At 36.0% G+C, this 144,179-nt stretch overlaps 1 protein-coding gene across 1 annotated transcript; it reads left to right on the top strand.

The window, feature by feature from the left end:
* Positions 1 to 30,578: 30,578 nt before the first annotated feature.
* On the top strand, positions 30,579 to 132,334 carry LOC148938485 (tyrosine-protein phosphatase non-receptor type 4-like; the record flags this gene model as incomplete). Its single annotated transcript, XM_089107759.1, has 10 exons — positions 30,579 to 30,636; positions 59,506 to 59,733; positions 82,543 to 82,665; positions 90,813 to 90,855; positions 93,284 to 93,460; positions 99,309 to 99,429; positions 101,681 to 101,768; positions 113,336 to 113,488; positions 127,240 to 127,490; positions 132,110 to 132,334. Coding segments are annotated over exons 2-10 (1,358 nt in total), but the record flags the coding sequence as incomplete, so codon positions are not given.
* Between the last annotated feature and the right edge of the window lie 11,845 nt (positions 132,335 to 144,179).

The raw sequence follows: 144,179 nt of genomic DNA, 5'->3' as shown, positions 1-144,179 counted from the left end.
TATATTTGAAATCAGCATTAAAATCTAATTCTTTTGATGTATCTATTGGTATCAAAATTCCATTATTTAGAGTTTCGGTTACCATTGAGCCGGGTCGCTCCTTACTTACAGTTCGTTACCACGAACTGTTTGATACCCAAAGTGATAAGAAAAATAACATCTAGTTTCTGATATTTCAAGATGGACATATCTTAGAAAAAATATGGACATGTGTTGGCTACAAATCACATATTTTTGGATGCTCAGAGGACATTTTCGTGAAAAAAAATTTGGTAACCCTATATGGTAACAGTAATTAAATCTTCTATCGTTCAACGTTGATCGGTATTCAGCAAAGTATAATCACCTACGGAACAAGTACTGACAAAACTCTCCAAAAGTGACCCCGCGTACCTCAGCGCCTCTAGACACAAAGTGCTGTACTACTTAATCGCTCCGAGCCAAAGTACTTTGCTACGAGTCAATAAATTATGCTAGAGCGTGATTCAGGCGACGAGTGACCGGGAAAGTTGTATGGAATTGTGGAACTACGGTATTTAGTGGCCAGGTTCGCGTAGGTATGGAATCGTCTCCGGAGACGCGGACAAAGGGTCACTTTTTTTGTGTGGAGAGGATAGGTTTTGTCAGTACTTGTTCCGTAGGTGATTATACTTTGCTATTCAGATAGATTGAACGATTTCCGAGCTGCAAGCTAGAGGTACCGGCGTAAACCAAACCCTATTAAGAGTTCTCCAAAAATTGCTAGTAGCAATTTTTATCAGTGTCAGTGATTTATTCCTTGATAGAAAAATCCCTTTCAACTGTAGTTTATCCCCAAAAACAGTTGCTTATAAGTTGAACCTCACACAAGAATTTATTTATTTACATAAATGATTAAACTTACATTTATGAGCGTATTCTTCATTTATAGAATCTTTATTGTAGACTAAAACATATTTCTAAAGTTTGAATAATATTTTGTATAGCAAGTATGAAAATTTTATAAAATTTTAATTGTGAATTCACAACCGTTCTCTTATCATGTTTGAGACTTAGTGAATATCCCTTGGTATATCAAATAAAAACTAACTAACAAGCTGTAGTGAGTAAAATGAGGGTCTCATTTTAAATACAACCAAGGAGGAGGAGGGGGGATGGTCGGCTTTAATATACAATTCAAAATTTAAGGGACAAACTTCTTTGTTTGTTGATATTTCTGCCAATTTTGTTTATTTTTCTAACAAAAATACGAAGAAACGGAGCATTTTTAACAGATATACAAACACATATTTTCGGAATCTAGGGGACCCGTTAGACCCCTCCCTCCCTTTTAGAGCAAATGAGAGCAGCGGTTCCTTTATTCGGCTTAGCTCATGCTTAGCTGTAAAATAAAACGTTTTTGGTAATGGAAAAAAAGGGCGAAGCATGTTCTTCTGGTATAATTTATTTCAAAGCACTTCCATTCTATTGAATTAATTCATTTAAAAGAGCATATCTGCAAGTATTCATCAGAATGAACCTTCTTTTAACAATCTAGGACTATAGACTTAAATGGTGACTTGCTTTACATTTCTTCTCTAAAACAAGTAAGAAAATTTATATTTTCTTAATCTTGGCAAGACAGAACTCCTTATCGAGAGAGCTAAATTCCTATTTTTATAAATAATGCTGTATTTGCAATAACGGCTCTATTTGAATACCACGGAACACACTATAAACAAGTCTCTCTTCTCCACAACAAAAAAGGGATAGCGAAAGAATAAAACAACTATAAAAGTACATTATTGAGAAGTAATGGAGGGGCCCGGTCTAATAATAGTTTAAACTCTGAAAAAGGCAGTTTTGATTTAAATTGAAACATCAAAGAGTTCCCTTTTTGTACTGATTTGTAACATATGAAGTTCCATCAGTTTAAAAAGTACTTATGTACTATCTGGAACACGTGAGAAGTGAAGTTTGGTTAATGCCCCCTCCTCAACACCTTGCTCTTTACGCTAAAGTTTTATAGTACTTTCAAAAAAGCGTCTTATTGCTCTAATTAAAAGGTCCTTGTGTTTCAGTATTCATTCTTAAAGAATTTTAAAAAAATTCAAACTTTAGCGTAAAGAGCAAGGTGTTGAGGAGGAGGCAACCCCCTTTATATACATAATAATTACTGTTTGTCAAAAGTTTTAATGTTGCGTTTTACTTTCAGTTGAAAAAACTTTTTTTTTATTTAATACTATGTACTTCCATATTTGTCAAGCAAAGCAATAAGAATAGTGGAATTTACGTCTTGTAACTGGTGGTAAGTTGCACTTTATCAGACACTACAAGAGTTGCCCTCATTATCTAGGCCTCGTGTAGAAAGGTTCACTAGAATGAAAAGATAATTTTCACTTGAAAATGCCTGTTGTCTTGCATGTCCTAGCATCTACAGAAGTGCAACATCAAACAATTCGTCTCAGCATTCTGAAAGCAGTAGAGTAAAAATGTTTCAACGTAGTTGTTTTTTGGCGTTAAGGAATGGGTATTCAAGGACAATTATCAAACTTTTTTTCCTAAGTTTAATCAAATTTTAGAGCAAAAGTCGGAAATGCTTGTGATACTATCCAGTGGATATATTTTCAAACCCAATTTTTCTACGTGAATTTATGCTTGCTATTGATATTTACATGTTTAATTGACTTCGTACGTGCTATTGATCTCTACTAGTTTCCAGAACAAAGAGAAGCATTTTTCATACCTAAAGCTCTTAAAATGCCACATTTTCCCAGATTTTGTCCACAGCACTAGTTACAGTCCCCCTTTTAAGTGTTCATTCCCAGATACTGCAGACTCTTAGACATCAAAGGCAAAAAGGGAATTTATTTCAAAAAATTTCCTTGGTTTTAGGTTTAGGTAAAATAATCACCTGGTAATAACCCCAGCAGAAAACTTATACATGGTCAACTGCTTAATCTCAACTAAGTTCACTCAACTGCGGCTCCCTGCTTATTTCATTTTCCTCTTTAATGTGTTTTCTTTTCTGCCAGCATTCCCCGCTATAGATCCTTGTGGGGGGTACAAGATATTGCGCTTACGTATGTGCTATGTTTTTGAACACATGTATATTTCATCAAAATAAGTATGATATCTTACCTTGAAGCCGTTTGTACCGCCTCATTTCCTTTTTTTAGACAAAAGAAAGCAAAGGATGTTTTTCTTACCAATAACTATCCACTAGCTGTCTCACTGCTTAGCAGTAAATTAAAAAAATCCGAAATAATTACAATTTGATAAATATTCAGGTGAAAAATATGGAGAGACACAACTCCAACATTCTATAATTTCTTTTAGGCCAAGAAAATATGTTTCGCCTTAAAAATGCAGTGATATCTAAATAACTTAAAATTGTAAAATTATGATTTTCAAAACAAATTCTATTTAAAACTATCATGTCATTTTGTATAAGAAAAAATAATAATAAATAAGGAGCTAAAGGAAAAATGAATTGATCCTCACCCTGACGCCATTTCTTTTTCATGGAAGACGGCGGTGATGATTTAATGGGGACGTGAAATATGATGTGAATTGTATCTATAGTTTTCCTACTTCTTCTTGAAGTAACAACTTAAGAGTAAAATAAGATTCTTTTAGCTTCTTCTCGTATTGGAAAGCAAAAAATTATACTAACTTTTGAAATGAAAGGAAAAATGGCAAACTATGATTTTTGAACTGACAACAAAACATAATTACTTGATTTAATTTAAGCAAATGCTTTGGTTACATGAGTATGAATCGTTAATTTTCTTCAGCTTCTTGAACTTCCATTTTCTTACCTTCGAGACAAGTGCATTCGTCGTAAACCTATGCATAAGGGAAGACATGGCGCTGGGGTCCAAATTTTTTTCTGGTGCTCTTATTGAGCTTGAATAAGAGAATTCTCAATCTGCTGATGCACTAGAGTGGGGAAGGGACATTAATATTGCGCGAACATAAACAGTTGGAGCACAAACAAAGTAAAATTGCCAATTTTACACTAAAATCACCAGTTTTTTAGGTAGAGCCACCAATAAATACCGAATCACTAAAAAATCACAAAACAGAAAAAATTCCCAAAACTAACTAAATAAGAAAAAATTTATTAGGAAAATCATCCCCATTACACTCTCCAATTGCTTTTGCCGTTTTCCTTCGGACAATATCCACCAAAATCATCCATGTAAAAGGGGATATTACACAACCCTGCTGTTTCAACACCAAACGAGTTACTAACCTCACTTCTTACCTTAACCACGGGAAAATTGTTTTCATGCGTGGCTTTAATCACTTTAATGTGCTTAAATGGTGCATCATGTAAGGACAGGAGCTTCACTAAAGCTCTTCTATCACCTGAATCAAACGCCTATTCATAATCTATAATCATGAGGACTAAAGGGGTCTGACGCTTCTCTCATTCCTCAACTATTATTAATATAAGATAGAAAATTTGGTCGGCACATTCTCTCTGCTTCTTAAAACCCCACTGTTTTTCGCGTAAACATTATCTCAGCTTCTCAAATCTAAAACATACCACCAAAGTTTCCGTATCATAATGCTTTTATAATCACCACACTCACTCGTACCAACTTTCTTATAACAGGTTTTAAGTAAAGCTTTTTCAAAAATTGTAATCATAATCTTCAGTAATTCATCTCTTACTTCGCAGCCACCATATTTCAAATACTAATTTCTCATATTATCAACACCTGAAATCATATTATTTCTTAATCCTTTTAGTTTTGTCTCTATTTCTTCTTCGTAAAATATATCTTTCTTTACTTCCAAATTGTCACAAATTTTTTCATTCTTTTAAAGTTTAAATTTCTTACAACTTTATCATGAATCAAAACATCCTCAGAATGTTCTGCCCATCTCTCTTTAACACTTCCCTTACCTAACCGTTTGTGGTAGCGACTCGGCCAATTGATGACCGAAATTCTAAAAAAAAAAGTTTAATAACAATAAATACATTAAAGGAATTGGCTTTTTGGGCTTATTCCAAAATATAAAATTCATTAGATTTAATGTTACCAATCAAAAGTTAAGAGCCTGATATAATTTGCCTTAGTTTTCGAAATTGGGGGAGGGGACATCCTAAAAAATCAAGCAATCTTAATGAAAATTGCACCATTGGGTCAAAAAGTCAAGTGATTTTATGAAAATCACACAATCAGAGTCAGTAGGCTGTATCAGAGAACAAGTAAAGGTTTCAAGTTTTTTTCTACAAAAATGTGGAATGTTGTATTTTTTTGCCCGAACAAAGAATCATGGATGCGTGTTTATTTTTTGTTGTTTTTTTTGTGTGTGTTTTATTTGTTATTTTTTCAGGAATGATCTTATTGAATCAATAGTGCTAGAAAATCAGGAGAGAGCTCATTTAAACGGGAATTAAAATTTTTGTAGCCCTGTTTATGTGACCGAAAAAATTGGAGGGCAACTAGCCCCCCTCCCTGTCCCTTTTCTTTCTGAAGTATCCAATAAAATGTTATATAGACATTTGGTTTAGCATGGTTTGGAGGTCCAGTAGCCGTGCTACTAAGGAGGATATGACCCCCCCCCCCCCACAGCCCTTGGGAAACGAGCTTTAAGTTATGCAATTTGCTTATTGATTACATATAGTATTTGTTTACCATTAAGTTTAATGTTACCCATTAAAAGCTACGAGCCTGAAATAAATTGCCTAATTTTCAAAAAAGAGGGCAAACATTCCGAAGTTCAAATAATATTAATGAAAATCACACCATTAGAGTCAACATATCAGATAATCCTACTGTAGGGTAACAAGTTCTTATCTAAAAATGCGGAGTTTCATATTTTTGCCAGAAGAAAGATAAGGTTTATAAGGTTTTTATAGAAAGCGTTGTCGTAGGAACTTCAAAAAGGGTTCATTCGATTGGAAATTGAGGGGACTAGTGCTCTTTTTAATAGTCGAAAGTGATTGGAGGGCAACTAGCTCCTCTCTCACGCCCACCATTTCTCCAAACTCATTTCAATTAAAATTTTGATATAGCCATTTTGTTCAACGTAATATAAAGGTCCGAAAATTATGTCTTTGAGGATGACACCCCCCCCCCCATAGCCTTCAAGTTAAGGGTTGTAAGTTATGCCCTCGGGGCATATAAGGTTTTATAAAAAGCGCCGTCGTAAAACTTCAAATAAGGCTCATTCCATTTGAAATTAAGAGGGTTATTGCCCTTATGAATAGTCGAAAGTGATGGAGGGCGAATGCCCCCCATAGCTTTTATTTCCCCAAACACTTTTGATCATTATTTTCATAGAGCTGTTTCGTTCAACGTAGTTGAAGCATCCGGAAATTATGTCTTTGAGGATGACAAACCTCCCACAGCCCTGAGGGCTAAGGTTGTGAGTTATGTCCTGGGGGCATATAAGGTTCTTATTGAAAATGTTGTCGTAGAAACTTCAAAAAGGGCTCAACCAATTGGAAATTGAGAGGGCTAGTGCCCTTTTTAATTGTCGGAAGTAATCGTAGGGAGAATCCCCCTCCCGCCCATCATTTCCACAAAGACTTCCAATCAAAATTTTGATCTAGCCATTCTTTTCAACGTAGTTGAAAGGTCTGAAAATTATGTCTTTGAGGATGACAGCCCTCAGGACAAGGGTTGTAAGTTATGCCCTTGGGGCATGTAAGGTTTTTATAGAAAACGTTGTCGTAGAAACTTCAAAAAACTCATTCGATGGGAAGTTGAGAGGACTAGTGCCCTTTTTATTAGTCGAAAGTGATTGGAGAGCAAATGACTTCCCCCCACCACATCCATAATTTCCCCAAACACTTCCAATCAAAATTTCAATATAGCTATTTTGTTCAACTTATTTGAAAGGTTAGGAAATTATTTCTTTGAGGATAAAAAAAATCCCCCCAGCCCTCAGGACAAGGGTTGTAAGTTTTGCCCTGGGGGTATATAGTGTTTTTATAGAAAACGTGGTCATATAAAGTTCGAAGTGGGGGGGGGCATTGGACTGGTAATCAGTAGCTCTGCTGCTATTTTAAAAAGTCAAAATGATTGAAGTGAAGCTACCCCACACACACACACGTCGAATTGTCTCGAAATACATCTATTAGAAATTTTGAGATATCGATTTTATTCAAAATAGTCTAAATATCATATAACAAGGTTTTAGGGGTTGAAACAAACCCCAGAGCCCAGGGAAGTTATATCCAAGGAGTATTTAAGGTATTTATGGATAGGATGGTCGTATAAACTTTAGAGAAGGTTCATTTGTTTAAAAAATGGAAGTTCTAGTTCCCTTTTAAGAGTCAAAAGTAATGGAGGGAAACTAGCCCCACCTCCAACTACCCCTCTTTACCAAACGGATCTGATTAAAATTGTTAGATAGATATTTTTCACAAAATAGTCCAAATAACTAAAACAGTGACTCTAGGGTTGACACAACCCTCCTGTGCCCTGGGGATAGGGTTGTAAGTCATGGCTTGGGACCATATAAGTTTTTTTATGGAATGGGTGGTGGCATAAACTTCAGATGGGGCTCATTTGATTTGAAATTGAAAGCTATAGTACCCTTCTTTATAGTCAAAAGTGATTTGAGAGCAACCAGCCCCCCCTCCCTCCCTACACCCTTCATTTCCCCAAAACATCCAATCAAATTTTGGAGATAGCAATTTTGCTCATTGTAGTTGAACAATCTGGAAATTGTGTCTTTGAGGAAGACACTCCGCCCCCACAGCTCTCAGGACAATGGTTGTAAGTTATGCCCCGCGGGCATATAATGTTTTTATAGAAAGGGAAGTTGTATGTACTTCGGAAGGGACTCATTGGATTGGTAATCTGAATATATAATGCCCTTTTTAAGATTCAAAGTGATCAGAAGGCAGTTACCCCCCCCCTCTCTCAACACGTCGTGTTTTCCCAAAAACATCGAATAAAAAATTTTGAGACAGTCATTTTATTCAAAATATTACAAAGATCGTATAACAGGGCTTTTGGGGCTGAAACGACCAGAGCCTAGGGACGAGGGTTGTAAGTTATGCCGTGGGGCATTTTAGGTTTTTATGGAAGGGAGTAGTAACCGGCTAATGCATTGAGACCCTACCCGCAAACCTACGCCTGAGGCAGCGGGTAGGGTTTTAACGAATTGGGGTTACCAGGGTCATTTGCCTATTACAATGACCTTCCGGTTTTTCTGGTAGGTAATTCTAATCTAGAGGTCAATACATCTTTCAAAGAGGAACGAGTACGCAATACCGGTCCTAGTGTGATTGATTTTTTGGACAATTGCCTTTAGTCAAGAATAGTTTGTTAGGAGCGTGTCGTTGCTAAAGCTAACTCTCATTGGAAAAAGGGGTATAAAGCTTTTTTGTTTTTGATAAGAATTGCACAATGAATGTATCGTTTGACGTGGGCATTTTTTATGAGCCAATCAGAGGTTGTTCAATATACGATAACTTGATTTGCGGTTGGGATTTGAATAAAAGAAATGGTTATGTTATTTGCTTGCGTGTATAGGAATTCCCATGTTATTTGCTTGCAGGTATAGATATTCACTTGTTATTTGCTTGCATGTATAGGAATTCCCATGTTATTTACTTGCGTGTATAGGAATTCCCATGTTATTTGCTTGCATGTATAGGAATTCCCATGTTATTTGCTTGCGTGTATAGGAATTCCCATGTTATTTGCTTGCATGCATAGGAATTCCCTAGTTATTTGCTTGCATGTATAGGAATTCCCATGTTATTTGGTTGCATGTATAGGAATTCCTATGTTATTTGCTTGCCTGTATAGGAATTCCTATGTTATTTGCTTGGTTGTATAGGAATTCTCAAGTTATTTGCTTGCTTGTATAGGAATTCCCTTGTTATTTGCTTGCATGTATAGGAATTCCCAAGTTATTTGCTTGCGTGTATAGGAATTCCCATGTTATTTGCTTGCATGTATAGGAATTCCCATGTTATTTGCTGTTAAGTCCATTGCTTTGTGTTTTTACAACCAATCATGTTACACTCCCCACGGTATTTTAAAATATTTTTTGTAATAAAATGATACCCGAATCCACTCCCCCGCTTTTGGCTCCACTTAAAGTGATTCCAGTTCTAAATCTGCTGGCACCAACCCAGGTTCCAGTCCCAATTCCAGCTTCAGTGATTCTGGTCCTCTTAGTTTCGGTTGCGCCACTTCTGCTCCCTGATACCAACGTTCGGATTTCACCGAACCAGTTCCAATTTACATCAGTTCCAGAATTTATTATGCAGCTGTCCTCGTAGCAATCTATGGCTGGTCATTGACAGTACCTAGTTTACTATAGTTTGGGGGTCATTTTGAAATGGTTTTATATATGTCCCCCTGTAAAATTAAAACTTTTAAAACATAAAGATATTACATTCTAAGAAGAGGGCAACCCCCTCTTTGCATTTTAGATGACAATTAAGTTTTAAAATCACTCCTTAGTTTTATCAAAATATTTGATCTATTTCAATATCTTTTCATCTTTAATTTTATATTTTCTTGATTTGAATATTTTAATCGACAAGTATTTTTTACTCTGTTAGAACTATTTTGGATTTGTGGTAAGTATTTTTGTCTTTTTTAAGAATAATTGATTGTTTCGTAAGAAATGTTTTGGATTTTTTAGAAATTTTTTTATTTTTTAAGAATTATTTAGGTTTAGTATGAAAAATTTAGATTTCGTTGGAACTTTTTGTTTTCTGTAAGAACTATTGTTGATGTTGTTAGAAATCCTTTTGTTTTGCAACATGTATTTCGAATTTTGGAACAACTATTTTTTATTCTGTTATTACTATTTTGGATTTGTCTAAAATATTGTTGTATTTCGTAAGAATAATTTTTGTTTTTTAAGAACTATTTTTGGGTTTTGTTAGAAACTTTTTTATTCTGTAAGAACTACTGTCGGTGTTGTTAGAATTTTTGTGCTTTGTGACAAGTATTTCATATTTTGCAGAAGCTATTCTTAATTCCATTAGGACTATTTTGAATTTATGTAAAGGATTTTTTCTATTTTTAAGAATAGTCTTTGTTGTTTAAGAACTATTTTCGATTTTCCTACAACTTTTTGTATTTCGCAAGAATTGTTTCTGATTTGTAAGAATTATTTTTTGAGTATGTTGGAATTTTGCATGCTATAATAACTACAGGGTGTCTAAAAAAAAAATTTACTCACAATTAAAATAGCGAGAAATTCTTTGTTTATGAATATACAGCAAAATGGAATAGCTTTGAATATAGAAGTCACATATGATTAAGAATCATGTTCATTAAGACGTGATTCAATAATGTGATGAAGGACACTGTTCAAGCGTCTGCGCTGGAACTGTTACATTCCAACACCAATTCATGCCCTAAACCAAGATGATCCTGACCGCCGAGTTGATGTCTGTGAATGATACCTGGTAAAATGTGCAGGGTTTCCAAGCACAATTGTTTGGAGTGATGAGGCAACCTTTAAATTAAATGGCACCATTAATCGCCATAATTGCACGTACTGGGCTCCTGTAAATCCTCATGTAACACTTAAACACCATTTCAACTTGCCAGGAGTAACAGTTTGGTGTGGGATATCTGCACTGGGCATCATAGGGCCATTTTTTATTAATGGAGCGGTTACTGATGAGAGCTACCTTAACTTGCTTCAGGAGTTTGTTGGTCCACAAATTCCTGAGATGTCTGGTGATGACGGCGAAATTTACTTTCAGCAAGATGGTGGACCTCACGCCATTGGACTTCTTTCTGTGACGATATCTCAAAGATGAAGTTTATCGCATCAAACCAAGAACAAATGAAGCTTTGAAAATGGAAATTGAAAGACAAATGTCACAATATTCCTAATGACCTGTTTCGTGATGTTTGCGAACCCCTTGGTGCGCTTTATCCGCGTTGTCTGGACAATAATGGCCATCAATTCGAACATTTGCGAACATAATTCCTTAATCACATTTGTCTTCTATATTCGAAGCTATTTCATTTCACTGTATGTTAATAAATAAAGGATTTCTCATTATTCTAAGTATGAGTACAGTTTTTTTTAGACACCCTGTTCTGGGAGGTTGTTAGAAATTTAGTGTCTTGGAGCAAGTATTTTGTATTTTGTACCAAGTATTTTTTATTCTGTTAGAACTATTGTGGATTTGTGTAAAGTATTTTTTGTATTTACTATGTATAATTTTTGTTTTGTAAAAACTATTTTGGGTTTCTTAGAAATTTTTATATTTTTTAACAATTATTTATGTTTATTAGTAACAATTTAGATTTCGTTTAAACTTATTATATTCTGTAAGAACTATTTTTGATGTTGTTAGAAATCATTTTGTTTTGTAACAAGTATATCGAATTTTTTAACAAGTATTTTATATTCTGTTATTACTATTTAGGGTTAGTCAAAAAAAATTTTTTATTTAGTAAGAATGATTTTTGTTTTGTAAGAACTATATTTGGATTTTGTTTGAACTTTTTGTATTCTGTAAGAGCTACTTTCTGTGTTGTTAGAATTTTTTTACTTTTTGAAAAGTATTTCATATTTTGCAGAAGCTATTTTTAATTCTGTTAGAACCATTTTTGATTTGTGTAAAGGATTTTTCTATTTTCAAGAATAGTTTTTGTTGTTTAAGAACTATTTTCGACTTTCTTACAACTTTTTGTATTTTGCAAGAATTGTTTCTGCTTTGTAAGAATTATTTTTGGAATAAGTTTGAATTTTTTGTATGCTATAAAAATTATTTGGGATGTTGTTAGAAATTTCTTGTCTTGAAGCAAGTATTTGGTATTTTGCACCAAGTATTTTTTTTATTATGTAAGAAATCTATTGTTGTTGTAAGAATTTTTTTGTTGTTTCACAAAAATAAATATTTTGTTTTGCAGCAACTAGTATTTTGTATTTTGCAGTAGCTATTTTTTTTTATTATATTATAAATATATTTGATTTATTTTTAAATTTATTTTTTATGTGAGAAATAATTTTCTTGTGGTTAGAATTTTTTGTATTTTTTAAAAATTATTTTTTATTTTAACGCCAAAAACTTTTATTTTCTTAAAGCTATTTAGGATTTGTCTAAAGTGTTTTTGTATTTATTAAAGAATAATTGTTGTTTTTTTAAAACCAGTTTTGAATTTTGTATTCTGTAAGAATTATTTTCGATTTCATTGTAGTTTTAACGTTTCGTGACAAATGTATCATATTTTGCAGTAGCTATTTTTATTGTGTAAGAACTTTTAATAATTTTATTTGTTTAAGAACTATTTTGGTTTTTCTTACAACTTTTACTTATTTTGCAAGAATTGTTTATGATTTTTAAGAATTATTTTTGGAATATTTTTGAATTTTTGTATGCTATAAGAACTATTGGTGATGTTATTAGAAATTAAAAGTTTTGAAGAAAGTATTTTATACTTTGCTCCAAGTATTTTTTATTATGTTAGAACTATTTTGGATTTGTGTTAACTATTTTTTATTTTGTAAGAATAATTTATTGTTTTGTAATAAATAATTTGTTTTTCTTACAACTTTTTATATTTTTTAAGAATTATTTCTGTTTCGTAAGTAAAATTTAGATTTTGTTTGTACTTTTTATATTCTGTAAGAACTATTTTTGATGTTGTTAGAAATCTTTTTGTTTTGTAACAAGTATTTCGAATTTTGCAACAACTATTTTTTTATTCTGATAGTACTATTTTGGATTTGTCTAAAATATTTTTGTATTTCGTAAGAATAATTTTTGTTTTTTTAAGAACTATTTTATGATTTTCTTTGAACTTTTTGTATACTGTAAGAACTACTTTCGGTGTTGTTAGAATTTCCGTGCTTTGTGACATGTATTTAATATTTTGCATAATATATACTTAAATCTTTAGACCTATTTTTGATTTGTGTAAATTATTTTTTATATTTTTAAGAATATTGTTTTTTTTTTAATAAATATTTTTGATTTTCTTACAAATTTTTTTATTTTGAAAGAATTGTTTCTTATTTTTATTAATTATTTATTTAACATGTTTGAATTTTTTGTATGCTATAATAACTATTTGGGGTGTTGTTAAAAATTTAGTGTCTTGAACAAAGTATTTGATATTTTGAACAAAGTATGTTCTTACTCTGTTATAACTATTGGGTATTTGTTTAAAGTATTTTTGTATTTACTAAGAATAATTTTTGTTTCGTAAGAACTATTTTGGATTTCTTAGAATTTTTTATATTTTTTAAGAATTATTTATTTTTCTTAATAACATTTTTGATTTCGCTTTAAATTTTTATATTATTTTATAACTATTTTTTGATTTTTTAATAACTGTTTTTGTTTTATAAAAATTATTTCAAGTTTTGAAACAACTATTTTTATTATGGTAGTACTCTTTTGGATTTGTCTAAAATATTTTTGTGTTTCTTAAGCATGATTTTTTTTTTTTAAGAAAAATTTTTGTAATTTATTTGAACTCTTTGTATCCTGTAAGAATTACTTTTTGAGCTGGTAGAATTTTCGTGCTCCGTGACAAGTATTTCTTATTTTATAGAATCTATTCTTAATTCTGCTAGAACTATTTTTGATTTATGTACGTGGTTTTTTTGATTTTTAATAATAGTTTTTGTTGTTTAATAAATATTTTCGATTTTTTTAAAACTTTTTTATATTTAAATAATTGTTTATTATTTTTAATAATTATTTTTTGAATAAGTTTGAATTTTTTGTATGCTATAATAACTATTTGGGGTGTTTTTAGAAATTTAGTGTCTTGAAGCAAGTATTTGGTATTTTGTAACAAGTATTTTATATTCTGTTAGAACTATTGTGGATTTGTGTAAAGTATTTTTATATTTACTACTAATAATTTTTGTTTTTTAAGAAATATTTTTTATTTTTTAAAAATCTTTTTATTTTTTTATAATTATTTATTTTTTTTAAGAAATTATTTTTATTTTTTTTGTAATTTTATATTATTTAATAAATATTTTTAATTTTGTTAGAAATATTTTTTTTTTGTAAAAAGTATTTTGTATTTTTCAAGAACTATTTTTTATTCTTTTATAGCTATTTTGTATTTGTCTAAAGTATTTTCATATTTTGTAATAACTATTTTAGGAATTCTCTGAAATTTTTATATTATGTAATCACAGTTGTCGATGGTTTTAGAATTTTTGATACTTTTGAAAAGCATTTTATATTTTGTAGTAACTATTTTTTATTCTGCTAGAACTATTTTGGATTCGTTTAAAATATTTTTTCTATTTTGTAAGAATAATTTTTGTTTTGTAAGAACTATTTTGGATTTTTTATAACTTATTGTATTTTTTAAGAATTATTTATGTTCAGTAAAAATTATTTTTATAATATGTTTGAACTTTTGTATTCAATTAGAACTATTTGGGATGTTGTTAGAATTTTAATATTTTGAAGCAAGTTTTTTGTATTATGTATCAAATGTTTTTAATCTGTTAGAACTATATCGAATTTTTGTAAATTGTTTCGTAACTTGTAAAAATATCTTTGGTATTGCAAGAACTATTTGGGATTTTTTTTAAATTGTGTTTTTTTTTTTTAATTATTTATGATTTAAAAAAAAAATTTATATTTTGTTTATAATAGAATTAAAATTCAATCGGTAAAACTTAGAAAAGTTCTTTAATTTTAAAAATAGTACTAGCATCAAAATAATGTGATTTTTTTTTATATTGTTTATCTTTCGTTGTTTTGCTGAGAACGGTCCTTAGATATACGGTCAAAATATTCATTTAAAATAGCATTCCACTGTCTTATAAAAATTTCCCCTCTTGTTCTACTTATTGTTTATAATGGAAAGGTAGTGTGGTCTTCGTCACCAGTACAGATACTTCATTCAAGAAACGTGATTAAACGCGTTTTGAAAATACATGCTATTTGTATGCCTGTCCTTGGCACCTTTCCAAACAAGCGGGGATTCCCCACTGGTTCCTGAACAGTGCAAAAAAAGTGAGCAGTATGAAAACTCCACGTTTTCAACCGGACTGGTTTTTTAGGGACCAATCGGGAGAGATATGTAAAGTCGACATACCTTTATTTCATTTTTTTAAGGTTCATTTAGACGAGGTTACGTGCGCGCACGTAAAATTATTCGTAGTAAATACAAAAAATACTTTACACAAATCCACAATAGTTCTAACAGAATAAAAAATACTTGGTACAAAATACCAAATACTTGCTCCAAGACACTAAATTTCTAACAACGTCCCAGAACAGGGTGTCTAAAAAAAATGTACTCATACTTAGAATAACGAGAAATCCTTTATTTATTAACATACAGTGAAATGAAATAGCTTCGAATATAGAAGACAAATGTGATTAAGGAATTATGTTCGCAAATGTTCGAATTGATTACCAGTAGTGTCCAGGCAACGTAGATAAAGCGCACCTAGTGATTCGCAAACATCACAATACAGATCATTAGGAATATTGTAATATCGTCTTTCAATTTCCATTTTCAAAGTTTTTGTTGTTCTTGGTTTTGTGTTATAAACTTCATCTTTGAGATATCCTCACAGACAGAAGTCAAGGGGCGTGAGGGCCACCATCTTGCTGAAAGTAAATTTCGCCGTCATCACCAGACATCTCAGGAATTTGTGGACCAACAAACTCCTGAAGCAAGTTAAGGTAGCTCTCATCAGTAACCGCTCCATTAATAAAAAATGGCCCTATGATGCCCAGTGCAGATATCCCACACCACACTGTTACTCCTGGCAAGTTGAAATGGTGTTTAAGTGTTACATGAGGATTTACAGGAGCCCAGTACGTGCAATTATGGCGATTAATGGTGCCATTTAATTCAAAGGTTGCCTCATCGCTCCAAACAATTTTGTGTGGAAACCCTGCAGAGTTTGCCAGGTCCCAATCACAGAATTCAACTCGGCGGTCAGGATCATCTTCGTTTAGGTCATGAATTGGTGTTGGACTGTAGCAGTTCCAGCGCATACGCTTGAACAGCGTCCTTCATCACATTAATGAATAACGTCTTAATGAACATGATTCCTAATCATATGTGACTTCTATATTCGAAGCTATTCCATTTTGCTGTATATTCATAAAAAAAGGATTTCTCGCTATTCTAAGTGTGAGTACATTTTCTTTTAACACCCTATATTTATTATAGCATACAAAAATTCAAACATATTCCAAAAATAATTCTAAAAAAGCAGAAACAATTCTTGCGAAATACAAAAAGTTGTAGGAAAATCGAAAATAGTTCTTAAACAACAAAGACTATTCTTAAAAATAGAAAAAATCCTTTACATAAATCCAAAATAGTCCTCATGTAATTAAGAATAGCTTCTGCAAAATATGAAATACTTGTCACAAAGCACGAAAATTCTAACAACACCGAAAGTAGTTCTTACAGAATACAAAATGTTCAAACAAAACCCAAAAATAGTTCTTAAAAAACAAAAATTGTTCTTACGAAATACAACAATATTTTAGACAAATCCAAAATAGTAATAGCAGACTAAAAAATAGTTGTTCCAAAATTCGAAATACATGTTGCAAAACAAAAAGATTTCTAACAACATCAAAAATAGTTCTTACAGAATACACAAAGTTCAAACAAAATCTAAATTTTTCTTAAGAAACCTAAAAAATTGTTAAAAAATTAAAAAATTTCTAAGAAATCCAAAATATTTATTACAAAACAATCAATTATTCTTAAAAAATACAAAAATACTTACCACAAATCCAAAATCGTTCAAACAGAGTAAAAAATACTTGTCTATAAAAATATTGAAATCAAGAAAATATAAAATTAAAGAGGAAAAGATATTGAAATAGATCAAATATTTTGCTAAAAGAGAGGAGTGATGTTAAAACCTAACTGTCATCTCAAATGCAAAGAGGGGGTTGCCCTCTTTTTAGAAGGTAATCTCTGTATGTTTTAAAAATTTTAATTTTACAGGGGGAAATATATAAAACCATTTCAAAATGACCCCCAAACTATAGTAAACTAGGTACTGTCAATGACCAGCCATAGATTGCTACGAGGACAGCTGCATAATAAATTCTGGAACTGATGTAAATTGGAACTGGTTTGGTGGAATCGGAACGGTGGTATCAGGGAGCAGAAGTCGCGCAACCGAAACTAAGAGGACCAGAATCACTGAAGCTGGGATTGGGACTGGAACCAGGGTTGGTGCCAGCAGATTCAGAACTGGAATCACTTTCAGTGGAGCCAAAAGTGGGGGAGTGGATTCAGGTATCATTTTATTACAAAAAATATTTTAAAAGACCGTGGGGAGTGTAACATGATTGGTTGTAAAAACACAAAGCAATGGACTTAACAGCAAATAACATGGGAATTCCTATACATGCAAGCAAATAACAAGGGAATTCCTATACACGCAAGCAAATAACTTGGGAATTCCTATACATGCAAGCAAATAACAAGGGAATTCCTATACATGCATGCAAATAACGTGAGATTTCCTATACACCAAAGCAAATAACATAGGAATAACTATACATGCAAGAATATAACATTGGAATTCCTCTACAAACAAATACATAACATGGGAATTCCTATACAGGCAAGCAAATAACAAGGGAATTACTATACATGCAGGCACATAACATGGGAATTCCTATACATGCAAGCAAATAACCTGTGAAGTCCTATACATGCAAGCAAATAACATGGGAATTCCTATACACGCAAGCAAATAACATGGGAATTCCTATACATGCAAGCAAATAACAAGGGAATATCTATACCTGCAAGCAAATAACATGGGAATTCCTATACATGCAAGCAAATAAGGTAACCATTTCTTTTATTCAAATCCCAACCGTAAATTAAGTTATCGTATATTGAACAACTTCTGATTGGCTCATAAAAAATGCCCACGTCAAACGATACATTCATTGTGCAATTCTTATCAAAAACAAAAAAGCTTTATACCCCTTTTTTCCAATGAGAGTTAGCTTTAGCAACGACACGCTCCTAACAAACTATTCTTGACTAAAGGCAATTGTCCAAAAAATCAATCACACTAGGACCTGTATTGCGTACTCGTTCCTCTTTGAAAGATGTATTGACCTTTAGATTAGAATTACCTACCAGAAAAACCGGAAGGTCATTGTAATAGGCAAATGACCCTGGTAACCCCAATTCGTTAAAACCCTACCCGCTGCCTCAGGCGTAGGTTTGCGTGTAGGTTCTCAATGCATTAGCCGGTTACTACTGAAGGGATGGTTGTTTAACTTTAGAAGAGACTCATTTGGTTGAAAATTGGAAGCTCTAGTTTCTTTTTAAGCGTCAAAATTAATTGAGGGCATTTAGACTCCCCCTTCCCAATAATCCCTCTTTTCACCAAACACATCTGATTGAAATTATGAGATAGTGATTTTGTTCAAAATAGTCCAAAGAACATATAATCATGTCTCTAGGGGTGACACTCCCCCAGCACCCTAAGGATAGGGTTGTAAGTTATGCCATGAGGGCATATAAGGTTTTTATGGAACGGGCGGTCGAATAAACTTCAGACGGGGCTTATTTGATTTGAAATTGGAAGTTATAATACTCTTTTAAGAGTCAAAGTGATTTGAGAGCAACCAGCCCCCCTCCTTGCTCATCATTTCCCTTAACACCACCAGTCAAAATTTGGAGATAATAATTTTATTCATCCTAGTTGAAGGTTTCGGAATTTATGTCTCCACCCCCCCCCCTACAGCTCTCAGGGAAAGGGTTGTAAGTTATGCCCTGGGGACATGTAAGGTTCTTATAGAAAGGGTGGTCGTAGATACTTTGGATTGAACTAATTGGATTGGTAAACAGAAGTTATAGTGCCCTTTTTAAGAGTCAAAATGGTCAGTGGGCATCTACCCCTCCCCTCCCCACACACACACAAACACGTCGCGTTTTCCCAATATGTATCCAATAGATATTTTGAGAGTCCTTTTATTCGTTATAGTCCAAATATGATATAACAAGGCGTTTGAAGTTAATACCTAGAGCCTGAGGGTGAGGGTTGTAAGTTATGCCCCTGGGGCATTTAAGGTTCTTATGAAAAGGATTGTGGAATAAACTTTAGAAGTGGTTCATTTGGATGAAATTTGAAGTTCTAGTTCCCTTTCAAAAGTTAATAGTGACGGAGGTCAAGTAGCCCCCCCCCCACCCAACTACCGTTGTTTTCACCGAATGTATCTGATTGAAATTGTGCAATGGCAATTTTGTTTAAAATAAGCCAAAGAACTTATAACAATGCCTCCAGGGTTGGGACAACTCCCAGAGCCCTGGGGCAAGGGCTTTAAGTTATGCCCTGGGGACAAATAAGGTTTATATGGATGGTCGTATTAAATTCAGAAGGGTCTCATTTGAATTTAAATTGGAAGTCATAGTGCCCTTTTTAAGAGTCAAAGTGATTTGAGAGACACCCTCCCCCCCCCACACCCATCATTTCCCATGACAAACATCCAAACAAAGTTTTGAGACATCAATTTTTTTCAGCATTGTTACAATTCAGTACTTATGCGTGGCAGGAGTTGTAATAGGCTTAGTGGCAGTATGCAAATAGCACCTTATTTCCAACATCACCTTCAACACACGATGAAATTTTTAACTTAATACCATCAACCGGTCCTGAAGTATTGCTGATACGTCCACTTGACAACTTGTATGGGCATAGTGTGTTTCGATTTATTTCAATACAGTTAAAATATTGCCCATAATTCTTGCCTTTATACATTAGGTTTATTAGTGGTAGTAGTAGCACCAGTAGTTATAGCAGTTAGCAGTAGGAGTACAATTAATAGCTGTAGTCTTAGCTTTAGCATTAGCAGTAGCAGTAATAATAATAGTTGCAGTAATAGTAGTTGTAGGAGTAGAAGCAGAAGTGTATTATGATGCAAATTGGGTAGTTGTTATTTGGTTAGTTCAACAGCCCCCACAACAAGCGTTGTAAGTTTTAATTTCACACACGAAAGTGTTCCTAAGATATTGCTGATATGCCCTTTTGATAACCAGCAAACGGATGGCAGGTTGTCATCCGTACAACAGAGATTTTTTTTGAAAATTTCACCTTCATACTTTCACAGGTTGTGGATTTTGAACTAGTCAGAAGACACTGTGTGTATTCATTTATTGCTGCTTTTACGGTTACTGCAACTAACGACCCTAATGGTATTATGTTGAAACTTTTAGGGAACGTTTAGGGGGGGGGGGTATCAAAAAAACAAAAAAAAGTATATGCATGCAGGTATTAAAAGGGCATATAAGCAATAAAGGGCATATAAGGACATAGGCAGCGAATCCCTATCATAACTAGTAATATCATTGATATTTTAAAGGAGCTAATTTGATTGAAAATTAAAAGTTCTAGTGCCCTACTAGGAGTCAATAGTGATCGGAGGGAAATCAGCCTTCCTCTTTAGTTCATAATTTTCCAGATACTTCCAATCAAACTTTTAAGAAATCCATTTTTTTCAGCATAGCTGAATGGTCTAATAACTATATCTCTAGGGTTGTTGGGTTGGTCACCCCCCCCCCCACAGTTATGTAATTTGCCCATTATACTTAAAAATTAAATGTTGCTTTAAAATTAAATACAAACGCACTGTTTGTATGCTGGTTGCCAATAAGACATCTCAGCAAAATACCAAGAACGACTGAGGATATTAAGCTCAAACTTTCAGGGCTTTCTCTATTACTATTTCTGCTCTTAAAATTTTACTAAATCAAAAAGGTGTATGTGTATCCAGGCTGTGAAAAAGCATAGATATAATTTTTTGCAATGGTATTAAGTTTTATTTATCAGGTCAACTAGAGGATGTATATGACTAAATTAAACACTACTATTTGCGTCATGATTTTCAAAAGCGTTTATGTTGTTGAAATTGTTGAAAAAGTTTACCAGCATACAAATAGCAGGCCAAACTATAAATTCTTAAAAAAAAACAGAAAAACTCAAACTGTTATTTTCTTTTTCCCTGAAAAAGACTATCTCAATATAAAACGAACAGAAATTAATGAAAAAAACTCTCTCCACAAGATAAGTTTTTCAACAACAAAAAAAGTAAAGAACTCCAGTTGGAGTTTGACTCGGTTATCTATTGTAGTTTCTGTTCGTTTTGGGGTCCATTTATTTATTGATGCCGATTTGTGGTAATTGTATGCTAGGTAGATTATTTAATTCTATTTTCGTTAATTTTTCGTTGGATGGAGTTCTTTATTTTTTTTTTGAAAAAGTTATTTTGTGGAAAACGCTGTTTTTTTAATTAATTATTCACAAGAACGTATGTATTGTTCAGTTCATTAAACATGACTTTCAGTTAAAAATACCAACCGAAATTGAATATCAAATAAAATATCAACTATCTAATCAAACAGATAACTTTTTTTTTCAGCTTAATTATATCGAGGGCTGGTAAGGAAAATTATGAAGATCAGTAATATTTGCATTTAGAACATTAAAACCATTTGTTAAAACAAGTACCAAAATGTTGAATGCAGTTCCATGTTTTTTCAACTTAACGCTAAGTAGCAATCGATTACTTCTTACTTTTGACAAATTAACCCTTTTGCTGCACATGTAGGACTACTACTCCTGACAGTTCAAATCCATTAATCAAACTGTGTCCTTGACCTATTTTGTTTCTGTTATTGCTCAGCAAACTGCAAGTTCAAATTCTTTCATAAGTAGTTTGATGTGACGATGGGGCGAGGTGCATGCAAGAGTAAAAAATCAATATGACATCATGAATCGTGCACCAAAATTTCTTGGAAATAAACCAAAGACGAAACTTTAAATGCATTGGAGTAAAAATGTGGGCAAGATTTGTGGAAAGTATTTTTGATTTCTAGTTATAGTACAGTCAATCTAAATTAATTTCTAGAGTTACCTCAAACAAATTGTAAAAGCTTTGATTTTGGTATCATTTGAACCGGAAAAAATTCTCAATTCTCTACAACATGTAAAAGAATCGGCTAAAAGCGGTTCTTCTTCTTCTTCTATTTAGCAGGTGGGCTTTTCAGTGATACTATTTAGCCCTTTTCCTTTTGCGTCATTCTGTGTGCTACAGAGCTACTGGCTCGATTGCCTCATGATTATTAGATATTTTCAGATATCTTTCAGTAGATCTTTTGGCTCTAGGAGTTCAATTATGAGATGATAGATGTCAATTTCTATGCTCTGTGTGCAGGTATAGTTGGCTACGCTCTTGGCTGATAGTGATATTTTGTGGTGTCTGAAGCATTTTAACAGTTTGCAAAGCAAGGTATGTTGTGCAGACATCAGCATTTTACATTCAAATAGGCAATGGTCAATTGTTTCATTATTCATATTACAGTGCCTGCAAAGAGGGGACAGGGGAATTGAACCACTTGAATTAGAAAACTTATACGAGAATGCAAGAAAATTAAGTCCATTTGCTCCAGAACGAATTCTATGATAAATTTTAGAAAAATACTTATTGGGAAAGGGGGAAAGGATAGGATTAATCTTATTAAAAATAATATCTGATAGCCTCCATCGGTAAATATTTCTAATGAGGATTGGTCTCCCACTTGGCTGGTCAATGTTTATAGCATTTTTTGCTATTTCATCAACCTGAAGATTACCACTTATGCCAGAATGGCTAGGAATATACTGAAAATAAGTTTTTATGCCACTTGAAGCAAGATTATCAATAATACTGAGACAATGAAAAGTGTCAATGTCCAACTTATACTGAGGAGCTGAGGCCAGCAACTCAAGGCTGGATAAAGAGTCGGAATATACAATAATATTATTTGTAATTGCAAACAAAGGTTGGTTTTCCTTAATGTGTTCTAATGCCATGACTATGGCATTTAACTCAGCAGACATTATAGATAAATTATTATATAATCTCTCGCCCATTGCAATTTTCAGGTGAGGAAGGAAAGCACCACTTGCTACCTTCTCATTCATTTTTGGCCCATCAACAAATATTTGGAAGTTATTTTTATACGTAATTCTATTAAGTTCAGCAAATTTTTTTCTGGACAAATCGATGGGGGTTAAATCTTTAGTCCACTTTGAGAAATCAGTATTTATTATGGGACTTGACCAATTCCATGGAGGGGATTGGGGGAAATTAGGTGCAATAGACTTTGCTGGTACGGGGAACTTCTACTGAATGTTGGTATACTCATCTGCAATGCCTCTATACATGGCTGGATTTCTTAACCAATTATGTAGGGTGTGTGAGCTATTTGATTCAATTTTTGTAAGATGTTTTGTCAAGAGAAAGCTACGTCTCTCCCTTATTGTTGATAATCCATTCTCCATAAGTAGAAACTTGGTGCTTGTGGGTTTCCTAAGACCAAATATGAGACGTATTATATCATTTTGTCTTGTTTCAATTTTTGCATCTGGGTCTTTGCACATGCACCATAGACGATGAGCCCATATTCAATATGGGGTATTATATGTGATTTATAAAACTGGAGTAAGGTTTTCTCTTTACAGCCCCAGGGTGTGGAAAAAAGTCTTTTTAGTATATTTGTTTTTCTATAGTATTTTTTTATTGTGGTGGAAATGTGGAGGTGGAAATAAAGTTTTTGGTCAAGCATGAGACCTAAGTAATTAATATGATTATCTTCTGGAATAGTTGTTTTATTTAGAGTTTATTTTGCATTAACATGGTTTCGCTTTTGGTGAAATTTGATTATTTTTGACTTGTTAGGTGCAATGGGTAAATCTGAATGTTGAGAGAATTTTTTAAATTGGAAAAGTGACGTTTGCTGATTTGACTGTGCTATCTCAAAGGTTTTGCCAGATGACCATAGCACCAGATCGTCAGCATATTGTAGATTCGTGTAGGGTAGGTTCATGTCCCAGAGATATAGGGCAAAGAGGAGGCAACTGAGGACTGCTCCCTGAGGTAGGCCTTTGGTTGTTGTCTTTTAGGGTGAAGAGGCTGAACCAACACAAACAATGAAACTTCGCACTTCAATGAAAGATTTTATAAAAGATACTAGCTTGGGGGGTAGTCCAAGGTTTGCAAGTATGTTTAAAAGTATTTGGTGGTTCACACTGTCATATGCCTCTTCAAAATCTAGGAAAGCTGCAACTAGGACATTTTTTTTTACAATGATTCATTTATTGCATTTGTTAGCAAAATGAAAGCATCTGTTGAGGATTGGTGTTTCCTGAATCCAGTTTGAGCGTGAGGGATCATATTGTTTTTTTCAACAAACCAGAGGAGTCTGTGATAGATCATTTTCTCCATTATTTTCCCCATCACAGGAGTAATAATTATGGGCCTATAGGACTCAGGATTCTCTTTGGGTTTATTTTTCTTTAGGATTGGTAGGAGGGACGAACATTTCCATATATTGGGGAACATAGAGGATGCCCAAGCGTGATTATAACAATTTAGCAGTTCTTGTTTGCATGAAGGGGTGAGAGTCTGTATCCATGTAGGGTGTGTATTGTCATAGCTGCCACTAGTTTTGGTCCTAATATGATGTATTGCATTATTCATTTCCTGGATTGAAAATGGACTACTTATATACTCGGATCCTGGGCGTGGTTGGTAACTTGGGTTCATAGGAATTGTGGACATTTTGCTTCGATTATTTGATGTTAGCTTATTAACAAAAAGAGTTGCAAAAAGCTTAGCTTTTTCATTATCATTGTCATAATGGGTATTATTATGTATAAGCTCATACAGGAGTGGGTTGGGGGAAATCTTTTCCCCACAGATGTGACACATGACTTTATGTATAATTGGCTCATGAGTTTCTCTGGAGATATTATTTGCAAAATTATTCCAGTAATTATATTTAGCATCTATTATAGTCCTTTTTAGATAGGATTTTGCTTGTAATTTTTTTAAATATACAATAGGTGATGATTTTCTTATGAATTCTGTCCTAGCTGCCTTTTTTATTTTCCATTTATTTTGATACTCATATGTCTACCATGCTTTAGGAATGTGTTTAGGGAAGGTTTTCTTGGGTGTTGTCCCGGGGATAGCATGATTAGCTGTATTTATTAGTAAAGATGTCAATACTTCAGCATGTGTGTCAACTGTTGTGTTTGAAATGTATGAATTTTGGGTGAAACTTGTGATTTCATCATTCAGCTTATTTTGGAACATAGACCAATTTGCTTTAGTGTTGATATATTTGGAGGTATGTGGTAGAGTTTCAGCAGGTTTATTTAGGGAGCACACTATAGCAAAGTGGTCAGTACATAGACTATCAATTTTATTTATATAAATTTTATTGAAAATATTTAATGACACAAATTGTAGGTCAATTGTGGAGAATCTGCCACTTTTGGGGTGGAAGTAAGTATTCAGGTATGGAGGGGTAACAACAGCTAATTCATTATTCTCCACAAATAATGATATTTTTTAACATATTAGAATTATTTATATAACTAAAGAAATCCATGGCATCTGTATTTTGGCCTTTAGGGTTATGAAAGCTTATTATGTAGGTTTTTATATTATTCAGCCAAACACTGATACCAATTGCATCAACATCATTTGCCAAATCTGGAAAATTGATGCCACAGAATTTTAGATTGTTTTTAACTAATAAAGCTACTCCACCTCCTTTTCTCTCTGATGATCTATCCTTTCTCAGGATAGTATATCCCAGAGACTTAATTTGTTGATTTTGGGTTAAATGAGTTTCCTGGAGGCAAGCAATATTAATGGAATTATTATTCATAAAAGATATTAGTTCATTTAGCTTATTTTCTGTGAGTGATTTTATGTTCCACTGGAGTATTGATATGTGTTGTGTTGTTGATTTATTTTCATATGACTGTGTATCAATGTTCAGCTTTGTTAACAGTAAAGCAAGATCTTTTTTTGCTTGAATGAGCATATCGTCAGGGATTTAGATTTTTGCCAATTCTGCAATAATTTTTGTTTTCTGTGGTTGATGTATGTTCATGGCCTGAACTGCATTACAGTTTAGAATGAATAAGCATATATTTGGGGATTGCATTTTTGGTTGTGCATCCTGTTTGACAGTTAAGGGATTAATTCCTGGTAGTGTTTCTGGTTTGTTTCTTCTTGGGAGGGGGGGCTAGGCTGACCTCATCTCACAGGACAAGGGCGCTTGTTGACTTGGTGATTCCTTCTGTGAGGGATGTGAGCTAGGGGGCTTAGAAGATGGTGTTTTATATGGGGTACTTGATGCATTGCGGGCGTTTGACTTGGGGTTTTTGGTTGGTTTCATTACGGGCTTTATTTGGTATTGTTGGGCAGCATTTGCTTCCATTGCTGCAAAGAGGTATGGGCTAGGCCTTCTCTGTTGCTATTTGGAGTGTTAGAGCTCTTTTCTTAATTGCAGGGCATAGTGATTTCTTTGTAGGTTCATGTGGGCCTTTGCAATTGATACATGTAGGCTGAGTGTTGTTGCAAGTTGTCAACTCTTTAGGATGGTATGCTTTACAATCACTACACTCTAGGAGAGTTTCATTGCATTTGTTTGTTGCGTGTCCCAGTTTGAGACACTTCTGACACTGGATAGGCTTCGGTTTGTATTCCTTGTGTGGTTTGATTTGCCCAAATAGGAATAACTTTTCTGGGATATTAATTCTTTCCTTCAGTGTAAATAAGAAAGATCTTCTTGTTTTAGGCCATTAGAGTTAGGTTTACCAAGTTGGGTAACATCTTCAACTGGGATTTTGTTACCAGCCCTATCTGAGAGCCCTTCTTTTAACTCCTGAATGGATATTTCTGGGGGAACATTATAAACTACTATTTTTGTTGGTCATTGTTTTCGGTTCCATTTAGATGCATTAATTGGGGTATTCAGAAGGGATTTTAGGTTAATTATTGTGTCTGCTGATTTCTGATCTTGGACAGCTATTAGCAGAGATCCATCATGGTGAATATTAAGAGAGAACATTGATTTTATCAATTTGAAAATTGCAACTTATTACAGTAATATTTTTTATTTCAATGGGGGTAGTAGGAGTAATTTTAAGGTAAATTCCTAAGTTTTGGGTGGGAGGATCTTGGGCAGGGAGGGGGGAAATGCTTTTGATTGGGGATATTTTTTTTCCTTTTTTTAGAGCTTCTAGAAAGGACCTCTTGAAACTCATTATCATCATTTATAGTGACATTAGCCCCTACACTGATCATTGTCCTATTCTCAGAATTGGAGCTATCATTTGAACTTTGAGATAGTGAGCTTGACCAGCCAAAATGAGTATCAGTTTCACTGGTATTTGGGGTGGGATCTGGGGGGACTTTTTTTTTGAGGACTTCTAAGCATTGCCTATTGGAAAAAGCTTTAAACTAAAACAAAACTAAAGCAAGAAGGGATAATACAATGATATCAAACCGTCTGCACTATACTATGGAGAGGAGAAACACCATAGTATAGCCCTGAGGATGATTTGAGCAGGATTGGTTCGGTACAGCTGCTGATTAATTGAGATAATATTTCGCAAGAAAATTTATTTTAAATTTCTTAAAATGTTGCTGCTGCTGTTGCTGTTGCTCCTTGAAGTATTTTCTTCAAGGATTCCGGTCGAGGTGAATTTGACCGTGTTTGTCTTTTTCTTCTAAAATGTCGACTTTTAAAAACAACATAATTTGCACGTATAGAAAGTCAGTAAAAGGTAAATCTGGTACATAGACTACAAAAATGCACTTTGTTTTTATTTTGAACGTTCATTCTCAGTCCCTCCTCTCCCTCCACCCATAAACTAAGTGCCAATATAGGTCTCAGAACAACATTACGCAAAGTTGAAAACATACAGAAAAAAATTGGACTGCTAATGTAGAGAAGAAGTCGTGTCCAAATCAATTTACCCTTACAACCATACTTCACGACGATTAGGATTTTCTTTCGTGCCGCTGGAAGATTCGTGAGGATATGATACAGCATGTCGTTCTAAAGATTCCATCCCCAATTCTTAGGATCAAGGACTGTGCTCTGAAGCAAGATCTAATCTTCTACTTGAAGATAGGTTCGGAAACAGTGAAATTTTGCTGCTGCTGAAGGAGGAGAAAAATCTTGGGGATGGACAAAGTTGTAGAATTTGCTACTTTCTGCTGAAAGACTCAGTGTCGGTAACTATCAATATTGTTAGTAGCTTTCCACCGTACAGTGCCACAAAACTAAACTGCGTCGCTTTTCGACAATTCTAGCAGGTTTCGAATCCAAACAAATCAGAGCTGGCAAAAGCTATCAAACGACTTTGAAAATTTGAAACTATCGGGGGAAAGTTTATTCTAACTTAAACCTACGTCTTAGACGGGGGCGCTTTGCTTCATATGATTCCCTGGGTTAATAAAGAAAAAAATTAGGAGCTCTTAGACCAATACTGGAACTACGTTTCGGCCAAATATCCAGACGCCGTTATCGTCTTTGATGGCTAAGACGTCACTGGTTTGACAAAAGATATTACTCATTTCAAGCGAAACCGTGTCACTGGATGGAAAGTACGGTTTAGCCCAGAAATGGGACTGACGTCGTATCGTGGTTTATATAATGGTACTGAAATAACTCTGCTGGATCGTATTGAAGGTAGAGGTAATCTTGATTTAGCGCATTCTGCTTTTCAAGCTGCGCTTCCTTCGTCTCTACAGTAGTTTTTTCACGGACAGGCTAGGGTAGGTGCTTTTCTTCGTTGCATATATTTTTTTACCGCAAAATTACTGTACCCAAGTGATCATCAACAGCAGCTCAGAGGTCTTCTGTTTATAAATTCAAATACTAAGGAACTCCATCCTTCTTGTAGTCTCTTTATCTCTCTCCGCAAAAGCAGTTTCTCGGTGGGTATTTCCCTAGTTTTAATCCAGTAATTTTTTTCCCTCCTTGGTTAATTTTTCCCATTTTCTCTTTTCTTATTTCTTCTCTTTTTGTGTTCTTTTTTTTGTTCGATTATGACGTCATTTATTTGATCAGATTTTTGACATTTTCCATTTGAAAGTTAATTGAGACATTTTCGTGTGTATTCTCAGTTAGTAGTTTGGTGTTTAATGGATCCCTCCACAAGCCAGTGGTGGATCCAGGGGTGGGGGGGGTTCCCCCCTAGAGTAGTCTAAAGTAGTGTAATTTACTTAATTAACGCAAGTTTGCGTTAATTAAACTTGCTCCAAACGGAACTTTATCGGATCAACCTATTTTACGTCCCCACCCTAAAAAAATCCTGGATCTGCCCCTGCTACAAGCTTGCTTTTGGGGACCCACTTTTTTTCCGATTGTTCTGTTTTTGTATGTGTTTTATTTATTGTAAAATATGGGGTGATGATGATGATAATGATGATTATTAACAAGAGATGATTGTATATATTTGTGTGTGCATATTTTTTTTTTCAAAAACCAGACAATCATTTTTTTCTGAAAAGTCAACTATAAAAATTTTCTGGCGTGAAAAAACGATCTAGATAGGTCACGATCTTGTAAAAACCTATTTTTCCTTTCAGCATCCTTATTATGTTTTTTAGAAATTGTCTTCTGACTGAAATTAGAGATTCAACCACCGGAAAAAAACTATATACCTGAAATTAGCAGTTGGTTCCTAGGCTGAATAAAGGCTAAAAACTTGCAAATGTCGGCAAACATAGTAAAATACTAAATGTTTTAAAATTTTAGCATGTTTACCAGATAAGCTTGATGTCTGTCCTAATCAGGGGATGCCCACACTTGAACTGCAAATATAATTTCGGTTTATATTCTAGGAGAGAAACTAAGGAATAATTAACAAAAACTTAGAACTGCTGAAATCAACTAAAAATTTTATTTTGCTACTTTCCTGGTGGACAGAAGAATCTTAGATATGATTCACTCATAATAAATTAAGAATGCAATAAACACATGGCGCTAATCCCAACAAAGGCTATTATTCTTCTTATTCATAGTAAAAGCAACATAACAAGGTTATCAAGTAGCACAGTCCAGACAAGTCCGAGTAAATATTTTTGCTAATAAATTTGAAAAAAAGAACAAGAGAGACACACTCATGTGTGCAGAAAAAGGCCGAAAAAATTCTGTAAATGGACGTGCTTTGAATGGTAAATACAAACGGCAGAAGTGTCTAGACTACAGTAACAGAGGCTACTACTAACAAATCACTGCAGCACCAAATCCAATGATGTAACCACAGGTGTGCAAGTTACTCCTCCATCACAATCTGTTCAAAGTTTTTCTCTTTACCCACCCTCAAGAAGGTCTGATTTTCTTTAAATCCCTTCTTACAACCTCTTCCCACCCCATTTGGGAAGTACTTTTCATTTGACCCTAGATGGATAGCCAAAAAAGATGATCTTTGAGAGTTTGCCATACTTCCTATACACAAAAACTGTCTTTCTTTTCACTGACCGATGCTCAATTTCCTGGTGCTAGTTTAAATTTGACTTGTAATTTTCGCATGAATGTATTTCCCTGATTGTTATAAAAAGGTGAAACCAAAAAAGTAACTAACACAAGAATTTAACTTTTGCATAGACTGTTTATCACTCTGAGTTTATATGAGTTCTTTTTTCGGATCCTCTTGTTTTGATAATTATTTTTCCTTGTTTGGTTTTTACGACACTCCATGAATATATTCATTATGGAATTGTCGAACTGTTCTATTTTCCTGGAATTATCAGCGCTGTCTATGTTTGCAATATTATTAGGTAGCGCAACCGTAACCCTTCTTGTATAGTATTTAAAATAAAGACATGTTCAAGTTCAAAGAAAGTCAGAAACTCATATCTTAACAACGATACTAGGAGTAAGTAGCCTGTATTTGTTAGAAATAGAGTAATAAATTAAGTGGTAATTTGATAACTACCTCCCACCTTATACTAATGTTTGGGTGTAAGTCTATAGTCTAGGCTGTAAAAAAGCTTGTTCATTTTGTTGTTTTAATTTAAATTGATATTTTCAAAAATATGCCTAGTCATCTAAATTTATAGCTGCCAACATAATTTAGGGTAAAATTATAGTTTAGGAGGTTTTTTCTGTCTTGGAATGCATTTGAGTTAAGTGAATGAAAATCTTAGAAATGTATTCAGAGCCTGACTAATCTACTGGGAAGGTATTTTGAAGTAGCCTACCCACCTTCACTCCTTCTTTCTCTAGAGATCATTGACCCATAAAAACCAGTAGCCTAGGCCTATTCAATTGAGCAAAATTATGGGTTTAGCTAAGATTTAGATTTACACAATTTAGCTAAGATGAAAGTGAAAATGTCATTTTGAGGCCTTTTTAATGCTCTTTCATGATTCAAGAATCACTTCTGGGGCTAGTTGTATCTTGAGCCCTTAAAGGGGACCCAAAGGTATTTTGTATGAATAATGAAAGAGCATAACAAAAAAATCAAATTATATTTTTTCATTTTCTTCCTAGATAAATCATATAGCCAACTGCAAATTTACCATGAAATTTACCCACCCCACCCCCCTAATGTGCAAATATATACCCTGAATTAGAATATGCCATGAATTGTTGATGGCAAAGCTTTGAATTGCAAAATTCAGTAACTCTTTTGTTGTTCACATTATTGACTTATGAATAATGTAAACATACCACTCAATGCCTTTTTTGTAATCTTTCATAATATAATAATAAGTTTTGTTGGAAATTAATTTTACCCCCACCCCTATATATATCAGTTCTGGTTATATTTTTGTAAATTACAGGGGGGGGGGGGTAAATTTTATTTCTTATGTAAATGAGAGATAAGTTTAACTCCCCCCCCCTAATGTGCAAATATATACCCTGAATTGGTATATATAGGGGTGGGGGTAAAATTCATTTCTGATAAAAATGATTATTATATTTGGAAAGAGCATAAAAAAAGCATCAAGTGGTATGTTTACTTTAGTCATAAGTCAATAATATGAACAACAAAAAATTTACCCAAAATTCAGTGCTATTTTTGTTGACAGCATTTGAAAAACTTGAAATGGTAGGGAAACATTTTATATTTGAGTTGCCTAGTAAATGAGGTTTGAATTGTTATAAATAAATATTTTTGGAATATATTACTCTTGAACAACTTATGTATAAACTAGTCATATGTTTTTTGGTACTGGTGCATTATATGGTCACTTCTAAAAAGTCAAGTTTGGTTAATGCTAATAAAATAAAATAGGATGAATATATAATAGTTTAGAAACAAATTTGGGCTATATATTCACACATTGGGGGGGGGGGGTGAGGGGTAAAGCATAGCATATATTAAATATATAACCTAACCTAGGTACCACCCCCCTAAACCCCAAAAAACAACAGTTTAAATATTGTAAATGCAATGAAAACTACTCTTTGCATTCTATTTCATGAGACTGCTATTGAGAAATAACCAATCTGGCAGGTTTTGTCTCTCATTAGTATATAAAAGTGACCATATAATGTACCAATGCCATTTTTTTTGCAACTTTTCAGTAACTTAAGTAGTCTTGATAACTTCTTTGTGTGGTTACAAAAATGAAATACCTTTGGGGCCCCTTTAACAGCTCAAGATGCATCTACCCCCAGAATCAATTCTTGAATTATGAAAGAGCATAAAAGAAGGCATCAAATGATGCTTCACTTTCATCTTAGCTAAATTATGTTGCCTACTGCAGATTTACCAAATTATGTAAAACTAAAACCCAAACAACTTGTTATCAAAGTGGAATTGAGAAGAATTGTCTATATCAATGAACATTTAAAAATCTAAGCTATGCATCAATATCTCTATTAGGCTATTAATATTATTTAAGATCAAACACTTGAAATTATTAGTTTATTGACTTACCAACAAGGACATCTTTTTGGAAATACCAATTATTCTATTTTGACATATATATATGTATATCCTTTTGGTGTTTCACATATTTACAGAAAGCTAATTTTCTTCTGATTCTAAAAATGTAGCTTTTATTGCTTGATATTTATTCTATAAACCACAAATATTAAACAATTTTTGTCTTTTTAATTGCTTGTCAAAACAGAGACCACATTTTAGTTCATACTGATAAACAAAAGTTCAAATAGGGATAAAATTCTTTTTTATAAAAGTGATAAATTTCATAAAAATACTAGATATTTTGGTCACATATGCAATGGCCATCATCAGTAGTGATGGTTACTGCATATGTGACCAAAATATCTGGTATTTTTGTGAAATTTATCACTGTCTATTAAAAGAAATTTATCCCAATTTGAGCTTTTGTTTATTGTCATACAAATGCAAAGTGGTTCCCAAAACTATCTAGTTTATACTGACAAATTATTGGTGAATATTTCACCAAGGAGGCAGGCTGTTATTACCAGGGTTTGCATTTGGTTAAATTTTTCCTGAAGGTGAAAACTGGAATAAATTTTGCAAAATTGGCAGAAATTTTTCAAAAATTCTTGGTTTCTGCAAAAAATTTGGCATAAATCAGGTAGCAATATGGTAAAATTTTTAAATATTGCCCCCCTCCCCCAATGAAATGAGGCTCAGAATGCTTCTGCTTGTTACTACCCTCCCATTACATCATGCTGTGGTGAAATAGGGGTGGTCCAAAAACTCATCTCTACTTTCCCAGAATGCCAAAGAAAAGTGGTCTTTCCCAAAAGGAGGTCTTCTGCTTAAATGAAGTGCAAGAAAAGTATTTTCTGCTTCACAACTTTGCTTAATCCCAATTTACAACAGTTGAAAGATCTGCAAGTATATTTCTTAAATTTGAAAGAAACAATTGATTTGGCTGAAAATTCTACTCAAATAACAGAATTGCATTATCAAAACCAAAAACAAAGAAAAGAGACTGAACTGAAAATTAAGGTATAATGTTGTTTATCAGAATTCCAATAGGTATAGACCTGTCAAGTAGGCAAATTTCTAAGAATTACAAATCAGAAGAGGGTAAACATAGTGAGAGTGAGTTTTGTTTCTAACACAAATAAATGATATGTTTGGATTCAGGACATAATTCTGACTCTAAAGATAGGCTGTGTATATTTCTTAACTATCTCATTAGTGAGTAAATAGGAAAATTTACCAAAAAAAATACCATTTGAAGCTGATTCAGGAATGGTAATATATTATTATCCTTGGTCTTGATGGTAAAATGTTATTTTGAAATCAAATTGGCAAGAATTTTTAAAAAGAGCATAAAGTCCCATAAAAATGACTACAGCAGAACTGACACCACATGGTCTTATTTTTACTTGCTACATATTATAAAGTAAGCAAATTTCGTAATTTTTATGTTAGCTTTTCATATACCATAGGGCTATATATGAGACCATTGGGGAGGGGGGAGTGATCATGAATTGTTATTAATGGAAACAAAACTATGAAAATGAGCATGCAGTTTCTGATCTAGCATGTCCCCTTCTGGAGAGCCACTTGTAATCTTTTGGATGTGTTGTTCTATAAGTTTAGCTATAGTACAGTCTGCTATAATCTTTGAACTTTGTATCCAACTGAACTTTGTATTGGGTGTCTTGGCAAATATTTTGCAAAATAGAAAAAAAGTAGAGCAGAATATCAATTTATGAGTGAGTATAAGAATCTTCCAGAAGGCTGCAAAATACAGGATGTGGGAGAGAGCAACAACATTGCATAGGGTTAAGAGATAGCAGTGATCAAAACAAAGCTTAGCAGAGATTTTGTAAGCATATGAATCTGATATACAGTGTTTGATGTGCTCTGTTAGGAGATGACAAATATGAGAAATTATATTTACTATGGAAATGTCAAAATAAATGATTTGGTCTGATAGGTGTATTTTTGAATTTCTAAGTACAGTTGCATCAGGAAGTAGGCCTTGGGGTGGGAGGAAACATGCCCTGGGGAATTTTGAAAAATAGCTTTTTAGAGGGGGGGGTATTTCCATCCCATAGATCTCTCACTAAAATGGAGAATATATTAAAAAAGAAAATATGAAAACCAGCAACCAACCAACTTTTGTGCATAGCCCAGGGCTATATTTAGGCATTAGGGGGGGGGCTGAAATGTAGTTGGGTAATTTTTTAGGTTTTTTTACCCTTCACAAAGAAAATGCTCTAATATTGTAAGAGTAGTACCTTTTGATTTCTCCCTCTTCTTTACTGTTCCAAAGGGGTTTGACCTTTGGTGAACTTGGATAAAAATTTATGTTATAAAAGTAAAGCCTTGAGAAATAGATCTACTAGACATGCAATGCATGGATAAATAATTTTGAGTCTTGTAAATTTACTAGGCCTAATTTTTGATTTATAAGGTTTTAATTAATTTGGGAAAGTGTGATATATCAGTACCCAAAACAATTAAATACAGATTGTTGGACTAACAATCAGCTAAGGTTAAAGTTAAAATTTATCATAATCTCATTATAAAACACATTATTAAAGTAGTGGTGTATGTCTTTAATTAAGAAAAAATATGGCCTAATCAAACAAAAGTACAGCAAATTTAGTAACATGTCTTCTATGACATTTTTAAGCCTTAGAGATAAGGAAGACATAAGGATAGACGCTTGAAACGTTGTTTTGGATATAAATTGGCTCTGAATTCATCCCTGGAAGTTTATTCTCCCAACACAACTGCTTTCCAAGGTAGTAAAAAGTCCTTTGTACAAAGTTTTGCCTTATATCCACAGAGGTAACACTCTTGTTCATGGCCTCTTCTAATCTAAGCTCCACAATAAAAAAATTCTTGCTTTATTAGCCTAGATTCAGGAGTTTAATTGGATTTTCAGAAATGCTCACTTGTTTAACTGCTTTGCAGCCATTATGTAATGCCTGGATGTAGCCATATGTTATTTACAAAAGCACGTTATTTACCTTAATGACCTTGCCTTAATTTGAATTTTGGAGCAGAATTAAGGTCCATACAGGATCTGTTGTGCTTTGTGTTGGGGATGGTATTTTTTTTCACTGTGTTGGGGCCCAGTGACAAACTATAAGAGAGGTTTGCTGGAAAGATTTTTTTTTACTCATTTCTCATCAACAGTAGCTTATCAATTTAAAATATTACCAATAATAGTGGCAGCTAAGAATAATAGGCACAAACAGGGGCAATTATTTCTAATTTTGGCCAATGGCAGTTTGGTCTCTGACCATGAGGCAGGTTGTTTCATGGTATATATTATCCTGAGGTTGAATGAATTGAAACCAGTACTGGCTGCCAAAATCATACCATGGGGTTCCCCTTGACAGATGAAGTAATCACAGTGAAACATCACTTGAGGAGCTATCAGAGATGGTAGAAAGAAGTTCTCTTGCTAATACCTGTTCTGAGGATCTGATGCCACTTGCTGTTGGTGGATAGGATGCTGCTGGTGGGGGACTCTCCTAACCCTTTTAAGGTATATGCATTAAACACAGCTAAACTGGAAGCAAATCTAAACATTATGGGTTTAACCCAGAAAAGGAACCTTGCACCAAGTGTCAGGCCTATGCTGGGAGTCAGTTGCATTTAATCTAGTTATTTATGTGGCAACCAAATTGACTATTCCTCAGCCTAATGCATTTGTTAACCTTTTCAACACCAATTTTATGGTCTGTGTGTCACCTGTTTAATTGGCCTGATGTTTTCTTTTTTTTTATTAAGTAAACAATTCTTTAATTTTGGTGTCATTGTTTGGATTCAGCCAGTAGTAAATCATTCATAATTTGCTTTGGCTTTCTGAGGCCAAAGTCCTCACTGCAATCGACATTCATGTTTTATTTTGTCTCCTGAGTCTATTAACCAATGCCTTTCCTGGTAAGTAGGCCTTGCCTTCAGTTAAAAAATGGGTAATATTTTTGTTTTTTTTTATATATCACAAAAATCAAATAGCAAAAAAAGAAATATATTATTCAACGCCCTTTCCAAATGTAATAGATACTACTATTGTAATAGAATAAAAAAGTTTTTTGACAAAAACAAATTTTAAGGAAGTAGCCATACTCTGATTGAGCAACAGGATGGTGAATATTTCTATGTTATTTTTAATGGTTGTAAATGCATGTATACACGTTTTTCTCAGTTGTAATTTATACTCAACATTATTCTCATAATAAACACTTTACTTGGGGAGTATTATTTTCCATAAGCATTTCCATTCCTAAAAACGACTTATTCCCTGTTGATTTAGCTGGAAGGAAAACTTAACAGTCTTGCTGTTTGCATTAATGTTGATTGGGCCAACAATGCCAACAATCATACTGCCTGCAATACATAATATAAACAAATCAATTTGTAAGGGATATACCATGGGCGTACAGAAGGGCGTGCCATGGTATACCATGGGCGTGCTGAATAAGCAGATGGTTGAAAAAACAGTTGAAAAAGGGTGTGTTGTTAACCGGCTGGAGAGGAGAGTGTGTTAATCTATCATCAAGGCCTGAATTAATAAACAGGACTGAGACATCAAATCTATCATTTTAGCCAATTTTTATACATGATTGAGTATCTGGTGAAAAGATCAGTTTGGTTCCTTTGTTTTTCTAAAGTTACTCCCTTTTTGAAACACCTAATCTTTTCTCTACATATGGAGGGTGTCATAGACATTTCGACGTCATTTTGAAGGACAGTAATTTTGGCAAGTTGTGTTAAAATACCCTCGAAATTCTGCATTACCAGTTTTTTTTAAGTTAGCAGGGTCTACTGTCTCAAAAGTATGTTTTATAGTAGAAAATTCCCAGGGAAATATTTTGAAAAAAAATTTGTGGACTGAGTCTAAACCTTAAAATTTTTGACTTCCTTAATGCTTGTGTTACCACTATTAACAGCTCGCTGCAGTACCAAGCCACCCGAGGCCAGAACTGCTGCACACTCCTTCATCCCAATTACTTTTTACCCCCTTCCATGAAGTTCCCTTTTCACTTGAATCCTTACTTATGACCACTTCCCACCTTATTCAGGTATGATCTGCTTTTGATATGGTGCCATGTTGATGGCACCATATCAAATATTTCAGATAGAATACTGATGGCTCAGCTCCAGCACAAGCATGGAAAGTGGACAATTATTGTATGCTATGCTCCCACTAATCCTAGCCCTGCAGAAGTGAAGGATCGGTTCTATGCGGAGCTCTCAGCGACCCTGTCTAGAGTCCCAACCCACGACATTGTCACTCTTCTGGGAGACCATAACGCGACGGTAAATGACAGGGAGGGCGTGTGGAGAAGTGTTCTCGGCCCTGTGACTCCAGATTCACTGAATGACAACAGACAAAGACTCCTCCAGCTTTGCAATATGCATAATCTGGTTATTTCAAACACGCTCTTTCAGAGACGAGATATACACAAATACACTTGGTATAGTAATGATGGCCAGACAAAGAAGATGATCGATTATGTTATGATCTCGGGTCGCTGGCGCTCGTCGATAACAAATTGCCGGACTTATAGGTCGGCCGAGCTTGGAAACGCAGACCATAGGATGGTAGTCGCCACACTCAGGCTACGCCTGAGAGCACAAGGACAAGAAAGACGGCCTCCCAAGCTCGATCTGAGTAGTCTGGCTACATCTGAGATGCAACAGAAGTATGCTCTCGATATCTCTAACCGGTTTAGCTGCCTCCAAGTTCTGGACGACCCTGAAGTAGCCTGGAAGTCTTTCAAAGATAATATACTCAATTCTGCTGGCAGAACCATTGGCCGCAGCAGACACAAGAATAAACCCTGGATATCCCAGGAGACTGTCTGTAATCAAGCTGCGCCGGAAGGCCCGTTTAGCAAAGAATATGCCAGAGTACAGACGACTCAATGGCCTGCGCAATAGCCTACTGCACAGTGATAGGAAGACCTTTGTCGACAAGAAAGTCAGCAATCTTGAAGATGCCTCGAGAAAAGGAGACACCTGCTCCCTCTACAAAAACCTCCGCGAGCTGACGGAAGGGAAGACTTCCACCGTGAGTCGTGTTTTTTCTGCTGACGGAAGCATGCCGGATGACGATGCAGGCCAACTCTCTGCCTGGAGCAGTCACTTCTCAACGCTTCTGAATGCCGAGGCAGTTGCTCATCCCAACCCAGATCTGATTGAAGCAGCAATGACTACACCCGAGGCTACTTACTACCTTGTATTGCAACCGTTTACCACCTTTGAGATCCAAAATGCTGTAAAACGGTTAAATAATAATCGAGCCCCCGGCGTCTGTGGTATTTCTGCAGAACTCCTCAAGTACGGGGTGCAGCGATGATTCTGTGGCTCCAGATAATCTTCTCAGCTGTATGGACGACGTAAAGCATACCGAATGACTGGCGTGCTGGCATCATATTGCCGCTCTGGAAACGTAAGGGCAGCCGTCAAATCTGCTCCAACTATCGTGGGATCACGCTTCTCTCTGTTCCTGGTAAACTCTTCGCCATGTCACTCCTGGACAGGTGTTCCACCTTTTTGCGTAGAAAGAAAAGAGTCCAGCAAGCCGGATTCATTCCTGGCAGGTCGACGACGGAGCAAATGTTTACTATGCGCCAGTTGATCGAGAAGACGCAGGAGTTCCACGAAAAAGCGTACATCGCATTCGTGGACTTTAAGGCTGCCTTCGATTTTGTTGATCGCTGTTCACTTTGGCTGATACTAAGAACTACGGGTCTACCCAAGAAATATTGCTCACTCTTTGAAAAGCTGTATGAGGATACGGAAAGCTGCGTGCAAGTCAATGGAAGACGCAGTCCCACATTCCCGGTGAAGACTGGCGTCCGCCAGGGTTGTGCCGCCGCTCCCGAGCTTTTCAACTGCGTCATAGACCATGTTATGGCCAGCACGATGAATCGCCTTCAATTCGGTCTTCAGTTCGGAGACCGGGTACTCTCTGATACTAACTTCGCCAACGACATAGCGCTAGTTGCAAGCACCGTCGATAAGATGACCAAAGCTTTCCAGGTGCTCTCAGAAGAAGCCTCGAAAGTTGGACTGAAGATCAACTGGCAGAAAACCAAAGTTATGCTCCTTGAGCCCCCCACGTCCCGTTCTACTGTAAAGGAAGTCAACATTGAAAGCAACCGAGTAGATGTGGTTGAAGACTTCACTTACCTGGGATCTAATCTGTCGAATGATGGCTTGATCACAAAAGAGCTTACATCTCGAATTGCCAAGGCTTCAGCACTTGTTGGGAGGCTTAGCAGCATCTGGCGAAAGCCAAACATAAGCCGATTTACCAAAATGCGCATCTACAATGCGTCAGTCAGCACCGTCCTGCTGTGTGGAGCGGAGACGTGGCCAGCTGCCAAATCTATCCTCAGCGCCGTCGATGTCGCTCAGACGAAACATCTCCGAAGAATCGAAAGACTTCACTGGACTGACCTCGTTAGCAACCAGACTCTCCTATCACGTACGGCTCAAACTCCTTTCTCAACGCAGCTTCCCCAGCGTACTGTTCGGTGGTACGGCCACCTCCTTTGCATGCCACGCGACGCCCCAGCATGGGTCGCATTTGACTTTGACCCCACCCTACACGGATGGAAACGACCCAGAGGACGCCCACACACTAGGTGGAAAGACAAAGCCGATGAATTCCTTACCCAAGCCCACATCCCGGTGGAAGAAGCTGCGATCCTGGCAAGCGATAGGTCAACCTGGAGGCGCCTAGTCTCATCGTTCTCTACGCCGAACCCTCGGCAGGAGCCTTAAGTCAAGTAAGTAAGTAAGTCATGTTGATGGCCAAAAAGCACAATCTGGTAATCCATTATCCATCTATAAAATATTGTCTTTCTCATCTTAGGCTTTCTTTCATTATAGCCCTAGAAATCAGGATCAAACCTAATTTCTTGTACAGCTTACTGTTTGATATATAATCAATCAAACGAGTACGTCAAATTATCCATAGACATTTTTTTTGAAAGATATTTAAAAATATTCTTTGGCTTTTAAAGTGTTTGTATTTCAGAGCCATATTTGACCATTGTTGTATTGTTGTAACTGTAACTTTCAATATTTTAATCTTAGTTTGAAGACTTACCTTCCTATTCTTCCATACTTCTTCAACTGTGAAACAAACATCCTTTGTTATGGCTATTCTACTTTTTACATTTTTGCTGCACCCACCATCTTTTCTTATAATACTACCTAGGTAAGTGAATCTATCCACTTTGATCTATTTTCTTGTTACCCAACATTATCCTTTCACTCTCATGTATTCCTAGTTTAAATAAGTTAGTCTTCTTAGTATTAATTTTTCAAACCTATTCTGGGACAGTGAACTCTCAAAACCACCAAAAACTCACTTTGGCAACATCTTATCTAGGATACTCAAATCCTCTGTGTAATCTAGGTCTAGGAGAGTTTTAACCTTCCAATTGGACACCACAGTTTTCCCTTAGCCTTTGCGACTTGTTTAGGCAGTATTTTACCACTATGCCTACATATACAGGACTTCCTCTTCTTTGGTATTGGTTCAAAAGGTAATCCCTACAAAATTACAGTCAATAATTAAATTTTTCAGGGTACAATGCTTCCTCACCCCCAAACAAAATACTGTTTAAAATTTCGACCATTGATCCATATGCTTACCACCATAGGTAAACATATCCATAAGTCTGAAAGTACCTCTTTAGACCAAAATATTTGCATCCGTCCACATTCTTGTAAATATACCTTAGCATGATTTAAATTTCACTTAAGTGCCCTCCCCCTTTATGTGGGTATGGCTAAACTATGCACAGTCCAAACTTCGACTATCCCCCCAAATATTAAAATTGTGGAAATTATTTGAATAATGTACTTGTGGGGTTGAATAATTTCAAATTGTTTTTCTCTTAAGCATGGCACTTGTTTTGGTGAGGGTACATTTAATATTTCAATTTATTATTTAAATAAATTAATTTAATATAGATAAATTTACTTCAATATTTAAAAGTATTTTTGTTAGTGATTTATTCAAGTGTATGATAGGTTTTAATGATCTCAGTAGAGGAAGTTCCACCACTGATAGTTTGAACACACGTTGATAAGTTCAAGAATTCCTGGCACATTTAATTGGCAACATCCCTAAAAGAGCAGAAACAACATCAGTCATAGTGCATCAAAGGGCACCATCATGCTACTTGGACTATTGAATAAACTATTTACATAATAAAAGAAAATAAATTTGATAAGGAAGCAAGGACTTGTAGAACCTAGAACAAATGCAGGGAAATGCTTGGAAGGATGTTTTGACATGCAAGTCTTACTAGAATTATATGCCTAAACATGGATGTCCTGGTCCATAGATTTTAATCACCTGCAACTTTTGTTGGTTTGTGTAAAAAGCTACAGCCAAAGATTAAATGCTTTGTAGAAACAGGAGTTGTGTGGCTAGGCATGGAAGTCTAGGTAGAGATGCATGTAAATCAGGGACACGAAATTGTAAGAAGGAGAAAGTTTTTTTTTAAGTTTCGTTTTTTTTTTAAATGGAAATACAAAAAAGGCATTTTTCAGAATCTGGAGGGGAAAATTTGTCCTTTTTTAATTTTTTTTTTCAAAAAAAAAACACAGGTACTTGTCTGTTAAACGGAACACACTCATTAAGTTAAGTTAGCTTAATCCTAATCAAATATACCGGTGTGTGTGTAACTGAACCACCGTGCAACTGAACCACAAGCAACTGAACTACCGTGTAACTGAACCACCGTGCAATTGAACCACCGTGCAACTGAACCCCGTATAACCGAACCCCCGTGCAACTGAACCCTCGTGTAACTGAACCACCGGGCAATTGAACCCCATTTAACTTAACCCTTGTGTAAGCAAACCCCCGTGCAACTCAACCCTGTGTAACTGAACCTCCGTGTAACTGAACCCCCGTGTAACTGAACCACCGTGCAACTGAATCACCGTGCAATTGAACCCCCGTGTAACTGAACCATCGTGCAACTGAACTACGGAACTCAGATTTTCAGTTCTCTAAAAATATTAGGCAGTATCATTGGGTAAAACACAAGTTAGAATACATGTTCAACCTTTTTGAAACTGTTTGTTTCTTAAATTCATGATATAAACGCCTGCCAAAAGTATTCATGAAAAGCTTTGTTTTATTTTGGCAAAAGAAAAAGAAGATCCGATGTCACAAACCATTAAAGCTGATTTATTACTCTTTTTTTCAGATGAACCAGACTTTTCTGGACATTAAGTAATAAACATATGTGTTTAAAATATTCGATCTTTGTGAATCTAGATAACGAATTTCTATCAGATGTCTTTGAGGAGATTGCAGCTAAAAACGACATGGGAGGGGGACTGGTTGCACTCCATCCTTTTTTTTCAACATTCCTTCTCAACTTGCCCTGAAAGTTTTAACTTCATACCCTCAGGTTTATACCCTTAGCTGTTCTCGACACATTGCAGATACAACTTATTTTAAAACTGGATGCACACATTACCTCTGGATTTAGTTGAAGATGCTCCTAAATATTTTCCGAACAATGTGATAACTGATACCATCAGACATTGTAAATGTTCGTGGTATTTACTTTTCACAACCAATAAGGGAATAAATGCTTTTTGATTGTGTTTTGCATTCTTCTTGACATTTCCCTAAGGTTTGACCTTAATGCTGCATGTTTTTTTTATTTATTGGATCAAACCTGCCATCTTTTCTTGATAAACAAAAAACTTATATATTAACAATAGGCAACTTGAATAACTTACAGCCCTTACACCAAAGGCTGAGGGTTATAAACCATAGTTATTTAACTATAGCATAGTTACTTAACCTTTGAACTGTTTTAAATAAAATGACCGTCTCAAAATTTAGATCGGATGTATTTTGGGAAAAATAGGGTGGGGTGGAAGCCCTCCAATCACTTTTTCATTTCCAGCCGAATGAGCCCCCCCCCCCATAGTTCATACAAAAATTTTTTCTACAAAAACCTTATGTGTTAGCAATAAGTAACTAGCTTAACTTACAGCTCTTGCCCCAGATGCTGCTGGTGGGTATGTTAACCCCAAAGGCATGGTTATTTGACCTTTAGACTATTTTGAACAAAATGTTTATTTTTATTTTGATCGGATGTATTTGGAGGAGGAGGGAATGTCAGTTAAGAGGGAAAGGCTGATTGACCTTTGATTCTTCAAAATTCAACTGGAACTTTCAATTTTTATTATTATTTTTATTAGTCATTTATTGCCTGTCAAAAAAAAGGTATAGTAGACGGAGTAATCACTAAAGAAAAAAAAAATAAAAAAAAAGAAGAAAAAGAAGGACACAAACACACATTGAAAATTCAAATACATGACAAAAAAAAAAACTCATCATTACATTAATACAAACAATGATGCTAACAAAAGGACGATAAAAGTATCTTTTAAAACGGGAGAGAGATTTATTAATACTAATATTATTAACATTATTATTATTATTATTCATTTATTGCCCGTCAAATATAAAGGTACATATAAGGAGTAATCACTAAAGTAACAAAAAAATAGAGAAGAAAAAAAAACCATTACATACATTAGATTAATACAAACAAACTATTGTGAACAAATTGGTGATCATGGATGATTAACCCACTTTAAAAACGGGATAGAGATTTATTAATACTAATATTAGGGTCAGCTAGCTTATACAAATGAATCATTTTGCGGTTTCTTGTCCAAGGGGGGCAAATGTAAAAGATATTTAGCAAATCTGAAGAAGATTGATTGTAGGTGCTTTTTATCTGTAACTGTAAAGAATTTCCAGAAAGGAGCAATGTAAAGCAGACGTGGAAGGGCTGTGGCGTTGTAAATGGATGCTAGAAAGTAACGGTGGAACCGTAGTTTGCTTTTTACGATTCCAGCGTAAGAAATGCTAATTTTACGCTCAACGTGAGAAATCAGCAAAGGACGTGTGTGGCCTATAGATGTGCCAATTGGAAGGCCCATGTACGTAATATGATCTGTGCGTTTAACAAGAAAACCGTCCAGATTTAGAAGAGAAGTGGAGGGATTTCGCCAATTGCAAAGGACAACATTAATTTTCTCAGGATTAGAAGACAGCCCGATATGTGATTGTTCGTCTTTGAGGATTTTGAAATTCAGCTCAATGCACTGGACCGTACGGCTGAGATTCAAGATGTCATCAGCATAACATATAAGAAATGTCATCAGCATAACAAATAAGAGACATCGATTCTCCCAAGAATGCATGAAGGAAGACACTTTGCCTGAACATCCAGGATACTATTATTGAACAGGGTTGGGGAAGTAATAGCTCCCTGTCTACTCCCTTTCTTAACGAGGATGGGGTACTGAGGAATCATAGGCATATTCGAGGCATTCGAAGAGTTTGGCGTCACACGAGAATTAATGCAATTATTTTGGGATTGATGAAGAACCGATTGCAGGGGAAAACGGGATGGGAGTTTTAAACGCACTCTTAGATGCCTATATAAATCCCTAAGAACACGGACAACTCACGGGTTTACGCCTCGCCTTGCCATATGACGAAGCATGGACGAATGAATTAAGGAATCAAACGCACGTTTAGCGTCATGTCCAGCGAGGATCATACTTTCTCCCGAAGATTCAGCGTTGACGAGGGCAGTAAACACTGCTGTAAGAGCATGAGAACAGCCAAGATTAGCCTGAAAACCGAACTGATATGGGAGAACCTAACATTTTGTCTTAACTCATTAACAAAAATGTGCTCGAAAAGTTTGCATATCGTAGTAAAGACGGCGATAGAACGAAAGAAGGAACATGCAGCTCAGATTTTCCTTTCTTGGGAATCGGAGTCAGATCACCAATGCAGAACGAGGAAGGAACAATACCTGTAACAAATATCGTTTGCATGAGAAGGCTGAGGTGACGCACCCATACATAACTTCAATTAATGATGTGTAGAGTGCTCACCTTATCTATCACACAAGACGCTTTCTTTTTAAGTAGGGATATGGCTTTTATGACAGCGTCACAAGTAACAACAAAACCAAGGTTAGGAGTTCAGCAATGAAGTTGCAGAGCTCGTCACAAAATTATGACTCTAAAACAGGATCAGGCTCAGAAAATTCATTTGAAAAATGGGATATCCATTTGGACAAAGGAATGTCATTTGGTACTGGCAAATTGGAGGAGATAGTACGAGGTAATAGCTTCCACAGTAGATCAGGTGAATTCCTGACCTTCTCGGAATAAAGTGTCTGCATTTTAGATTGATGAAGGGCAAGTTCCTTAGAAAAAAATTTTTTTGACACTTTTCTCAGTTCCTTGATGGGGGCATAGGCAATCTCTCCATAATTTGTACCAAAATTTAGCACGGTCACAAGCTTCAGACAGCACTAGATTTCCTGACCATCCAGGAACTTTGGTATCAACACGTATTTCTTTAAGAGGAACTGCCCTTTTTTCAGCACACAAAAGTGCATGGCAGATTTCTGTAGAGTAGATATAAAGAGTTAATCCAACTTCATTAATGTCTGTATTGGAAAATTTTTGTAGAAGGTGAAACGGAACCCAGGTATTGCTTAGGAATCTATCTGAAGTTTTTATGAACTGAGATGCGTCGATTTTATTACACTCGCGACAAGTATACCAGTTATGCCAGCGAAAGATATGAGCCTATAACACTAGGATCTGAGAAGCTTCTCTTTTAAAACTAAACGCAATGGGAAGGTGATCTGAAACTTGAAATTTAGAAACTACCTCAACACAAGGTATATCAAGTTTATATGACACACCATGGTCTAGGTCAGATGTGTAAGAGGAAGAATGAATGTAAGTAAACTGAGCAGATTTCTGTCGATTTTTATAATCATCACCAAATATTCCTAATAGTAAAGAAGCACAGATAGAAGCTGAAGACAACCTGCAATTTAAATCACAATTAAAATCACCTACGATCAAACACGGGATTTTCAGTTTAAGGACATCATGAAGACAAGAGCTAAGTTTACTAACAGCTAATGCATAATCTCTCTCTGAATTTTCATCTTTGTAATCTGTGGGTAAATACACATTTATTTTTGCGTACTCATCTATTCGAACAGCTTAAATACTATCAGTGGAAAAGAAAACACTGGAATTAAGATTTGATGCTACATAAGTAGCAATACAACCAGAAGCTCTGCCTTTAGAAGCACTACGTTTAGTATTGAAGTTGGCACTAATGTCAAGTAGACCAAGGCTTTGGTTGGTCAGGAAATATTTCTGCAAACACAGAATATCATGATTATGAAGTGTATTCTCACGAATAGATCTTTTGTTTTATAAGACCACCATTAATGTTCCAAGAGAGAAAACGAATATCCATTTATCTACTTAGCTGCCCGTTTATCAGTTTCAGCGTTGTCAGGGCATTTGATACTGTAACAGGTGTGATTAGACTCTTTACATGTAATGCAAAACACGTTCCGAACACATGGATTATCCCTGGTGGAAGAGTGCTCCGTGGAACCACAGCGAGAGCACAGTTCTGCGTTTTTACAATCAGCAGTAAAATGTCCTTGTTGATGGCGTCCGAAACACCGTCTAGGTATGAATATGAAATTCTGGACAGTTAACTTCTCATAACCTACCTTCACAGAATTTTTCAGAAAGGAATCGAGATCACTTCGTTGTTCTAAATAAATCTTGTAGACACGTGACTTGCCACACTGCAAAGCTTTGACACACTTTGGAATAAGTTTCTCTAGACCTTTTTCATTCATTTCTGTCGGTACGCCTTTTATTACACCGATGAAGGCGGGCGATTTAACAGAGGCTAAAAGGCCAGGTTGAAACTTTTTCATCTGGTCAGCAATTGAGGAGGCAGCGAGTTTACCTTTTACAACAATTTTCCATTCTGATGAAAAACGTTTCACCTCTGAAATATCATTTGCAGCTTCAGGACATATTTTATCAATAAAATCTTTCCTTAATAGTGGAGATGAAAGATTTGACGGGCAATTTTTTAACACAACAGCATAGGTAGGAGGATTGGATTGGTCCTTGGTGCAAGACGACTGAGCGGAAGAGGGCGAGGCAGAAGTTTCATGTACTGCGAGATGTTGCTTATTTAGCTCAGACAAATTGTCAATTTTACGGGAAAGTTCATTCATGCGACAGGTTAACGTTGCAACGATCGCATCACCAATTGTTGGAATTTCACACGGTAAATATATCACGAATTTTGGGATCTTACGTTTTTCTTTCGATACCGTAGATAACCACATACAAATGTCACGGAAATTTTCATCGTCTATTTGGCATCTAATTAAACGTGTTCCAGTTTCTAGCACCTGATGTAAAACCTCCTTTGCCTTTAGAATGGTTTCATGACTGAAAAAGCTTGTCGACTTAGCAATTATTGTCTATATTTTGATACCATCGATCGAGAATAAAATTCAATATTGGATTTAAAATATTATCCGAGTCGTCCATTATTTCATAATTGCACTTACGGTAATAATATTCAATAGATAAAAATCCACTCCAAATCAATGCCAAAAACCGTCGCCAATATAAACTCAGTCAATCATCACAGATTTTAAATTCCAATCGAATGAGCCTGCTTCAAAGTTTTTACGACCATCCCTTCTATAAAAACCTCAAAGTTTAACAATTGGTAACTTGCAATAACATACAGATTGTTGATACAGGTGTATCAGCAATTTTTCTTGGAACGACTTAGCGTATCAAGATGAAACGTCTGGGGCATCTACCTGCTACTACTGCTATTAATATTGCTGCTACTACTGTTGCTACTACTACTAGTTCAACACAATTATTAATACGACCTCTACTACTATTATGCTAGCACTATTAGGCTAAGCATATTAAGTTGAAAATTTGACAGAATGGGGTATTAGAGGGGGAACTTGAACTAAATCAAAAGACACTATGTGCATGCAGATTTTTAAAATGGTGAATCTCAAAAAGTGATTTGTGTATTAAGTTGGAACTTTCAGAGAGTGCTTAAAGGAAAAGTCAATTCACCAAAAGAAAACATGCGCACGCTCAGGCCAGGATTTACCACTAGGTCCCTGGGTCCGGACCTAGGGGCGCATAATGCCAGGGGGAGCAATAAATTATCACTGAGTAATTTTTTCCTGACAAAAACTGGACTGATTTGATTTATCGTCGCCAGGTGCAGTCTGCCGCCATGCTGCTTATTCACAGAAAAGTGACTTTAAAACAACACAGGAATTCCATGGTCACTTGTAAACTGTCAGATGTCTCCCAAGAATGGTAGCTGAGAGTTCGGTGTTACCCCTCTCTTTTATCACTTTCCGCTCATCTGTTGTGTTCTGTTAATTGCTTCCATTAGCCCCGAATTTTTGGGAATAACCCCGAAAATCTTGCAAAAACGGAACGCAAAAACGATTGGTTCTTAAGCGTCAAAGCTTTAAATCCGGCCCTGTGCACGCTACTGCTAATGCTATTACTATTTTAATTACATTAACTACTACTGCTACTACTACAACTTGTACGACTGCTACTTCTATTGCAACCACTTGTAAGCTAAAAGTATTAAGATGAAAATTAAGGAACTGCATGAACATATAGGTTATCAATAGGATATATCGGCAATGGGATAGCAACAGCTAAATGCATTAAGTTGAAGCTTCTAGAACTGGAAGAGAGGAATCTTCAGCTGACCAAAAGGCAACATGTTAATAGTACTGCTGCTACTAGCACTAGTGCTATTGCTATTAATATTACTACTAATACTATTACTGGGACTACCATTACAGCTGTACCTAACGGTAATGAACGGTATGAAGGTTGAATTATCAGGGAATATTGAGGGTGGAAGGTGAACTGAATTACATCAATCCATCTGTATACGGGTTGTCAAAAGGGTGCATCAGTAATATCCTAGGGATAGTTTGGTGTGTTGGAAAAAATGTTGAAGAAAATAAAAGTTGCTATGTGCATACTGCTACTAATTCTACCACTGCTGCTACGCAAGCTAAGGGTAGGTTCTAATACTAGTAGCTACCCTTAGAAATATTCCTTGAGGTTTTCAAGGAATATTTCGGCGGATATTGAACTGAATCAAATTGATTATGATTATGCACACTCTCAAAAGGGTTACACAGCAATATCTCAAGGACGTTTGCAATTAGTAAGCTAGACTTTTCTGAATTAGTTGTCGGTGGAGGACTTTGAACTAAGGGAAAGTTCAAAATTTGAAATAAGACGAAAACGAACACTTTATCGGGCCATGCTTTTGATGATAGGCCCAATCCTGAAAGTTTCATTCAGATTAGAGGGTTTAGGGGATACACTGATGAGTAATATGCCGAATTTGCCGAAACAGTGTGGATTGTCCCTTTCTACACATCTGCACAGATTTCTATAGGGGAAAATGTGGCAACAATCAATGTATATTGGTACACAAAGAACCTCGCCAAAAGTTCTCCTCTGATCTTTGCTTCATAAGTAACTGTTCTAGAGTGCTCCTGCCAGCTAAACGTTGCCTGCAAGGGGCGATAAAAACGCACCCTAAGCAGTCAAAAAACGGGTCCCCTGCGAGATTCAAAGTGGGGAAACAAGATATCAGAACAGGAGATCGTTTACTGAGAATTGTCCCCTTAATGCAGTTGAAACTCACACCTCCGAGGAAAGACAACAGCATACATCCTATAGCTCCCCCTCCCCCTACCACATACCGGGGATACCAGCCCCCCCAATAAGATGGCCAGCGATACCGTCCGGGCCTGTACCAGATATCACACTAAATATATTGCCAGCACACCACAGTATTAACCTCCCTTTTCCAACGAGGAACAGATTTTCACAGCTCATCGAGTCGCTAGTCTAATACAGCCCATTCTTGATTTCCACCGCTCAATCCCACCACCAATAAATCAGCTTTACTCCATGACAACTCCCACCCTACAATCAACAAAAAGGTCACCTTCAACAGTGAACTGTTAACCTAAATACAACTCAGCGCTCAGCTCAAATGGATGCCCAAAGACACCGAACTCTACACGGTACGACAAAGGATTGTAATCGCACAAAGCAGAAGTATTCATTTCCCAAAATCCTGCTCGCAAACGTCCGCTCTCTTGGGAATAAAGTTGAAGAGCTGGAAACCACCCTCATACAAAATGACATTGAAGTGGCTTGCTTGTGCGAAACTTGTTCCGCGTCTGACACATGCACGGTTATTCCCGGTAAGATGTGTGTCTACTCCCAAGATTAAATAAGGACGGGGCCATTGTGAGTCATGGTGGCGGTGTTGGTTGTCTTTGCAAGTCTGCAATTCCGAATCGAGCCCTAAATATACCTATCCCTAGGAAACCTGAGCACGAAGTTCTGTGGCTTTGGACAAGGCCCAGATACTTACCAAAAGAAGTATCGTCAATCATTTTAGGTGTAGTCTACTACCCGCCAAGAGCATCGTTCCGAAAGGAACTCGTACTCTACCTACAGCATTCGGTTGACTACATAGGATCCCAATACTCATAAACTGCCATTCAGATCCTGGGTGACTTTAATGATTTAAAGGCTAGCTGGCTCTCAAGTTCAGTCGCACTTACGCAAGTTTCTGAAGTCCCAACATGTGAGGTAAAAGTACTAGACCTTATCTTCACCAATATGGAGGAGTTCTATAATGCCCCCTACACTCTCCCCGCTATTGGTATGAGTGACCACCTTACTGTAATATGGAAGCCTAGCAGAAAACCCCCTGACAGATCCCAGTCAGTGGTGAAGTACCGCCCACAAACTCAAGAACAACTCCAGATTTACCGAGAGTGACTAGCTAGGAAAAACTGGTCGAAAGTCCTTACTATGAAGAACGGCAACAATATGATGCAAGAGGTCACTGCTCAGCTTTTCCATGAATATAAAGTAATATTTCCCGAAAAGACAATCCTGGTCAAGTCAAGCCGTGGGTGACTAAAGAGATTAGGGATCTAATCAAATCGAGAAATGAGCTTTATAAGTTGGGATATCAAGATGAGGCTAAAAAAATGCGCAATGTCATATGTCTCAAAATAAAGAAATCTATAAAGGAATTTGGTGCTCAAGTGGTTAACAAGCTTTGGAAGTCTAACCCCTCTAGAGTCCACCAGAAGGTCCAGGAGATTATGGGACGGGCTCGAAAGCAGCTGACAATCTACGGCTCTGATGGTGAACCTCTGAGCGCTGATATGATCAAAACACATCTTTGAAATATGTGTCACACACACCCACCTCTTGACGAGCTACCAGATAATGGGTCGATTGAAGAAATTCTGATCCTTCGCCCCCATTAAGTATTCGAGAAGCTCAAACGCCCGGATCCCAGAAAGAGTAATTACCCTTTAGAAGTTCCTATTGAGTTGATAGCTCATTGCTCTGAGGAGCTTAGTCCTATTTTGGCTGTCTGTTTCAATCAATGTCTAATAGATGGCACTTTCCCGGATTGCTTCAAGACAGCCTATATAACTCCCATTCCTAAAATAAAAAAAAACCTCTCACCTAACGATTTGCGCCCGATTTCAAAAATCCCGTGCCTTTCCAAAGTGTTTGAAGGCTTTATCTGTGAATATTTATATGGAGATATTGAAGCTAATTTAGACCCTCGGCAATTTGGTTTCAGGCCTGGACATAATACTACCCACTATCTTTTATGTCTTCTTGACGATCTGATGAAACATCTCGAGAAGGAAGAGTCATACGCAGAAATCCTTCTCAGCGATATAGTAAAGGCGTTTGACAGCATCCAACACCTGATAGCTATTAACCGAACTAAAGAAATGGGTGCTCGACAGTTTTTTTGTGAGAATGGTTGCAAGCTTCCTGCACAATCGAAACCAATGTGTTTCACTCACGCAGGATGAAGCATCCGAATTCAAAGAAATATGGTGCGGAGCACCCCAAGGGAAAAAATTAGGACCACTGATCTTTTTGATTGTTTTTAACCCTGTCCTAGAAGGAAATCACCACCTCATCAATATTTTCCCAGCTAAAGCATAATCTTGAAGATGTAATGCTTACAGGTAGTGAAACCAAGAGCGATATTCTACGTGTCAGCTTTTTAAAATCTACAAGTCCGTCCCAAGAAGACACTAGACTTACAACTAAACATGAAATGAAAATTCAAGTAGTAACTTTCAGCAGCAACCTAAAGGGGGTCTACATATACAGTCTATCCTCCAAAAAGCTTCCCTATGCCTAAAATCCTTTGCTTGCCTAACACGGTTCAATATCCAAAGTCCATTATGCGCAGTCTATACTATATGTATGTCCGATCGCAAACCGAGTATGCTTGTCCCGTTTGGCACCTAGGTCTAACGGCTATCCAAACCGAAAAGCTTGAAAATATTCAGAAGCGGGCGTGCCAAATAATGCTTGGGGCAAATTATACATCCTATGAGGACAACCTGCAGAAACTGAGGCTTCAGAAACTATCTGAAAAGCACCACGATCTCACGATGCGTTTCGGAAAAAAATGCATAAGCTGTGATGTCCATCGCAAAATATTACCGGATTTCCAGGAATCACAGATCAGTCGGCCAAAAACACGTAGAGGAGCCCTCAGTTCGTCGTGCCAACTCTTTTGTCCCTCACCCCGAAAGTCATCATAAAGGTACCTATCATCGTTTGTTCCATACTTCGTGAACAACTATAGTGAGGAACTAGTTCAAAAGAAAATCTATAAAAAGTTGTGAAAAAGTGTATTTATTTTTATATTTATTTATCTGATCTCACGTGTTATATTTTCTTGTTGTTTGACGTCCACTGTTAACTATAAGCTATTATGGAAATAAAGAGTTATTATATAATACAAGTTAGAAACCGCAAATGAAGCAAGAAATAGATTTTGAGCTTTTATTCAGCCTTAGTTCAAACTTATTTTTAGGCCTTGACTTAGGTTCAGGGTTTGATTTAAATGAGGGTTGGCTTAAAGGAGGCTAGAGTTGAATGGGTTTTTTTTTAGAACGGGGGTTCAGCATGTAACTCTATAGCCCCTTTTTTTGTTTTCCCCAAAACCCCCATGTTTTCAATGATCGTTTGTGTTAACTTCTGTTTATTTTGGGTTTCTTTTTTTTTGTAGTAATTTCTGTCCATTTTGGGTTTGAATTATTACAGGAATTTATTTATGCTAGTCATTGGTTTAATATGGCTCTTTACTTTTCTTTGAAAAATTGTTTTTCGAAAGAATCTTTTTAATTAATTTAAAGAAAGCGCAACCAAAAGCGAATTTTTGTTATCTAAATTCTCAAAGTACCGATATTTTCAGTAAAGATTTGTATTACTCAACGTTCAGGAAAAGGCCTGATTCATCTAAGAAAAAAAAAGGAAATCAAACCAAAAGTTTCCGAACACAAAGAGAAAGTAGCTTTTGTGTCGGCTCCACCGAAGCAGGTAATTAACGTTTTTCAAACCAAACGATAACCAACTACGAGCGTAGAAAGTACCACAAAATGAAAACAACAAAATAAGCAAAGTGGTAAAAAAAACATTACAGTATGTAGACAGTGAGAGCCGCCGTTCACCCCCCCCCCCCCGTGAAAAACATCCCTTGGGGAAAATACCCCGCGGAAAATAACACCTCACGAAAAATACCCCCCCCCCCCAGAAAATAATTACCCGTGGAAAATATCCCCCCCCCCCAAAAAAAAAAATCTCTGGCGGTTGGTTAGTCTCCAATCACTTTCGGCTTATAAAATAAAGACTAGAAATGCCTGGGGATTATCAAACAATTTCTTCCTCCATCCTCCTGTCATCCCTCCCTTAGAGCAAATTCTGTATTTATTTGAAGGCTTAATAAGAGCTGAGATGTTTCGGCATCAAAGTGCACCCTTTTAGGTATCTCCCTCTCTTCCTAGCTACAAAACAATCGGATAGCCCCATTGCAGAAGTTTCAGTTCCTTTTTAAGTTTTTTAATTTGTCTATTGCTTACAGATAGTATTTGTCATTGGGAAACCTACGGAGATTTTTCCGTGGGGGGTTTTCTGGAGGACTTTTCATGAGAAGAAAGTATTTGAACGGAGGGGGGGGCAAGATTTACACATAAATTCCTCTTTTCCACTTCCCTTAGAACTTCTCAATTAAACTAAAAAATAACACGACTCAAAGAAAATTTTCAATTTTGAAAACCATAATTTCCTCGAGAGGGGTATTTTGCAGGTGAGGGGTTTCCGTGGGTGGAGGAGGGGAAATTTTCCGCGGAGGAGAGGGGTAAACGCTTGGATGTGACAGGGTGAAGGGAACCCCCATTAACAGACATAAAAAAGAGAAATAAATCTGGATTTAAGAGTTTATGATGTCCAATTTTCTGTGTTTTTGTGACAACAAAACAGATCATTTTTATAAATCATCTTGACAGTAATTTATATAAATACTTAAAAAAGCAAACAATTCCAACAAGGCTGAACATGTAAAGGTTCTAGCTTGTGTTTCACCCAATGTAAGTACGGTGGTTGAGTTGTACGAGAGTTCAGTTACACGAGGTTTCAGTTGCACGGTGGTTCAGTTGCACGGTGGTTCAGTTACACGGGGGTTTAGTTAATTGGGGTTGATTTGCACGAGGGTTCAGTAGCACGAGGGTTCAGTTGCACGGGGATTCAGTTGCACGGTGGTTCAGTTGCCCGGTGGTTCAATTGCACGGTGGTTCAGTTGCTTGAGGTTCAGTTACACGGTGGTTCTGCTACAATGGAACCAAATATACCAAAGCATGATGATAATATAATACTTTAGACACAATTTTGGAAACAACACCAAAGAATTGTGGAAAGCAGGCCACACAGAACGCATTATATTAAATACCTAACCCCTTACCACATCTATATATTAAATATTTAATAATACTGTACATCATATATACATCATAGTTTCCTCACTCAAAATAAGCAAATCATAACTGGTCCAGGTAGGGAAACCGGTTTATGTTAGATCTTAGACAGCATAATTCTTAAGTGCGTCCCGTCTAACAGACTAGTACGAAACAACAAAATAAGCTATTTTTAAAAATCTTGCGGGAGAAATCGCCCATAAAAAAACATCAAAATAAGCTTTTTTTAAAATCTAACGTGAGGAATCGCTCCTTCTCCTACCCTCCTGTGGCGCCTCTGATGTGAAACTTATTAAAATTGACCCAAATTTAAGGTCTAGTTGGATTTGCTGTTGTTGTTGCTTGTTACTTTAAAATACTCTTCGACTTATCATTCTCACCCTCTTTTGATGAACTGTATCTGGTGAACTGATGAAGCTGGTTTAGTCAGTTTACTAGTTAACACTCGAATATTTAAACAGAAAGTCTTAAAAGCTAAGACAAGTATATAAAAAATAAAAGAATTCTCCTGAAGATATTGCTTAGCATTTAGAGAAAAGAATGAAATTTGTGTTATTTGCAGATTAAGTAAACGAAATCAAGACAATAATAGAACAGAAATATGTGCACAGTGAAGTTTAGTTTTATTCCTTGTCTCTTTTGTTGGAATTGGATAAGGACTGGTTGTTTGTTGTGTTTTTTTTTTTTTTTTGCAGAATCAAAACTATAAATATTATATTGGAGGATTGGGGGGGGGGGACTAAGGGGACTTTGTATTGGAGGATTGTTCTTCTGGATATAACTGCTTGTAGTCGTTTGATCTAAAAAGAAACAAACTTTGGGCTAAAGAAGCAAACAAAAACGATGGAGATAAATCCCAACTTCACTATGACTGAGACCCACATCATAAGTAAACGATGGAGATTTCACTGGTGGAGAGAGATACCCACCTGAGACTAGACGGAGCAAGGGACAAATTCAAAGGCCATTACCTTATTTTTTTTTAGCAAGACAATGTTCTTCTAATACCTGCTGCAGAGGCCATGACTGGGCCCACGAGATACGTTTGTTTACCCCCCATCCCGCTCCGCGTAGTTTTTCCTCTTTTTTTTCTGTCAATGTGGAATTTTTGACTGCAAATAAATGTAACTGGCCATATAAGAGGCTCTGGTTATTTGAACTCTTGGAAGTAAAGAACTGTGTGCAACATGCCCGTGGCTCTCTTCTGCAATTATTAAATAAAAAAAAGAAGTTTTTTTTAACTGAAAGTAAGGAGCGACGTTAAAACTTAAAAGAAAAAGAAATTATTCTGTATATGAAAGGGGCTGTCCCCTCCTCAACGCCTCGCTCTTTACGCTAAAGTATTTTATTTTTTTTAAAAATAGAATTGTGTGAGAGAGTCAAACCTTAGCGTAAAGAGTGAGGCGTTGAGGGGACAGCCCCTTTCATATACGGAATAATCTCTGTTCGTTTTAATTTTTAACGTCGCTACTTACTTTCAGTTAAAAAAATTTTTTTTTTTATATAATTTCTTAACGTTTTTGAATTAATGCAGATTTGGTTTTGGCTCACCGTAAATGAGTGATTAAAACGAAATTTGCACATTAATTTTACTTTTTTTGGCTGAATGGCTTTCTCAAAATAACGAACTTTTATATTCGTATGTTTTTATTATGTATATTAGGGAGTTCACCCCTAGTCATTACCTCGCTCTTTACGCTAAAGTTCCAATTTTGTTTGAATCACAAAACCCTGAATCACAAAGGCCGGTTAATTAGAATAGATAGCTCTTTTGAAAGTACTAAAAAAAAACTTTAGCGTAAAGGATGAGGTATTGACTAGGGGGTGAACCCCCTCATATACGAAATAATTTCTGTTCGTTTTAACTTTTAATGTTGCTCCTTACTTTCTGTTGAAAAAACTTGTTTTTTTAATTTAATTTCTAATCTTTTTTTAAATAATACTGGGAAATCCGGCGCCCCCTTCATAGAAATGTCCCTTCCCCCAAGGAAACATCCTCCATGAAAAGATCATCTCCCGTAACCCTCTCCTCCAACCCCCCCCCCACCAGAACAAAATCCCTCCTGAAACGTCTGTATCTTCCCACTAACCAATACTATATGTAAACAATGGGCAAAGTTCATAGCTTTCAGTCCTTCTGCGGAAATCTGTGGGGGATTAAGTGATACTCAAAGACATATTTATTAAGGTTTCGACTGTGATGAACAAAACGCCTATCTTAAAGTTTTGATTGGGTGACTTCGGGAAAAAATTAGCGTGGGAGGGGGCCAAGTTGCCCTCCGATTTTTTGGTCAATTAAAAAGGGTACTAGAACTTTTAATTTCCGTTCAGATGAGCCCTCTCACGATATTCTAGGACTACTGGAACAATACGATCACCCGTGGGAAATAAAAAAAAAACAACAAACAAATAAACACGCATCCGTGGTCTTTCTTCTGGCCAAAAAATATAAAATTCCACATTTTTGCAGATAGGAGCTTGAAACTTCTATAGTAGGGTTCTCTGATACGCTTAATCTGATGGTGTGATTTTCATTAAAGTTCTATGACTTTTAGGGGTTGTTTCCTCCTTTTTTAACAAAATAAACCAAATTTTCTCAGGCGCGTAACTTTTGATGGGTAAGACTAAACATAATGAAACTAAAATATTTGAAATCAGTCTAAAAATCTGATTCTATTGATGTATCTATTGGTATCACAATTCTGGTTTTTAGAATTTCGGTTACTATTGGGCCGGGTCGCTCCTTACATACAGTTTGTTACCACGAACTGTTTGATAGTTTTGAGATGTTTACTATGATGTGAATTTTCTTGACTTGTACCATTTTGACATTTTGACAGCAAATTACTTCTGAAGTAAAAAAATATCCTAACTCTAAATTAACAAAATTGTAGTATAACTTTAATGCACTTAGAATAGATTCAGTGCACGTTAGTGCATTAACACTTTGCGACACACAAAGTGCCATTCCATTACTCTCAACATCTTTGACCCTAACTGTTGGTTAATGTTATCTGTTTGGAAATTCCAATACTATATATATATTTGCTTAATATCAATAGAATTATATTTGCTCAGTGTACTGTAAGAATTTGAAGTGTTATATTGTAATGTTTTTTTTTTTGTTGCAGTAATCAAACAGTTCGTGGTAAGGAACTGTAAATAAGGAGCGACCCGGCTTCAATGGTAATCGAAACTCTAAAAAACGGAATTTTGATACCAATAGATACATCAAAAGAATCAGATTTTAATTCTGATTTCAAATGTATAAGTTTAATCAAGTTTAATCTTACCTATCAGAAGTTACGCGCCTGAGATAATTTGGCTGATTTTCAAAAAAAGGGGGAAAGACCCCCTAAAAATTATAGAACCTTAATGAAAATCACACCATCATATTCAGCGTATCAGAGAACTCTACTGTAGAGGTTTTAAGCTCCTATCTACAAAAATGTGGAATTTTCCATTTTTTGCCAGAAGAAAGATCACGGATGCGTGTTTATTCGTTGTTTTTTGTTTTTTTTTTCCAGGGGTAATCGTATATGAAAGGGGCTGTGCCCTCCTTAACGCCTCGCTCTTTACGCTAAAGTTTGACTCTGTTTCACAACTTTCTTTTTTAAAACAATAAAAAACTTTAGCGTAAAGAGCGAGGCGTTGAGGAGGGGAAAGCCCCTTTCATATACGGAATAATTTCTGTTCGTTTTAAGTTTTAATGTCGCTCCTTACTTTCAGTTTAAAAAACTTGTTTTTTTTATTTAATATTAATAAGGAACGAAGAAGAAACAAAATAACCTTAGTATTTCTTATGTGTTTTTTCACCATGGTAAATTTTTTCACTATACGTTAGCGTAAATTTCGAGCCCCACTAGTTGCCCCATAAAAGGATTTCTTTCTACCGCGCTTAGGCATATTTCTGCCACTCCAAGTCTACTAATGTAATGCTTGGCACACGAATCATGGTGTGCACCATTTCTGAAAGTATGTTACCCCTTGGTTCATTCAGGGTTTTAATATTTAATAGATATGCTAATATTTTCATTCATAGGTATGGAAAGTCGGCTTCACACACTGAATAAAGCTATTTCTGACAGTCAGGATGAAACGCTGGTCAAGGTTTAGTGTGGCAAGCAGAACTTATAATGTCAGGGCTTCTGAACAGGCAAGACAGAGGATCAAACAAAAGCCATTATTGAAACCCCAAAATTCGAGAGCAAAACTTATCAAATGCTATTTTAAATTTCTTGATGATTCATGTCATGAATTTGAAATTGAGGTGAGCCAAATTGTTGTATTGCTCGATTTGTGTGTCATGTTTTTTTCGTTAAGAAATGGTAAAAAGTTCAAATTTTGTTTAGTCAATGCTAAGCATAGGTGTGTATATTATAATTTCGTTTGTAGTTTGTGTGAGGGAAGGGGTATAGTGTGATTCTCTAAGGGGCCTATTGGAAACTGCGAAATTTTCTCGGGAGGCTTCTTTCGGCAAAATTATTTGCCACTTCAGTGAAGTGGCAAATAATTTTTACCTCCCGAAAAACTTTCGCAGTTACCAATAGGCCCCTTAGAGAAGCCCACTATACCCCTTCCCTCACACAAACTAAAAACGAAATTACAATAGTCAGACAGACTACTGGAATGGCTTGTTTTTCTGTGGACCAAGGCTAAGATTTTCAACCTGATAGTCTTATTTTCAATTTAAGGAGAGATAAAACATCTGAGTTTTTGTATGTATTGAAGGGAAGGAGTGAGGGAACCATGTCGTTGGATTTAGGATAGCTACTTTGATACCTCTAAAGATTTTACCTGTTTGTCTTTTTCTTTTCAATTGAAAATTTTCTGTAGGTTCTTATTATTTTAGAATAACTTTCAAAAGGCCTGTTGAATTCTCTTGAAAGCCTGGATAAATTTAAGTCTTGTTTATTGAAATCTTGTTATTAATTTTCAAGGATGCTCCATCTTCACTCGAATATAGTGAACAAAAAGTTAAAAAATTTTGCTTCATCTTCATTCAGGTCTATAGAATATTTTTGGCTTGTTTTAGGTTTAACATTGCTCTATGCTTTCATTTGTGTAAAAAAAAAAAAATGTCAGTTTTTAACATCCTATCAAGGGTTCTATTTTATATAATGGGAGTAGTTGTTTCCTTGACCCCCTAGTCTTTGTGCTAGAGTCTAACGAGTGCATTATAAAGCTTCGAAAACGAAAACCTTTCCTGAGAAAGATTCACCCTTGAGATGTTTCTTGAAGAAGGGAGGTCTGAAATTCAAAAACATTTTCAGGTCGTTGCATAACCAAAATCCAAGGAGAGGGGGTTTAACTGTTGCCCTGTGAGATATCCCATCTCTTCCAGCTTTGTATAGGCCTAGTTAAGCATTTTAGTATTAACTTTTTTTCACACTAAAAAGTTCTTAGACACAAGGGTATATATTACCCTCTTAGCGTTCACATTGCGCAATTAGCTCAAGAGGTTCTTCCAAATAAAGAGATGCTAGGGAGTAAATCCCTCTCTACAATGATGCAAATGATCTCACACGAAAAGGGGGAAAATTTGGCTAAAATTGGAAATTTTTAATTACACAAAAACTTTTCATTTCTGTAATACCATATTGATTATAAATAATGTAATTGCACTGTGTTAGTAAAATTGCATATACATGCTCCAAATAAAAACAGTTCATTTTATATATAATGTAATATATATATGTATGTATAAAACGAATGTGCAGTCGCGTGACAATAGGGTAATTTCAAAAAGGAAAGCTATGTATGTAGATTTTAGGTTATAAATCCATAGGCTATCAAAATTTTCGCTCAAAACCCTGGTTTCTTGGCTTGACGGGATACAATGGCAGAATGTGGCGCTTTTTTGTGGTATAGATATGAAAGTATAAAGCTATGTATAATGTTTTTCATAGTTCAAAGCTTATAGGCTGTCTCATAATTGTTGCTCGATAATATTTCTGATCTTGTCGAGGTAAGATGTTGGTTTTGCAGTATAACATGGCCGGAATCCGCGCTTGTATACAGAATGGTTTTTATTAATGTTTAAAGACCACGCAATAGATTTGAATTTTCATTCACATTAACCCTTTTCCGATATCCTGTGACCACTAGTTTGTTATGATCACCCCCCGGGCAAAAAAAGCAAAACAAATAGATGAGACATTTCCATGGCTAACTTTCCCAAAAAAGGCAAAATTTCGTGTATTTCCATATAGAATTTTGACACATCCAATTTAAGACTCTTGGACATCCTGGATATGATGGTATGGTATTTATTAAGATCCCCCATATTTTAGGGTTTTTCAGCCCTATTTCTAAATTGATGCTAATTTAAAAACAATTTATTATTGTCTAATATTTCTCTTATGAGTTAGTTCAAATTCAATGGATTTCTCATATTTGGAATCACCCTAAAAATTAGATTCTTTTGATGCAGGATACACATTGTTATCAGAATTGCGCCTTTTTATAGATGCTTGTAAATTTTATTATAGATGTCACGCTGTCAATGAAGCTTGGGTAGTAAATGCATGACTCTGAAATGAAGAAATTCTGAGTTAATTTTTTGAGGATTTTTTCTCTTCTTTTTTAGTGTTTCATTATTTCAGTCAGAAAATAAAAAATAGGGTTCTCCAGGGTCCTGAATTTTTCAATTCCTATGCCACTTTCCAGAAATTTATCAGATGCATTTTCAGTCTTTTGAATGAAATTTTAGCATATACAATCTCATTTTATTCTCGGCTAATGTATAAGTTTCAGACTTGGGCGTGTAATTGTGTAAGTCTGTCACTGATGGTACAAATGATTAGTATTTTTGTTCCAATCATGGTTGCAGTGATAGAACAAAGCGCGGCCCATAGTGACCAAAATTTTAAAACACGTTAAAAAAAACATGTCTAATGAGAAAAATCACAATTTGTTGCTGTTTCCGGAATTGTAAATATTGTTTTGATTAATCTTTACGGTAAATTTTTTTTTAGAAAAAGAGCCTGAATCCCCTCAAGAAGGGCATTGAATCGGAATAAAAAGTGTATGATTGGAATCAGAACGGTCGAAACCCTAGGGAAATAACTCGGCTTTGAACAACTAAGGAAGTTTCACGCTTGGTAGATTATTTGATTTTATTTTTGCTCATTTTTTGTTTAATGGAGTTCTTTACTTTTCTTTGAAAAACTTATTTTGAGGAAAAAGTATTTTTTAATTAATCTCTGTTCGTTTTATATTGACATAGTCTGTTCAGAGAAAAAGAAAATAATACATTAAATCTTTTCTTTTTTTTAAGACTCTATACTTTGGCCTGCTATTTGCATGCTGTAAAAAATTCTTCAGCAATTTTTAACAACATTCACCCTTTTAAAAATCTGGACACAAATGGTACTGTTTAATTTAGTTTCATACCTCCTCTAGTTGGCCTGAAATGGTAAACTTTATACCATTCGCAAAAAAATCTGTTTACTTTCTTTTATAGCTTGGATACACTTACGCTATTTTGATTTTTTTTTTCAGGGGTGATCATATAAACCCAGGGGTACTAGAATATCACAGGAGGGCTCATTCAAACGGAAATTAAAAGTTCTAGTGCCCTTTTAATGTAATCAAAAAAATGGAGGGCAACTAGGCCCCCTCGCACGCTGAGTTTTTTCCCAAAGTCTCCCGATCAAAATTTTGAGATAACCATTTTGTTCAGCATGGTCGAAAATATAATAGCTATGTCATTGGGAGGATCTTTCGTGGGATTATCTTTCCATGGGGGAAGGGACATTGCTATGAAGGGGGAGCCGGATTTCCCAGCATTATTTAAAAAAACGATCAGAAATTAAATAAAAAAAAGCTTTTCAACTGAAAGTAAGGAGCAACATTATAACTTAAAACAAACAGAAATTATTACGTATGTGATTTGATTCGCCCCCTAGTCAATGCCTCGCTCTTTACGCTAAAGATTTTTTAGTACTTTCAAAAGAGCTATTTATTCTAATTAACGGCCTTTGTGATTAAGGGGTCATTCTTAAAGAACTGGAACAAAATTTGAACTTTAGCGTAAAGAGCGAGGTATTGACTAGGGGGCGAACCTCCTAAAGTACGTATTAAAAATATATGAATATAGAAGTTCGTTACGTAAGTTAATTCGTAATTTACGTATATCTATTGCTAATAAAAATGTTCATAAATAAAATTAAACAACTTTCGAGAAAGCCATTTAACCAAAAACAAGTAAAATGGATATGCAAATTTCATTTTAATGATTCATTTACGGTGAGCCGAAATCAAAAACCTGAATTAATTCAAAAACATTCAGAAATAAAATAAAACAACGCCTTGCTCTTTACTCTAAATTTAGACTATTTCTCAAAACTTTATATTTTAAAACAATAAAAAACCCGACCTTTAAGCTCGAGGTATTCAGGAGGAGACCGTCTATTTAATACACGGACTAATTTCCGGCAATGTTAACTTTTAACGTCGCTTTTTATTTTCAGTTAAAAAAAGCTTGTTTTTTTATAATTTAATAGTTAACAAGGACTCTCATAATTGAAGCGAAAAATTTTGTTTCAGAGAAGAGATCTATGAGCTTCACTTCATCACCACAGTCTTTGCTTTTCCATATATCTTACCAGGTTCTTGCTTCCACTTCTGAATTTTCATTATTATAGAACTTAGACAGATCTTCCATAGCATTAACAACTGTATCCTTCTCTGTGTTTTTAAAATGTTGGGATGAATAAGAATTTCTTTGAAGGGTGTTTTGTTGTGGTCATTGAATCTCAATTCAAGTGACACATTTAACGAGTCCAAATAAGGAATAAAAACAGCTAACTTGTAGTAATCTATTGGGTTAGTCATAGAAATGTTTCCGCCATGAGTTTGTCTTGCGGTTGTCAGAGGTATTTTGTATTCAGTTTCCAGTAAATCACAGGTTTCTCCTTAAGTTGCTCTTAGGTTGCTCCTTAGGTTGCTCCTTAAGTCTACTTTCAGATAAAAAAAAACCTTGTTTTTATTTAATTTCTGATCATTTTAATAATGGCAGGAAATCCGGCTCCACCTCCACGGAAAAATCCCCCTGTGTAAAATTTCCCCTTAAAATCTCATTCCCCGGAAACCTCCTTCCCCATGGAAAGTTTACTATGCTTTCCTTTATTTTTGTTTACCTCACGATTACTATTTAGTCACCGATTAACCCCCACCCCTCCCACCACCCCTGCGGTCGTGCTAGTTCGAAATATACTACTTATTGCAGTCTCATTTTTTTTATCAGCTCATCTAAGGCCCAGACATAGCTATGAGCTACAAATCATACAAAAGTTATTCATTCTTTAAACGGGCGTAGATTTATTTTCTGTAGATTTAAACGGGCATATGCATACATAAAATGAAGATAAAAAACTAAAACTGAAAAACTAAAAAAAAATTCGAACATTTCGGGTGTTTTGACCCTCAAAACATAAACAGAAGTCAGAATTTGCCACAAACTTACAGGACTCTTATTTGGGACCCCCAAAACGTATTTAAACACAAGTATTTTGAAGATGTCAAACGAGTGGCATTCTCGAGCCAAATCAGGAAGGGTATTCCATATAATATGACCTGCTACTAAGAGATGGAAATTCGATCTTAGTGTTGGAGTATGCAGACATATCAGATACAAAAGACAAAGTAAATTTAAGGGATCTGAGAAGATCGCCTTGAAGCTGAAGCAAAATGAAGGAGGTACATTAAAGAATATAAAACTTCTCAAGATCTAGTAACGGTTTTAGCTGCTGAAAGATGTGTTTCTTTAATTAGGTTTATGGATTTATTATAAGTGTTAGAAAGCGGTTTAAGAAAAGAAGGAAAAGTAGCAATAAGAAACATGCATTTGAATTAAACTGTGAAAGATGATTCTCAAAATTGGGCGATGAAAAATATTTTTGAGCTTTCTTAGAATAACAAGGCCTCTGAATACCTTCATTTTAATCATTATAACCTAACATATCAGAGAACCTCACTGTAGAGGTTTCAAGTCCCCATCTCGAAAAATATGGAGTTTTGCATTTTTTGCCAGAACAAACATAACGGATGCGTGTTTATTTTTTTTTCGCTGTTTTTTCCCAGGGGTGATTGTATAGAACCAATGGTCCTAGAATATCGGGAGAGGGCTCATTCTAACCAAATTAAAATTTCTAGTTCCCTGTTCAAGTGACCAAGAAGATTGAGGGCAACTAGACCCCCTTCAAGGCCCTGTTTTCCCCCAAGTCGTCCGATCAAAACTTATGAGATAGCTATTTTATTCAGCATAGTTAAAAATGCCAATAACGGTGCCTTTGGGAGTTTTGTCATGGGGGGGGGGGTCGCGTAGGAGGAACTATTTATGGAGGATTTTTGGGGGGAGGAAATTTTTTACGGAGGGGGAGCCGGATACGTTTTTTCAACTGAAAGTAAGGAGCAACACCAAAAATTAAAACGAACCGAAATTATTCCGTATATGAGCGGGGTTGCTCCTTTAAGAACGACCCCTGAAACACAAGGACCGTTGAATTAGAATGACAAAACGAAAAAAAAATCGTAAAGAAGAGAGAAACGAGGATAATAACAGCCAGTGAAAAACGTATATTACAATGCAAATATTTCGGTCAAGACCTCTGCTTGAACGTCCTTTGTGCAAAATAGTAAAATAAAAATACTGATAAAAATTCAAACGATAATATAAAAACCAAACCTTAAAACAAACACAAAAACCAAAATAAGAAAACCCTCTCCAAGCAACGATGAAGGAGTCTTCTTATTTTAGTTTTCATTGTTTTATTTAAGGTTTGGTTTTTATATTATCGTTTGGATCGTTTGGATTTTTATCGGTATTTTTATTTTATTATTTTGCACTAAGGACGGTCAAGTGGAGGTCTTGACCGAAATATTTGCATTGTAATCTACGTTTTTCACTGGCTGTTATTATTCTTGTTTCTCTCTTCTTTCCTTTAGTTTTCGTTTTATCATAATTAGCCAGTGTGGTCTCGGAAATTGTTTACGAATTAGAATTAGATACTTTTTAACATACTAAAACAAACTTTAGCGTGAAGAGCGAGGTGTTTAGGAGGGGCAATCCCCCCCTCTCATATAAGAAAAAATTTATGTTAATTTTAAATTTTAATGTTGCTACCTATGCTGAATCAAATTGACTGTCTCAAAATTTTGATCGGATGTCTTTTGTGAAAAAAAGCCGTGGAATAGGGGCTATTGGCCCTCCAATCTTTTTGTTTGCTTAAAAAGGGCACTAGAACTTTTGATTTCCGTTCAAATGAGCCCTCTATCGATTTCCTAGAACCTTTGGTCTGTGCTGTCACATCCTGGAAGAAAAACAACAACAAATAAATATACATCCGTGGTCTTTCTTCTGGCTAAAGATACTAAATTCCACATTTTTGTAGACAGGAGCTTGAAACCTCTACTGCAAGGTTCTCTAATATGGTGAATCTGATGGTGTGATTTTTGTCAAAATCGCTTAACTTGTTTGGGGTGTGTTCCCCTTTTTGAAAATCAGGCAAGTTTTCTCAGGCTGGCAAATTTTGATGGGTAACATTAAACTTCACGAATTCTAAATATTTCGAATTAGTACAAAAAGGAAATCCTTTTGATATATCAGTTAATATCAAAATTCTGTTTTTAGGGTTTCGGTTACTATTGGGGTTGCTCACTCGCTCCATACTTACAGTTCGTTACCACAAACTCTTTGATAATAGTAGAACCCCCTTATTGACTTCCGTACGAACACCGTGCTGCCATCTACAATTGATTCTGACTCTGATCCCACACCATATATGGGCATAGCCTCCCTAGGGGAAATGGATTTCCGAGAAATTGATTGCGTAACCTAACCAAACCTGATGAGTTCCGGAACGAACACCATATATGAGCTTAGAGTCCCTAGGGAGAACACCTGTGCTGTCAGTCCAACGGGGCACCATATATGGGCATGGAATCCCCAGGGAGAACACGTTTCCGAGAAATTGGTGTTCGTCCAGGAGAATTGTTTCCGGGTGAAGTTTATTAATGTCTTTGGTGTTCGTCCAGGAGAATTGTTTCCGGGCGAAGTTTATTAATGTCTTTGGTGTTCGTCCAGGAGAATTGTTTCCGAGTGAAGTTTGCAAATGCGCATTAACGGTGGGGAAGAGATATTTTGATCTTAGACATGAAGAGATTAACGCGGGAAAGGGTTTCCTAGGAATTTCAAATGTGACAGCGCAGGGATGCCAAAACAAAGGGAACTCGCAGAAATTACGTTTAGGGATTATTTGGGCGAAACCGTTTTAGACATTTTAGGGAATTAATTGGGCGAAACAGTTAGAGACATTTTAGAAGATGATTTAGAAGATGATATGGGGTGAAACTCTGTGGTCGTTATAATACACAAGTTCTATTTGAACAGTTTTGTGAGGTCCCCTACCCCAACAACCCCCCTACCCCAACAACCCCCCTACCCCAAAAGGCCCCGACCCCCCATACCCCAACCCAAAGGCCCCCCGACCCACCCAAATGCCCCCAAGTGCCCCCGGGCCCACACATTTTTTTGTTTGCATGTCTGGGTTGGTGTTTGCAAGTCCAAGTATCTGTCTTTGTTGCTGTTTATATCTAAAATTCCTATCTTAATCTGTTTACATTCCTTAGTAGATTTTTTTGCCTTTCTGGGATAGACGTATGCAATTCCAAGAATCTTCCATAGGTATTTCGTATATCTACAGGGCATGTATTTCCATGCCTAAATGTCTGTTTCTATTTGTTTACATGTCTGGGTTGATGTTTTGCAAGTCCAAATATTTATCGAGGTGGTTTGTATATCTAAGTGAATGTCGGTTTCTTATGGCTTGTGCGTTTCTATTTGTTTACAGGTATGGGTTGGTGTCTGCAAGACAAAGAAACTGCCGTTGGTGGGTTGTGTGTACTAAGTTCATATCGATCAAATTATTCATTTATAATACTCTTTTTTTGCATGTCTGGGTTGGTGTTTGCAAGTCCAAGTATTTGTCTTTGTTGGTTTGTATATTTAAAGTGCCTGTCTTTCTCTGTTTGCATGTCTGATTCTATCTGTTTGCATGCGTGGGTTGGTGTTTGCAAGTCCAAGTATCTGTCTTTGTTGGTTTATATATCTAAAGTGCCTGCCTTTCTCTGTTTGCTTGTCTGATTCTATTTGTTTGCATGTCTGGGTTGGTGCTTGCATGTCCAAGTATTTGTCGTGGTTGCTTTGTATATCTAAAGTGCCTGTCTTTCTCTGTTTGAATGTATGATTCTATTTGTTTGAATGTCTGGGTTGATGTTTTCAAGTCCAAGTATATGTATGGGTTGGTTTGTATATCTACAGTGACTGTATTTATCTGTGTGCATGTTTGATTTTTTTTGTTTGCATGTTTGGGTTGGTATTTGCAAGTCCAAGTATTTCTGTGTGTTTGGTCGTAAGTATTAAGTGACTTTCTTTCTCTGTTTGCATGTCTGATTTCATTTGTTTGCATGTCTGGGTTGGTGTTTGAAAGTCCAAGTATTTGTCTTTGTTGGTTTGTATATCTAAAGTGCATGTCTTTCTCTGTTTGCATGTCTGATTCTATTTGTTTACATGTCTGGGTTGGTGTTTGCAAGTCCAAGTATTTGTCTTTGTTGTTTTTTATAACTAAAGTGCCTGTCTTTCTCTGTTTTCATGTCTGATTCTATTTGTTTGCATGTCTGGGTTGGTGTTTGCAAGTCCAAGTATGTGTCTTTGTTGTTTTGTATATCTAAAGTGACTGTCTTTATCTGTTTGCATGTCTGATTCTATTTGTTTGCATGTCTGTGTTGGTGTTTGCAATTCCAAAGTATTTGTCTTTTTTGGTTTGTATATCTAAAGTGCCTGTCTTTCTCTGTTGGCGTGTCTGATTCTATTTGTTTGCATGTCTGGGTTGGTGTTTGCAAGTCCAAGTATTTGTCTTCGTTGGTTTGTATATCTAAAGTGCATGTCTGATTCTAATTGTTTGCATGTCTGGGTTGGTGTTTGCAAGTCCAAGTATTTGTCTTTGTTGTTTTTTATATCTAAAGTGCCTTTCTTTATCTGTTTGAATGTCTGATCCTTTTTGTTTGCATGTCGGGGTTGGTGTTTGCAAGTCCAAGTATGTGTATTTGTTGGTTTGTATATCTAAAGTTCATTTCTTTCTATGTTTGCATGTCTGATTCTATTTGTTTGAATGTCTGGGTTGATTTTTTGCAAGTCCAAGTATTTGTCTTTGTTGGTTTATATATCTAAAGTGCCTGTCTTTCTCTGGTTGCATGTCTGATTCTATTTGTTTGCATGTCTGGGTTGGTGTTTGCAAGTCCAAGTATTTGTCTTTGTTGGTTTGTATATCTAAAGTGCCTGTCTTTTCTCTGCTTACATGTATGATTCTATTTGTTTGCATGTCTTGGCTGATGTTTGCAAGTCCAAGTATTTTTTTTGTTGGTTTGTATATCTAGAGTGCATGTCTTTCTCTGTTTGCATGTCTGATTCTATTTGTTTGCATGTCTGGGTTTATGTTTGTAAGTCCAAGTATTTGTCTGTTTAGGTTTGTATATCTATAGTGCCTGTCTTTCTCTGTTTGTATGTTTGATTCTATTTGCTTACATGTCTGGGTTGGTGTTTGTAAGTCCAAGTATTTGTCTTTGTTGCTTTGTATATGTAAAGTGCCGCTCTTTCTCTGTTTGCATGTGACATTCTATTTGTGGGCATTTTAAGGTTGGGATTTGCAAGAAATAGTTCATTCCTTTGTTGGTTTGTGTGATATCAGTGAATATCTTTCATTTTTGCTTTAATTATTCATTTTGTTTGAATATCTTGTCTTGTGTTTGCATGTATAGGAATTTGTCTTGGTTGTTGGCGTTTCTCTATAGTTGATCTTCTTTCCATTACTTATCTTATTTTTATTTTTTGAATGTCTGGGTTGGTGTTTGCAAGTCCAATTTACTCCCTTTGTTGGTTTTGTAGATCTAAATTTCCGATCTTTTTATGTTTGCTTGTCCTATTCTATATGTTTGCATGTCTGGGTTGGTGTTTTGCATTACAAATACTTTGAATATTATTTTTTGTATATACAAAGTTACTGAATTTATCTGTTAGCATGTCTGATTCTATTTGTTAGCATGTCTGGGTTGGTGTTTGCAAGTCCAAGTATCTGTCTTTGTTGGTTTGTATATCTAAAGTTCCTATTTTTCTCTCTTTATATTTCCGATTCTATTTGTTTGCATATCTGGGTTGGCGTTTGCAAGTCCAAGTATTTGTCTTTGTTGGTTTGTATATTTAAAGTGCCTGTCTTTCTATGTTTGTGTGTCTGATTTGTTTGCTTGTCTGGCTTTATGTTTGCAAGTCCAGGTATTTGTCTTTGCTGTGTTGTATATCTAAAGTGAATGTCTTTATCTGTTTGTTTGTCTGATTCTATATGTTTGCATGCCTGTGTTGGTGTTTTCTAGTCCAAGTATCTGTCGTTGTTGGTTTGTATATCTAAAGTGCCTGTCTTTCTCTGTTTGCATGTCTGATTCTATTTGTTTACATGTCTGGGTTGGTGTTTGCAAGTCCAAGTATTTGTTGGTTTGTATATCTAAAGTGCCTGTCTTTCTCTGTTTGCATGTCTGATTCTATTTGTTTGCATGTCTGGGTTGGTGTTTGCAAGTCCAAGTATTTGTCTTTGTTGGTTTGTATATCTAAAGTGCCTGTCTTTCTCTGTTTGCCTGTCTGATTTTATTTGTTTGCATGTCTGGGTTGGTGTTTGCAAGTCCAACTATTTGTCTTTGTTGGCTTGTATATCTAAAGCGCCTGTCTTTCTCTATTTTCATGTCCGATTCTGATTGTTTGCATGTCTGGGTTGGTGTTTACAAGTCCAAGAATATTTCTTTGGTGGTATGTATATCTAAATTACCTTTCTTTCTTTATTTTCATGTCTGATTCTATTTGTTTATAATCATTACCGTATGTATGAAAGTTATAAAATCTTTCTTTGCTTGTTTGTATATCTACAGAGCATAACTTTCTCTGTTTGAGTGTCTGATTCTATTTTTTTTAATGTCTGGTTTGGTGTTTGGATGTCACAGTATATGTTGTTGTTGGTTTGTTTATCTAAAGTGCCTGTCTTTTTCTGTTTGAGTGTATGATTCTAATTTTTTTAAGGTCTAGGTTGGTGTCTGCAAGTCAAAGTATTTGTCTTTGTTGGTTTGTATATCTAAAGTGCATGTCTTTCTCTGTTTACATGTCAGATTCTATTTTTTTGCATTTCTGGGTTAGTGTTTATAAGTCCAAGTATTTGTCTTTGATGGTTTTTATATCTATAGTGCCTACCTTTCTCTGTTTGAATGTCTGATTCTATTTTTTTGCGAGTCTGTGGTCGTGTTTTCAAGTCAAAGTAGCTTTCTTTGTTGGTTTGTATTACTAAATGTCCTGTCGTTAGCTGTTTGCGTGTGAGATTCTATTTATTTGCTTTTCTAGGTTTTTATTTACAAGTCCAAGAATCTGTCTTTGTTGGTTTGTCTAACTAAAGGACCTGTCTTGATTTTTTCGCCTTTCTGAACCTATTCGTGTGTATATCTTGGTTGATTTTTGAAAGTACAAGTATTTTTCTTTGTTGGTTTTTTTATCTAAAGTGCATGTCTTTCTCTGTTTGTGTGTCTAATTCTATTTGTTTGCATGTCTGGGTTGGTGTTTGCCAGTCCAAGTATTTGTCGTTGTTGGTTTATATATCTAAAGTGCCTGTCTTTCTCTGTTTGCATGTCTGATTCTATTTGTTTGCATGTCTGGGTTAGTGTTTGCAAGCCCAAGTATTTGTCTTTGTTGGTTTTTATATCTAAAGTACCTGTATTTCTCTGTTTTGCATGTCTGATTCTATTTGTTTGCATGTCTGGGTTGGTGTTTTCAAGTCCAAGTATTTGTCTTTGTTGGTTTGTATACCTAAAGTGCCTGTCTTTCTCTGTTTGCATGTCTGATTCTATTTGTTTGCATGTCCGGGTTGGTGTTTACAAGTCCGAGTATTTGTCTGTGTTGGTTTGTATATCTAAAGTGGCTGTCTTTCTCTGTTTGCAGGTCTGATTCTATTGTTTGCATGTCTAGGTTAGTGTTTGCATGTCCAAGTATTTGTCTTTGCTGGCTTATATATCTAAAGCGCCTGTCTTTCTCTGTTTGCATGTCTGATTCTATTTGTTTGCATTTCTGGGTTGATGTTTGCAAGTCCAAGAATTTATCTTTGTTGGTTTGTATATCTAAAGTGCCTGTGTGTATCTGTTTGCATGTCTGATTCTATTTGTTTGCATGTCTGGGTTGGTGTTTGCAAGTCCAAGTATATGTCATTGTTGGTTTGTATATCTAAAGTGCCTGTCTTTCTCTGTTTGCATGTCTGATTCTATTTGTTTGCATGTCTGGGTTTTTGTTTGCAAGTCCAAGTATTTGTCATTATTGTTTTGTATATCTAAAGTGCCTGTCTTTCTCTGTTTGCATGTCTGATTCTATTTGTTTGCATGTCTGAGTTGGTGTTTGCAAGTCCAAGGCTAGATTAAGTTGGGTAAGATTAGGTTAGGTTAAGTTAGGTTAGCCTACATACGCGCGCGTACGTTTTGCTACAACTGCAAGCATGCATAGTGAGAGAGAAATACAAAGTCGACCTGCAGGGATTTTCTGGCGAGTATGGTTAGGTTAGATTAGGCTAGATTAAGTTAGATTAGGCTAGGTTAGATTAGGTTAAGTTAGGTTAGGTTAGGTTAGCCTACGGACGCGCGCGTACGTAGGCTAACCTAACCTAACCTAACTTAACCTAATCTAACCTACAAACCAAGAAAGACAGATACTTGGAGTTGCGAACACCAACCCAGACATACAAACAAAGAGAACCAGATATACAAAAAGAGGAGGACAGGGACATTAGATATACAAACCAACAACGAAAAATACTGGGACATGCAAACACCCAACAAGACATACAAACCAATAGAATCAGAAATGAAAACAGATAAATATAGTCATTTTATATATACAAACAAACAAAGACAAATACTTCGACTTGCAAACACAAAACAAGACATGCCCACAAATAGAATCAGACTTGCAAACAGAGAAAGATAGGCACTTTAGATATACAAACCAACAAAAGACAAATACTTGGACTTGTAAACACCAACCCAGACATGCAAACAAATAGAATCAGACATGCAAACAGAGAAAGACAGGCACTTTAGATATACAAACCAACAAAGACAAATACCAGGACTTGCAAACACCAACCCCGACATGCAAACAAATAGAATCAGACATGCAAACAGAGAAAGACAGGCACTTTAGATATACAAACCAAAAAAGAAAAATACTTGGACTTTCAAAGAACAACCCAGACATTAAAACAAATAGAATCAGACATGAAAACAGAGAAATACAGGCACTTTATATATACAAACCATCAAAGAAAAATACTTGGACTTGCAAATACCAACCCAGACATGTAAACAAATAGAATCAGACATGCAAACAGAGAAAGACAGGCACTTTAGATATACAAACCAACAAAGACAAATACTTGGACTTGCAAACACCAACCCAGACATGTAAACAAATAGAATCATACATGCAAACAGAAAAAGACATGCGCTTTGGACATACAAACCAACAAAGAAAGGTACTTGTACTGTCAAACACCAACATAGATACTAAGACACAAATAATCAGACAGGCACGCAGAGACATACATTCACTGCAGATACAAAAACCAACAACGACAAAAACTTGAACTAGAAAACACCAACCCAGATATGCAAACAAATATAAACATACATGTAAGTATTTGTCATTGTCGGTTTGTATATCTAAAGTGCCTGTCTTTCTCTGTTTGCATGTCTGATTCTATTTGTTTGCATGTCTGGGTTGGTGTTTGCAAGTCCAAGGCTAGATTAAGTTGGGTTAGATTAGGTTAGGTTAAGTTAGGTTAGCCTACATACGCGCGCGTACGTTTTGCTACAACTGCAAGCATGCATAGTGAGAGAGAAATACAAAGTCGACCTGCAGGGATTTTCCGGCGAGTATGGTTAGGTTAGAATAGGCTAGATTAAGTTAGGTTAGGTTAGGCTAGACTAGGTTAGGCTAGGTTAGATTAGGTTAAGTTAGGTTAGGTTAGGTTAGCCTACGGACGCGCGCGTACGTAGGCTAACCTAACCTAACTTAACCTAATCTAACCTACAAACCAAGAAAGACAGATACTTGGACTTGCAAACACCAACCCAGACATATAAACAAATAGAATCAGACATGCAAACAGAGAAAGACAGGCACTTTAGATATACAAACCGACAAAGACAAATACTTGGAATTGCAAACACCAACCCAGACATGCAAAAAAATATAATCACACACGCAAACACAAAAATATAGGCACTTTATATATACAAACCAACAAAGACAAATACTTGTACTTGCAAACACCACCCCAGACATGCAAACAAATAGAATCAGACATGCAAACAGAGAAAGTCAGGTACTTTAGATATACACACCAATAAAGAAAAAAACTTGAACTTGCAAATCCCAAAACAGACATGCAAACAAATAGAATCAGACCTGCAAACATATAAGGACAGGCACTTTAGATATACAAACCAATAAAGACAAATACTTGGACTTGAAAACATCAACCTAGACATGCAAACAAATGGAATCAAACTTCCAAACAGAGACAGACAGGCACTTTAGATATAAAAACCAACAAAGACAAATAGTTGGACTGGCAAACACCAACCCGGATATGCAAACAAATAGCATCAGGCATGCACACAGAGAAAGACAGGCACTTTAGATATACAAACCAACAACGACAAATACTTAGACTTTCAAACACCAACCCAGACATGCAAACAAATAGAATCAGACACCCAAACAGAGAAAGATAGGCACTTTAGATATACAAACCAACAAAGACAAACGCTTGGACTTGTAAACATCAACCAAGACATATAAACGATTAGAATCAGAAATGAAAAAAAAGAAAGATAGGCACTTGAGATACAAAAAACAACAAAGACAAATAATTGGACGTGCAAACACTAACCCAGACATGCAAACAAATAGAATCAGACATACAAACAGAGAAAGACAAAGCAACAAAGACAAATTCTTTGACTTGCAAACACCAACCCAGACGTGCAAACAAATAGAATCAGACATGCAAACAGAAAAAGATAGGCACTCGGGATATACAAAACAACAAAGACAGATACTTAGACTTGCAAACACCAACCCAAACATGCAAACAAATAGGATCAGACATGCAAACAGAGAAAGACAGGCACTTTAGATATATAAACCAACAAAGACAAATACTTGGACTTACAAAACATAAGCCCAGAAATGCAAGAATATAGAATCAGACATGCAAACAGAGAAAAATAGGCACTTTAGATATTCAAACAAAAAAATACAGATACTTGGACTTGCAAACACCAACTCAGACATTAAAACAAATAGATTCAGACATGCAAACAGAGAAAGACAGGCACTTTAGATATCCAAACAAACAAAGACAATTACTTGGACTTGCAAACATCAACCCAGACATGCAAACAAATAGAATCAGACATGAAAACAGAGAAAGACAGGCACTTTAGATATACAAACCAACAAAGACAAATACTTGGACTTGCAAATTCCAACCCAGACATGAAAACAAATAGAATCAGACATGCTAACAGAGAAAGACCGGCACTTTAGATATACAAACCAACAAAGACAAATAGTTGGACTTGCAAACACCAACCCAGACATGTAAATAAATAGAATCAACCATACAAACAGAGAAAGACACTTCAGATATACAAAGCAACTAAGACAAATACTTGGACTTTCAAACACCAGCCAAGACATTCACACAAATAGAATCATACATGAAAGCAGAGAAAAGACAGGCATTTTAGATATACAAACCAACAAAGAAAAATACTTGGACTTGCAAACACCAACCCAGACATGCAAACAAATAGAATCAGACATGTAAACAAAGAAAAACAGGCACTTTAAATATACAAACCAACAAAGACAAATACTTGGACTTGCAAACAGAGAAAGACAGGCACTTTAGATATAAAAACCAACAAAGACAAATACTTGGACTTGCAAACACCAACCCAAACATGCAAACAAATAGAATCAGACATGCAAACAGAGAAAGACAGGCATTTTAGATATACAAACCAGCAAAGACAAATACTTGGACTTGCAAACATCAACTCAGACATGCAAAAAAATAGAATCAGACATGCAAACATAGAAAAGACAGGCACTTTAGATATACAAACCAACAAAGACAAATACTTGGACTTGCAAACACCAACCCAGACATGCAAACAAAAAAAAATGTGTGGGCCCGGGGGCACTTGGGGGCGGGGGGCACTTGGGGGCTTTGGGGCATTTGGGTGGGTCGGGGGGCCTTTGGGTTGGGGTATGGGGGTTCGGGGCCTTTTGGGGTAGGGGGGTTGTTGGGGTAGGAGACCTCATAACACTGTTCAAATAGAACTTGTGTATTATAACGACCACAGAGTTTCACCCCATATCATCTTCTAAATCATCTTCTAAAATGTCTCTAACTGTTTCACTCAATAATTCCCTAAAAAGATCTAAAACGGTTTTGCCCATATAACCTCAAAACGTAACTTCTGTTAGCTCCCTTTGTTTTGACATTCATGTAATGTTAAATTTGAATTCCTACAAAACCCTTTCTCACGCTAATCTCTTCATCTCTAAGTTCAATATATCTCCTCCCCACTGGTCACGCATTTGTGCAAACTTCGCCCGGAGAAAATTCTCCTTGACGAGCTCCAAAGATACTATTAAATTTCACCCAGAAACAATTCTCCTTGACGAACTCCAAAGACACTAATAAACTTCACCCGGAGACATTTCTCGGAAACGTGTTCTTCCTGGGGATTCAATGCCCATATATGGTGCCCGTTGGACTGACAGCACAGGTGTTCTCCCTAGGGACTCTATGTCCATATATGGTGTTCGTTCCGGAACTCATCAGATTTGGTTAGGTTACGCAATCAATTTCTCAGAAATCCATTTCCCCTAGGGATGCTATGCCCATATATGGTGTGGGATCAGATCAATTGTAGATGGCAGCACGGTGTTCTCACGGGAGTCAATAAGGGGGTTGTACTGATAATAGAGAAAACGTTAAAATGTTTTTTTCCCAGTATTGTCCAAATTACGTTCTGGTCTTTAGGAAGTACAGAGGGCGCTAGCCCTACTCCCCTTTCTGGTAGTTTCTTTGCCTTTGTTATATATTGTAATTTCGTTTCTTTCTGGATTTAATTTAATTATTGATGGTGATTTATGTTAGTTTTACGCGTGAAAAATTATTTGACTTTATTTCTGCTCATCTACGGTGTAACGTAGCTCTATGCTATTCTTTGGAAAACTTATTTTTTGGATTTTTTTTTACAATCAATTTCTATTAGTTCTTAATTGACATAGTCTTTTTCATTGGTTAAGAGAAGAATATTTCAAATCTTTTCGGTTTTTCCCTGGAAGAATCCAGATTTTATATGTTGGACAAAATTTTGCAACACTTCTTAATAGTAATTAAACTATAATGCTTTGGATTGACGGGTACGAGGGAATATATTCAAATATGTGGCTTGAAAATCTGCATAATCTTTGAGATTCCATATGGCTGATGGAGTTCTAACCAGCATCACGTTACAGCCTTCAGTATAGACAAATATTGATCAACCGGCCCTGCTCATTCCCTGAAAGCTTTTGCTTATTTCCCTTAAATTTTCCCGGAATATTGCAGACGCACCCTTTTGACAACCTAGGATGCACATAGCGGATTTTGAATTAGCTCATTTTCCCATTCGATTTGCACTGACAGTTTTAATTTATTATCCTTGGGACAAGATTGGATGCATATAGTGTCTTTTGATTTAGTTTATTGTCCCCCCAAAAGTATCCTTAAGTTCCTACGCAATACCCTGTTTTTTCCTGGGATATTGCACAGACACCCTTTTGGCCATCTGGATACACTTGATATATTTTGATTTAGTTTTTACATCCCCCTCAACCTTTCCTGAAAATTTTAACTTAGCACCCTATTCCATCCCTAGGATATTGCATCAGTGCCATTTTGACAACTTGGGTGCACTTGAAATCTTTTGCTTTAGTTCAATAGTAGTAATAATATTAGTAGCAATAGTAGTAGTCGCAGTTGCAGTTACAGGTAGTTCAAGTCATATGTTGTCGCAGTTCCAAGTAGTCGCAGTCGTAAGTAGTCACAAACACAAGCAGTTGTAGTAGTAGTAGTAGCATAACTAGTAGTTTTATTACTAGTAATAGCCTTATTAACATGGAAGATTCAATTTAATACCCTCGGCCGTCTCTTAGACATTGCTGTTAAGTCCTTTTGACAACCTGCATGCATATAGTGAGGACCTAGTTCCTGGGGTCCATAATTGAAACTGGGACACCTTCACCCTGGGGTCTGAAATACAGGTGGAGGAGGAGGAAGGCTCCTCTGATGTACACCATGCAGAGCCCACCGGCGTGTGGACATGTCCCGGGTATTACACACCTTCCTCCAGCAATGGGAAAAATTGCTCGGCGTCACAGACCACCCAACGGGAGGATCCCTTCCTAGAGGGATAACTGTGAAGGGCAGACGATCCAGCTGCATGGACAATGGGCTCTGCTAAGGGTAGAGAGGATTGGCTTACCGCTACCCCGACAAATTAGCCATGAAACTCCCTCTCTTAAATATAAATGATGAAAATGGCGAATAAGAAAGTAAGAACTCGTGCTACCGCGTCCGGTAACCGATGGTATGAGACCAAGAATTGCAAATTGCGAGAATTATATTGTTGATAATGATGATAATGAAAATGATTTTGTTACCGCGTCCGGGGCAGCCGACGATCATTTATCCGATTTGACTACTCTCCAGTCGGAGAAGACTTCGTTTATCCTAACCCCAAAAACATATCTCTCACTAGGAACGCTAAACGTACGCACATTGGCCAAACCAGGAAAAAGGGAACTAGTCCTAAATGAGATGAACCGTTACCGTTGGAATACTTGTTATGACTTTGTGATAGATATCGACCAGTTCTTCTTGGCCTGCTTTTAATAGTTCTGACTGAAAACTATCCGGGTCTGGGGCTATATTAATTTTTAGAGATTTTATTGCTGAGAGTGCTTCATCTCTTAGTGGAGTAGGTGTTGGGTCCTCCACGTGCGGGGTAGCATATAGTGCGTTTTGATGAAAGTTCAACGCCTCCAATAGCAGACTCCGAAAGATACAACGCAACACACCTAGTTGTTCTTGGGATATTCCACATACACCTTTTTGACAGTCTGGATACATGTAATAAGTTTTGATTTAGATTTACACCCCCTCGGCTTTCCCTGAAAAATAAAACATGATGCCCTGTTTTTTTTTCCTGAAATATTGTATCTATGCCGCTTTGATATCCTAGATGACTTTAAACCCCTTACATTTAGTTTAATAGTAGCAGCAGCAGTAGTAGTAGTAGCCGTAGTAATAGTACTAGCCCTGAGAGTTTCAAGTGAATACCCTCACTCATTTCCGAGATATTGCTGATGCTTCCTTTTGCCATCCAGCACGTACATATTGCCTTTAATAGCAACATAAACTTTCTCTGAATGTTTTTACTTTATAACCTATTCCTGTCCTAAGTTAGGCCATTTTGTCCACCTTGATGCACTTAAACTATTCTGATTTAGTTCAGTAGGAGCAGTAGTATTAGTTGAAGTAGTTGCAAAAGTGGTAGTAATATTAGAAGCCCTGAAAAGTTTAGCTCGATACCCTAATACGTTGCTGGGCTATTACTGAAACACCCCTTCGATAACCCGTATGTACATAGTATTTTTTAATTTGGTTCGTTATCCCCCCTAAAGGTGCTCTGAAAACTTCAGCTTAATACTCTAAACCGTTCCTGAAACATTGTTGATACTCCCTTATGACAACCTGCATTCTCATAGTGTGTTTTGATTAAACGCAGCACTAACCGTTCTCCGAGAGTTTTGCCTTAATACCCATAGCCCAAATAATTATGGTACAAGTAGCAGTAGCAATATTTATAGGAGCAGTGGGAGCAGTAGTGTTCACACAGTGCCGTTTGGTTTGTTCAACATCTACTCACCATGCTCTGATAGTTTCAACTTGTAATACTCAAAGCCGTTCCTGTGACATTGCTGGTATGCCCTTTTAATGACCAGCATAAACATAGTGTTTTTTGATCTTTAGTATTGGTAGTATGGACATAGTGCCTTTTTTTAGTTCAATTCCTCCCACAACATGTCCTGAAAGTTTAATCCTAATAGATATTGACGATACTTCCTTTGGACAAACTGCATACACATAGCGTATTTTGATTAGTTCAACATCCCCATAAACATTCCCAGAAAATGTCACCTTAATACCCGTAGTAGAAATAGTAAACTAGCAGTAAAATTAGTAGCAGTATCATGGTTATAGTACCTTTTGGTTAGTTCAACATACCCCCCAACATGTCCTGAAAGTTTCAACTTGATATTTTATGTTGTTCCTGAGATATTGCTGATACAACCTTCTGGTTGCATCGATGCACATAGTGGGTTTTGATTTTGTCAACTTCCCCTCAACATACCCTGAAATTTTCGTCTTAGTACCCTTAGGCTTGGTAATAGTCGTACTAGAAGAAGTAGTTGTAGTAGCAGCAATAGTTTTGCAGCGGGCACATTTTCTCTGTTAGTTAATTAATCACCTCCTCAACATTCCTTTAAAGTTACAACTTAATACCTTGAGCCGCTCCTGGGGTGCGCCCTTTTGACAACTTGTTTGTACATAATGTGTTTTGATTTAGTTCAAATCTCCCCTCTCCATTCATTGAAAGTTTTACCGCTTTCACTTTAGCTTTAATTCGCAGAGAATGACATACAAAACCTAGAGGAATTTAAATAGGGGCAAGGTGTTCTGTTTTCAGAAAATTTAACAGACAATCGAAATGTTTTATTTTAGCTGCTGTCACATAAGATTCTATTTAAGAGAATCAGAACATTCAAATAAAAAAATAAATAACTATTAAAACTAGACCGTCTTTCAATCACCGAAAACACAACAAAACATGTTTAAAAGTTTTTGTTTGGCTGACAGAATTTTGTTGGAAAAAAGTATACAAAAGAACTACTTTTATGTCGTGACAAACAATTTTAACATTTAAAAAAACACAATTTTAACATTTGAAAATAATAACATTTGTACAATATAGGACATGACATACAGAACCCAGAGGACTTTAAATTAAATCAAGGTCTTTTATTTCACAGAAAATTTACGATATAATCAAGGCGTTTTATTTTAAAAGTCATCAGATAAAATTGTATTTAAAAGAATCAAAACATATAAATAAAAATAAATGACTTTTGAGACTACACTGTTTTTTTTTATAACTAAAATATTGTGAAACCTGTATAATATGTTTATTTGACAAACAGAATTTTGTTCTAAAATGACAGTATACAAAAGAACTACTTTTATACTGTAACCGACAGTTTATACATTTTAAAAAGGACATGTTCAATTTTTTAATTCCTCGCTGTTGCAAGGCTAAAAATACATACAAATTGCAATAGTCGGTGAAATAGAAAACATCAAAGAAGAATTTTTTTGACCTCTCCTCCCCCGAAGGTCGTATCAGGGGGGGGGGTTTACCCGGTTTGAACCCCCCCTTCCCCGAAATTTTTGACCGAGTCGAACATTAGTAAAACCTAGGTAAAAACCAGTAAAATTAGTCGAAAACTGAGTCAAAAACTAGTAACCCCCCCCCCCCAAAAAAAAAATCCTGGATCCGCCATTGCCTCCCCCTCCCTGGAAAAATTTCTAAAACATCATTGTCTTCTGTGTTTAGAATTCCTGTAATAGCAATGAAAATCTCGCTCAGTGTTGACCTTACTTGGATACGTTTCCTGTTACCTTTCCCATAAGTTTCTAAGCTTTCAAGAACAATTCAAGGTCTTCAGAGACAAAATAAAATGAAGTCTCTATAAGTTTCAGTGTTCTAAAGAAACTGAGGCTTATTGTCAATAATATTTGTTCTCCATTTACAGAGAAACGCCAAAGGCATGGATTTACTCAACGTTGTGTTTGATCATTTGGATTTAATTGAAAGACATTATTTTGGCCTTCGTTTCTGTGAGGAAGGAGCCTTTGAAGGAACATTGGACAATTCTGTGAGTTGATTTAGTTTAGACTTACCCTTTATATTTCCATATGCAGCATTGAAAAAAAGGTCGTTCTAGCGATGACCTGGAAAGATCGGAATGCAAGCTAAGTTTTTTTTATGTGAATTAATAATATGGGAATGACACACAAAATTGACGCGGAGTTCTGCAGAAAACATATCCGAGTATTTGTAATTTTTTCGTATAAGGGAACACGTATCATAGGCAGCGCAATCGCGCTGCCTAAGTAAAGAACGATGTTGACACAATGTATTAGATATTTATTTATTTTTCCATACCAGGGCACTTCGTATCGAAGGAGTTGTCGTAGAAACTTCCAAAAGGGCTCATTCGATTGGAAATTAGAGTGGTTAGTGCCCTTTTTAATAGTCGATAGTGATTGGAGGGCAACTAGCCCCCCCCCATGCGCCCATCATTTCCCCAAACACATCCAATCAAAATTTTGAGATAGCCATTTTGTTCAGCGTAGTTGATTTCCAAATAGAAAATATATTTTTGTGGAGGACACTCCCCCACAACCCTCAGGGCAAGGGTTTTAAGTTATGCCCTGGGAGCATATAAGAACGATGTTGGCACAATGTATTATTTATTATTTTTTTTGCTTGTGTGCTGGGCATTTCGTATCGAAGAAGTTGTCGTAGAAACTTGGAAAAGGGTTCATTCAATTGGAAATTGGAGTGGCTTGTGCCCTTTTTAATAGTCGAAAGTGATTGGAAGGCGACTAACACCCCTTCCACGCCCACCATCGGAGGATTTTCATCGGAGGAGTAAATATTCTAGTTTGGAAAGAGTATGTATTTGAAAGATATTTTTTTGAAAGACAGCGGGTGGTAAAGAGAAAAAAATGTATGGTCCACTTCTCGTTTTTTAGTGACAATGATAAACCATAAATTGTAGTATTTTATACTTGTCAGCGGAGGATGCCAGAGGCGATTTTGGAATTGTCATGTAGGTTAAAGATATTTTTTTTGCCTTAAATTTGGATGTAAAGAGAAATTTGGAGTTGTCGTAGAAACTTCGAAAAGGGCTCATTCGATTGGAAATTACAGTGGTTAGGGCCCTTTTTAATAGTCGATAGTGATTGGAGGGCAACTCGCCCCCCCCCCCTCACACGCCTGTACTTTCCCCCCTAACATTTACTCAAAATTTTGAAAGTGCAATAATGTTACTTCTTTCTGATATTCAGCTGGAAAATATGTTTTTGAGTAGAGTAATCCCCCAAAACTCTCGGCACCCGTGGTTGCAACAATATCCTGAGGGTCGATAAGGACGATGTTGGCACAATATACTATGTATTATGTTTTTTCCTTGTGTGCTGGGCATTTCGTATCGAAGAAGTTGTCGTAGAAACTTGGAAAAGGGTTCATTCAATTGGAAATTGGATTGGCTGGTGCCCTTTTTCATAGTAGAAGGTGATAGGTAGGCAACTAACGCCCCTTCCACGCCCACCATTTCCCGAAACACATCCAATCAAAATTTTAAGATAGTCATTTTGTTCAGCGTAGTTGATTTTCAGATAGAAATTATGTTTTTGAGGAGGATACTCCCCCACAGCCTTCAGCGCAAGGGTGTAAGTTATGCCCTGGGGGCATATAAGATTTTTATAGAAGGCGTTGTCGTAGAAACTTCAAAAAAGTCTCATTCGATTGGAAATTTAAAGGGCTAGTGCCTTTTTTAATAGTTATAAGTGATTGGAGGGCAACTAACACCCCCTCTCACGCCCACTTTTCCCCCAAACACATCCAATCAAATTTTTGAGATAACCATTTTGCTCAAAGTGGTGATAAGTTCTGGAAATTTGGTGTTCGAAGATGACAAACCCCCCACAGTCCTCAGGGCAGAGTTTTTAAGTTATGCCCTTGGGACAGACAAGGTTCTATTTTAGAAAGCGTTGTTGTAGAAACTTCAAAAAGGGTTCATTGGATTGGAAATTCAAATGGCTAGTGCCCTTTTTTATAGTCGAAAGGGATTGGAAGGCAACTAACACCCCTTCTACGCCCACCATTTCCCCAAACACATTTGCTCCACATTTTGAGATGGCCGTATCGCTCTAAGCAGTTTAAACTTCAGGAATTCACACCTTTGTGCACGGCGCTCCCCCCACAATCCTCAGGGTACGAGCTTTAAGTTAAGTCCTGCGGGCATAGAAGGTTTTTATTGAAATCTCTGTCGTAGAAACTTGAAAAAGGGCTCATTCGATTGGAAATTCAAAGAGCTAGTACTCTTTTTAATGGTCGAAAGTGATTGTGATGACCCATATTGATGACCGAAAACGAACAGAAATTACAATAAATAACCGAGTCAAACCCATAACGATCAGAAATTAAGATGAGCAGGGCTTAAAACCACTATGCTTTCCCAAGGCCAGAACATAATTCCCACTTTACTGAAAAAAATTCAAATGAATGTGCATTGTCAGTTTAATATACATATATTGATATTTAGTAATCAAAATGTTAATATTATTTGATTTATCAAAGTTAAAAAAGTAATAACATTTATATTTTTTCAGTAAAGTGGAAATTATGTTCTGGTCTTGGGAAGGCATAGGGGTTTTTGAGCCCAACTTATGTTAATTTCTCCTCGTTTTGAGTTTGAGTCGGTTATTTATTGTAATTTCTGTTCGTTTTGGATTTCATTTATTTATCGATGCTGATTTGTGGTAGTTTCACGCTTGGTAGATTATTTTATTTTTGCTCATTTTTGTTTAATGGAGTTCTTTACTTTTCTTTGAAAAACTTATTTTGTGGAAAAAGTTTTTTTTAATTAATCATAAGTAAAGATTGCTCTGACAAATGAATATTGACGAACTGATTTTGTCGTTAAGGTAAAAGTAATGTTGGAATGTAAAAAAATGACTGATTCTCCAGTTCACAGTTTTCGACCAATATAAAATTGATAGATATCTTTAAATGCTTCAAATGGTTGATTGAGAATTATTAAAAGAAGCAGGTTCTGCATAAAGATTTTGGGGAATACTAGTTGTATTTCTCCATCCATCAGAAAAACCCCAATGGATTTTCCTAATTCACTCCCTTTAAGCCTTATAAAAAAGCCTGATATTATGCTATAAATGTCTCTTATATTGGCTCAAAAATGGATAAGAAATTTGATGTATCAAGCACCTCCTACCAGTGAGTTGTAACCAACTAATAGGTTTTACTGTTTTGTCCGCTCGCGATCATGACACAATATTCCATCTACAACAAGAAGTTGAAATGCAAGTCTTGTAAAGGCTCCTATAAATCCTTTGGTATTAAGATATGGCCTATTCAGAATACAACGTCAGAGCGTCTGGTTCAAAAATCTGAAGGATTTTGAAAATCTGTAAGAGTTTTGCTAACATAACTCGAAGAAAATCCCTTTCTCCTTGCTCTTCATTAAGCGACAAATAATGGATGGAATTCGATCTTGCAGCACAGATTGGTCTGCAATGGCAAAGCCAATTAGAAGAGGGTTACTTGGGAGAGGTACTTCAGACCTTTCTATTAAAAACCCCATTGCTTCTACGAGAACTAAAGTCAAGTTTGAATATTTGGGAAAAAGGGAGTTCAAGGGGGAAAAAATAGTAACTATAGGTTTAACTATCATTTCAAATAGTCAACTATCGTTTATGATAGCAAAAGGAAATCGCTTGTCACAAAGATTTTTGCTTTAAGAAATTGTTTGTTTTTTCCTAGTTGCTAGATTAGCATTTAGATTTATTTATGTATTTTTTTTTTACTGAAATGCAAGTCTTGTGGAGGTTCCTATAAATCCTTTGGTATCAAGGATTTTGCAGATTTTGCAAGTTTTTACTATATATTTCAAATCATAGTTCTTCTGAGTGACTTAGGTAAGGGTACGTTAGACCCTTATTCCAAAGTTAAGAGATACCAATAAGAGTCTGACAGGTGGGCGTATGCACGGACATGCACGGTATCCCCTCATAATCATCTTTTCAGACTTTATCATTGATTATGTATTACGTCCTTTGGTTTTTCCTTTTTTTTATGACTTTAAATAACCATTAATTCAATTGACGTAGTTATCTAATTAATTCCATTAACGGCAAAAAAAAACTTCAAAGAAGTTGTTAAAATTTCACTGGTCAACCAGGTGATGCATCATACAAAACAATGCCAATGGTTTGGGTAGTTGTTGCCAGAAGAAGAGTTATAAGGAATGGGGGTCAACTATTCATAACTTTTCCCTGACTGTATCAACTGAATCATATGGACAAGTTTAACTAAATTGTCTGTAAACTCATTTTTTCAAACATGGCAAATGGCCCTTTTTTGGTTGTGACAGTCGAAATTTTGTTGTATAGTACCTTCAAGGGGTCGCTCTCTCTCAAAAAGCACGTACACCGGGTGGCGCGTCCCAAGCTTGGTCGAATTGTGCCAAGCGTGTGAGAACTCTGCGGTGCATGTGGTGTTTTGAGATGTACACCAGATGTCAGGAAGTCAGCCCCCCCCTCGGGTTTCTCCTAAATCCTTCATGGTTTGTGGGAATCATTTAATTTTTAAACCGATAATCATTTCAATCAACACGAAAAGCTTAAGAATAAACATTTTAGTTTTGGATTGAATCCATGTTGCCATAGCACTTTAATTTGGCAAAGGTTTATTCCTACTCCTCGTAAAAGTCGGAACTTGGCAAATAAAGTTTGCAAACATCCAGATCCCTTGAAAATTTGAAACTATTTTCAAATGGTTGAAGATAATAAAACTAGGCATTTATATGCTATGTGCTAACAATTTTCTTTCATATCTGTGAAAATATATGGTGTGCGCTCTTGAACCACTTGGTTTAGCATTTAGGAAAATTGGACCCAGAACATTATATAATAAAGACATTTGTAATTAACTTTAAATAAGAAATTATATTTTTCGAACATAATAGTTACTCCCACCCCTCCGGTACACCCTTTGCTAAAACATAGTGTTTATAAGGGGTAATAGTTACTTTAAGAGAAGGAAAAGAGAGTACTAAATATGAAAATCATTGAAAAAAAATATAATTATAAATCATAAACTTATGATGTATTTACAATTATATAAAAAATTTTCAACTATGGAAAAAGCCTCTTTACTTTTTTCTTAATAAATAAATAGCCAAAAAGAGCATGTTTCAACACGCTCTTCGATTCAAGGGATTCAAACGAGTTACCCCTCCTCCCGATACACCCTTAGATAAAACTCTTTTTTCCGATAATTAAACATGCAAAGCAAACTCTAATATCATCATAGAATACCCATGGAATCCTTTCCTTGGATGTGGCCCTGGCGATTAGTTCATGGGAAATAATGGGAGAACTGAAAAAATCAGGCGATAGCTAAAAAAAATTAAAAACACCGGATATTAAGTAATAAAAACATAAGTTTTTTCAACTAGATAGTAAAAAGCATCACTAAAACTTAAAACGAGCAGAAATTATTCCGTATGTGAGGGGAACTGCCGCTTCCTCAGCCCTCGCTCTTTACGCTAAAGTCACAACGTTCTTCAACAATAATTCTCATTTAAATTCAACCATCCTTGTGTTTGAGCAGTCTTTCTTAGAGAATTGTGAGAAAAAATAGCGTAAAGAGCGAGGGTTGAGGAATTAACAGGACCCTTCACATGCGGAGTAATTTCTGTTCGTTTTAAGTTTTAATGTTGTTCCTTACTTTCAGTTGTAAAAATTTTTTTTTAGTTTAATTTCTGACCATTTTGCAAATCGTACCAGGAAATCCCTTTCCCTCCCCCCGTATAAAATTTTGCCTGAAAAATTTCCTCCCCAGAGAAATTTATCCCCGTGGAAAATCACTTCCTTGCAGAAAATTCCTCCCCTAAAAATGTCTGTATATTTATCAATAACAAATACTATTTGTGAACAATTGGCAAACAGCGTAACTTATAACCCTTTCCCCACGGACTCTGAGGGTCATGTAATCCCAAAAGGCACAGTTGTTGGATCTTTCAACTGTACTGAATCAAATTGCTATCTCAAAATTTTTATCGGATGTCTTGCGAAAAAGGGACGTGGGAGGGGGGTCAATTGTCCTTCGATCTCTGTGGTCACTTAAAAAGGGCATTAGGACTAATGACTTCCGTTCAAATTAGCCCTCTCCCAATTATCTAGGACCTTTGGTTCGATAAGACCACTCCTGGGGAAAAAAAACAAAAAAAAACTGCATCTGTGATATTTCTTTTGGCAAAAAATACAAAATCTCAAATTTTGTAGATAGGAGCTTGTGTGTAAATAGGAGTGGGGCATGACAGTATTTTGGTGGGTCATGGGTAGGATGTGCCCCCTTCGGCTGACTATACTTTAGAGCCTTAATTTTGAAAAAAAAAATTCATAGGAATGACGTCAAATTCAGATGGAATTAAAGAACAAAAAAGATACATGATAGTATTGCAATGAAGTTTTACGTTGCATAAAATGTGTTAAATTCTGACAATTTTTTTCATAGAATATAAAATATACCTAGAAGACGGCCCCAAAAAAGACACGCAAGTTAACGGCCTTTTAAGTTTCTTCTGGTGAATACACGCAAAATTTTGAATAACGAAATTTAAATATAACAAGGGAGCATTAGTATGTTAGAAGTGACTAGGGGAGGGGGTGTCTCAAATTCGGTTAGGAACCGCTGGTTTAGGGGGGTTAAAGTGTTTTATTTTAATATCCTTGGTACTCTAAGTGGGAACGGCTTTTTAAAATTTTTTAATAATGTTTGGTTCATAGTTACCCTTTTTTGTCTGATGAAAACAAAGCACAGTAAAAATTAGGAGAATACCAAAGTGGCAGCATTCAAAGTTGCTGCAACTTTGAAGGTAGCAACTTTCATGGATATAATCACTAACCTGAAAAAATCTATATATTTTGCTAAAATGTTCTGGCCTGTGAACTCCGGGTTGCTTATACTTCATTAGAAACGCAGGTGGGAACTTTTACAGAGGATAGAAACCGTAACAACAGTCTTAGAAAAGCTGTGGAATTGATTTGAATTGTACAGGTTCTGGAATATTTAGCGTTTATAAAAGGTTCTTTTTTCTTGACGCAAATAGAACACAATTAAAGTTCTCTAAGCTTGACTTCAAATTTTTGTTATCACGCACTTATTGGGCATTATCTATGTATTTTCATACCAGCTTGCATTTCTTTTTTTTCTTTTTTTTTTGTATCTGCTGACGAAGAAAGACTGCTAATGTGGTAATTTCAAAAATGGAAAAAATTAGTCTGCCAGGCTAGGCTTTGATAACTGTCAAATAGTGGCATAACCGGGAGCAGTGGAGGAAAGGTTGTGCAGACATACCCCAACGCTAATAAAAATCATATGGAACTACGAATTATTTATTTTTATTGACCCTTTCCGCTAGTTGCAAATGTCGGACGGAAAGCTAAGCCACCTTCGGTAGACAGCTTGCGGATAGCGCTCTTTATTATGTATGTTATTTATTAAGGTTTAAACATGAAATGGAATTGTAAGAAATAAAAAGATAATCAGAATTTGTTTATTTAACATGACCACTTTTCCGTTTATAATTGAAATGAAATGAAAATGGATTTACTGTTTGAATTTTTATATATAGTTTTTATTTTACTGAAAATTAAATTTTCCCTGTTATTATGTATTTTTATCTTTATTGAATCAAGTTCTTTTATGGCTGAAAAAAAAATCAATCACAAACCAGATTTTGAAAAATCCCAGAAGAGGACTCATTGAGTCCACTAATTTGTAACACAAAAAATTAGTCAACTTAATATTATCGTTAATATATAACTGTTCGAAAATAACAAATTTAAATGTCATATTATGAACAAGATCCCGCCTTTTCATCTGTTTTATTCTTCTTGTTTTTTCAATGTCGAGCCTTGGAAGCGGAGAGTTTTGCCGTTAATTTTTTTGTATTATGGCTTTGACGATTTCTCTCATGCCTGTGACCAAATAACTACGATAACTTTATAAATAACCATCACCAAATCACCTAATAAATGTATTAGCTCCGGTTAAACTTAGAGGTGACGGTGATGGCAAAGAGGAAGAGATGAACAAAGGCAGATGAGACAGATGAAAAGATTGAAAAAAGGAATAGCTCGTTCCTATATTTTGCCTTAAAATTTTTTCTTGGCTAAACATAAACAAATTTAATTTTTTTTTGTGTTTTAGAAATGGTTGGATCCCAGGAAGAATGTGAAAAAACAGCTTCGTGGTAAGTTGTCTTTGTTTTTATGTGCTCTAACTCTTCATAGTCTGTAAATGCAAACTTTGTTTTTTTACCCCCCCCCCCCAACACGCCCAAGAAGAATCCTCTGATCCCCCTCTTCCTAAGAGCCAGATGTGTGTCTGCAGGATTACAAACTAGGTATAGAAACATTTTTTGGTTGCTTATAACCCTGTATTGAAATAAAAAAAAAGTCGGATTTTCCTCTACTTCTACAATTACTACTACTAACAACTCACTGTAACACTAAGCCGCCTGAGGACAACTCAGCTACGCACGATCCTCCTCCATCCCAATCTATTCAAAGCGTCCCTCTTTACACCCTCACAAAAAGTTCTATTCTCCCTTAAATCTTTTTTTAGAATTCAATCTAACATTGTTCATCATCTTCTACGCTATTGTGAAAGCCAGCCTCTCGGGTATTGCTCTCTATTAATTTGTATGTCATTAGGGCCATTTCGGAGGGCCCTCTTGGAGTAAACGTCTTGGAAAAAAAGTGTTTCGAGAACCACTCTCTCAACTTGTGTGCACCTGCTTTGTAGGATTCTGTTGGAATAAATACTTATCTATTTAAATTCAATCAGACGTAGTAGATTATTTTTAATACTGTGGCAAAAGTGCGCGTCTTGAGGTGAATTCCATGGATTTTAATCGAAGTCAAAGGAGCCGACGTCTCGACATTTTAATGTGGTCCCAGTTTGGTATTTAATTGTTTGTATTGCTTATACATAGAATTTGTTTACTTTCGTCTAAACTTCACTGTCTTAAAAAAAATAATTCTTCGTTATCTTACCTTTTATTATTTGTTTTGAGCACCAGTCTCCCAGCTCGTATGCACCTATTTTATATAATCTCGTCGGAATAAATTTTATCTACTTAAATCCAGTCAGACATAGTCCATCATTTGTTATGCTGTGGTGAAAGTCAGTGTCTCGAGCTGACTTTCGTCGATTTTAATCGACATCAGACGAGCTGACGTCTCGAGATTTCATTTAAGTTTATTTTTTTATTTATGTTTTATTTATTTAGTTGTTTCGCTGAAGACTGCTCTTAGACATTGATTTCATTTAGTTTCGTCTATTCACTTTCTTAAAAATTAATTTCTCGTTATATTACCTTTTATAATTTGTCTCCAGCCCTACTCTCAACTCCTATACAGCTATTTTATAGAACCCTATTGGAATCAATATTTATTTATTTAAATTCAGACAGACATAGTCCATCATTTGTTAATCTGTGGTAGAAGTTAGTTTCTCCGGTACCACTATCTCCCAACTTCTGTTCAGCTATTTCGTAAGATTAAAGGCCCATTTTCACTAGGACGGCATTTGAACTCCTGTTCACCTCTCGTCCTCGTTAAGACAACCATTCGTTCAACAAAAAGATGGAGTTCTTAATCCAGCTGATCGTTTATCAAATACATAAATACGCCTCAATAAGCATCCAAAGTCAAATAGATAATTAAAACCTGGTTTAATATAAAAAATTTATGTAAAGTTTAAAAATATTTTATTTGAAAATACCTATTGTATCCTCCCAAGTTTATACAAGGAAAAAGCCTTACAAGAAAAAAGAAGGATGACTAGGGTTTCTTATGCAGGCTGAGCTCCTAAATATCATAAGTAAGTCATTCCATTAAAAAAAGAGACCTTCTTGATTTTACTGTATATTAGCGAATTTTTTCCCCAACATCGCGGCTCAGGTTTTCTATCGCTCTCATCCACTCACTCTCTTTCTCTCTCCCTCCCTCCCTCGCTCTCTCTCCCCTCTCTCTCTCTTTTTGGCTCTCACTGTTTCCCTCTCTTTCTTTTGTCTTTATACTTACTTTTTTGCTGTGTTAGTGCTTTGAAACGAATTCCAAGCAGGTAATATCTGCGGTGAGTGATGTGAATACCACACATTTTTTTTTTAAACAACTAAGCCTAGCTTATGCCTCTAGAGCTATATGATTGCCCTAAAGCCCGTTATCAAAACTCGTATAATTTTTCGTAAATGAATTCTTCAAAAGCTGTAAATTGGTCTTTAGAGTTTTATTTCTATAAAAAGCCATTTTTGTGATTCTACTGGAATTCAGTTTAAAAGAGTTTCGCACTTTTTTCTAGGAATGGGGCTTTCTAAAATCATAACATCATATTTTTTATTTAAAGCTGTTGCACGTTCACACAGGTGTAACCTTCTAAAGTTCAGTGGGAAGGGGTCTAGTTAGTCTCAAATCCGTGTAAGGAAAGCGCTTTACTTCAAAGCAATAAGATATATGTAAATAATGCAAGGTAAACAGGTGAAAGAGAGGAATGTTTTTTGTTTTTTTTTTTACTTGCGTGGTAACTGTTAGCTTGTTGAGGCCGTGTAAAAACTTTTGGAAGTCCTCCCTAGATTGTGTAATAAAACAGACTTGACTCATTATTCTATCTTTTAGGCTTGAGCAGTCATTTGTTCTTATTTCGAGTGAAATTCTTTGTCGCCGATCCTAGCAAACTGAAAGAAGATTATACCCGCTATCATTACTTCCTTCAGATCAGAAAGGATTTACTGGAAGGGCGACTGAAAGTTTCTCAAAGTGCTGCCTGCTTGCTTGCATCCTATACTTTACAATGTAAGTTGTTGTCTTAATGACCCCCCAACCTCCCCCAGATCTCACAGCTTAAATTTTTTTGTTTAATTGTATAAACCTATTTTCACTTAACTCGTATAAGTCACTTTTTATTCTCCCCTTTCCTCAGTAAGGTCGTTCCAGTTATGGCTCCGTAAAATGACAAATAAACTCTTAGGAAAAAGCGCGAAGAAAAAAGGTAGTATTACAATATAGGCTGACCTATTCATATTCAAAAGTAAATATTTAATATTTTGGACGTGTGTTCAATGCTCATCTTCATCAGTGGAAAAACTCATATTCACATGCAAGGGAAAAGCAAAAATTAAAAGAAAGAAGTAACTTTAGTTAAAACATAAGATAAAACCTCAACTGTGGCCAATCCAAATTATTTACAATTATTAAAAAAAAAGGTCAGAATAAAGTTATTAAGGTCAGGTAAAATTATTTAAAATAAAGGTCAGATTAATTTTATCTAATTCCTGGTTTCGTTTACTTTTTTTGGGGGGAGGGGCAACTGCCGTTCAAGGTCAACGGACATCTAAAATATGCCCCAAATGTCGTATAAAAAAAGATAGATGTCACTGTAGCTGCTAAACGGTTTAAAATTCTGATGCTATAGTTTTGAAGTTAGCGCTATATTATTTTACCTTGATTTTTTAATGATACCAATTTTAGTCCTTTTATTTTATTTTTTTTGTAGTTTTTTCTCAATAAAAGTATTTTACGTAGTCATGGCTGTAGTGGAGTTCGTTATGCTTGAATAGAAAGAAACAGGAAATTTTGTGAAAAAGTGACAACCAAAAACTTAAAATTGCTAGGGTTTAGCATATTTTTAACCGTTAAAACATATTCAAAGTAATTACGGTAGTATCTCATTAAGGAAAGCTTCTGAAAAAATGACAACAAGAAAAGGAATAAAAAATCACAGTTATTTTACTACCATATTTAAAGAAATTCAATTCGTATTTTAGGGTTTAGCATATGTTTAGTTGTTTAAAACCAATTCAAAGTAAATAAGGCAGTTTTTCATTAAGGACAGCTTCTAAAAAAGTGACAACAAGAAATGGAATAAAAAATCTGAGTTTTTTACTATCTTATTAAAATAGAGTCGATCAGTATTTTAGGGTTTAGAACATGTTTAATTGTTTAAAACAATTCAAAGTAAACACGGCAGTTTCTTGTTAAGGACAATTTCTGACAAAAGGTAACTAGAACCGGAATCGAAAAATAGATTTGTTGTACCATCTTATTAAAAATACAAAAACGCTTTTAGTATTACTTTGTTTCAATTGTAAATGCGTGCAGTATTGTATAAAAATTTATTTTGTGTTTATATGTTAGGTTTTAATGGTTTTTTTTTTTCTAATCCAAAGCTTGATCCATGAAAGAGACAAGGGTGAAAATTGGAAGATCTGAAAACCTTTACCTTAAGCTAGATCTTAGATCTCCTCTTGCCGCCAGAGGTGCCACGCAGGGCATCCACGAAGAGCCGCCAGTAGTCCTGCATGTACGCCGCCGCCAAAACATCTTCCCATTGGGGTTGTATTGTTGTGTGAATTTCGGACAGGTCCCGTCTATATCTGCGACGCAATGTGTTTTGTGGTCCCCTCCTATGGTTTCCCTGAGGTTGCCAATCCAAAATCTGTCTTGGGATCCTATCGTCCTTTATACGGATCATGTGGCCAAGGTATCGCCACCTTCTTTGCCGAATGATGTCCGTAACCATCGGCTGGCCTGAGATAGATCGGGCTTTCTGGTGTGTCTCGTGATTTTTCCAGTCGATATTCACAATCCTCCGGAGGCAGTTGTTTTCGAATTCTAGAATCTTTTTCTCTTGTCAAATTCCAGCATTCACTGCTGTAGAGAAGTGCAGAAAGGACATTACTATTAAATAACCTCGTAGAATACTTTTTCAATCGCCATACTAGTTTTAGTCGGTTAGAAGTTCTACTGGTTTGCCCTATCCTCAGCTGCACTTCCTGCTCGCTTGACCCTGACTTTTCCACTGTGTTGCCGAGGTGCCGGAACTCTACGACCTGCATATCTACACTTTATGTTTAGGGGGGAATATGTTGCTGCCATGCTATCTGTCTTCTATGTGTTGATCTTGAGGCCAAGTCGGCCAGCATTTTGACGGATAGTATTGGGGAGAGCCTGGAGTTTGGTTTTGTTACTTTCCATCAAGGCAATATCGTCAGCAAAATACAGATAGGCTAGCTGTTTGTCTTCTCCAATTTGGATGCCGAACCCTGTACAATCAAGAAGTATGTAGTCGACAGACAGGACGAAGAGGAACCGAGAAAGAATAAAGCCCTATTTTAGGCCGGAAATGATACGGAAATATCTAGTATTTCCTTTTTGGGTCCGAACACAGCATTCTGTCTGTTCATATAATGCAAAAATTAGGGCCGCTATTTTATCAGGAATTCCATAGTATCGCAGGATTTTCCATAGTGAGTCTTGGGTGATGGAGTTAAAGGCTTTCTCCAAGTCCATGAAAATCAGGTACATTTTTTCTCGCCATTCATTGCACTCCTCAATCATCATCCGTAGTGTGTAGCTAAGATCCGTGCAAGAACGGTACAGCCGGAAACCGTGCTATTCGTCCCGTAGGTATTTATCGAGGACTGTCTGGATGCTCTGAAGAATAATTAGTGAGAAGAGTTTACCAGGAATAGATAGGAGACTGATACCCCTCCAGTTGTCACAATTTGTCGCGTCTCCTTTCTTGAAAAGTTTGATGACCGTACTTTTTCTCCAATCATTGGGTACTTTTTCAGACTTGAAGATACTAGCAAAAAGTTTAAGCCGCACATCCATACAGGTGTTGAGTAATATTTTGTCATGTCGCTGTTATTCTGTAAGCTCCTGCTGCTCTGTCATTCTTAAGCTTGCGGGCTGCCTGTCCAACTTCTACATCACAAGGTTCTTCTGTGTTAATTTGGAGGTTCAAATTGAAGGTTGCAAGGATATTTGGTGGATCCAGTGGGCGTGGTGTATTCAGAATCTTCTTGAAATGCAAGGCCCATGCTATGGGTATTTTTGCTGGATCTGAGACAATTTTGCCATTAGCGTCTTTAACTGGTCCGTTTACGATTTGGCATTCCCCCCACAATTTCATTGGTAATCTTGTATATGGATCTGGAGTCACCACGTTTCGCCGCTTCCTCCGCCATGGCAACTTTTTTATCCAAAGTTGCTTTTACCCCCCCTTGCACTCCTTTTGATTTGTTTATCTAGGTTTGTTTGCATTTGGTTCTTTAAAACGGTGTCTCTGTTTTCTCCACCTTTTAGGAGTTGCAGCTTTAAGTTACGACGCAAAACAAATGCAAAACCAAAAAACTGTAATAACTACTATTGCTATCGGTGTCTAAGTTAAGCTGTTAACACATGTCTCCAACGCAAGTTGTAAACATATTAACATATGTCTTAGCTGGTATGTCTTTAACTCTAATTTATGTAAAATCAAAAACTCCATCAGAAAATGACTGGCAAGATCCGCTATAAAAAACAAACAAACAACAAAACAGTTGTATATTGTCAAAAACAAAAACGAGAAATAACGGAAAAAGACATAAATAATTTAAACAGTAGAAAAAGAATCTGAAGAACGGAACAACTGACACGAAAACAGACGTGTTCTTGAATGAACGCATACCCCTACATTAATGCCCACCATATAGGAAAAACAGCAAAAACAATATAACAATAGTGAATAGTTAATCAGTCCTAAAAGAAGTATACCTATAAAAAAAAAAGTGAATCCAAAGAGTAAAGAATGCTTATATTTTACACACGGTTTGTTTATACGTATGTTTATCACTTAGAATACTCTTTGTTTTTGGACAAAATCTTTGTCCAAAGACGAAAAGTATTCTTATTGTAAAATAAGTATAAAAAACCGCGTGTAAAATATACGTATAAATAAACCGTAAATAAAATAAAAAGTACAAAATAAAACAAATACATGACTAAATGTTATTTTACCCTACATAGGATTTGGCGCTTTATGGTGTAATAGTTTTTTTTTTAGGAATTCTCTCTGTACCAATGAAATCTATTATTCAGGTTCTCGCCAAAGATTATGTCAAACTGATGAGATAGGAAACTCAAGCTCGCCTCTGAAAAAACACTATTGTTATCTAGCATTGGTATCTGGCGCTACCTAATGTAACTCATAAGAGACGAAACAGACTCTTAAATCTTTTTGTTACTTTTGATATACAATGCCTCTAAGATAAAAGAACTACTTTGCCAAAATGACACAGCTCTGTGTATTTTTCAAACTAACCTGGGTTCTGCATACTAACCTAGCCTTAGCTATTTTATTATCAATAAGAAAAGTCTATAAACAAGAGAATGTGTTTACTTTTGGAAAATCTTAGTCTTTAGTTGAAACCCAAATCTTAATAAGTAAAAATTTAGTTTCTTTTTATACTTCTGATCGGTAATGTGGTAATACCAATGGTACTGATAATTTTACAATTTTACTAAGCCCATATTAAAGCACAAAAGTTTTCTCTATTTTAGTGATCTCAAATTATTGGTCAAAATCAGAATAAGAAACTATGAATTATCAATTAATTAAGGGGCCAGGAAGGATAATAACAATAGAACGCGTTGATTTCTCTTATTACTTGGCGTACATATTATAGCACGTGCAGATGTTACTCATCACTGATACTTGGAACATTACCTTGGTTCTCTATGCTATAAGTCAGGGGATCCTAAATTTTAGCCAGGTTCACGTCCTCTCGGTCATACAACTTGATTTTTCACTCCCTCTAAATTAGACCTCTATATCTTGTTAGGAACGTTATTGTACATGGGTACCATGGTAACTATGTAAAGATACTCTTCAAGTTTTCTAATACCACGTCAATAAATGTTTTCTGTGACTCCAAAAAGACTTTTTCCACCCTCAGGGGTGCGTGTACGTCTGGTTGGGAACTTCTGATATAAATGGTGAAAAAAAAAATACAATAAATATCATGATTTTACTTTTATTTATGTTAGTACAGAGTATAGCAACTGCCTTCTAGTATTATTATATTTGTTTTTGGCGCTATTACTAGCCCAGCTTTTGATTGCCTTTTGCCAATAATCAATGCAGTGATTTAATAGTTACGAGAAATCATCGTTTTTATTTGTCGATTGCTTATTTTATCGCTTCTAAGTTAGCTAGTGGATGAAAAAACATCTTTATGTGTTTGACTAACAGTTACCGAGAAATTGTTTGCCAGTCGTCAGTGTAAAGTGTCGCCAGTGGGACCCTGGGCCATTCGCCATATTGCTAGTGAAGTTGAAAAGACAAAAAAAAAAAAAACTGACTGGCAACTCATAATTGGCAAAACAGGAAAACTCTAAACTGGTCGCAGATTTGACAAAAAGCGGGGTAACCGAACACCCTCTATTACTCAGACCCCATTTGGTGAAAAGCTCTAAAATAATTTCTAAGAGTGCCATTTTACTTCGTGTCCAAGGGATGAATTACTAGTTTGGTTGATTGATCCTTTCAAAAGTTAAACTGCAAAAACTATTTAGGTAGGTCAAAATTGGCACCTTGCATATTGTTATGCTAAGCTGTAAGTATAATACTACCTATATTTGCTGGTGTTCTTTTTCAGTCGCCTTTTTTCTAGTATTTTTCTAGTTCCCTTTTTTCTTTTTTGTAGCGATGAACAGTTTTATTTGCACTGTATCTACAAATGAATATGTAAAAGTTAATTAAAACTGGGAAATCCTTTTTATTATCATAATTCATAGTTTGTTTTCTATTTAAGAATTTCGATTTTTCTGTGTTTTAATGTTTGCTGTTTAAGTGCTTGATTTTTTTTTTCTTATTTAGCTGCTTTTGGAGATTATTGTGAAGAAGAACATGGAACTCATTATGTAGACGATTTTAAGTTCGTACCTGGCCAAACCCAAGAAATGGCTTTTAACGTTATTCAACTACACAAAATACACCGGTATGTATTTGCCTGACCAACCAAAATTCACTAAAAATTGACTGAGTAAATTAAACTATAATAGATTGAGCAGCTAAAGCTGTAGTTATTTATTCATGAGTTTACAATAGGTTAGACTGCTCCTGTTCGGTATTGACTAGTGTCTCAATAGACTAGGCTCTTCTGTTTTATATAAACTCTTTACTAATGTTTTTATCAATTGCATTGAGACTATCTAGATTCTTATGCAGAAAGGGATGGTATACTTCACTAGTTTTGCTTAGCTTTTTTGCTAATTTAAGCTAATATAAAGGAATAAAACCAATTGTCCTAGCCAAGTGGGCAGCACGGTAGGCTTAAAATCCTTTGTCTGTGAAGACAGGGGTTTCAGTTCTGGGGTCGCTGGTTATTTGGATTGGAACTGCGGTCAGTGGCGTGACTCTGTAAGCACAGCCAGGGCCGACTCGGCCATGAATGGGTGTCTGAACAGTTCTGGGGAATATAAATAGGAAGGGTGTGCGAAAGCACAGGATGGCTGGGCCCAACACCCCAGTGCAGTTGCTGGCTTAAGGGCTATGAAACGGACATCTGCACTGCCGGTAGAAAATGTAAAGTCTAAGCGCCGAAATCTTTACTTTTTTTAATGCATAAAAGTTTAAAGATTTTTTTTGTTTCAGTTTTGTAGGTTTCATATTAATTATTTGAAATCTAAATTATTTTTTTATGTTAGGAATTTATCATGTTTCAATTTAATTCCCAAGTGTTCAATCTGTTACTACCTACTTATTGCTATAGTCTGTAGTCATATTTTCAAAAGACCAAAATGCACTATTTGTTTTTCTAAGTAAAAAATGATTAATAGGGATTTTATAACTTGTAGTAGTAAGAGTAACGTGTAATGGTAAGGGTTTTATTAAAAGGTAATAAGACGAACGTAAAGATTACTGCTAGTGACAACCCATCAGAGTGTTCACTGATAGCACGAACCCACTTAGGACCACCACACTAACTTCCTTAACTCCAATTCGATCATTACACCACTCCTATGAAGTTTCTCCCTTCTTTAAATTTTTTCTTGTCACTTCTCTTCACCCCCTTTGAGGCTTGTTCCAAAATCCATGAAATGATTGAGCAAATAGAGCATGAGTCACACCCATTTTCTCGCAAAAAAATCCTCTGGTCTTTGTTTCCCCCACGGGGGGGGGGGGGCAATGTAGGAAGCAAAACATAGCATGAAAAAGAGTATACTAATTTAAAAGTAAAACAGAATAAAATGGATAGAACGGAAATTAACACTTTTTTTAGTTTTGAAAAGGTGGGGATTGTTGAAAATAAAACAGAACATGAAAAAGAGCGAGGTAGTTGAAATAGTAGAAATACGAACCGAATAAATAAAATAAAAGCAATTCTTTAAACGAAGTTTAAATTTTCCTAAAATCAACGTAGCAACAAAATATTTTTATTTTAATAAGAAACTTTTGTTCCTTTTTGTATTTCTAGAATGGTTACTTTATAAATAGTTACGCGAATAAGTTCATTTTTAGAAGTGAAGAAAAGTTACGTTTTAGCCTTAATTAAAAAAAAAAAAAAAATAAAAAAAAAAAAAAAAATCTGCAACATTTCACCCTCTTCTCAGGGTTGACTTTGAATAGAAAAGAATGTATGAAAGATTAGATTTTGGTCTAGTGAAATGAAATGCCATAATTTAGGTAAGGGTTGTATTTAAATACTTACTTAGACTTTGTTTGTCCCAGGCCAGTTGGCGCTTAAGGTGACAACGGTGCCTCTCCACGATAGATTAACTATTAGGAGCCCTAAGGGTCAAGGCTGTTCATGTTTGTGTATATTTTAGATTCCTTAAGATTTAATACAGAAAGATTTGGCAAACAGCGAGTGAGTCAGGTGATTTTATCCATTTATATTGAGATATTAGATGGAGTCCAGATCATCTAGAGCCAGCACCGAAGTTCTATATAGTTGAAAATTTTTAAAGTATGACCAATACCAGCCAATTATATAGCTTTGTTATTGGCCCTTAGCTGTATAGAAAAAAAAAAATAACGGAAACACATCCATAATTAAAATTTGAAAAGTTAATGGTAAAAACTTTCTGTCTGAATTAGTCAGAACTAGCCAGTCAGATCATTCCTAAAATTAAGTTTTGTGAACGATAGGATCTGATCATCAGACTTAGCCTAAACTGAGTTAGCTTAAACAATCATAAATAAAATCTTTAAACATGCTAAATTTACATGTTTTTCTATTATTTCAGTGGCCAAAGTCCAGCAACAGCCGAATTTAACTTCCTAGATCAAGCGAAGCGACTCGAGACTTATGGTATGGACATTCATGTAGCCAAGGTATGAATAAGGGACTGTTTCCCCTTATCCTGATCGTTACTAACAATTTTTCTTAGCTCTTGAAAACTTGCCGTACTAGTCGAATGGTTGGCGCCCTGGACGTGCAATCCTGTAACCGTAAGGGTAGGGGTTTGAGTCCTGATGTCAATGATAATCTGGTTTGCAAGGGGGGGTTAGCGGCGTGACTATGTAATCTTGGCCAGAGCTGACTCCGTTCTAAATAGGTGCATGGAGAAATTTGGAGAAAAACACGGGAAGGGTCGGAGGATTTGCGCCCATCCTTGCATAGCACTCCCGACCGAAGGCATATAATCGGGCGATCAGAGGGATCGGTAGTTTTCAAATTAAAAAGGTAATTTTGGTAAAGGCAAATTTCTTAATTTTGATAATAAAGTAAAACTGGTAATTTTATAAAATTTGAAACAACCTTTCAGACAAAGAAAAATATAAAAAGGAATGCAAAGTTGTAAAGCACGAAAGTTCTCCACATTCATTTTTTGAATAACATTTGACGTTTTACTTCTCTTCTATGAAACCGTTGCCATTTGATATTCAATAATTTTCGTTAAGCATATTTATTTTTATTCTCCAAGTTTTTGAAATTTCGCGCTCAAAATCTATCAACAATCTTCATCAACAACATTTTGGATTCTTAAACAGTTTCACCGAGCCGATAGCAACAATTTTTTTGTTTGCCTGCGGAAGCATGATTTTTTGTAAAATTGTTGTCAATAATTTTTTTGTAAGAACAGTGGAAACAGGCTTTAAATGTATCACCGACCTATTAAAAGGTTAAAGAAGTTTTTAAATGTAAAATATTGTAGAGTTCCTAACTAAGAGGTAAAGGAAAGATCTACCGTATAACCAAACAATTTAAAGTCAAAATGTGCACATTTTAAATGGAAAAGGTAGAACCTTTGTTTGGGAACTCCGAAAAAAAAACATATGGGAGAAAAGAAGTGTAAAAACAAGCCGAGGAACCACTTTGGGGCATGAAAATTAATTTTGTTACATTTTCATTCCTTTTTTTTACTGATTTATCCTTTTTGATTTAATGTATTTTTACTACTTTTATTTTCGTTACCCTTTTTAGTGTAGGTTTTGTTTTGTCTTCATTCTAGTATATAAAATTGTTCTGTGTGATTTTCTTCATTGTTCCTACTGTATGTGTCGCAAAATTTTGCACGGATTAAACAACACTTATTAAAAGAATCGATCTTTTTTTTTAAATATGCGACTGTATATCCTCAAGTCTTTATCATCAGCAAAATGTATGAGTAGTTTATAAGATTGGAAAGTGTTACCCAAATCGGAGAAGAAATCATCAACGCCATCTTGCATTTGGTGTTTCGTAGCGTTCTTTTAGTGTAATAATAATGCATAATTAGTGTATTGACAAACTCAATCTAGCGATAAGTGTCTGGTATGAGTTTCGGGGAAAAAACACAATTGTAAAGTCTAAAAAATGCCTGGAAACGCCAAGCCCTAGTTTGATTAAAAAAAAACAGTAACAATAAAGAAACTTATGAAACGAGGGTGATTTTCATCCAGTTGAAAAAAAGCTTAAGCGAAAAAACAAAGAAATTAACTTCAAAAAGATTGTTTTTGTGTGTGTGTGTTGAGCCGTGATGACGGCTTGACGAAGTTCCTTGTCGAAATATCTGCTTTATCTTTTCGCTTTTTTTTCTAACTGGCTAAAAATCGCCTCATTTTTGGTTTCTTAATTATTTGTTTTTGTTTATCAAACGTCATGTTAACCAGTTTGGTCTTAGAACGTATTTACGCCTGACCCTAGGTGGTGTTAGTTATTTTGTTTTTCGATAACCAGGGTCGGATTTACAGCTTTGGCGCTCCTAGGACCAAGCTTTTTTGCCGTTCCGTTTTTGCGAAATTTATTAGGGAAATCCCTGAAAATTTGGGGAAGTACTGAACAGTAAATGAGGAGCAAAAAGTGATGAAAGAGGTGATACCGAACTCTCAGCTGTCATCCTTGGGAGACACCTGACAGTTTATAGGTGGCCGCGAAACTACTTTGCTGCTTTAAAATCGCTTTTCTGTGAATAGGCTGCGCAGCGGCGGAGTGAGCCTAGCACTTTGACGATAAATCATATCAGTCCAGTTTTTATTAAAGAAAATTATCACTCGGTGATGATTTTTTGCGCCCCCCTCACATTTTGCGTCCCTAGGCCAAGGCCTAGTGAGTCTATTTTTAAATCCAGGCCTGTTGATACCAGTGACAATTTAACTTTTATAAGTTACCCACAGTCTTTGATCAGCAGTTGAGGTTGCGATGGTTATTAGTCCCCAACTACACTTGTGAGAAGCAGGAACCAGTGCCCTGGTTGTGCCTTCTAGAGATTTGGAACTGGTGCGAGCTTCTTAAGGGAGGGAACCCCTATTTTCTGGTCATCAGGATATCTAGCAGGGAGATATAGGGTCTTAGTTAAGCTTTAGATCTAATTAACCCTCTTGCAAAACCTATTTTTCTTTGTTATTGTATTTGTTAAAGTCATATATGAGCTTAAAACGAACTAAGGAGCAAAGTAAACATTTTTTGCTAAAAATTTGTGATTATGTATTTTCAAATTCTTTTCATCAGTACATCTAGCTATTAATTAATTAAAGTTTAAAATTTTTAACTAAACAGTTCCTAATTAAACTTTGTGAGAAACACCAGTCAGTGTCCTAGTTATACCTTTTTGAGACCCAGAGACTCGATCTGATCGTTGTGGAGACGGATCCCTATATTCTTGGTATCAGGACATTCTGTATTGGGCTACTGGATCTCAAACAAGCTTGACCTCCAATAATTCCTTCTACCAAACATGGTTGAACAAACGAAGGTTAAGTAAGTTAACTTGGAATCTCCTTCTTCACTATTCAAAATTATTTCAATGCCCAAATGAATAAAGCATTGTTCCAATAACATGCATTTAAACCTTTTATGCCTAATTTTTAATCTATTATCCTTTTTAAAGTTATTAATTATTCTGCCAGTGTCGTAAGATTTTTTTTTCATTCATTATGTTTAGCTTCCAATTTTGAAAAAAAACAAAAAAAAACAAACAAACGAGACTGTGGCCAGTGGAGAGAAAAGAAAACAACAAAAACAACGCGGATATTTCGCCTGTATACAAACAAGGCGTCTTCAGCACGAAAGACACACAAGAAGAACAAAATAAAAAAACAAAAAAAAACAAGATAAAACTAAAAAACAAATAAAACCACCACCAAAAAAAAAACAAACAAAAATGTACAAGTGGTGCAAACTGAGCCACGTATAGAAAAGATGCTAATATAGAGTTACTTCAGTGATGACACCAGAGTAACTGAGGAAAAATTTTTCCTCAGTTACTCTGGTGTCATCACTGAAGTAACTCTATATTAGCATCTTTTCCCTACGTGGTTCAGTTTGCGCCACTTGTACATTTTAGTTTTTTTTTGTGGTGGTTTTATTGGTTTTTTAGTTTTATCTTGTTTTTTTTTTGTTTTTTTTTATTTTCTTTTGTTCTTGCGTGTCTTTTGTGCTGAAGACGCCTTGTTTGTATACAGGAGAAATATCCGCGTTGTTTTTGTTGTTTTCTTTTCTCTCCACTGGCCACAGTCTCATTTGTTTGTTTTTTTTTAGATTTTTCTCTTTGTTGGTTTTTGTTATGGCTGGCCAGTTCGGCTTAAGATCTTTCACATATATGTATATATATATATATATATATATATATATATATATATATATATATATATATATATATATATATATATATATATATATATATATATATATATATATATATATATATATATATATATATATATATATATATATATATATATATATATATATATAGATATATATATAGCCGAAAAAAGATAATATCTAGTCGAAAATAATATCTAGTAGAGTAAGTGTCTTAGCTGTGCATTTCTGTAATATATCAGACAATAAGCTATGCGAAAAATTTAGTTTAACTCCACTTTCTTGGACTACGAGGAAAGAAAGGTCAAGATGGCTAGGCCAAGTTTCACGGCTGAAAGATGACATATTGCCAAAGATTGTGCTTTTGGCCTTCCATCTGAGGCCAAACGTAAAGCAGTAGCGGGCATAGCTGTGATATCCTCAGGCCGCCTGGTGCTGTAGTGCGATAGTAGTGGTACTAATAGTAGAAGAATTATCACAAATGTTTACCATTTGTGATATTAGTTTTTTAGGTGTATTTTCTTTTCTTTACCATGGCGTGTAATAGAGAAAATATGAAATAATAGAAAACAAAGAAAACAAAATGACTTATTTTAAAGAAAATTCGTCAGTTTCAACAATAAAGAAATGATCCAAAAGAAAATATTCATAATTCTATTTTCCAAACAAACAAGAAATATTAACATAAATAAGAAATATAACATAAAGATAAACCTAAGCCAAAAAAGTTAAGATTACACTTTTTTATTATTTACTTGTCCCTTAATTATTTATCCTTTAATATCCATGAAAGTAGCTATTATTAATTATTCCAGTGTGCTTCATTTCACTTTTAATACCATAATCCTGCAAAGAATGAAAAGAAAGAGAAAGACGGGATTGTCTAAATCTAACAATAAAGAGATAGATAACACTGGGATTTTGGATTTAGGATCAAAAGGTCAGGAACCATTACTATGATGGTTTAAGTTTAGCATAAATAATTTCGAGCTGACTCTCGTTGCACCGTGTGGTTATGGGCCATGATACAAAGCTCCTGGTCGCTTTGTATTATGTCTAATAAATTTTATTAAGCTATTAGAGTGTGACATTTCCCCGTGATTTGAATTCTCTTGGTAGATATTGGAGCTTTTGGTCTTAACAAGAATCCCTCTAGAATTCTCTTTAGCACATATTTACATCCTGAAATTATTGGTCAATTTTTTCCGCAATTAAAATTGTGAAATATGAAATTATATGTCCTACGTTTTCCATGCGAACAATATTCTATACGAATTTCTCTTGAAATGTAAATATGAAATTAAATCGTTTTGGTAGGGGGTTTCCTAACCCTCCATAATTAAAGCACCGTTATAAGCTTAGTCCAAAAATATTCCCGGGTCTGAAGGGAGGTGAGAGATAAATTTCAACCTAAATTTCTTATCTGCTGCTATTAAAATTATCTTAAAAGAAGGTATTATTCTTTTTTAGAGTATACAAAAATGCAAAAAGAGGAAACAAAAAGAAAATATACTAAAAAATAAAAACAAAAGCAACAACTTTTTAGATAGTATGCAAAATAGTACGAAAAGAGGAAACCGAAAGATAACATACTCAAAGATTACAACAGAAACAACAACTTTTTTGAAAATAGCAACAAGGACAACAACTTCTGAAAGGAGAAAAAAAAGGGGAACAAGAGGGAAAATTAAACAAGCAAACTTGCCCACTCGTGCTTTATAATTGCTGGTTTTGTTTTTTGCCGGCTAATAAGTGTCTCAACAGCTAGTTTTGGGTCCGCTAGGTTGTAGTGCCGAATCAGGAAACTATTTTTTGTCCAAGGAGGCAATTTTAGTAGGTACTTTGCAAAACGGAAAAATAAAGAGCGGATTTTAGACTTTTCACGGTTTGCTAATAATTTCCAGAAAGGGGTCACATATATTATATGTGGCAGAGCGGTAGCGTTGTAAATACTTGCCAGTATTGGACGGTTAAATCTCAGAGTGGATTTAACGATCAAAGCATAGGAGCTGGAAATTCGCCGTTCAAGATGTGAGATCAGGAGGGGACGGGTATGCTGTAATGATGTACCTATTGGCAGCCCCAGATATACTATTTTATTAACTGGTTTTACTGAGCAATCACCTAGTGTCATATTAGTATGAGGGTTATTCTTCCAATTGTAAAACAAGACTTCCGGCTTTTGGGAGTTAAATCTCACACCGAATTTCTCGTAATTGGACTGCAGACATGAGAATATTTCTGAAAGGCGGTGAAGCGTCCGGCTGAGATTCAGCGTGTCATCAGCATAGCATACCAGGGAGATGTCAATGGAACTGAGAAAGCATAATGAAGGACAGCTGTCTTGAGGCTCAATAATGTAGTTGTTGAAGAAATTGGGGGATAAAACTGCCCCCTTACGGGCACCTTTACGGACTGGTATCAAAGCTGACCGTGGGGCTGGCGGAAGGCCTTTATCGGGAGGGAGCTTGAGTCGCACGCGAAGGCGAGAGTAAAGATCATGGAAAGCCCGGATGATATTTGAGTTCACTCCTCTTTTAGCTGAGTTTAGCAACATAAGACCATGAATCAATGAATCAAACGCTCTCTGCAGGTCTAAGCCCCCAATCCCTGGGCTTTTTCCTGATTTGTGTGCATCCAGGAGTGCATATGAAACGACATGAAGCGCTTCAGAACAACCAATACCGCGTTGGAAACCGAATTGTCTTGGTGGACTGCAACACTGTTTCTCAAACTCATCTACGAATAAAAGTTCAAATAACTTGCAAAGAGAAGTAGCAATCGTGATTGGACGGAAAGAGGAGCATTGCATTGTAACTTTTCCTTTTTCAGGAACTGGCGTAAGATCTCCAGTTGAGAAAGTGGTTGGGACAATACCCTGAATGAGGATAATCTGCATCACGAGAGTTACATGACTAATGAGAGCGGGCCCACCACTTTTTAGATGGAGTGCGCTGATCCCGTCAATCCCGAAAGATTGTTTAGGTTTTAGGTGAGAGATGGCCTTGCATACAGCTCCCTCTGTTACAACATAATCACCCTGAGGACAACTATCTAAGAAGTCGTCCAACTCAGCTTCGTATCTCTCGTTGAGGACTGGGTCAGGAGGCAAAAATTCTGACCCATAGTACGCGTACCATTCAGAATCAGGGATAGCCGATGCGGACAAAGATTCATCGCTTTTAGAGGACAGGAAACGCCAAAGGAGAGAAGGATTAATTTTGGCCCTTATAGATTTGATATCAATCATCTTTTTCCTGTGAGCTTTTAACTCCTTCGTGAATTTTCTTTTTTTGAGCAGGCGGATTGAATTGATTACCCGCGAACGGGGTCATCCACAAGAAATCCAAGGTTGAAGCCGAAATTTAGATTTAGGGTGGGTATCAACTAACTCTGGATTCTCAGACCAGACAGGAAGTGTAGGATGACAGGGTTTACTTAGAGGGACGGCAGCTTTTTCAGCACAGCGAAGAGCATAGCCAATTTCCGCGCAAAATAAATCGACTGATAGCGGTATTTCCTGCTTTGAAAGAGCAGTCAATCTGGAGAGAAGATGGAAAAGGACACGGATCTTACTAAAGACTCTGGCGGTTTCTTCTTTGAATAAGATCGGATTAATTATACGTCAATCACGGCAAGACCTAGGAGGTGTTTTACAAGTTGTTTGCGTTTGTGTATCTGAGCTTTGGCAAGGAATCTCGGCTGAGAACTGTATTGGTAAGTGATCAGATAGCTGAAAATCAAGCACAACCTTGACAGGCGAAATCCTGAGATTTGCGGACGCAACGATGTGATCGAGATCTGATGTAGACATTGAGGTGTGTACGTGCGTAAAACCTAAATCTTTGCACTGGAGGTCGGACTTGTCTCCAAATATACTAAGTAACAACATAGAACGTAAACACCTAGGTAAGAACAGCTCAGTCACATTGCAATTGAAGTAGCAAACCAATATGCCTTGAAGCCTTAAGTATCTAATGCAGTTAATACGCTGACCAAATTTGTCACTAGAAAAAATAAAAGCGCGCTCCGAATGGTCATCGTAGTAATTTGTAGGCAAACATACATTAATAAAAACACAGCCCTCAACACGAATCGCAAGAAAATTATCATTGACTTCAAATACACTAGATCTTAGAGTCGAACGAACGAAAGTGGCAATACCACCGGAGGGTTGCCCTTTTCCCCTTAGCTGCTTCGCTGAAACTGAATAAACCAATACTGAACTATTAAAAACTGAGAATACTTTTACTGCGGCTTGTGACGAAATGTTCTTGTAAACAGACAATTTCATTTTGCTCAAATACAACATCTAAGATTAGAATTTTGTTCACGAGCTAGCCACTAATATTCTGCGATAGACATTCAGGTGCAAAAGCATCAAAAGTCATTTCTTCTGTGGATTACGGTTTGAGGGAAATTTTACACTGTAAAACGTATGAATGCCGATTCTGTATTCAACGCAGAATGTCAGCTATCAGTATGGCTCATCTTGCGTAGAACTATGTTCATTTGAGCCACATGTAGAGCATAAAGGTTTAGCTGTACACTGAGAAGTAAGGTGACTGATTTTGTGGGAGCTATAATATCTTCTTGGCAGGAACTTAAACGAATCAGCAGGGATACGCTTGTTGCCGCTAATTATCAAAATAATCATGAATGGTTGGAGCTCACTAATGGTGTCAAAATACACTTCGAAAAAATTGGATTTCCTGTGCCGCTCAGTCTTCGTAATATTCAAGATCAGATTTTTTAGTCCATTTCGGTTCATATCGTCAAGGTCATTTTAAAGCACAACCGTGTGCAGGGGTTCATGTATAGAAATGTTGGATGGGGCGTGAAAAATTTCACTTTATCAATGGTTTTAGCTGCTGCAGCTCGACCTCAACCAAAGCTTTCGTTTTTTTGCAGATTTCCGAAGCTTACCATTGTCATTTTTATTATCATAGAAGCTATCTGTGAAAGCTTTCCGGTCATTTGGGTCATTGAGCACCTCGAGGGGACTTTTCAAGACAACAGAATAGGAAGAATCTATGGGGTTCGACGTTTCAGGTGCACTACGACTGCTTGTGAAAATACTGACCGCTGAAGCGGGCTGGGTTGCTAAAAAATGATCAAGCTTCCGAGAGAGTTCATTTACTTTGGTAGTAACTGTTGCATTCATCGTATCTCCGATAATTGGAACCGAGCAGGGGTTAAAGATGACAACTTTTGGCATACTTACATTATTTTTCGCAGATGCAACTAGAAGTTAGCACGTATCATGATATTGTCTTCATCTTTAGAGTAGGTCACAAGACGATTCGTAATATTCAACTCAGTAGGCCCTATGAAGGATTCGCTTTGCCTTTATAACATCTTCATGTGCATAGAAAGCAACACACGCTTTTACAATGCAGACCAATTTTATTCCATCTGTAAGTGCTCTCGTAACGAAATTCAGTAACGGATTCAAAATAATTTTTTCACTTTCAGTCATCCTACGTACAAGCGTAATCAAATCTCATTGTAAAGTCAGAAAACAAAGACTTACCCGCAAGGGTGCTTTTTTAAGCCCCCCCCCCCACTTTCCAATAAACGCCTTCTAATTATCCAAATGAAATAATTCAATCCAAATGAAATAGTACAAATAGTTCAATCACACAGCCTGACAGTCAATATAACCAAAAACCGGTTTTTTCAACAGATAATCCTCTCAGAAAATAAGAGGTGTTAACTGCATGAATGCTTGAGCTTGACTTATACCTACACGTAGAATGCTTGACCTTTATTATACCTACACGTAGGTATGATAGGGGGGGGGGGGGGGATAAAGCTTGCAAAAAGTGCGTTTGCTGTCTAAAAATATAAAAGAAATATTCTTCTTTGGGTTACTCTTTCCGGCCAGTCCCAGCTAATATCGCCCACCTCCTTATATGTACAGTATTTGCATTTAGAATTTTTTGATTGGGCTGTTTTTGTCACAGTCACGCATGCATGAGTGTCTTATTATGACAAAAACTGATGCTGATCGGCATAACCGTTTTTTATGGCGTTTGAAAATAAAATCGTTATTTATATATGCAGGATTTTTTTCTCGTGGCGGGGGTGGGCAATAACTAAAAAATCATTTTGTGTTTGGGAAGGGGTAATAATAAAAAGAATGGTAATTCGAGTAAAAAGTGCTCCAGAAATTCAAGAAAATATGCGATTTCGAGGGAGGGACCTGAACCCCCTTCCCCCCTGGATACGACCGTGTCATAGCAATTGTCCCTTAAATAGGGTTTGATTTCGAGGATCCAAAACATGGTAAAGGCGGCAAGTACTTTCTAAAAAACTAAAGCTAGTCATGCAGTTTAAATACATGTTGAGAACAAGCGCTAGAGAGCTCGTAGAGAGCTGTAGAGAGCATCGTAGAGAGCTGTTTCATAGTCCATTTTAAGATTTTCAGATATGGAGAAGTACATTAAATTGCATAAAAGAGCAAAAAACTGGTAATTGCAAAAATATTTTTATATATTCTTACAAGGAATTACAACAATTTCAAAACCTTAAAAAAGAAAACTAAAAGTTTGAAGCTTAGTAGAAATCGTCATTAGCAATCGAACTTGCAGTAGTAATCAATATTTCTGAATAGATTCAGCATGAAAAGATATTAAATTGCGTAAAGAGCAAAACACTGGTAATTGCAAAAATATTTGTTTATATTTTAACAAGGGGTTACAACAATTTAAAAACTTAAAAATAAAACCAAAAGTTTGAAGCTTAGTAGAAATCATTGTTAAAATTCGGAAGGCTTTCATAATCAAATATCTTAAAAACACTACAGTATGAAAATACAATAAATTGTCTGCGGTTAGAAGACAAGTGACAATCAGAATCCATATAAAGAATCTATATATATATATATATATATATATATATATATATATATATATATATACATATATATACATATATATACATATACATACATATATATATATATATATATATATATATATATATATATATATATATATATATATATATATATATATATATATATATATATATATATATATATATATATATATATATATATATATATATATAGACAAAATACGTTTCATTTTTTCCTTTGTATCAAAATAGCCATTCTGGGTCGTCCTCTTTTTGTTGTTACAAAGGGGCGTCGTTTGGGGGTGGCAAGGGGAGGGGGGGGGCAGTTGCCCTCCCAAAAATGTGGAGAAAAAATATCATACATCCCATGCCCTTTGATTATCCAAATGTGGACCCTCCCCCTCCCAATAAAAATGCTGGAGATTCACCCCTGTTGTTATTCGCCTATGAGAAACCACTAGACCAGTTAAGACGGTGCTTAAGGTGTACAAATGATAGTTACAGATCAGGTATAGGTAAAACAGATTTTAAAATACGAACCGTCGTATATAAATAAAAAGAAATATATAAATATTTTACATACATATGATGTGAAATATGCGTATATGAAATTTAAATGTGCAGTTCAAACTACCTCGATGTAAATAAACGGGAATAAGATTTAAGTAGGCGTTTTTTGGAATTTTCCTCTATACAAGAACAACATATCATTTAAAGGAAGGAGCCAAGGAAATATATATTTATATTTTTTCGATAACAGAAATTGCAACGGAGGAGATAAATATTGAGATTGAACAATGGAAGACGTATAAAATCTTGCACATATATAACAGCTATTAAAATTATTGAAGCAATCTATGAATGTCTCCTATTGCAGCATTTTTTTTTCAGTCTGAAGCAAGCATAATACTGTTGCATTTTGCTGCAATTTCTCCATTAGTCTCCTTTAAGCTTAATCTCCTCCTTCTTCAAAATTTTAATAACCATTTTTAAGATCTTGGAATGTTTGCAGGACTCTTCTGGACGTGACCTTCAGATAGGTGTTTTGTCTACAGGAATTATTGTCTTTCAAGACATGAAGAAGATAAATACTTTTTCGTGGACTAAAATTGTTAAGATCTCATTTAAAAGGAAACAATTCTTTCTCCAACTCCGAAGAGAATTGGTAAGTTTTTTTCTATTTTATGTTTAATGACACGATTTATTTGCGAGAAAAAAACTATTAATCTAGTCTTTGAAATCATTTCTGTACGCGAATAATCTGTGGCACGATGGTGCGATTTTTCTCTTAGTTATCCAAATAAAGATCGCAAAAAGAATGGAAAATGTTGCTGTTTTTGCATCTTTTCGTCTATTTTCAACGCGTTTTTCATTGTTAAAAAATAGAAAGTAAGTTTCAAAAATATAATTAGACATATGAACAGAACTAAATCTCAGCTATCAAATATAGGCTAGCAAAATTGTCATCTTGCGTTAACACATGAAAATAGTAGGACTGCAAAATAAATAATGTGTCTAAACCTTGCACAGGGAACATAAACCTTAAGTTGTGGGTCACAGACGGTTTTATGGGGGGATAGAGGGGGCACTTGCTTGGGCGCAGATACTTTAGGGGCCCAAAATTTCAAATAAATAACCTAAGGGTTATAATCATTTTCTTCTTCTTTTTTTCTTTAAATAAAGTAGAGGGCCCAGTTACTAAATGAAAATAATTAATAAATTATTAATCAATTAATAAGATAAATTGAAAATAAAAAACAATTAAGCTATCATGATTAAAATAATTAGATCAAATAATTAATAATAATTAAATAACTTAAATAATAAAAAAACAAAGAGAGAAAACTCAATGAAGAAACAAAAAAACGAGAGTACAGCCAGTAGAAAAAAGATAAAAAACAAAACGACGCGGATATTTCGCCTGTATAAAACGAGGCGTCTTCACGCAGAAAAAAAGAAGATAAAAAACTAAAATAACCTAAAAACACATAAAACCACCACCAATATTAATAAACTACAATTGTCGCAACAAATCCACATAGGTCACTGTCACTAATAGAGTTAATTTCTTCAATGAGAACACCAGAGCAACTGGATAAAATTATATAAAATGGAAATTAAGTTAATTTTTTCTATTGCGAAATAATCCTGTTGTTTTCTATCACTGGTGCAACTCTCCTTTGCCTTGTATTTAATCTCATCCCTGGGTGATTTTGTAAAATCTTAATACCCCCGTTAACTACTGGTTCATTTTTCAGAAGAATGTTATAAATTGGATCAATATTTAAATTTCCTGATTCCCTATTTGTTGAAATATTAGCTAACATATGCTTTTTTTTTTATTTCAATAGCCTCCCTTGCCCATTGAGTAATACCTCTATCATTAGAAATGGCCGTGGCATCATTGAATAATACATGACGGATCAGGGTTGAAGAAAATGTGTTCTGTCAAAGCCGAAACAAAGGTTTCAGAAGGTTTGCTCAATTATAGAGCTTTTTCTATTGAGTTGTGACACTCAATAAATCTTTCAACAGATTCTTGGTGAGATCTGCCAGTGTAAGATTTCCCACAAGAACAAGGAATACTAGAAACCCCACTAACCAAATATCCTCGAGTCAAATCCTTTCCAGAATTAAGGAAATTGCTTAAAGGTCTCATTGACTGGAAACATGTATCAATGTTACATTTCTGTAAAATTCGTTTTAGTTGTTCGCCCGAATCCGGCACATATGGTAAAGAGGTAAAAATCAAATTGATTCAATTCTGAAGACTGTGAAGCTGCAGTTATTTAATATTATGTTTAATACGTCTATTTTCTATTATTTTATCTATGAGTTTAACTGCGTAACCATTACAAAATAAAATTTCCCTTAGATACAATAATTTGAATCCATAAATTCTCGAGAAAAAATTCTAAATCCCTATCCACTAGAGAAATTACAACCCTTCTTCGCCGAAACAGGGTGGCACGAATGAAAATTTAAATATCTATAGCTGTGCTTAGGCTTTCTGTAAATTGAGAAGAGCAAATGGAAATCTCGTTTGATTAATAAAATATCATGGAAGGGTAACTTATTATCTTCTTCAAACTCAACTGTAAATTTTATGTTTTTGTCAAAACTATTTAAATGTTTACGGAAAATGTCTAATGATTCAAAATCAAGTTTCCAAACACAAACTACGTCATCCATGAGTCTGCTCCAGAAACAAGGGGAAAGCCTAAAACTGCGCATAGTGGACGTTTCAATAAAATATATGTAAAGGTTTGGCAACAGATGACTAAGTGTCACTTCTATAGGCATACCAAACACCTGCCTCTAAAAATCTCCTCGGAAACCAAAATATAAAGAATGTTCATTTACCAGAGTAACTAATTTCATAATAATCTTAACATCCAAACTTGCCAAGGTTACATTTTGTACCACATCAAAATGTTTATGTGATTTATTCCTTAATATATCTTCGCACCTTTTTACTTTACAATTAGGATACATTGAAACAACAAAACTACAGAAAATTGAATTCCCCTCCAAAGTAAATCTTTTTAATTTATTTGTGAGATCAGTGGATTTTTCTTAAGTATGGTTTTGTGTTTCTAAATGAGGACGAAGTGCCACAGATAACCACTTTTCTAATTTGGAAACAGGTGATGGAAAAGTTTATACAATGGGACGGAGGGGGGGGGGATCTGGTTTTATGAATTTTTAGGTAAACCATAGATTCTGGGTGCGAAAAAGCCTCTTGGGCAAAATTGTTGTAAAATTTTGGAGTTAGGTGTAAATTATTTTACACCTAACTCCAGTGCCTCCAATTTCTTTCTTGTTGACTTTACATATTGGTCCGTAGGAGCAAAATCGAGTTTTTTTTTATAAATGGAGGCATCAGAAATCATAGCTTTCATTTGCCGTTCGTAATCACAACTGTCCATAAGTACAATAGTGTTGCCTTTATTCCCTAGTGATAATAAGGTCTTTATCCTTTTTTAATTGAGAAAGTATCTTAATGTCATTTTTTGTGTTGTCGTTTTGAATTTTGCTCTTATTAAAAGTGTTGAGTTTCTTTACAATATCGGCTCTAAGTTCCTGAGGAGCCTCAACCATATCAATAGAAGCCGTAATAACTGCTTCTACCTTAGAAATTATTTTGAATAGGAAGTCGATGTTGGAAAAGAGAACTTCTAACCTTTGGACAAAATTGCCTCCTGTTGACTACTAAGAGGTTTAGAAGAGAAATTCTTAATTGGAGGACCTAGACAAAAACGAGAATAATGATAGAGGTTTTACTCAATGGGCGAGGGAGGCTGAAAAATGAACCAGCTGTAACGGGGGTATTAAGATTTTACAAAACCCCCTAGGGATGAGATTAAATACAAGACCAAGAAGAATTGTGTCAATAATAGCAAACAACAGGATTATTTCGCAATAGAATAATTAACTTCATTTCCATTTTATATATTTTATCCAGTTGCGTTGGTGTTCTCATTGAAGTAACTTTATTAGTGACAGTGATCTATGTGGATCTGTTGCGATAATTGTAGTTTATTAATATTGGTGGTGGTTTTTATGGGTTTTTAGTTTATTTTTAGTTTATTTTCTTTTTGTCTTTTCGTTACTGGCCGTAGTCTTGTTTTGTCTGTTTTCTGCATTGAGTTTTCTTTCTTTGTTTCTTTGTCATGGCTTGCCAGTTCGGCTTAAGATCTTTCATTCGTTAAATAATGAATAAAAAATAAATGATTAATTTATTAATAAACTGAAAATAATTTTGTCAATAAATGAAAATTTTGTTAAAATTTGGCCTGAAAATGTTGCGGGAGACAGGGGGGAGGGGGCTAAACCTTTCACAGAGAACATAACCCTTAAGTTGTGAGTATGAGCAAACTTCCTGTAACCTTGGAAGACCTTTTTGGGTTTTCCCAAAGCACATAAACTAGATTTTGACTTACGGCTCCAACCAACGGAGTTGCTCATTTGAATTTAATATTGAGTCATTGATAGATTTGGCCTCCTCACTCTTACCTTTTTACTGGTGTGAGATATTCCACAATATTAATTTTAAGCTGGACGATATAGTAACGAAAGGAGAATCCAACAGGATCCCTACATTATCTAAATTACTCCTAATAGTAAAATGTTACTTTGAAAACAAATTTAAGGGAATTTATCAAAATATCATGAAACCTCTAAAAAATAGTGTTGAATCGAAACAATGAGTACACCATTGGAATCGCCTTGGTCAAAAACCCTATACAGGGTTTTTGTTTACAAAAACCCAAAAACCTACAGTCTCCTTGCTTGAACAACACTTTTTTGCACGAGTAGTACTGATATGTCCTCTTTTCGTTTTTTCCCCATTACTGCTAGTTGGGCACTGGGACACCATAGAGAGCAGTTTAATGGCTCATTTTGAAGGACATTACTATATTAGTGCCTTTTGCAAATACTAAAACATAATATTCAAAATTAAATCAATGTTGTATATTGATTCTCTAGATATACCTCGGATATCTTAGGAAATCATATATTTTCATGACCCTTAAGCAACTACTGCAACAGACATACCAGTGTACAAATTAGATTTAGGATTACACTGCAAAAATCGTTTGATTTTTTGGTAATTGATGATTTGAAAATGTCCGAAAAGCCGAACTTTCCAATTGTGAGTATAACTTATAACTGTAAAATAAAATTATATGTATCACATATAATATATACACATAATTATGTTATATCTACTACATATGATTACATATTATATGCGCAATTGTGTACATATATATAATTGTGTGTGAAGTGTAGTTATAGTTATAAATTTGATCACGGTAAAAATGTCTTGTCCTGGAAATCGCGTCTTGTGACTTGATGCTTTGCGTTAGATAAATTAGGTTGACACTTGACACGATATTTCATAATAATGCATGCGATATTAACCTAAAATTCACCAACTGTTGCAATCCATTTTGAAAATTGTGCAATAAATAAGTCTCCCTTTTAATTACTGTCCGAAATAACTCACATTAAATAGTCAGATGTGAGGAGATCTGACTATTTGAATGATATAAAAAGTTTGTGTTTTTGTATAAGTTTGTGTGCTCTGTGTGTTTAATTTGTATTTAAAGAATTTTTCTTCTTGGGGAGAAAGGCCCCTTTAATCCCTTTCAGGCAAAAGTTTTTGTTTCCCCTGAAGAAAACAAAAGAAAAGATATTGGTTTATTGATTGATTTAAAACTAAATCTAAAATTAAGAGGTATTTGATCATTCCTGGAGAATGCGAATCAGTGATTACTGGCAATGTTGTGGTGCAGGCATGTAGCCTAAGGAGGAAAGCCTTTCCCCATTAGCTGTGGAAAGTTCTTTCCCCAGAAAAGGCATATTATAGCCATGAGTTTTCTAAAATCTTGTAACTCTTATGATTCATTATTGTAGTTTCTGTATTCTCTGTATAATACTTGCAAAAAACACTTAGATATAGCAATTTTCTTTCAAATGAGCCCTTCTTTCAAATTTTCTTTCTCTATGATGTTTCAGCGCCCCATTTGCGGCAACAGAAAACTAAACGACAGAGTAGCAGGAAAATCATAGGCAGCGCGATAGCGCTGCCTAAGTAAAGAACGATGTGGGCACATTGTATTATTATTTATTTATTTTTCCTCCATACCCGGGCACTTCGCATCTAAGGAGTTGTCGTAGAAACTTCGAAAAGGGCCCATTCAGTTGGAAATTGGAGTGGCTTGTGCCCTTTTTAATAGTTGAAAGTGATTGTAAGGCAACTAACACACCTTCCACGCCCACCATTTCCCGAAATACATCCGATCAAAATTTTGAGATAGCTATTTTGTTCAGGGTAGTTGATTTCCAGATAGAAAATATGTTTTTGAGGAGGACACTCTCCCACGACCCTCGGGGCAAGGGTTTTAAGTTATGCCCTGAGGGCATATAAGAACGATGTTCGCACAATGTATCATTTATTATTTTTTTTTCTTTAGAGCAGGGCACTTTGTATCAAAGAAGTTGTCGTAGAAACTTCGAAAAGGGCCCATTCAATTGGAAATTGGAGTGGATTGTGCCCTTTTTAATAGTTGAAAGTGATTGTAAGGCACTAACACACCTTCCATGCCCACCTTTTCCCAGAATGCATCCAATCAAAATTTTGAGATAGCTATTTTGTTCAGCGTAGTAGATTTTCAGATAGAAAATATATTTTTGAGGAGGACACTCCCCCACAACCCTCGGGGCAAGGGTTTTGAGTTATGCCCTGAGGGCATGTAAGAATGATGTTGGCACAATGTATCATTTATTATTTTTTTTCCTTTAGAGCAGGGCACTTCGTATCGAAGAAGTTGTCGTAGAAACTTCGAAAAGGAATCATTCAATTGGGAATTGGAGTGGCTTGTGCCCTTTTTAATAGTCGAAAGTGTTTTTAAGGCAACTAACACCCCTTCCACGCCCACCATTTCCCGAAACACATCCAATCAAAATTTTGTGATAGCCATTTTGTTCAGCGTAGTTGATTTCCAGATAGAAATTATGTTTTTGAGGAGGACACTTCCCCACAGCCTTCAGGGCAAGGGTTTTAAGTAATATCCTGGGGGCATATAAGGTTTTTATAGAAGGTGTTGTCGTAGAAACTTCAAAAAAGGCTCATTCGATTGGAAATTCAAAGGGCTAGTGCCCTTTTTAATAGTCGAAAGTGATTGGAGAGCAACTAACCCCCTTCTCACGCCCACCTTTCCCCCAAACACATCCAATACAAATTTTGAGACAGCCATTTTATTCAAAGTAGTTTTAAATTCTATAAATTAGGTTTTTGAGGATGACAACCCCCTCACAGCCAAACGCATTGTCATAGAAACTTCAAAAAGGGCTCATTCGATTAGAAATTGAAATGGCTAGTGCCCATTTTAATAGTTGAAAGTAATTAGAAGGGAATCAACACCACTTTCACGTCCACCATGCCCCCAAACACATCGAATCAAAATTTTGAGATAGCCATTTTTTTCCACGCAGTTTCAAATTCAGGAAATTATACCTTTGAGCACTCGCCCCACAGTCTTCAGGGCAAGGGTTATAAGTTATGCCCTGGTGGAATATAAGGTCTAAGAAGGTTTAGTGCCCTTTATAATAATTGAAAGTGACTTAAGGGGAACTAACACTCCTCTCACGCCCACCTTTTCCCCAAACACGTCCAATCAAAATTTTTAGATAGCTATTTTGTGCAACGGTGTTGATTTCTAGATAGAAATTATTTTTTTAAGGAGGATACTCCCCAACAGCCCTCAGGGCAAGGGTTGTAAGTTATGCCCTGGGGGCATATAAGGTTTTTTATAGAACGCGTTTTCGTAGAAACTTCAAAAATGGCTCATTCGATTGGAAATTGAAATAGCTAGTGCCCTTTTAATAGTCGAAAGTGAGTGGCGAGTAATTGACCCCCCTTTCACGCCCACCATTTCCCCAAACACATTCAATCGAAGTTTAGAGATATCCATTTTGTTCATAGTAGTTGAAAGTTTTAAAAATTATGTATTTAAGGATGACAAACCCCCAGAGTCCCCAGGGCAAAGGTTGTAAGTTAAGATTAAATCAAAATGCGCTGCCTTAATGCTAATTCTCAATAAGGCATCTCAGCAGTATCCCAAGAACGACTGAGGGTATTATATTCAAACTTTCGGGGCTACTTCTGCTCTTAAAATTTAACCAAATCAAAATAGCGTAAGTGTATGCAAGCTATCAAAGAAAGTAAACAGGTTTTTTTTGCGAACGGTATCAAGTTTACTATTTCAGGTCAACTAGAGGAGGTATGAAACTAAATTAAACACTACTATTTGTGTCCAGATTTTAAAAGGGTGCATGTTGTTAAAAATTGCTGAAATTTTTTCTCCAGCATACAAAAGCAGGCCAAACTATAAAGTCTTAAAAAAGAAAAGATTTAAACTATTATTTTCTTTTTCCCTGAAAAGACTTTGTCAATATAAAACTAACAGAAATTAATTGAAAAAAAAACTTTTTCACACAAAATAAGTTTTTCTAAGAAAAGTAAAGAACTCCATTAAACAAAAAATGAACCAAAATAAAATAAAATAATCTACCGAGAGTGAAACTACCACAAATCAGCATCAATAAATAAATGAAACCCAAAACGAACAGAAATTAAACTCAGTAGGGCTCAAAAACCCTATGGCTTCCCAAGGCCAGAACAAAATTTGCACTTTACTGAAAAAATACTAATGAATGTGCATTGTCAGTTTAATATACATATACTGACATTTAGTAATCAAAATGTTAATATTATTTGATTTATTAAAGTTATAAAAGTAAAAACATTTATTAAGTAAAGTCCAAATTTTGTTTTGGCGGAGTCAATCCCTCTCAATATTCTCATGAAGAACCCTCTCAAGAAAATGAAAAACATGTGTGCTTAAAAATGATTTTTTTTTGTGTGTGTTGACTCCCCTTTCAGCCCTTTTCATGAGGAAAGGTTTCCTGGTACTTCACATAAGGGTTTGTACTCGTGTTTGTAAACGATTTTGTACCTCGATCATTTTATTGTTTTTATTTTATTGTCTATTATTCTATTAATTTTTTTTATTGTTTATATTATTTATTATTTTTTAATGTATTTATTATTATTTGATATTTATTATTATGTTGTTTAATTATTTTATTTATTTTTAGAAAACAGAGATCTTGAAATCCATTAGGTTTATCGTGTTAGAAAAAACCACTGTATGGGTTGTAAGCTCCTATGTACAAAACTATGAAATTTTCCACATTTTTTTCCCGAAAAAAGGTCACGGATGTGGGTTTATTTGTTGTTGCTTTAGATTTTTGTTTTATTTTTCTTCAGTGGTAATCGTATCGAACCAATGGCTCTATAAAGTGTCATTCAGATGAAAATTAAAAGTTCTAGTACCCTGTTTAACTGACCAAAAAGATCCTGCCTCGAGAATGTAGCATTATCCACCATTTTGTGGCACCAAACTACAATTTTGCCCCAGAGAGGACCAAGTTGCTATAGGAACAATTCTGAGATAGAAAATCGATTTAAAAGAATTAAAAAAAAACTACATACTGAGCTTCCCAGTTGCAGACGACTTAATACTGCACGGTAGCGCACTTGTTCCTGAAAAATCTTTTAGTTCGCGCAAGATGAGTGGTTATTATGATCCTAATGCTTGATTTAACTAAGTTGATTTGCTAGATTTTTCATGACATTATGTTTAGTGATTGTAATTGTATCAGATTCGCGAAGTTGGGGTAGCGTAGATAATTTCGGAGACCACACTGCCTTTCCATGACAATAGATAAAAGTTCGAATAGGGATAAAATCCTTTTAATAGGCAGTGTTTCACAAAGAGTGATAGAAATTCACAAAAATAATGAAATATTTCGGTCACATATGCAGTGACCGTCATCAGTAGTTTTTACTACTGATGACGGTTACTGCATATGTGACCGAAATATTTAGTGTTTTTGTGAAGTTGTATCACTGTTGGTGAAACAATCTCTATTAAAAGGATTTTATCCCTATTGGAATTTTTAGTTATTGTAGGGGTAGCGGTGCTATTATTTTTAGTGTGAAATCAGAAAGAAAGGAAGTTGGCTGCGAGAAATTTCCCCTAAAACCTTGGTCTGCCCCCTCCTCAACACTTTGATCTTTACACTAAAGTTTGAATTTGTCCCAAATTTTTTAATAACGACTGCTGAAACACAATTGGAATACAGTTGAATTGGAATAAGAAGTTTTTTTAAAGCACTGAAAAACTTTAGCGCAAGGAGCACAGTATAGATATCCTAGTTTAAACTAGGATTACCGGGGGAGACATTGAGGACTTGCTTTCGGATCCGAGCGAATTTCCTGCCACTAAAAAATAGAAAAGAGTATTTGAAAGAAAAAGGGTGGCCCCAGATGCAGATGCGGATTACTCTTGCCCCAGATGTAACCTAGGTATTGAGGATGTGGCCCATATTCTCACCGAGCGCCAGAAACTTTCTATATATAAGGGAAAAGTATTTTGAGGGTGGTAACTTGGAGATCCCGGGGATCCTGAAAACGACTGTAAAAAGGACAATCAGGCAGTTGTGTAAATATGTAAATGAATTGTTGACATCAATGAGTGAAACTTGATATTTATGTTATTTTTCTTGTGGAGTGTAATTAAGAATACTGTTCTGTATGGCCTGTTTTTTGATAATAATAAATTATTATTATTAATATAGATATCCAGACTGTAGGATCGTCTCCTATCTCAACCATTAGACGAAGCTTGATGGAGCTCGTGAGAGACATACAATGATTACAGAAGCGCATCCAGGATTTTTTTTTTTGGGGGGGGGGGGAGGGGTTCACTAATTTTTTTTTTAGGGGGGGGGGGTTACACAAAAAACCTCAAAATTGCATACAAAATTTGCTTATGTCTATTTTTGTTACGTTTTTACGAGTCAAACAAACATTTCGGGGGGGGGGGGGGTTCAAACCGGGTAACCCCCCTGGATACGGTCTTGAATGATTAGCTTAAACAAAGGAAATGGGAGTTTTTATATACGAGGAGACTCTTGGTCATAGGAATTTTTGTGTATGATCGTGCTGTGTAGATATCTGTACTGTGGTAGTGAATAAGGGGTTGAGGAGGGAGAAGCTCCCCTCATATGCGGAATAATTCCTCTTCGTTTTAACTGTTAATGCGGCTCCTTACCTTCAGTTGACGAACTTTCTTTTTTTGTGAAGACACAGCCCAACAGATTTGTCACTTGTACTGTAGTTTCCAAAGGTCTTCTTGAGGGTTATTGAGATCTGTAAGCCTTTAATTTTATTTAGTGTTTATTAGTTAAATTTACTTTTAATATAGATTTAATATTGATTTATCTTATATTTCATTACGGTAATTGTAATTTAATTGTTTTCCATTTAGTTTTTGTTTGTTTAATTTAATTAAATTTTATATTTTAGTTTAAGATAGGGATATTAAATCAAACTAACATTAAGAAATTATCTTGTTTTTCTTCCCGAAATTGAGAACCACAAAGGAGTTAAATGTAGTAAACGTGAATATTTTTCAATTGACCCTTGTAGTAAGGTTTTGCTTTTAATACAACTTTAAATGATTTGGCTTTGGCCCCCAAGACTCTTCCCCCCACCAGTTTTTCGTGGATTGACGCCACTCTGTGTTTTTGGGGTGCATCTGGTTGAGCTATTGAAGAATTACAATGAAAAGAAGCAAATTTTCAAAGATGCATTCGTGCATTGCTAGAAGTATATGTGCCAGAGACTCATTTGGTAATATCTCTTATTAATAAACGAAATCCTTTTTAGTCAATTGTTAATGATAGGTAAAACCTAACAAAGTCTGTTGTGTAGGGTATATTTCTATTGAACAGTATTTTCACCCACAGAAGAAATGATTGATGTCCCTTGTTTCTAAGTTCCTGCCAAGTATACTTCTGCTAAAACAGTGTCTGTTAAAAAAGCTTAACAAAAACTTGCTTAAAATTCTGAAGTTTAAAACAGTAAAATTTAAGAAATTTCTCTCCAAAAATCGTTTTGTCCTTTTTCTTTTTGTTCGGGAGAAGAGGGGGAGGGGGTGAAAAAGCAAATAGTTTTTATACCCTAATTTTCAGTTCTTCCGGAGCCGTCCCTCAGGCCAATCTCAGGGGTATAAATCCTAACCTCCCGATTCATTATCAGTATTTATTGCCTCAATTTATCTCCCCCCTGAAATCTGTCCGAAAGATTCCAGAAACAGCATCCGAAATTTTGCGAAACACCCGTCGTCCGGAATAAAGTCACTGGTTCTCTGTCCCCTTCCAATTTTCCCCGGGCAAGAGTAGAACATGTAACTACCTAATATTTTGGAATGAAATTAAGACAAGGGATAGGAGAGACGGTACCAAAACATTGTTGGTTTTTGAAGGGTCAGATAATCTTCATTCCACTCCTCCTACAAAAATCCCATTACCCCTCCATATTATCGGCTCTTATCTATGCATTGAACCTTATCTGCGAGGAGTCAAGCAGTCTGAGGGCAGGAGTTGTCTCTGAATCTTATATTTGGCTAATAGTAGCTTAAAATATTAGCTTCTTAACTATAAGTTGAAAGCTAGTTTTAAAATACACAATAATGTGTCAAAGGATATGCAAAGGCCAATGCTAAAAATAATCAAATAAACCGCTCGTTGGTAACGCAAATGACTATTATGTTCCAAATTTGGAACCTGTTAGCCATTAGGAGTTCTTGTACATGTATTTGTATATGGAGCTTGAGTTGTAATCATGAATTACTTGATAAGGAAGTTGAAGGTGATAAATTAAATAACGTAATTAGCTAACTTAGGGGCTAAGTACATCTGAAAAAAAATTAGTTGAGCGATTCGTTGCCACATTGATTTGCGTTATTTTTGATGACAAGGAGCTGTATTTGAGGGGAACCTATTGTGTTGGGTGGCGTTCAGACGCTGGACTCAAGTTTCGTATCAAATCGACAAGTTTGACATGGTTGAACTACCAATCAGAATTCAAGATTTAAATAGTTTTAAACTCTGTCCAAGACGTAGTTCGGTATCCCGCCGCTGTATTAGAAAAAATTGCTTATAAAAAAATTCTATTAAAAAATTTAAATACTTTAATATGTCCAGAGACCATACTGGCTTTACATGACGTTCGACAAAAAATAATAAAAAATAAAGAGACCAAGAAAAGCAGTTTTTCAGCCAGTGAGAAAGAAACAAAAAGATTAAGCAGATATTTCAGCAAGACTTCTGTTAAGCCATCCTCAGCACTCAAAAAAGGTCATAAAAAAGACTAACCTTTTTAAGTAACCCCACCGAATCAGAGAACTGACTTAATTATTTAACATTATCCCGGTTATTCATTTTCTTTGATCTTTCTTTTCTTCCTTGTTTTATGTAGAACGTAAATGATTCAGAGAGTTGCAGACAAGGAGAAATTATGCTAAAAGAAGGTGAACACGAAGAAAAAATTTGCTAAAAAAGAAAATAAAAAGAGCAGAAGCACCTATTAAGTAGGTGACTTGAAACGAGAAAAGTTTGGCCATTTGGCTCACAAATAGCTTCAAGCTATGTCTATGTAAAAAAAAACTTGGTTTTGTCAAGGGCAATATGTGTATATGTCGTCTATTCGAATCTGTTGGGTCAGAATTAAAAACTAGCTGGAGAGTCAAAGGGACTTTAACCTTGTTTAAATTTCCAAAAGTAAAAAATACCTTTCATCTTTTCATGAAAAGGAAGATGGGGAATGTGTTAGCAATCTAGAAGATGTATCGTTGTCATATTTCAGTCGGAGACCTTGGGTATCTAATTGGGCAATTTCCCCGGGAGATTGGTGAGTGGATCCTCAGACATTATTAGAGAAGGACCCTGGACTTTTCTGAATTCTGAATTCTTCTTGACAGTATATATTTGTTATGAATCCTTTTTCTAGCTGAATAATTTTAGTTGAGCTAGTTTGGCAAAATATAATTTTCTACATACTGTAGGAATTTTATTGTTTTCTCTTTGACAAAGTTAGGAATGTCGCACCCATTTTGTCTTAATTTAGTAACTTGTATATGTAAAAAAAAAACTGGAGGAATAGAAAGGAGATCAAGTAAAAAAGGAGAAAAGAATTGAGAAAATGAAAGAAATCTAAGGAACTTTGAGTTTGTTATTTATAGGATTTAAGCTTTATCTCAGTTGTATATGTGAATATCCTCTAGATACGTGCTTGATTCATCATCTTTATTTACTTTTCCTTTTTCTTCACATATAAAGTTCATACTAGTTTAGTTTATTTATGTTAATTTTTTGGAGGGGTTCATCTATCTAATTGTTGATGATTGCAAATGACTCTAATTGAAATTATTCGAAGTATCGACTATTATTGGTTCCAATGCCATATTCTCTATTTTATTGATTTCTTTTTTTCAGAGTGAGGAATATGACACCCTTCTTGCCTTTAACTTAGTAACTTATAGATCTGCGAAGAATCTCTGGAGGTCCTGCGTTGAGCATCATGCCTTTTTTCGACTGTCGACTCCTGTTTTGAATATTCCTAAAAAGTTCCTCGGATTTGGTAGCTCACTTGGTTTTGGGCTCGGATCTAGATTTCGTTTTACCGGTGGGACCGAATATGAAACTATTCAGAGAGGTTTAAAAAGGAGCGAACAAAGAGATTTTAGGTAGGGTCCTGACCTGCTTGAAAAATGACAGGTTTATTTAACTTGTTTAAAAATACATTTTTATATAATATCAATAAAATTCAAAAATAAGCAGCGGCTTCCTAAGTGAGTTGGTGCAGCTAACCCATAAACATGTCTTCTTTTTTTATTACAGGCTTCACTGCTTCGTCACATGTGATGATAGTCCTGGTAACTATCTTGCTTTTTACTTTTGAGATATTTATTATAACCTTCTCTTGAACGGTTCAAGAGTAGGATTTTTCGGGACTACCTCTACTGGGAGGCCATTCGATGTGGCGACTGATTGCTGGATAAAACGCTTCTTAAGTATTCCTGGTGGGTTGTACCCTTCACAAGGTAGTCCTGCTGAGCCGTACTCTGACAAGTTGAACGCAAATGCTTAATTCTGTTTGAAACCAGGTTCGATATCTCTTCAGATGGCCTATATTTGTAGAACATCGACATTGACGTTGCGTCAAAACGATCCTGGATTGACTGCAAGTGTTTGCCATCAGGGTTGATAGATGCTGATGCGCCAACTGCTCGGTTTTGGACACGTTGAGGAGGAACGATGTGGCTAATTGGAGAATATCTGAGAGAAAACATGCATATTCCATGACTGGTCTGATATATGACATGAATAGTGAATGGACTCGTCAGGGAGGAGGCTTTTCCATCTTAGAGTGACTCCTAACTTCCGGTAGCTGGAGGACTTCACTTTGCTGAGGTGTTGATCTCACGCGAGATACGACGAGAAATCAACCCCAAGAAGGTGTAGAGTTTCTATTCTTGTTATTGCCCCTCCTTTGTAAATGAAACAGAGCGATCCTTCGCATTCCGTGCCTTCGTTTTAAACGCGTTCATCAGGAAGACAAGGAAAAATCCATAGTTCATTTTGGTCTTTTGCAAGTATATGCAGATAATTATTAAAATTTGCTGGAAGAATTTGTTAAAATCCATTTATTTCCGAAAAGCTACTTAGGTTTGGTAGCTCACTTTGGTTTATGCTTGGATTTCGTTTTCGTTTAATTGTCCAAACAAAATATGAAACTGTTCAGGGGTAAAAAAAGAAACCAGAGTTTTCAGATAAAATTCTGTATAATTATTTCACCTTTTTCCCTTTATTTTTTTTAACTATTTTGTTTTTCATACAGTCTTTCTTGTTGGCCTGATTTTATACATAATCGAGCTAAGCTGCTTTGTTGGCTGTCGTATACGGTAGTACACTTGTACAGGCACCCTGGATTGGCTTGTCACAGCCACACTATGCTGGAAAATCCTTTCCCAAATTGAATACTTTTCGAGGTCATTAGAAAATCAATTAAGTAATATATAATAAATGTTCTAAGTCGTGTTTTCACTGCAGCATAATGAAGTAAAATTAATGAAACTTTTCTTGAATCGCGATTCGCTATTATAATTTTTGTGTTTTGGTGTAAATTTAATACAGTGGAAATTGCTTGTGAATGGTTTTAGTGAATCACTTAAACCTACGATCCTACAGTTACTATTAATAATTTAAATGAGTTTACATAGCCTAATCAAAGGTAATACCTACTCGTAGGTAATGAAACTTAAAGGGTTGTATAAGCGAACAACTTACGAAATTAAGCCACAATGATAGATGGAAATTCGTGGCAAATGGTGTCTTTTCAAACTTGGCCAAGAGAAATTAGATCAACTGATATCCAAACCATTATTTATACAAGGGAAAGATTTTCAAAATAGCGCACTAACATATTATCCTTATCCTACTACTGACAATTTTGAAGTGGTTAATATATAATTGAGCATACTGCCTCTTCCTATCCTAATTCCTTAGCGGCTTTTTATTGTTGCCGCCTCGCGTTATATGCCAAGACTTCGTACATTTAGTGAAATGAGCATTATCTGAAGACTCGTCTTAAAAAAAGAAACTTCGAACTTCAGCTTCATGTTAAAAAAAATATATTGTAGCTGTCTGTCCTTCCTCCCATTTCGGTTGAACTATGGCATGCACTTTCCGCAGATAATTGTTATACGTTCGGCCCAGACTGTCTTCGGTCTTCCTCTGCAACAAGAGGCTTAGGATTTCCACAAGGAAGTCAGTTCCCACCTCCCTCATTAGAGCATAATCTTCCTTAGCTTAAAGCCCTCCCTTCAGCCTAAGCTTTTAAAATCTTTGATGACAATAGCTTAATGAAGAGTTTGTTTCTAGCCCTATATTTTTTTGGTAAGTTTGTTAAATTTGGTTTATTTAGATAGAGTAGTCAATCTGGACTTGTCCCAGTTAAAGATAGGAACGAGGCAACAATTAATGATAAGGAAATATTTAAAGAGAGATGGGTGGAACATTTTGAGAATGTGTTAAACCTGGATAGAGCTGCAAAAAGATATAGAGGAGAATGAAAAAGTTTGCGACACCTTGGATGTAAAGGAAGATATATTTTGGGGGGTAAGAATTAGCAACAGCACTAAAAGGATTAAAAATAATAAGGCCACAGGTGTTGATAGTGTGGGAAATGAGTTTCTTAAATATGGTGGCTATCGGGTTAGAAATAACATTCTGGGGATTATCATTAGGTTTTCTTGAATAAGGTCAAGTACCTAGCCAATTTAGGATAGTCCCAATTGAACCCCTATATAAGAAAGGTGGTAAGAGTGAATGTGGTAACTATAGAGGCATTAGCCTGGTTGTTGTAGGTAGCAAATTACTTAGTATGATGATACTTTTTTGACTTAGAAATGGTGCAGACAAAGTTTTAAGAGAATAATAGTGCAATTTTAGGAAAAGTATAGGATGTGTTGACCAAATTCTCACTCATAGATAAATAATTGAGAAGTCTCTGAGTCATCAAACACCTTTAGTCCTCAGTTTGATAGAATATGAGCAGGCGTTTGATTCGGCTGATTGAAGAGCTTTAGCGAAGGTCTTATACTTGTATGGTATACCGGACAAATACACTATAGTGATTAGTGCTATGCACGAGAATAACACTGCTGCGGTTAAGGTGACAAATGAGGTTAGTTGCTTGTTTAATCAGGAGTTGTATTTAATCAGGAGTTAAGAGAGTCGTGTTGTATCACCATTTACTTGGATTATTTTTATGGACTTTGTCTTAAGGAGAACAGCAAAGACAATGGGAGAACACGGAACAAAAAGGGGAAATAAAACTTTCCTGGACTTAGATTATGTTGATGATTTAAGCATTCTAGATGAAAGTGTTAGCAAAATGAATGAGCTTTTTCGAGGTTTTGCGAGATCAGGGTGCAAGAATCGGTTTGAAAGTTAATGTTAAGAAGACTATGTCGCTAAGGCTAGGAACAAGTTAAGATGAAAAGGTGACCTTGGGTAACGAAAACATCGATCAAGTGGATAGCTTCACTTACCTAGGTAGTATTATTAGTAAGGACGGCGGGTACAGTGAAGATGTTAAAAGTATAATAGCTAAGGCCCAGGGTGTTTTTCACAGTTGCAAAAAATTTGAAAGAATGGGAAGATCGGTCTACAAACCAAGATTAAAATATTGGAAGCTACAGTAATGACAGTGGCCAAGTATGGTTCTGAAGCATGGGCGCTCCGAAAAATGGAGGAAGATTTACTAGATGTTTTCCAGTTATATCACCTACTGATTGTTGTGGGTACCTGACTGACTGAACGTATTTCAAACAGTAGGTTGTACGAAAGGTGTGGTTCAATCCCGGTTTAAAGAGCCAGAATGAGAGAAAGGTTGAGATCGCTGGGTACGTTCGGCGGATCAAAGATGAAATTACTAAATATTGTCCTTTTCGGCCAACCGTCTAGGGCCAAACGAAAAGTAGGTTGTCCTCGGCCGGGGTGGGAGGATGTCGTAAGGAATGATTTAATGGAAATGTGAACTACCTGGGAGGGTTTATATAGGATGGTTTTGGATAGATTCAGATGGGAGAAGAATGCGTACCTGTGCCGTCGGCCTCAGGGTGTTTGGTGCTGTGGTGAGTTGTTAGTATGAGTAGTAGTAGTAAATATACGTATTTATGCATCCAACATTTTTAGATTTGGTTGAGATCTACCCGGTCTTGTCTTATAAATAATTTTAAACTGAAAATTCATAAGGCGTATCGGACGATTCTGTCTTGCAAGCGACCATATAACCCCGTATTCTGGCGCGAATTTACAACTCATTTGCCAAGCCCCATGTCTTAGTCGTGTTACCTTTCTGGCCCGTGTTTACTTTTGATGAGAAAAAACAAATTGTGTTGTGATTTATAAGTTTGCAAAATACCTACTAAGCCTCCCTCTCTGGCGAAGAAACTGACAGATATCATCAAATGGATTCGACTATCCATTAATTGTGATCTCGATCAGGAGGGAGAAGTTCCTAAAGTCTTTAGACACCGCACATAGCATTTACGAAGCAAAAGTCAGCAGTTCGTAAAAGTTGTCGTTTTTATCCACATAGTCTCGCCCTAGCTTTTTGCTATGAATTTGTTGTTCTTTCTTGATCTTTTTAGCTAGTGATGTATTAATTTGAGTTGTTGGTTCTTTAGTTGTATTTGCTGTATTCTTTCATTTTGTTTTACTGCATTCTTTAAAGTCTCTATACTGTTAAAGATGGGCAATAAAATTTAATCATTCAGATAGCTTTCCTGTCTTCTAGGAACGGGGCACAAACAAGACATTCTGTGCCCGGTGGCTCTCAAGGAAGCTTAGAACTAAGAAAAAAGTTCCCAATATTTTTTAGTCCATCATTGAAAACCTCATTTAAAGCATCTGAAGGGAGTTCGTTCATATCGCACGAAGCATTTGGGAATGGTAGCCGAGTACAGTCAAGTGACACGCGAGAACCAAAACAAGCCTGGGCGGAGAGGTCACCTTCAGACGAGTAAGTCCTTTTACTAATTTAGGGTTGACAGAGACAAACTACCTTGACCTATGCATGTATACCCTATGTCTTTTGCTTAATGTTTGTCGCCCTATTATTCTTGGTCTCAAAACAGGAATCTTAAAATTTTTTCCTCGGTCGCAATAGCGCAATAGCGCTGCCTAAGTAAAGAACGATGTTGGCACAATGTATTATTTTTTTTTCGTGGTCTTAGACCAGGGCACTTCGTGTAGAAGGAGTTGTCGTAGAAACTTCGAAAAGGGCTCATTCTATTGGAAATTGGAGTGGCTAGTGCCCTTTTTAATAGTCGAAAGTGATTGGAAGGCAACCAGCCCACCCCCCACGTCCATCATTCCCCCACACACATCCAATCAAAGTTTTGAGATAGCCATTTTGTTCAGCCTAGTTGATTTCCAGATAGAAAATATGTTATTGAGGAGGTCACTCCCCCACAACCCTCAGGGTAAGGGTTTTAAGTTATGCCCTAGGGGCATAAAAGAACGATGTTGGTACAATGTATTATTTATTTATTTTTTTCCTTTAGAGCAGGGCACTTCGTATCGAAGAAGTTGTCGTAGAAACTTCGAAAAGGGCTCATTCAATTGGAAATTGGGTTTGCTTGTGCCCTTTTTAATAGTCGAAAGTGATTGGAAGGCAACTAACACCCCTTTCACGCCCACCATTTCCCGAAACACATCCAATCAAAATTTTGAGATAGCCATTTTGTTCAGCGTAGTTGATTTCCACATAGAGATTATGTTTTTGAGGAGGTCACTCCCCCACAACCCTCAGGGCAAGGGTTTTAAGTTATGCCATGAGGGCATATAAAAACGATGTCGGCACAATGTATTATTTATTCTTTTTTCCGTTAGACAAGGGCCCTTCTTACCGAAGCACATGTTGTAGAAGCTTCAAAAAGCTCTCGTTCCAATTAAAACTAGACTGGGTTAGTCCCTTTTACATATCCAAAAGGGATTTGTAAAAAACTAACATCCCGTCCACCCCTACACTTTCTCGAAACAACTCCAATAAAAATTTTGAGGTAGCCCATTTTTTAAGCGTAGTTGATTTCCAGATAGAAAATATATTTTTGAGGAGGAACTCCCCCACAGTCATCAGGGCAAAGGTTGTAAGTTATGGACTGGGGGCATATAAGGTTTTTTATAGAAACTGTTGTCGTAGAAACTTCAGAAAAGGCTCATTCGATTGGAACTTCAAAGGGCTAGTGGCCTTTTGGATAGTCGAAAGTGATTGGAGGGCCACTAACCCCCCTCTCACGCCCACATTTTCCCCAAACACATCCAATCAAAATTTTAAGATAGTTATTTTGTTCAACGTAGTTGAAAATTCTGGAAATTAGGTCTTTGAGAATAACAACCCCCCCCCAAAGCCCTCAGGGTAAGGATTGTAAGTTATGCCCTGGGGGCAAATAAGGTTTTTATAGAACGCGTTCTCGTAGGAACTTTAAAAAGGGCTCATTCGATCGGAAATTGAAATGGCTAGTACCCTTTTTAATAGTCAAAAGTGATTGGAAGGCAACTAATATCCCTTCCACGCCCACCATTTCCCCAAACTCGTCCAATCAAAATTTTGAGATAGCCTTTTTGTTCCATGCAGTTTAAAGTTCAGGAAATTATACCTTTGAGCAGGACACTCCCTCCACAGTCTTCAGGGCAAGGATTATAAGTTATTCCCTGGGGGCATATAAGTTTTTACTGAAATGTTTGTCGTAGAAACTTGAAAAAGAGGCTCTTTCGATTGGAAATTCAAAGGGCTAGTGCCCTTTTTAATAGTCTCGAAAGTGATTTGAGGGCAACTAACCCCCCTCTCGCGCTTACCTTTTTTCCCAAACACATCCAATCAAAATTTTTAGATAGCCATTTTATTCAACGCATGGTGGGAGGCACTTGTGCCGAATCCTAAAACATTATGGGGTACCACCTCTATGTTGAAGCTGCGGTAATGAGGTGCGTGGCAGGTGGCACCGTTCCCCGTCTAATGATGCATGGCAATGGATTTATGGGCTTTGTTGGGCTAACCACCCAGCAAAGCTTCTTTTACCTAGTTATGATTGACAACAAAAAGCCTCAGACCAAACAGCCATTTCGACGACGACCTGTAGCACGTCCACCGACCATCCAAACGGACCTGTTTACGGTAGCCCGCTGCAATATACGAGGTCTCAGATCTAAGTTTGACCAGTTCCTACATTTAGTGAACTTGGTCAAGCCATCTATCATGTATATCACTGAGACCAATCTAAACCAAGAAATTCCGAGCAGTGAGGTTGCCATACAGGGATACACACTCCTCAGGCGGGACTGACGGCGCTAAATACGGAGGAGGTGTCGCTGTTTATATACAGAGCCATATACCTTATTCATGGATGAACATACCAGATTCAGCAGGCGAAGAAGCTCTGTGGGTCAGGGTGACCCTCCCAAATAAATCCGTGATTGTTGGTACCGTGTATAACCCTCCAGCTTACCAGATTACCAACTACCTTGAAACCTCCCTTGAATATATTCGGGGCAAGTACGCTAAGTTTGCCATTATCCTTCATGGATACTTCAACGTCCATCATAGCGTGTGACTTCGCAGCAAAAATACTGATAGGGAAGGGTCGGGTTTGTATGATCTATCTCTTTCTTACGGGCTGGAACAACTTGTCGATTTCGACACGTATCACGGCCCAAACGGATCATCTCGTCTTGACCTATTCCTTACAGATCACCCTGACTCCTTTAAGGTAGACGCTCATGCTTTCACCATTACCACGTTGCCGTCGTTGCACGTGGAAACCTACGTATTCCGCCTCCAGTAAAGCATGAACGAACAATCTGGCTATACAAAAGTGGGGATTGGGACGGTTTAAGATATACTCTTTTTTCTCTGCAGTGGAGTGCCTTTCCCCTGAAAGGCCCGAAGAAAGCCGCGGATAAGACACACCAGAGCATAGTTGACTGTCGAAAATCACATCCCTTCAAAGTGGATCCAGGTGTCCAGTAAGGACGAACCTTGGTTCAACGACCAGTGTAAGAAGACAATCCGAGCAAAGCAAAAGCATACAAGTGTTGGCTACTTTAGAAGAGCGGAGAGGACAGAATTGCATTCATAAATGCTCGCAAAAATGCAGTCCGAGTGATTCGGTAGTCCCGGGTTCAGTATAAGGAGGAATTTGCCACCCAGCTTCAATTTGCTTCAGCAAAGAGTTGGTGGAAAATTGTCAAGGAAGATTTATCGTCGTCCAAGGGGACCGCAATTCCTTCTCTCCAGAGTAACGGAACAGTGGTACAAGATCTACATGCAAAGGCTGAAGCTCTTGCTAAGGCTTTTGCCGAATTCTCGAATCTAGACGATGACGGTAGAGAAGTGCCAAAATTCTCTGACCGAACCCACACTGTCCTGGAACGCGTGAATTTTTCGGCTCCCAAGATCATTCGCATTCTGCAACATATGGATGTGACCAAAGCCACGGGTCCTGACAACATACCAAATGTTGTCCTCAAATCCTGCAGTGCCGAACTAGCTGGACCCTTGTCATTGCTTTTCAGGCTGTGCTTTTGCTCCAGAACCTTCTCACGAACATGGAAGTCCGCCCATGTTATACCTACTCTAAAGCCAGAAGGCGATCCAACGAGTGTGGGCTCCTACAGGCCTATTAGCCTTCTCTCCTGTGTTGGCAAAGTCTACGAGAACGTCTCCAATAAAACACTTCTTCAGTATCTGGAATCAAATGACCTTCTAGGCGATCGCCAATATGAATTCCGCCGGAAACGCTCAACATTAGACTGCCTAGTGGCCCAGTATCAGGAGTGGATAGAACTAGTGGCAATGGAATACGACATCAGGCTACTATCCTTCGACATTGCGAAAGCTTTTGACAGAGTATGGCACCGTGGCCTGCTAAAGAAGCTCTATGTATATGATGTTTGTGGATGCCTTTTAAAAGCGATTGAGAGCTTTCTTTCCGATCGTTCACTGCGGGTTATTCTTGACGGGTTTATTTCCCGCGAATATCCAGTGAAAGCAGGGGTACCCCAGGGCAATTTTTTGGGACCTACGCTCTTCCTTATCTACATAAACGACAGGGAAGATAACCTCGCAAACCCTCTGCATCACTTTGCCGACGATACCACGACACACTCAGGCGTCCCTAAACACGAAGACCCAACACAAGCCTCCCTTTCCCTACAGATGGATCTTTTGAAAATTGAAAAGTGGTCTGATGCATGGATGATCAACTTCAATGCATCAAAAACAAAGGAGCTTCTAATTACCCGATCAAAGCTGCCACGTGAACACCCCAGTTTCATCTTAAAAAATGAAGCTATAAAGAGAGTCGACGAGCTTCGTCTACTGGGGATTCATTTCTCCACCGATCTCTCTTGGAACAACTACCTTGATCGGGTGAGAACCTCCTGCGCAAGAAAGCTGGAAGTTACTCTTCGCTGCAAAAACCTTCTTCCATCAAGCTCGATCATCCCACTCTACAAGTCTTGCATCAGACCATAGCTGAATATGGATGCCCGCTATTTGCTGGTGCTCCGAAAACGCTGTTGGCACCACTTCAGAAGATCCAGAACAGGGCAAATAGGGCGGGCTGCGCCTCTACACAAGAATTGCTCCAGCCTCTAAATGAAAGGTTTGATGTAGCATTGATGGCTGTTTTCTACAAGTACATGAATTCGCCTCCCTCAGACGAGCTCTCTCAAATTGTGCCCCCCTTTGTCCAGCCGACAAGGCAGACACAAAGGCACACAGCTCGGTCCAATTATCTAAAGGAGGATGAGGATACGCCGAAAACCGAGTACTTGAGGAACAGCTTCATCCGGCGTTGCACTTCTATCTGGAACGATCTTCCTGGGGATATTATCCCTGCAAATCCCTCTGTTGACACCTCCAAAAGAAGGCTCAATAGATAATTAAAACCTCGAGGCCATTGAAAGAGGTAAATGAATAGCGGCATATCAGATACTTTGAAGTACCTGGCGCCGTGAATATTGGAATAAAAAAAAAAAAAAAATGTAGTTGAAAGTTTTGGAAATTAGGTCTTTAAGGATGACAACCCCTCCACCCCCAAAACCCTCAGGGCAAAGGTCGTAAGTTATGCCCTGGGGGCATATTAGGTTTTTACAGAAAGCGATGTTGTAGAAACTTCGAAAAGGGCTTATTCAATCGGAAATTAAAAGGGCTAGTGCCCTTTTAATTGTCGAAAGTGATTAAAGGCAACTAACCCCCCTCTCACGCCCACCATTTCCCCAGACACATCCAATCATAATTTTGAGATATCCATTTTGTTCAACGTAGTCGAAAGTTCTGGAAATTAGGTCTTTTAGGGTGATAACGCCATCAGAGCCCTCAGTGCAAGAGCTGCAAGTTATGCCCTGGGGGAATATAAGGTTTATTTAGAAAGTTGTTGTAAAAATTTCAAAAAAGGGCTCATTTGATTGGAAATTGAAATTGAAATTTCCCCAAACACATTCAATCAAAGTCTAGAGATAGCCATTTTGTTCAAAGGTCTGGGAAGGTCTGGGAATTTCTGGGTAGTTGAAAGGTCTGGGAATCATGTATTTAAGGATGACAAACCCCCCAGAGCCCCCAGGGCAAAGGTTGTAAGTTATGCCCTGGGGGCATATAAGGTTTTTATAGATAGAGTTGTTGTAAAAACTTCAAAAGGGGCTCATTCAATTGGAAATTGAGAGGGCTAGTGCCCTTTTTAATAATTGAAAGTAATTGGAGGGTAACTAACCCCCCCTCTCACGCCCACCTTTCCCCCAAACACATCCAATCAAAATTTTTAGATAGCCATTTTGTTCAACGTTGCAGAAAGTTCTGGACATTAGGTCTTTGAGGATGACACCCCCCCCCCCCAGCCCTCAGGGAAAGGGTTGTAAGTTATGCCACGAGGGCATATAAGGTTTTTTATTGAAAGCGTTGTCGTAGAAACTTCAAAAGGGCTCATTTGATTGAAAATTAAAAGGGCTAGTGCCTTTTTTAATAGTTGAAAGTGATTGGAGAGCGATTAACGCCCCTCTCACGCCCACCATTATCCCAGATACATCCAATCAAAATTTTGAGATTGCCATTTTGTTTAACGGAGTTGGAAGTTCTGGAAATTAGGTCTTAGACGATGACAACCACCGTCACAGCCCTTAGGGTAAGGGTTGTAATTTATGCCCTGGGGGCATATAAGGTGTTTATAGAAAGCGTTGTCGTAGAAACTGAAAAAGGGCTTATTTGATTGGAAATCGAAAGCCCTAGTCCCCTTTTAATAGTCTAAAGTGATTGGAAGGCTTGACATTTTTATAGTAAAGATCGATGTGGGTATAATTTTTTTGTTGTTGTTTAGACCAGGGCTCTTCGTATGGAAGGAGTTGTCTTAGGAACTTCGAAAAGGGCTCATTTGATTGAAAAAAAAATACAAATGAAAAAAAAAATACAATGAAAATTACTGAAAAAATACAAATGAATGTGCATTGTCAGTTTGATATACATAAACTGATATTTAGTAATCAAAATATAAATATTATTTAATTTATTTAAGTTACAAAAGTAAAAACATTCATATTTTGTTCAGTAAATTGCAAATTATGTTCTGGCCTTGGGAAGGCATAGGGTATTTGCGCCCAACTTATGTTAATTTCTGCTCGTTTTGAGTTTGACTCGGTTATTTATTGTAATTTCTGCTCGTTTTGGGTTTCATTTATTTATCGATGCTGATTTGTTGTAGTTTCACGCCTGGTAGATTATTTGATTTAATTTTTGCTTACTTTTGTTTAATGGAGTTCTTTACTTTTCTTTTAAAAACTTATTTTGTGGAAAAAGTGTTTTTAATTAATTATTGCAAAAAAGAGAAATGAAAGCACTGTTGTTGTAGAAGAGATATACTCTGCTTTCACTCTCTGCGTCGCCAAACAAACTTATCTACATTTAAATTTTTAATTCAGGGGTGTCTAAAATCTTTTCATCTTTCATCTACCTGAAAGTTTTAGCCACTTTATTAAATTTAAAACCTAACAATATAAATTTTTTTTCGTCCTCTAGATCCATCTCAGGTTTGTTCATGCGTGAAAACCTGGATCTCTAAGATTTTCCTTTTTTTGTTTTGAAACAATGAAGTTTTTAGAACTGTACCACATTTTGGTTAGTGTTATCACGCTGAACCGTGAAAATAGATAAGCAGAACTGATTTGCTAAAATTAAAAACGTTTTTTGTCCGTAAAAATTTCAACACAGCAGTCTGTTTTCTCCCAAAAATAACTAAGACTAGTACAACTACAAAGAAAAATTTCCCAATATTTTCTCAGAAAATAACAAGAGGAATAAAGGATTACATTGAGCAAAAAGGAGCAGTGATGAAAAAATCTGACAAAGAAAACAATCAAAAATTACAACAAACCATAAAATAGCAATTCTGTTTCTGTCCTCCAGAGAATATATACCTTAGTTCTGCCCTAGGACGAATGGATGGATGATAGACTATCTATCAACAAGTGAAATGACATAATTTTTGTACAATCCTGAAAAAGGTTTATGCCAGCTTTGCTTCTCATTCAGTCTATCTGTCTTGGCTTTTTCTCCAATTAGCCATGGCTTGATGGAAATTTGATTTTAATTCATAAAGCAACAGAAGGCCTAAAATATAGGGAAGACTTTCCTTATATTTTTTTTAGAAAATAACAAGATGAATAAGGACTTGCATTCAGCAAAAAGGAGCGGTGAGGAAATATCTTACAAAGAAAATAACTAAAAACAACAAAAATCCAAAAAATAGAAATTATGTTTCTGTCCTCCAGAGGAAATGTAATGCTGTCCTTCCGACCAATTTCAGGACATGCCAATTCCTGTCTACTTCCTTTCCCTTCTTCTGGTTATTGGGGATCCAGTCGAAATTAATTTGCAATGTTTTGGAATCAATTTAATTTTAATCCTGCTGATCTTGAGAAAGTGTCATCGATGATAATGATAATCATAGAACACTCAATAAATTTAGGTATTGATTTATAATCTTGGAAAGGATAGGAGGTTCATCCAATATATCTTGATTCTGGAATCTTAAGCTAAATCAAAAACAAGAAACCTACTTATTGAATTGAAGAAGCTTGGCTTCTTTAATTCCTTCTTTAAAAGTTCATTTAGCGAAAAGTTTCAAAAGTTGTTAAATTATCTGACGCCCTCAGCCATGGGCGCCCATAAGCTGAATTCCAGGGGGGGGGGACAAACCTGATCTAATTGGCACTTTTAATGCTATATAATAGAAATCTCAGAGCAAAAATATAAAACTAAGGCAGCATCATTCAGCCAGGGGGGCGAGCGCCCCCCTGCTGGTCTCACCTAACCTAACCTGCTGATCTTAAGAAAGTGTCATGGAGGATAATGATAATCATTGACAATGACAATGACTTTAAAGTTTCATCATTGTTCTCAAAATTTAGCTGTCAATATAAGGATAAATTTGGAAGTAATTGTTTTGAGCAAAATACTTGCTAGTTTTAGTGAAGACAAAAAAATGAGATTACCTTTCTGTTATTCCGTAGTGAAAGGTGTGCTTTAATTTCTTTGGCTTACAATTGTGGCATGTTTTTTTTAAAGCCAATCAAGAAGATATAATTTATGGAGATTAATAAACTCCTCCTTTTTAAAACCTGATTTATTCTTCTGCTTCAGCTAGTAGGCTACAACTTAAGCCAGTATAAAAGGCAAAAGATTTTCCTCCAGGGAAAAAACAAAAATGTTTGAGTCACAGTGTTTCTTGCGAGTATTTTTTGTGTGATCTAACCAACAAAGTTTTTGTTACCTCTGTTTAAGCCGAAATATTAGGATCTTGCTTTCTACAAGCCATCTCAAAAGGATAAATAGTAAATCTCCGTGGTTGTTTGTTAGTTTTTTTCCGACACATCAGTAGACCTTGATTGTATCAGGTATGATGAAGCACCAGGTTCGTGTGGATATTAAGTATTTGAGTATGGTCTTTCTGGAGAAACCTTCTGGCAAATTAGTCATAATATAAAAGTTAAGATAAGAATTATCACTTTTATGGAACCTACTGATGAAGAATAATGGAGTGACAAAATTTGAGGTTTTTGGCCGGGGGGCCAAATAAGAAACAGGACATGCTTGAGTTTTTTTTGGGAAGAGGTCATAAGAACAGATCAAAAGGAAATTTTAACTCCATGGGAGGGAGTAAAAGGTGAAGCTTTGAATACATTGGGATGGAAATTTAGTGGATGCAGCTGTGTTGGCGTCAGGTTGCTTGGTAGATGAAGGATGATATATTGCCAAAAATCATGCTTTATGCCATCCATCTAGGCCAAACGAAAAGCAGTACATCCTCAAATTGGGTGGGGAGAGGTTATAAGAAAATATCTGAAGGGAGAAGGGTTGAGGAGGAATGTGTGCAGCTTTGTAGTTGTCAGGGGGCCTGGTGCTGCGATGGGTTGTTGGTAGTTGTAGTCGTAATATATACAGATCTAAATGAGAACCGCTGTGGGTAAAAGCATACCTATAAAGATAGGGAGGGGGGAGGTGGTATTATTTCGTGCAGTTTTTTTTATTGAATTTTCATTTTGCCAGCCCGGCATGTGATTAAACTGATAGGAGGACATATTAATGCCCCCCTCAAATCGTAAGGAGATCTGATCAGGTGCAAATCATAAAAATAAGAACTATGAGTGTAGTTTTTAATCCCCACCACGTCTGGTCGGGGTCCTCTTTTTCGACTTTTATGATTACTCCAAGAATTTGAAACCTTCCTCCGCTGTTCTTCCTCTTGAAATAGATCGGGCTGATCCTAGACTGGAAATGTATAATATTGACATTAACGATTGCTTCTGACTTAGTTTGGTTGTCATTCGACGGTTGGTCGTCGAATGGTCGTTGTCGACGGTAGTTTGGTTGTCATTTATCCTCAAATTCATAATTTCTGGACCCTTTAATTGCGCTGAACAAAATGGCTATCTCAAAATTTCGATTGGATGTTTTTGGGGAAATGAATGATGTGGGGGAGGGGGGGGGGGGGCTGGTTGCCCTCCATGAGCTCTTTTTGAAGTTTCTATGACATTTCTTTCTATAAGAAAGGCCTTTGTTAAAAAAAAAAAAAAATATATTGTGCCCACACCGCGCTTTATTTAGGCAGCGCTATCGCGCTGCCTATGATATTTTATTTTGAGATTTCTATTATATAGCATTGGAAGTGCCGATTAGACCAGGTAACCCCTTCCCCCCCCCCCCCCACTAAAATTCAGCCTATGGGTGCCCATGATTTGGGTTTAGATCTGATAACTTGTTCGGATAGACACCTTGGTGGCAAGAATCTAGAGCCCCCTTCTGCAAAGGTCACAACGGGTGGAGCCCTCAAAAGGCAAAACTAGATCATTTGCTCTTACTTGCGACTAGTTTGGCTGATATTCAACAACCACTCTTGTTAAATGTTCCGATGACAAGAATATAGAGATTCTTCCTGGTTTTTTCCTGCAAAGATTGCAGCGATTTTAGATTAGGAATAAATTAGTGGTGATCTAGGTCGTTCAAGCTTTGTTTTACATTTTGAATTATTCTCTTCACTTGTGCAAGCAAAATTGGTTTATTGGAATTAACGAAGAATGAGGATCATTCATAACGGCAGTAATTTTTGCTCAATAATTTATTATTGCTATATTCTTAATAATTTAGTTATGATTTGCCATAAATCATGATTTTTGTTTTCGGCAGATGTGAACATAGTGTTGCTCGGTCATTAAACTTCTGCAAAAAAAACATCATCTTTATTGTGTATTTCTTCGAAGTTATTTTATATAATTTGTCATGTAGATGTAACGGTAGTGCATCATAACTCTCTCAGTGAGTATTCTGTGGTTTTATTTAAAGGAAGTTTGTTACTACAAAACATGTTTATCAAGCCCTGTCTTTGGAAAGGCTTAGTCTTTCACCATTTGAGCTATTCGATTAGGGCTATCGACAAAAGGATTTGGAGGCTTTCGAAAACTAAATGTTTTAATGTTTGTGTTACTTCTCAAACACTTACTTCTTGTGTTACTTCATTTTTTTATTTTTTTGTAAGTGCAAGGTACTATAGGTACTTTACGTAAGGTACTATAGTGTAAGGCGTGTAAGGAACTATAAATGAGTACATAGAATGTAGTAAAATTAAGTCTGGCAAAAGCATAGCAAGTATATAAAATGCCAGAAAATTTGGTGTTCTTTGGTTTTTATATTTCTGTATATATTATATGTATATATTTCTTATTGTGTGTTTTTTTTTTATTGTTTCATCGTTGTATCTTTCAACTTTATGCTTGAGAAAAAGCTATTGCTAAAAGCTTAAGAATGGCTTAGTACGCTAGTTGTAAATGATTTAGACTATCAAACGCAAATATTTCGATTATACATAAAAATAATCAGTTATGTCATAAATCAACAGCAAATATATATATATATATATATATATATATATATATATATATATATATATATATATATATATATATATATATATATATATATATATATATATATATATATATATATATATATATATATATATATATATATATATATATATATATATATATATATATATATATATATATATATATATATATATATATATATATATATATATATATATATATATATATATTTGTTTGTATTGGAAGGTGATTATCACGATCTGAGAAAAAAAGCTAATAAAAAAGGGAAATATCATAAAAAGTGTTGTAGAATAAAAAGTGTAGAAGCCGAAAAAGGAAAGAATTGCTTCCTTTATTGATGCCGCAACAAAATGTACTTCAAGTACTTCAAAGAGGAAATATCCTTACAGGATGGCCCAGTATCGTGGAAAAAC

The sequence above is a fragment of the Artemia sp. Qi Xiang Cuo genome, unplaced genomic scaffold, assembly GCF_049724085.1.
Source record: "Artemia sp. Qi Xiang Cuo unplaced genomic scaffold, ASM4972408v1 HiC_scaffold_3222, whole genome shotgun sequence".
NCBI lineage: Eukaryota > Metazoa > Arthropoda > Branchiopoda > Anostraca > Artemiidae > Artemia > Artemia sp. Qi Xiang Cuo.
Note: the sequence above shows the minus strand (reverse complement) of the source record. Positions and strands in the feature narration are given on the sequence as shown.